Source organism: Ailuropoda melanoleuca, chromosome 1 (assembly GCF_002007445.2).
Source record: "Ailuropoda melanoleuca isolate Jingjing chromosome 1, ASM200744v2, whole genome shotgun sequence".
Lineage (NCBI taxonomy): Eukaryota > Metazoa > Chordata > Mammalia > Carnivora > Ursidae > Ailuropoda > Ailuropoda melanoleuca.
The window spans coordinates 179,927,528-180,071,706 of NC_048218.1; the positions used below are offsets into that span (position 1 = coordinate 179,927,528).

The 144,179-nt window shown below is 38.7% G+C and overlaps 1 protein-coding gene across 2 annotated transcripts; it reads left to right on the top strand.

The window, feature by feature from the left end:
* Positions 1 to 2,164: 2,164 nt before the first annotated feature.
* Positions 2,165 to 112,599, top strand: MET (MET proto-oncogene, receptor tyrosine kinase). Of its 2 annotated transcripts, XM_034670938.1 has the most exons (22): positions 2,165 to 2,770; positions 6,357 to 6,426; positions 31,652 to 32,868; positions 57,156 to 57,347; positions 68,648 to 68,782; positions 69,545 to 69,718; positions 74,340 to 74,500; positions 76,475 to 76,577; positions 76,688 to 76,824; positions 77,503 to 77,664; positions 78,460 to 78,559; positions 82,599 to 82,817; positions 88,721 to 88,867; positions 90,456 to 90,612; positions 90,803 to 90,943; positions 93,833 to 94,063; positions 96,427 to 96,507; positions 98,545 to 98,726; positions 101,309 to 101,418; positions 102,618 to 102,783; positions 110,144 to 110,280; positions 110,389 to 112,599. In XM_034670938.1, exons 2-22 carry the CDS (start codon positions 6,387 to 6,389, stop codon positions 110,597 to 110,599), a joined length of 4,203 nt encoding a protein of 1,400 aa, XP_034526829.1. In that variant the 5' UTR covers positions 2,165 to 2,770; positions 6,357 to 6,386; the 3' UTR covers positions 110,600 to 112,599. The 2 variants fall into 2 exon arrangements, with proteins under 2 accessions (XP_034526829.1, XP_002917462.1); XM_002917416.4 differs by lacking the exon at positions 6,357 to 6,426 and having other exon boundaries at positions 110,389 to 110,922.
* Positions 112,600 to 144,179: the final 31,580 nt, after the last annotated feature.

Genomic DNA, 144,179 nt, shown 5'->3' on the forward strand with positions numbered 1-144,179 from the left:
CTTTAGCTTAACTTCATTGCCAGAATGACATCACAGGGCCATGTTTGGCTGCAAAGGAGTCTGGGAAAGCAGTATTTCTCTTCTCTAGCCCCAAGAGTGGAGGCAGGCAGAGGAATATCTGGTTGACAACAGGTGCTGGCTTAGCCAGCCAACAGTGTTGGCCACAGGAGTTTGGTTTGGTTAGGAAAATACCAAAAGAACTTCATCATACAGTGTGTCACCCATGCCATGACCCAAGGAAAGTTAAACAGCAACAATTAAAGTTGGCCACAAAACCAAAACTAAACTGTAGAACTTCTATTGCCTTTTTAAAGTGTCTGCTTCTATCCATTTCCATATGTGAAATGTCTCACCCTTTCCCTGATCAAACCTATCTGGGTAGTATGTAAAAACTCATAATTTGATACTCACACATTCAGATACTTTTACATGCTATTCCTACTTATTTTTATAAAATGTTATCTCCTTACTCATAGTTAATAAGTCAAAATGACAATTTTTAATACAGTTTCAAAACTGGATTGAAATTTGTCAGAAACTAGGAAACTTCAGTGCTGAAAATACATAATACATTATTCGGATTTATAATCTGTTTTCCAGTTTGTACTGGCTCTTCTGGGTCTTTTTACTACTTTAATTGTAATTTTTTTTCTTTTATGTTTTTATCATGGCACACAAACTCAGAAAACCTGTTAAGGAAACTATATAATGCAATCTAAATATCCAGTTAACATATTGCTATGGAAACCAGGAAACAGAAACAGCACTCTAGTCATTCCTTTGGACAACATAGTTAACTGTGTGTGTGTGAGTGTGAGTATGTGTGTGAATTCATTATTCACCTTTAATTGGAAGTTGGTACTTAATCCCAAATCTATAACTGATCTGTCCATAAATAGGACCAGTGCTGTCCAACCTGTAAATCAGCATTTAATAACCATATAACCAATATGGTTAGATAAACAATAACCATAGTCATTGTTAAATTATGCCATGTGATATCAGGAAATCTTCAGTAGGGTTGTGCTGTTTATTTAGCCTTGCCAGGCTTCAGCCTCTTGGCCTGGTATGAAGAACACCTGACTGGGATTTGAGAGCTGGGTTCTAACCTCACCTCCTTTACCAACCAACTATGTGACCTTCTTAGGAACTCTTAGGGGCTCAGGTTCCTCATCTGCAAAATGGTGCAATGCAGAGCTCTAGTATTATGTAATAGGAAAGTTCCTTTTCCACAAAATTGGGGAATCATGAGATAATTACTTTTGAGGATTGAAATTGCTCTGTGTAGACTCTGAGAAAGTGCCTGGCACATAGTAAGCTTTCAGGACAAACACAACTATTCTTATTATACTTTTCTATTTTTCATTCTGCAGTAAATAATTCCTGAACCTGCACAGTAAATGTTTTGTCCCATGACTCAATAACAGATGCCATTGTCTGACAAGCCCTTATGCAAGTCAGAAATGAGAATGTTAAAACCTAACAGGCAATGCTGTTCCTTAGATTCTGTTACCTTTGAGGGTTTATTTTCTCTATAAGGTTAATGTCAATTTTGATAGTCAGACATGTGAAGTATAAAAAAGTTATCCTAACACAATCCTAATTCACCAGGCCACCACAACCCCACAACATTTTTTTTGTCATAGGATTTCAACATTCAAGAATTAAACTTTTGTTCTGTTTTGCTTGTTCATTGCTGTCTGCCTAGTTATTTAATCAGCCTGTTTCCTGCTATAAAAAAAAAAATGAAAAGCTGAAGTTTCCTCAGGGCTAAACTCCTGGGCTGTTCTTCCTTCCAGAAATCTGAGTTATTACAGTAGGGGATAATCGTTGCATAAAGAAATCATTGGGACAATTCTCCATCCATTCCTACCTCAGTCTCTGACAATGAATTCCTTGTCTCTGTGGTGTCCAACTCTCTCTACCCTGCTCGGTGCCAGGCGGCTAACGCAGCCGGGGGGAGAGACTGGCAACTGGGCGTCGCGTTTTTCCCGCCGGCAGCGCGCGGGGGTGCGTGCGCGGAGTGTGCGCGGAGTGTGCGCCCCTGGCGTTCTGCGAGCGTGCGTTCTGCGCGCCAGCTGACGCTCGCCGCGCGAGCACCAGGAGGGGGAGACTCGGAGTCGCTTCTCTCCTCTGTGCTAACTTCAAACTGCCCGGGCTGGGGGAGTTGAGAGCGCGCAGACAGGGCGAGAAAACTTCTTCTCCACCTAGAAAGTTTCACCTTGGCGGGGGCGGGGGAGGGGCGGGAGGAAACGCGACCCCCGCGGGGACTGGCGCGGCGCGCGGGCGGCAGGAAGGGCGGGGGCCGATTTCCCCCTCTGGGTGGTGCCAGTCCCCACCTCAGCGGTCCTAGGACCGGCGGACTAGGCGGCCGACCCCGCGCGAGACAGACGGGCACGTGCTGGGGCGGGCAGGAGAGCGAGCGCCTCGGTCAGGTCGCCCGGCCGTGCTTCCCGCCTGGACGCGCCCGGGGCGGCCACGGGCCGCGCGCGCCGATGCCCGGCTGAGTCACCCGCCGGGTAGCGCGCGGGTGAGAAGGGGCGGAGGGAGCGCGGCCGGCTGACGGACCGGGCACTCGGCTCGGCCCCGCCGCAGGTGACCCGGACGCTCTCGCCGCCCGGAGCGCCCCGAGCGCTTTGTGACCAGATGCGGAACCCAGCGGAGGGCGCGAGCCAGATGCGGGGCGACAGCTGACTTGAGGCGGGGAGGCGCGGAGCACGCGGGTGGTCTCTGCGCGATTGACTTCTCCGCGGTTCTCGGACACCGCAAGGTAAAGCTACAGCTCGCTTCAGACCCCGCACCCCACCCTTCGGCCCCAGCGTTCTGTTCTTTGTTCCCCTGGGAGACCTGAGAGCTGTTCCAAAGGGCATGACCAGGGAGGTGGGCGAGTTAGGGGCTTCAGAAACGGAAGGAATGTGGCGAGGGAGAGGTGCAAACTAGAGTGGGGCTTTTCGTTTTAGGGATTTGCTTCTGACGGCCACCTGTCTGACTCAGGAGAGAGGGTCGTTGGAGTGAGGGGTGATGTATGACTGTTATGGCCGGGCAAGTTTCAAGACTGTGATCTGACTCAGCCCTTAGAGAAGGTATTTGGTCACCCTGTCCCAGGGTGATGAGGCAGGCAAGATTCGAGCGGAGTGGGTTTCCTTGTTCCCAACCCTGCTTTATCTGTAATACGTGCGGGTCTTTCCAAGGGGCAGGTGTTTTTGTGAAGGTCTGAATTCTACGTTTCTGGCAAATACACAGGGCTTGTGATCCATCATTTTCAATCTTACCTTATCTCTTTGCTGGGGCTACTTGGAGGACATCTATCTTATTAGGTGAACTAGATTATAACCAGAGGTCGGGCAGTCTAGCTAGAACTGGTATAGACCCAATAATTTAAGTACCAGTGAAAGTATTTTCACCGACCATTGCCAATACAGGATTTACTCTAAAATATGGTTTCCCATTGCATACCGCTTATGTTTAAAAGAACCATTTACTAATTTGGCATTTGGAGAGATTTTCAGGGGCTCATGCATGAATAGTTGTCCAGTGTATTTTACCTTATCACAGTTTTATGTTCAGAGGAGCTCTGGGGCAGAATGAAATATTGTCAACTCTCTTAGGCAAAATAATCAGGATACTGTAATTGCCAAGTTAAGATGGTCAATGAATATGAGAGGGTTGTAAAAACTGACATTAGAGTGAATATAGACTATATGGACCCTCTCTTGAATTTTAAGAACACGGTTCACATTTTTGTAGAGTTGGGTGGAGGTTTTTTCTGTCGTTTTCATCAGCCAGACACATGGACATTGCCATGCAAATGGATCCAGAAAAACATAATTTTCTTTTATAGCTAAACTATTATAGCTGACTAATGCATTTTTTCTGCATGAAGATCTGAAAATGTTGTACATCATGTTTCTCTGTGCTACTGGGACATAAATTGTGTTTTTATGTAAACTGTTAAGTGGTGCTTAGATTATTTACATGTACATAGCTTTTCTTTCTATCTCTAAGCTTATTGGGCTTTGTTTTAACATGTAAACTTCCATAATAGAACAGAAGTGAGCTGCTTTGGTTCCAATCATACACTGCAAATCTGTGATGTATTCAATGTTCATTTTTTTTTTTAAAAAGATTTTATTTATTTATTCGATAGAGATAGAGACAGCCAGCGAGAGAGGGAACACAAGCAGGGGGAGTGGGAGAGGAAGAATCAGGCTCACAGCGGAGGAGCCTGATGTGGGGCCCGATCCCATAACGCTGGGATCACGCCCTGAGCCGAAGGCAGACGCTTAACCGCTGTGCCACCCAGGCGCCCCTCAATGTTCATTCTTTTTGAACTGCTGAATAATACCAGTAACACTTACATTACTCCTAAGAAATTTTTGTAGTACCAAAAATTTGTGTGAGTGCCTATAAAATATACTGGTGTTTTAGAAAATCTGTTCAGGTTTCAAACTTAACTGTGCATAAGCCTATAATTATTAACCTAAATATATTTTGATTTTAATGTGATGGACTTTATAGCATATAGAAGATGATCTGCTGGGTACTACGTTTTCAAAGATTGCTTTGTTCTTAATACATCACAGTAAAGGTTTACATTAGATGTAAACTCTATGCCTTCAGAATTAATGAGTGAGGTTTATCTGAATGATAAAGATATACAAGATTAACCACAGCAAGTCAATATGAAAGCTGATAATATTTTCATGACTTTTAAAGCTACAATAAAAGGAAAATGACACTTTTCTAAGTGGAAAAAATACACATTTTATAAATTCCTTAACACTGTACAAGCATATGTTCCACTATAATCCTGACATTTTTAAAATTTGTCTTAATGTGGGTTAGACTAAAAAATACATTTCAAAAGTCAATTTTCTTTGTTGTTGGTTAAAAAAATAATTCAAAATAACAATCTAACTTTCCTTTTACAAATCTATATAATAGCCGCAAATAAACTTTTTCTCAAATATGGTCACCTCAAAACAAAATGAATAACTCAAAAGGGTTATTCCTTTCAAGACACACAACTTTCTCTAGGTGACTGCCCCAGTGCCTATGGTGACACACCCATGTAAAGTACACGGCTCTGTACACATACACATTCACAGCACTTCCCATCTTTCTGCCCCTTCCTCCTCATCCCTTCCCCTTGGTTGGGTCAGAGTTGCTTTCAAACCCCCATTTTTAAACTCTAATTTCATGGTTTCTTCTTTGCTGTCATTAGGCTCACCAGAGCCAGCTATGCTTTCTTTTCCCCATCATCCCTAATATTTTCCTTGGGCTGCTATGCTTGTTAATGGGATACCAAATTTCCTAATTGTGCTGCCTTAAGGGAAGAAAATATGAAGAAACTCAAGTACCAGGAAATTAACCTCCTTTACCTCGCTGGTGTATGTTGAAACTGGTGTTTTTGACATAGAGCCCTCAGGGCAATTTTCTCACGGGCTTTGCTCAATGCAAAATAAATAGTAACCGCTTAGTAATGAATGATAAATATACTGACTAATGTCAATTTAGGATCACTTTGATTCCCTTTTCTTAACTGGCACTGAGTTGCTGCCATTCTCACATTTCCCTCACCAAAAATAGCTAAGAACTGTATGTTGAGCATCATATGTGTTTGGTACTAGAGAAATATTTTTAAGAAAGGGAGAAACGAAATCTCTGCCCTTGATGTTTACAGTCTAGATATTTAGATAAATAACACATATAAAATAGAACCAAAATCCATAATTTTTAAAAAGATTTTATTTATTAATTTGACAGAGAGAGAGAGCCAGCGAGAGAGGGAACACGGGCAGGGGGCGTGGGAGAGGAAGAAGCAGGCTGCCAGTGGAGGAGCCTGATGTGGGGCTCGATCCCAAGACTCTGGGATCACACCCTGAGCCGAAGACAGACACTTAATGACTGAGCCACCCAGGAGCCCCCAAAATCCATAATTATTAAGGGGATGTAACATGAAAATGACATTAGAAATCATCCCATTTAAATAATAGAAATTTTTTTAAAAATCTGAAGATTGGAACTTAAAGACCTCTTAAAATTTTCAAGGTGCTTCTGAGCATATCCTCTTTCTGATACTACAACCTTACAAAATAGACACAGCTGATACCAACATTGTAACCTTTCCTGCCTTTAGGTAAGGAAACTGTGTTTGAACCTAGCCTCCATGCTATCTCGACAGCACCTCTGCCCGGCCGTCAGTAAAGGTTAACTATTTGAAGCATTTTCTGCTGAAGCACAGTTTGGGATCCTTAGGTTAGTGATAATGATGAATGTTACATTTCTGGTCTCTAGAGTTTTTCTCACCTTCTGTTTCTCCAGTTCTCTTTTTTGTTCTTTCTCTTTTTTTGTAGTAAAGCATACCAGAAAAAGCCTTCATTCATATGTGTGAGGCATTCTGCTCCTGTTATCAGATTAAGAGCTGTGAGTAATTTTGTAATCTATCCTACTATCACAAAGCCCATTCTCAGATATCTCTTCAGCTGTGTTTAACAGTTTAGTATATTCCCCTTGGGATTTGTTTCAATAAAAACATCCAGTAAAATCTTACTACAGATCCTTTGCTTTTCAAGGGACAAAATGAAGAAAGTGTTTTTATAAGCTGTAAAATGTAATTGAGAGAAAAATCACATGTGTGGCATTTGTAGCAGGAGGTATGAGCTCAGTGGGGAAAAAAAAAACAGTTAACTGATTGTATATCCAGGTATACATTATTTCTTCTATGATTGTGTAAATTTGCACAAGTACATTTATGCAGGTTACACATGTTGTTTTTAATTTCTGTAAAAATTGTGTAGCTATAGAGTCCATAAAATTCATATTAAAAGCCTATGAGCCATATAGGGGCTCCTCGCAGGCTCTGTTGGTAGAGCATGAGACTTTTGATCTTGGGTTTGTAAGTTCCAGCCCTACGTTGGGTATAGAGACTACTTAAAAATAAATAAAATCTTAAAAAAAAAAAAGCCTAGGGGTCATATAAATTATATAATGATCCATAGAATTTGAAAATGTATTTCTCCTGGGGTGTCTGGTGGCTTAGTTGGCTAAGTGTCTGCTCAGGTCATGATCCTGAGTCCTGGAATGGAGCCCCATATCAGGCTTGCTGCTCAGTGGGGAGTCTGCTTCTCCCTTTGGCTCTGCTCCCCCCCCACAGCTTGTGCTCCCACTCTCTCTCTCTCCCACTCTCATAAAATGAATAAAGACCTTTTTTTTAAAAAAGAAAGAAAATGTATTTCTTCTAATACAACAAAGTATATTATGAATATGATCAGGGCAGTTATGAAATGTAGTCAGATAATCACAAGTCCTAGAGAGCCAGGTTCCTATACTCCTAAGAATGTGATTGAGGATTTAGTCTTTCAGGATAATTTATTGAGCACCTACCAGCCATAATTCTAGACTCTGGCAAAGCAGTAGAGAGTAAGACAGACTAAGATCTCTAAGATTATGATGCTCCATTCTATATTGAGGAAGGCAAACAATAAATAAAATACATAAATAAAAATGTGAGTGGTGATAAGAACTGCAAGGAAGCAAATTGAGGACTTTCAAGGATAAGAGAGGGTGGAGTAGTAATTGAAAAATTCAGTAATAGAGTCAGAGAAGGCTTCACTTTGAAGGTGGCCTTTGAACTAGAACCTGAAGGAAATAAGATAATGAGCTGTGTGGATACCTGGAGCAGGGCTTCTACTTTGCACTTCTCGGGAGTGCCATTCTCATTTTGTTGTCTCTGGAATTGTGCAGTGCACAGCCTGCACAGCCCTACTCGGAGCCTCTGATCTTATATGGAAGTACCTGAACAGTGCCTGCCATAGTTTATTGCAGTCTCAAAGGTGACAATGAAGGAGTGGCCCACATCCCTTGGTTTATGGTATATGGAAGAAGCAAAACCGTGGTATTTTCCTGTGTTCACATGGTGTCATGTCCGCATGCCATCCTTGATCAAGGTTATTGATCCATTCAGTTTTCCTTCTTCTTTTCTACCCTGGGAGCCCAGCTCAAAAGGGTTTGTTGAGAGTAATACCCGCAGCTTTTGTCTCCAGTCCCTTCCATAGTAAATATCTGGAGACAGCAAAGCAGACAGTTGCTATCTATGTATGGAGCCTGTGTTTGCTGTGCCCTTCTTTCTTTCTTCTCTCTCTCCTTTCTTTTCCCTTTCCAGTGTTAAACCACTGTGTTGGATTTTCTTCTGCACTTCTTCCTGCCCCTTTATGCTCTGCCTCGGTCCTATATCAAGATTTGCAAACAAAAAAAAGAAAGAAAGAAAGAAAGCCAGCCCGCCAGCCAGCCAGCCAGCCCAAGAAGGGGCACCTGGCTGGCTCAGTCAGCAGAACATGCGACTCAGTCTCAGGGTTGTGAGTTTGAGCCCTGCATGGACCATAGAGATTATTAAGAAAAAAAGAAAAAAAAAAAAAAGATTTGCAGCAGGTAACCTAAATGAATGAAACTAACCATTTCACTAGAGACCAACAGCCTGCTTAGAAAAAGCCCCACCTCGCCTGGGTAGCGCAGTCGTTAGGCGTCTGCCTTCGGCTCAGGGCGTGATCCCGGCATTATGGGATCGAGCCCCACATCAGGCTCCTCCGCTATGAGCCTGCTTCTTCCTCTCCCACTCCCCCTGCTTGTGTTCCCTATCTAGCTGGCTGTCTCTCTGTCAAATAAATAAATAAAAATCTTTAAAAGAAAAGAAAAGAAAAGAAAAAGCCCCACCTAACGGGAGGCAGCCAGCATCATCAGAGTTGCCATGAAGTCCAGTATGTGGCATGGGCCCCTGTGGTTGTGTCTTTCAAATTTTCAGGAGAAGCTAGAAGCCTCTCTGCTTTAAAATGTTGACTCAGCATCTTTAAAACAGTGTGCAGGATAGACAAAAAGTCTGTGTGCCAGATTTGGCTTCTGGTGGTCCTGTTGGCAATCCTTAGCCATGCCTATTCCTGCCTGTTGGTCCCCTGTGTCACCTTCAGGTGTTGTTAAATTCAGCAGCATGCATGGCCAAAGAGTCCCAGAGCCACTTCTGCCATGTGTTTTATCTTCTAGAGTTCTCAAATTTTTCCTCCCTCTAGAAAATTTGCTTAGCAATTAAAAAAAAAAAGATATTATATAATTCATCACCCATTAGCACATACTCGTTTTTCTAAACTTATCAACCAATGTACTTTCTATCAAGCTATGTATATTTGTGAACTAAAAGGTAATCTACTTTTTTCATTCTTAACGTGATGCAATCACTTTCTGAAACCTCAATTCATCATTAACTTTATGCATAGGTTTCATTTCCAAGTTCTCATTCAGGATAAACTCCCTCTTTGGAATACTGGTGCTTTTGGTTTGTTTTGCTTTGTTTTAGAACTGCCTGAACTTCACTAGTTGTTATTTCTCTACCATTGAAATTCAGAACGTGTACAGCATTGGTTTCAAGGGCCCTTTAGAAGCCATCAGATCAGTATGGCAATCTATTTTTCCAAAGGAATGAAAGCTCACAGGTTGTGCACTGACTTGTCTCTTTTAATGCTAAAAACTCAGTGAAATGCCCAGGCTAGTGGCCTTCCAGAAGGCCATTGTGTTAGAATGGAAGATTATGTACTGTATTTCTTCCTACTATTTTAAATGCAAATATAATAATATATCATGAAATAGTGCACATATTAATATCAGTGCCTTTTTCCTGTTTTGAAGTGATCCCATATTCCCTGATAGTTGGATCTAAAATCCCAGTCCAGTTTTGAAGTTGTATGTAAGAAAAAAGAATTGACTTGAAGGAACTGAAACGTACTGCAATTTTTCCATAAGACCATGGGATGTTTCTAATTTTTAATATTTCATTGAAAATTTTAAGAACATTCAAAGCTGGAGACCTTTGAAATACAGTTGACCCTTGAACAACACGGGGTCTAGGGGCACTGACCCACTGCACAGCCAAAAATCTGCATATAAATTTTGACTCCCCCAAAACTTAACTACTAGTAGTCTACTGTTGACTGGAAATCTTACCAGTAACAAACAGGCAGTTAACACATGTTATGTTACATGTATTATATACTGTTTTCTTTTTTTTTTTTTTAAGATTTATTTATTTATTTATTTGACAGAGATAGAGACAGCCAGCGAGAGAGGGAACACAAGCAGGGGGAGTGGGAGGGGAAGAAGCAGGCTCATAGCGGAGGAGCCTGATGTGGGGCTCGATCCCATAACGCCGGGATCACGCCCTGAGCCGAAAGCAGACGCTTAACCGCTGTGCCACCCAGGCGCCCCTATATACTGTTTTCTTACAGTAAAGTGAAAAAATGTTAAGAAAATCATAAGAAAGAGAAAACACATTTACAGTACTATACTGTATAAGTGGACCCATGCAGTTCCAACCATGTTGTTGAAGGGTCAGCTGTAATGTAGTCTTCACAAGGCAGAGAAAGAGAGAAGTGGGGTAAATTTATTTAACAAAAGGCAGGTTGTCTCCTTTGAAGTCTAATCATGTGAGAAAGGAAAATCCAGACAAGTTTTGGGTCCACAAGGCAATTCAAGCAATCTTTAAAAATAAGTTTTGGCTTTTCTTAAGACCAATGTGTGTTTAGACCAACATTTTAGCTCTTAAAATTTAAACCTAGGGGTCTTTTAAAGGAAATTTAATCCATGTGTTTTTGATTCACTAAATCCTAAATCATTACCCATAAACTGTATGTCTCTCTAAGCTCTTTGATGTCTAAGAAATCTTTGAAGCCATGTAAGGCCTTTTTGTTCCACAAGAATAGGAAGTTGGTTTTTGCTAAGGGTCAGTAAACAGCATCTTCAAAAATCTGAATTAGGTCTAAAATCTCACAACCATAACAGAATGAATATTTGAATGAGTGCTAATGCAGTTTTCTGATGCAATGTGAAAAATGTGAGTACTTTTAAAGACCCAGTAGTATTTAGTTGTAATCCTTACTAACTCCAAGGAAATTATTTTTGGAACCACTCCTTTTTCTATTGTAAAAAAAAGATACAGTCCAAATATTTATCATTTTTCCTAACACACAGTAGGTACTCAGTAAATGTTTTGTTGAATGTTAAATAAATGACTTTTTCTTCTGCCCAGAACCTTGCAGCTAATGTCAGTCTTTCTATTCAACAGCAGTATCCATCTGTCATGTCTCAGAATGAATCTATTCTGAGTCAGTGACCTGGTTCGACAAATTTTAAAAATAAGCCATCAAACTAAATATATGACATTTATTGAAATTCATTCTGTACCATGAAGCAACTGCCTTGCAAAGAGTGCTGAAAATAGGAAGGCATTTCTAGGCTAATTAGATTAAATATTCAGTTGTTACCATATGCTTTCTGAAAATTGATTTTTTTTTCCCCTCTTACTGTTCTTGCCATTTTTCCTCCCACCTTGACATGCTTACTGATTGAAAGCTATGCAGAAAAGGGCAGGTCGTTTGTATCCATAAGCAAGTTCAAGCAGGCTTAGAAAACGTAATGCTATAATCATAAGTTGCCAAAACGTAGGAGGGAAAAGAGGGATACTCAACAATAATGGGGGTGTTGGGTTTTGCTCCGGATTACATAGATGACACATCTTTGAACTCTATTGTGTGGAGAAAAACACCTTCTTACTGTAGTTAGACTTCCTGTTTATGAGTGTGTATTTTCTGGTGACTAGACTTCCCATATGGACTCAGCACAAATATGTAGCTTTAAGTCCCATTGAAATGCACATGATTAAAGTACTGATGGCTATAAGACAGCAACTCCTTCTCTCTAAAAGAAAGTAGTATTTAGAAGAAAGCATTGTAATGAAACATGGGCATTGAGATCTTTCTTGATACCATGTTGTGTATTTCTCACTGCTCCCCACATTTTGTCCTCAGAAAACCTTTCCTGATCAAAAGGTGTTGTTTCTATATGACATTAGGGTGATGGAATTTAGTGATTTCTTATATCTTGGTGGGGAGAAATAGGAAAATTGTGTTATTATGGTCTTTAAGTAGAGGTTCTTTTGGGTGAACCTGAAGGTCTACTGAATACGTATACCACCCTTAAACTTGTTTCGAAACTAAATTACGGATAGCACTGTATAAGGAGTAACTTATTTATATAGTTTTGACATGCTTAAGTTCTGTCTCAATGGTTGATCAAACCATCAGTAGTAATCATATATCAATATGTGCATATTCAAATTAAGATGATTTTTAAAGCTCTAATTAAAAGTTCTCATAATTTGATAAACAAGCAGCCAAATGCCCTTGTATTTGTACATTTGAAAAACTGTAGTTCAATTTAAGAAGGTTTTTGTGATAACTCTCGTGCCACAAATAGAGAAAACAGATAACGAAGGAGAAGAAGTTTCAATGGGGTGTTAGATCAATGAGGTTACAGGAGGGGAGAGGTGGATGGATATGCTGAGGGGTCATGGGCTTGGGTGCATTGCAAGTAGTGAAAAGTGTCTCAATTAGGAATCAGGCTGCTGCCTTCCAAATAGGAAAAAGCCTAGTCAAAACTGAGTGGGAAATCAAGGGACACTCACAGGAAAATGGTGGAGCATGTGATAGGTAAGCAAAGTCTGAACTTCCTCTTGTCACATGGTTTAATTCTGGGAGAAGCAAGGCTATCATCTGCCCAGTCCTAGTCAGGCCTCTTAGTCTATTCTACCCTCAGATACCAGTAAGAATAGCAGCATTATGTAGCAGGAAGCAGAAAGAACTTTTATTCTGAGTGTTCAAGGCATATTCTAAGCATTCTATTAGCTACTCGCAAACACTGCAAATGAAATTCTATATTCTTAGAGGAATTCATAGTATTAAAAGAAAAACCAAGAAAACCTACAAATTTTTAAAAAAGATTTTGAGAGAGAGAAACAGAGAGAGCACAAGCAGGGGGAGAGGCAGAGGGAGAGAGAGAAGCAGACACCCCACTGAGCTGGGAGCCCGACATGGAGCTCGATTTGGGGCTCAATCCTAGGACCTGGGGATAATGACCTGAGCCAAAGGCATGTGCTTAACCATCTGAGCCACCCAGGTGCCCCTACAAATTTTTTACACCATTTTCTTAACTAGAATTTTCTAGTACATCAGCTCATTATAATATATCAATTACTATTGGGATCAAAAGTTACAGCCTTTAAAACTATATCCATAACTATTCTCCATTGGAATACCATCTGCTGTGGATATATATTTCTTTCAGGTATATCTCGAGGCTATTTCTTTGGACTTTGATTATACAGAGTTCATGCTGGAGTATGTGTAGTAATTACATTTGTTCTAAACACAAATTCAGACAGTGGTCTAAAGTTGAGGAAAGCTTATATCAGACTCTGCCTTCACTTTCTGTCTTTTTACTCCTCTGAGAGTCTTAGATGGGCAGCTGTCACCTGACTGTGGCCTCACATTCAGGCAGAATCCCTTCAGCTCCTGCTACACTGTCCAAGGTTTACTTATGGTTTGACTACTGTCTAATTAAGATGAAGACAGCAAGCAAATAGAATCATTTAGGGCCTGCACAAACCTTTGGGCTTAAAATATTATTACCCTAGCTGGGTTTTTTTTATTAAGTATAAAATAGTACAATATATATTTTAAGTTCTGTTGAATTATATAAAGAAGCAGCCAAAGTAAAGTTTGTTGACAGAAAAAGTGTCTTCCTAACAGAAATGAATACACATTTTGGATTTTTCAGAAATTTACTTTCTGTCATGTCAAAATTAAGATGCTTCTATATTTTATTTCAGTTTTACTAATATATACTTGGATTGTTTATTGAAGTCTATACATCAGAATTCAATGATTTTAAACATACTTCTGCTCTTCAAAGAGCTTACAAAAAAAACTGTTCTTTAAATCACCAGAGGAGTGCAGATAAAACCCCAGACAGTTTCATTAACAGCAATGAAAGGTGACAGCCCTTGAGTCTATGTCATAAGTTGATTAATTACTTCCCAAATGTTATTAAAGATTCTGAATGAATAACTAGACTGGTATTTAGGATTAAGCCTCCCTCACAATTCCTAAGTGGGTTTTAATTTTCAGAGTTAGATGATCATTATATCTGATTCATTTCTTTAACATCTTCAGATTGTTGGTTTTATTGAAAAGAGAGCAAAGTAACTATTTAAGTATGTTTTTCTTTTTCCTGAAATTATTCCTTACAGATTTCAATAAAACTTGTTTTGTATAATCAAATGTTGGCATTGCCCTTTAATAAAGGCCCATAGATCTGATGAGTTATATAATCATACAAGGCACTCACTACCAAGGTCATGATTAAGGAACCATTTAATTCCCAAATCTACCTTGCTGACTGCTTAGACACTCCATTGGAATCAGCATTGTGTATTAGGATAAGTATCGCCTTAAGCAAACTTTTGTTTTGGTCATTTCCCATTTTCTTCATTCCCACAATGATTTCAAACTTTCACCATTTTCTTAAGCTCTTGAAATCTCTTTGGCTTCCTTTATTCTCCATGTAATATCTCCCTTTATAGTTTAGAGAATGAACAGAAGCCCAGATGGTTTCCATGCCGCCTGTTGTTACCTCCCTGCTTCTCTCAAATGATAAAATAGTCTCTTCAGCCTATGGTCTTGATTCCATTCTTCCCCGACATCTTGGAGCACCTTGCTCCATTTTTCCCTCCCTCCCAACCCCTCCTATCTTTTAAAATCCCCCCTTTTTTTCATTCAGTCCTTACCCAATACTGCTTCGAGCAAAAAAGCTCATATGCAGATATCCTTTTTTTTTTTTTTTTTTTTTTTTTTTTGGTGCAAAATGGTGGTTTATTAAAGCACAGGGACAGGACGCGTGGACAGAAAGTGCTGCCGCCTTATGCAGATATCCTGATAGGATTTTTACTCTACAATTACCTTAAGTATTCACTCCTGCTTCTGCCTTACCCTTTAAATAAATTTGGAATTCTTGAAAATAATTTCTTACTCATTGTCTCTACTCTCATTCATTCTTTAATTTATTCTGCTCACGCAGTCTGTTCCCAACTACCAAGAAGATGTCTTCACTCTGATAACCAGCACCCTCCTCATTGCCAAATCTGATGGACACTTTTGTTTTTATCACACTTGACCCCTCTGTGAGATTTGACACCATATATATTGCTCCTTTTTTTTTTTTGAAATTTCTAGCTTCTGAAATACCAGACTTTCCTTTTTACATTTAAAGTTTAGATTTAAACTTTACATCTAAAGTTTGAATTTCTTCTTTCTACATACTGAACACGCCCATAAGGTGATCTCACTTAACTCAATGACTTCAACTACACTGATGGGCCAGTGGTTCACAATTGCTGTGTCTAACTCCCTCTGCTCTAGCACACCATGCCCATGTTGTTAGCTGCCTTATGGACACTTCCACGTGAATGACCAACAGATACCTCAGAGTTATGAACTGAACTATTTTTTTTTTTTGCCCCAAAACCTTTCTCTGCCTATTTACCTTACCTTTGCTTATGATACCCAAGGTAGACATTTTTTAGATATCCCTGACTTCTTAGTCTTCCCTATGATCAAAATCCATATTGGATCATTGTCATATAAATTTTATCTCTTTAATATCTTTCTAATCTAGTCTTTTTTCCCTATCATATCCATACTGCCAGAGTCTTTGTTCAAGGTCATTCTTTATTAATTCATTTCATCATCCATTCTTCAACAAATCCTTGCCATGTGCTATGTAATGGTGCTATGCTAGGGGCTAAAAATGGATCTTTCAGTCTAGTGGGAGATACAGATAAGTAAATCACAGCACAACATAATAAAGTCTAACTAAAAAGAAGGCAGGTTTGATATGTGAGCATGTGGAACAGTTTCTAATACATTCCTAGAGGGTGAGAGATGTATCAAAGAAGGCTTCCTGAAAGAAGCGTCACCTATGGTAAGACTTGAGGACAGAGTAAGTTAACCAGGTGAAAGTGAGGACAAGAGTATTCTATAAAAAGGGACCCATGTGTGCTGAGACCCAGAGCAAGAGAGCACATGGCTTGCTTCACCAATTTGAAGAAAGGCAAGGTGGCTAGAGCCTAGATTCCTAGGGAGGCGATGGCAAAAGCCAAGGCTGGAGAGTTAGGCAGAGGCCAAATCGTGCATGGCTTCTAAGCTGTGCTAAGGAGTTCAGCTATTTTTAAAGAACAAAGTGACATAATCACATTGTCATTTTAGAAAGATATCTCTGGGGGCGCCTGGGTGGCTCAGTCGTTAAGCGTCTGCCTTTGGCTCAGGGCGTGATCCTGGTGTTCTGGGATCAAGCCCCACATCAGGCTCCTCCACTGGGAGCCTGCTTCTTTCTCTCCCAGTCACCGTGCTTGTGTTCCCTCTTTCTCTGGCTGTCTCTGTCAAATAAATAAATCTTAAAAAAGAAAAAAAAAAAGGAAGATATCTCTGGTACATTGGGGAATGGATGATCAGAAGCAAGAATGGAGTCGGAATACCAGGTGGGAAGCTGTCATCATAATCCAGGCAAGAAGTGACACTGCCCTCAACTATTAATGGCAGTGGGGATGGAAGCAGATGTAAACATATTTAAAACACCGGTAGGTGGGAGTCAAAAATGATGTCCTGGAAAAGTGAGAATGTTACGCATGGAGATAGGATATGCAGTGATAGAACAAGTTTTCATGGGAGTAAATGGAGGTGCCAGAAGGACATCTGACTGTTTATCTCATTTGCCTTCTTCTTCCCAGCTTTGGTGTGCCCCAGCACACAGGCCTCCTCTGCATTCTCCTTTTCTTGGTGGTCTCATCCAGTTTCATGGCTTTTCATACCATCAATATGCAGACAACTTCCCAGTTTAAATTTTTAGTGCAGACCTTTCTCCTTAAATCAAGGACTCAGATATCCAACTGCATACTCTAACATCTCCAATTGGATGCCTAAAAAGTATCTCAAACATGAACAGAACTGCATTCCCTGACGGTCACACATTCCTGTGAAACTTACTGTACCTACCAGCTTCTCCATGTCAGTAACTGGCAAAATCATTCTCCCTGTTACAAAAGCCAAAATATTTGGAGCATCCATGACTTCTTTTTTCTCACACACCTCATCTCCAAATCCTTTAGCAAATCCTCATAGCTCTGTCTCCAATATAACCAGAATTCAGCTACCTCTTATCACTCCATCCTCTCTAGCCCAAGCCACTACCATCACTCACCTGGACTACTGCAGCAGCCTCCTAACTGATCTCACTTCTCCATTTTTTTTTTTAAGATTTTATTTATTTATTTGACAGAGACAGAGATAGCTAGCGAGAGAGGGAACACAAGCAGGGGGAGTGGGAGAGGAAGAAGCAGGCTCACAGCGGAGGAGCCTGATGTGGGGCTCAATCCCATAACGCCAGGATCACGCCGTGAGCTGAAGGCAGACGCTTAACCGCTGTGCCACCCAGGCGCCCCTCACTTCTCCATTTTTACCCTATCCCATTCCCCTGCCACACCACCAGTCTTCTTCCACACACACAGTCAAGGTGAAGGTGATTCCATTCAAATATATTCACTCCCATGCTCAACGGCTGCAACGGCTCCTCATTTCACTCCAGTAAAACCGCAAGTCTCACAGAGACCTACAAGGCCCTATATGGTCTGATTCTTTGTCCTCTCTGATCTTGTCTCATCTCCTGGACCAGGGTCCAGGCTTATTGGCCCTTTGCTGTGCCTCAGACACACCAGGCATGCTTTCAGTTTGGTCTCTCTTGCCTCTGCAAGAAAAAAAATCTTTCACATCTCAGATGGCGAAGTCCTCTCCTCCTTCAACTCTTTCCTTAAAAGCCAGCTTCCTAATTTTTCAAAGCCACGGACCTCTCCCACCACCTTCCTTCTGTGTGCTCCTGATTCTCTAACCCTGCTTTCTCTCTCTCTCTCTCTCTCTCTCTTTTTTTTTTTTTTTGCCAGTAACACTCAACACTCATCAACACGTAACACACCACATGTATAATTTGTTGTCTGGATCTAACTGCTAGAAAGTAAGTTCCACAAGAGCAGGAGTGTTTGTTTTGTTTACTGATGTACACTCACTCCCAAACATCTCCCATATATTAAGTCCTCAATTAATAGTTGTCAGATTTAGTCTTAAATAGCTGTTGGACATACAAAACTGATGCTTGAGAGATGGATTTCTGGACTCTCTGGAAATTAAGAGATGAAGATACAGATCGGAGAGTCTTCACTCTTGTTAATCTTCATCTTCTATTGCCTGGACAGATGCTGTGACCTTCTGTCATGTCTTCTGGGCTCTAGCTTCTTTCCACTTCAGTCCATTCACCACATTGTCACCAGAATTGTCTAATTCATAGTTATTAGTACTATGCTCGTTTCCATCTCCTGCTTAAAACCTCCCAGTGACTCTTATGGATAAACTGCAGATAAACTATAGATCCCTCAACAGGATGTATGAGGCTTTCTATGATGTGGCCCCAGCCTAATCTTTCAGTTTCATCCATACCCAGCCCAACCCACACAGTCTCTATCCCTGTTACAGCTTCCTGAACAGCCTACACATTCTCTCTGAGGTGCCTAGATGTATGTCCTATCTGTCCCCCGCTTTTACTATGCCTAAGCAACTCCAACTTAACCTGTGAAACTGGGGTCAAGTAGTATCTCCATGCTAACATACTCCTTGGCCCTGCCTCTGTCTGCCACAATTAGCTGTTCCTCCTCCTATGTTCCTTCAGCAATGTACACCTGTCTTTATAGCACTTTACAGCACAGTGGGGCAGGAGGCTGGGACTGCCAGTCAGTAAGCAATACCGATATGGTTAAAAAGTTTTTGGTTTTTTTAATGCCTTGCCCTCTCTCTTCTCGTTCTGTTTCTCTCTCCTTCAAACATGCATACCCCCTGCATACACACACACACAACTGCCTTGGATTATTTTTCCTTGAATTGATGAGTTATATTAATGCAGTCCTGAGCACAGTTGTCTTTAAGTTGTTCTAACCTTTTGGTTTATTGATTTTTCAAGGATCCAAATTGTTTACTGAATTTTAGAAATTGGATTTTGTACTTATGTACTTATTTTTCTGTACTTTTCTATTTTTTTAAAAGATTTTATTGATTTATTTGAGAGAGAGAGCACAAGAGTGGGGAGGAGCAGAGAGAGAGGGAGAAGCGGGCTCCCCGCTGAGCGGATCCCAGGACCCTGAGATCATGACCTGAGCTGAAAGCAAACCCTTAACCAACTGAGCCACCCAGGCATCCCTGTACTGTTCTGTTTTTGTTTTTTTTTCATAAGGATAGCTTTTGCTTGGCATTCTCTATCCCTTTGAAAGTATTTTTTATAGAAAGTTTTGTTTGGTTATATTTTATTCTCTGGTTATATATTGATCTCAATATAGTGATATTTATATGCTTTTAGTTTTTCTCCCAATACTGTTAGAATTGCATTATGTTCACCCAAGGGATCCACATCTGTATAAAATATGACTAGGTTTGGCTAGTCCTTCCATTCACAGTATTTTTATGATTTCTAAAAGTTTTTTCTACTTTTCCTGAAAAAGAATATTTTACATACTGACAAAATTTACCTTGAGAAAGATTCCTAGTTCATTCCCCTGGCAGAGAATCTACTTGCTAACTCTGATTTCCAAGAGAGGTTCTCAGGTGTGAGCAAAATAAAACTGAGACCTACCCTAAGAACTAAGTGAAAATTGAGTTATAGGGTAACACCCACCTCACATGAATTTAACTCCTATTCGGGGGTTAGGGCCTGGCATTTAGCAACCTGTGCCTCTCTCCTTGTCTCTCTTTCCCTGGATAGAGAATTTTTACATGACAGCCACCAGGACATGAAAGGAGTCCACTCACCACCACCATTTCTCACGAGTATTTGATTTCTGCTTTACATAACACCAGAGAGATTGATCAGTTATATAGTCCCAATTCTGAGCACAACTCCTCCCATTTGGAATTTACCATGCCTTGTTCTGTGGACATTTTCAAACACTGAGGGAAGCAAGTGTCTGATTCATTAATGAGTAATGTACCAGCTTCCTCTCTAACTTGTCTCCCTTCAGTGCTTCACATTCTGACTGTTCAGTCAGGTTTATCATATTCCAACCCTGTGTTTGAATATGACTGGAAAAAGTTGCTAAGCTAACTTACGTACTTAGGAAGATGTTTCTCATACGTGATTTGTAGTTTCATGTTATTCACTGTTCCTGGATTAATTGAAGAAAACCTGGTAGCACTTCTGCACAATCTGGACTATAAAATTACACCTATCCATTAGGCCGAAAATTATTTTGAAGTACTTTTATAGGATTTCAAGCATCTTAGCACTTTCTTAACAGTGAAAGTTCAATGTTCACATATTCAAGGGCAATGAGACATTCTTGTCTGACCTACAACTTATTAAGGGACAAAAGCCTGTCCAATCATTCAGGACTCTGACAGTTCAATGTCTTTTCTCAACAGGACTTTTTACAATATGTACCATGTTAAAACAAATGTCCTTTATTCTTCTTTCCCAGAACTTGAATACTTTCAGAAGTTCTTAAAAGGACAAAGATGTTTACTAACAGATTATGAATGTATGAAGGATAATCCTGAGAATCTAATGAAATTCTACTCTTTTTATCTTTATTCTTACCAGATCAGAGTCAGACAGTGTTCTCAGTCATATGTTACAGCTAGAAAATGCACAGTTGGCTTTTTCAGATGCTACAATTTAATCATTTTCAACTTTTAAAATGTTTATAGAAAGAAGAAGGGATGCAATATTGGATAAGAATCTGAATAAAAGCACTATTAGGTCTCTTTCAAAGAAATAACATTTGTATAATAATCAAGCATCAGTGTTTAAAAGAGCCCCTAAAACACTAATTAATTATAACACACGAAAAGTATTCTTGCACCGTGTTTAGTTTAACTTTTCTCCTATAGCTGCCTTTATGCAAATTTTTATTAAGCTCATTTACTATAAATAAAGCATACAATCTATGGATACTTTTTGTTTCAGAAATTTCATGTTAGAGACAGGCTGCCATACACAGTATAACTTTTCTCTGCAAACACACAAATCTTTTCCTTGATTTTTAATTAAAAAAAAAAGAATTTTGTTCCCCTTTCACGTAGTTACACCTTCACATATTATTTAAAATCACCTGTTAGGAACACTTTACTCTGGTAATCACTTTGAAAACAACATGTTTTAGACACACAGCAACAGCACAACAAAAACAAAAATAATCATAATCAGTTTTGCAACATGCGTGTGCTACAAAAACCTTATAAATATTGTTCTACACCAATAGATAAATATGTTTGGCCAAAATTTTTTCAATCTGAGTTCTGTTAGTAAAAAGGGTAATTATTCCCTTATTTTTCTTCATTTGCTTGCAACTAGGATTGTCACATAAAATATATTCATGGGACATATTTATACTAAAAAATTAGTCGTTATTTATTCAAATTTAACTGGGAATCCTATATCTTTATTTGCTAAACTTAGTGGGGGTGTGGGTTTGCTCTTCTTTAAATTGCTTAAGTAATGGTTCTTTTTTTTTTTTTTTTTTTTTTTTTTTTTTTTTATTTTTTTTTTGGTTTTTTTTTTTTTTTTTTTTTTTTTTTTTTTGGTTCTTCCTTAGCATGGAAGGCCCTTACCCTGTCCTTTGCCTTGGAGGACAACTTAAGAAGGACTTCAGGAACTTAAGACAGGTTTAGAGGAAAACCACAAATGGCCAAAGGGAGGGAAAATAAGAAATAACAATATTTAAACTGAGAGGATTATGGTGATGAAACAGTCACCAAGTATTTGGAGTGGGCTCACCCAGCAAACTGTGCCAAGTTCCTCATTTTTGATGAAGGCATGCAAAAACTTGCTGAAACACAACTTAGGATAAGCATGGTAGCCACATTTATTGAATGTCAGTGTATGCTGCATGATTGAATTCCAGTGTCTCATGATTTATCCCTAACCCTCATGGCAGCCCACAAGACGTATACCTTTATCCCCATGTTTTAGAAAAAGAAACTGATCCGTTATGACACTTTAGTCATAAGATATGTAAATGGTTAACCCCAGATTCACATCACCCTCAAAGTCCATCTGATAACAAAGCTCCATACTCTCTCCACAACACCTCACCTCTTCTCAAGAAGGTTTTATGAGCTATTGGGAAGAATGTTATCAAGCAAACTTGTCTGTAAATATTAGGCAAAGGACTGACTCACAAGTATTTAGATCATTTAAATGTGGTCATATGAAAGAGCAGTTGGATGGCTGACAAATCCTCAAGATTTCTTCTGTCCTCCCAACTTTCTGTTAGAAATCATTGCCAAAGTAGGGACACCTGGGTGGCTCGGTTGGTTAAACATCCAACTCTTGATTTCAGCTCAGGTCATGATCTCGTGATTGTGGGATCTGCACTGGTCATGGAGCCTACTCGGGATTGTCTTTTTTCTTTTCCCTCTTACACTCCCCTGACCCTCTCCCTCTCTCCCTCTCCAAAAAAAAAAACAATAGAAAAGAAAATTAATCATTGTCAAAGTAGTATCTGGCTGCGTTAGATGGGATTTTTGACGTGGTATATTGTTTTATCTTTCTGAAGTCAGTTTAGACTTTTTAATGATCATTATACTACTAAATCTTTAGGCATAAGAATCAAATGTTCAGCAAAGCATGTTTTAAAATTTGCTTTCTCGACAGCCCAGTAGATCCATTCACTTTTCAATTTAGGTTACACACTTAGATTTTTAGCATTTATCTTGCTGTCTTCAAATCCACAGACTATATACTTTTTCGATAGTAGGAACTCTCATTATGTAGATAAGTGTGTGGTATGCAATGGACGCTCACAAATATTTGATTAAATATTGTGTGATATAGTATGATTCTTCATAAACAGTGAATGTTTATAAATACAGTATTGTAATTGTCATCTTCTTTCCTTAACTTCACTTTTCTGGGCCTACTTTTTAAGGTACAGAGGGCTAAGAATTTTCCTTAGGATTTCACTCTGGCAAGTCCTCCTAGAGATTTAACTATGATTGTTTTTTATGGCTGCAATTTCCTTAATACGGGGCCTCAGCCATTTTCCATCATCATAAATCCCTTTTATATACTTAAAAGCAGGATTGAAATTTTTTTCCACTTTTTATATCTTGCTTCTTCACTTAGATACATTATTTCTGTCTTGAGATTATGCTATGTAACTATTGTAAAAAAAAATTAAAATTATATGACAGGAAAAAATAAGTATACCACCTCAGAAATTTTAACTGATAGATGTATTTCCAAATGCAAAATGAGATATTTAAAGTAATTATTCAAGTAAATAAGGGAACTGTCGTTGTTCTTTGTTCTAATTACTTGAATATTTTACTTAAAATTGCTTTTATGCACTTGACTTTGTGTTTGAACTCACAGGTTTGTAGTATCTCAAAATGGACATTATTTGGTCAGGACTTTTTCAGGAGCAAGGAATAAAAGAATCACAATGAAACTGCTGATGAAAAAAAGAGAAAAGAAGGAGGAAAGATTTTACTGGCTCCTATTAGCTTAAGATATGGTGGGTAAAGATGTTCAAACAGTAACATGGAGAACCTGCCTTTCTCCATATCTGGGTTCCTCTGCCCTTGGGGTCAGTTTTGTGTTTCAGGCAGGCTTTCTCCACATAATGGCAAAGGTGGGCATCAGACACTCTAAATTAACATCATCTTTAGTACTTGTGATCTTTCAAAGAGAGAGGACCTTTCCCAGTATCTATGTTAAATCTCAAAAAGACTCCGATTCGTCTTTCTTTCGTCACGTGCTTCCCAACTAAGCTCTGCATCAAAAGAAAAGTTCATTGAAAGGCCAGCTTGGTTTGCAAGCTCACCTTGTGGTAAGGGAGGTAAGCCATGTGATGACAGCCCCATTAGAAAGGAGGGAGAGTTTTCAAAAGAGTTGCCAGTAGTAGAGACAGTGAGAGTTAAAGTAGTTAGGTAGGTTAAAACAAATGTTTACTAAAATATTACACCTTTTGAATAAAAATCATTTTTAGGAAATGCAAATAATTTAAAACAGTTCAAAGAAGCACGATACATTTTTTTAAAAAACAATAGAAATATACTCACAAGAACTATGTTGCACGTTCAGTACATTTTAGATAATATTTAATCTTTGAATCTCAGTTTCGTCATCTGAAAAGGAATAATGCTCACCTTATATGATAATTATGCGCATCAGAGGTAAGGATGTAACTGACAGTACCTTGTAAACTATGTAGTGCTATCTATGTAATTGTATTATGATTTCTAAGAAAATCAGTTCCTAAAGAAAGCAAAGTTACGCCTGTCAAAGTCTAGAAAGTGTCTCTTACAAATATATCCCGTTACACCTGTGGTGTTTTTTCCTGAGGAATCAGTGCTTGAATATAACACGCAAGTGCTTTGTGATAGGTTTTTATTGATGAGGAGAACAATAATGACAACAGTAGTGGTGATAGTCATAGGTGGCTACTCAATAAATTCTTAGGGAATTAAATGTATTTTGGGGGAATGAAAAACCCATGTAAGCTAGTTTAGTGAAAAAAACTAGAGGCAGATAGATGGCAGACAGAGTTTAGTAGCTGGTCTTAAGTTTCGGCTGAGCTGATCTTCCTAGCTAACAGAAAAATCCTCTTTAAAGGAAATACTCCTAAATACCAATAGTTTAATGGCCAAGGTGCCATTCAGATAATTACTCCCAGGAAATGTTTTGCCAGTGAGATTATCTTAACTATCAACTGAGAAGAAATAAAGAAATGTTTTATGGATGATTCAGTTTCACCTGCTATGTGTACAACATTTTAAGAGAATGAATTAGTCAATCTGTTTGAATCATCTTTACGTGTTCCTTTTAGTAAGGAGTACAAAGTTGGCTAAGTGGCCAGCACTATTTCAGAAAGAAAGAAAAAACAGAAACAGTAAAAAAATACATTCTATATTGAAAGCCTGATCCAGGCATATCACAGGAATAAATGTATCAAGACAAAAATATATGAAAAGTGAAAGTATTTCTGGAGTCACTACCAATATAAATATTAAAATTGCTCACACATCCCGATCTGGCAGATTATATAGATAGAAAGAAAAAGCAATATATGCCAACACAATAGCATTGAAGTAAAATGTGATTGTAGAAAAACAATCTCAGAGTTGAAAATTATTATAGTTAGAAAATAACTTTGGAGGTCATTAGTTCAGCCTAGAAATGTGTTTGTAAATATTTAATCATCATCCTTTTAAGGGAGAAAAAAAGTCCTGTTTTGTAATGTTTGCCAATTTCTGTGGTGTAAATACTCCAGCCATGGCCTATTTGAGGCTACCAACATAAGGTCACTGAACTCACGTTGGAAAGATGCACACAATAAGCCATCATGAGCCAGAGGGCTCCAGCACATGACTAGATCAACACTATCATTTACAAGTAAGAAAGCAGCTGAAGCCAAAGAAGTTGGGTGACTGGCTTTGGGTCATGCAACTTTTTGGCTGCACTGCCACAACTAAAACTCAGGTTCTCCCCCATGCTACACCTCAGGGTGTGAGTGCCTTATGAGGAAGGGATCATGATTAACTGATTCCTGCCTGACTCCCCTAGCCTGGTTAAGCTCCCCTTCAGAGACTCCCATAGACCTTTCCACACTGAATTTAAACTGTGGTCTATTTGTCTCTCTTCCCTACTAGTCTGAGATCTCACAGACAGTTGTAAAGCATTTTATTCATTTTTGTGTTATCAGCACCCTACACGCTATCTGGAACCTAGTAGATGCTGAAAAAGTATTTGAGTATATGAACAAACAATAATAATAGAGAACATTTATTGACCTACTACATGTCAAGCACTGCTCTTAGTGGTTTGCATGCCTTAACTCATTGAGCCATCAGAGTGTCACCATTCAGCAAGTGAGTTAGGTATTTTAGTCACTCCCATATCTCAGATGAGAAAATGGAGGCTCAGAGAAGTTATTTGCCCAAGGGGCACACAGAGAGCAAATGGATTTAAACCTTGCAGTCTGTCTTCAGAGCCTGTGCACTTGAACACTTAGCTGTCACTTATTTAACCAGCAGTGTCAAGGTTATACCGCTCAGCAACAAATACTTTCAAAAGGTTTCCCTCCATTCCTTAGGAAAGACAGATATTTCCTGGAGAAGATCTAGTCTGACCAACACACATCTTTGTTAATGGGGAAGAGACTTAGTTAATTGAAATGATCAAGGAAATGGGGTGTTTACATTTTCTCATTATCTGAGGATTAAACAGAAACCGGTATTTTAATTAAAAATCCTGTTGTTGACAATGGGCTCTAGTCCTATTTTTTTGCTTTTTAATTTAAGAAAAATTAACCTTTCTTTGATTTCTCAGTTTGAAAAGTGTCATCACTGTTTGCTGTCAAGAGAATGTGAAGAAGATGAGGGAGACTGGATTAACAAATTCCCGGGGAATTCTGCAATGTTTTTTCCTTAAACAGAAAAAATATCCTCTTTCCCTCCTGGTTTTCTTACGACTTGCCATTTCATCAAGTGTGATAACAAAAAAGCCCATTAGTATATTTGTACATCTTCTTGGATTCTTAATTAATTGAGAATTAGTACTGTGAGTGACTTATATACCAACTTTAAGATATGAATCTTATTTTTAAAACATAACAGTTCAGATTTTTAAAAAAAAAAGATAATTTTAAAGCCGCCTTCAAAAAACCTAAAAAAAAAAAAAAAGTCATTCACCCTCTACGTTGCATTAATGGATATCAGCTACGATACATATTGGTTATAATGCTTTTTTTTCTTTTGGCAGTAATGGTTCATTTATTTTCTTCCTTTATTACTTTTCCTAAAGAAAATACAGTGATAAATTATGTAGTAGGCTAATGTTCCAAATTTTAGAAGACATGCTAATATCATATTGAGAGGTTCATTTAATTTTTCCCCATAATATATTCTAGAAGTTTTAGATACATATATGCAGTTTGTTTGGAATTTGTTTTTGTCCTCTAATAGGACAGCTTGTTTTAAACCCTCCTTTGCTTCTATTCCTTGTCATTCCCCCCACCATGGCCAAAAATGTTCTTTTCTTTTTTTTTTTTAAGATTTTATTCATTTATTTGAGAGAGAGAGAGATGGAGAGACTGAGCATGATCAGGGTGAGAGGCAGTGGGAGAAGCAGGCTCTCCACCGAGCAGAGAGCCCAATGTGGGACTCCATCCCTGGACTCTGGGATCATGACCTGAGCTGAAGACAGACGCTTAACCGACTAAGCCACCCAGGCACCCACCAAAACTTTCTAGTACATTTCAAAACAATGAGAATTAGATACATAAATAGCAATTACAACACCCTGTATTTATATATGCATACACTATATAATAGTCAAAGCTTTCAAAGATGAGATCTCTTTTTGATACTTAAAACAAACCTATGAGGATATTAGACCCTAGGACTCAGAGGCAGATGAATTACCCAGAGTCAAAGAGCTGGAGAGGGAAAGGGCAAGAACCAGATCTCTGATTGTCTGACTTCTGCTCCAGTGTACTCTCCTCTTAGCTCAGGAAGCTGTTTCATTACTGATGAAGCATTTAAGAGCCTGGACAGATTCTTGTTAGTCAGACGTGGGATTGAATTCAGTTCTGTGTGACTCTTGGCAAGTTTGCTCCTCTAGAAGAGGAGAATAATAATACTTTCTACTTCAAAGGGTGTTCATAAAGAGTAAACCAGAGGGTTTAGCAGAATGCCTGGCACATACATAGTAAGCATTCAGTACATGTTACTGTTATTTTTATTATTATATGGCTTATACCTCTTCCAATTCTTCACCTTAATGATACACTTTGCTTTTCCCTCTGGTCCAATGAAAGCTCTTTCTATGTGAACAGAAAGTCACAACACATTGCGCTTTATCTTAAAGGAGTCCTCAGAACTATTAAGCAGTCCTTCTTTTCATTTCTTGCTGAGCTCTTTTTGCATGCCTTGTTGTAGCTATTCTAAACCTCTTTCTCTACTCTGAAGATCCTAGTGCCTCTTCTGTAACTACTACTTTCAGTGATGGTCACATACCCTAATTTATTTTTCTATTTTAAGATCGTATGCCCTGAAGTCCAGTATCTCTGTACTTCATCTGACTTATCCTACTGTCTCAGAAAGTGATCTTTCTTATGTTCTGGGCTCTTGGAAATGCCCCTTTTTACTCTTTTGGGATACTGCTCCAACAATATTTATCTCCCCCATTTGCTTTCCTTGGTTTCCCCACTTCTCTGGGCTCAACTACTTGCAATTCTTCTGACCATGCCATATGTTCTCTCCTGCTTCTGTATCTTTTTACAAACTGCTGTGCCTACTAGGAATTTCCCTTCATCATCATCCTCCTTCAAGACTCAGCTCTAGCATCATTTCCAATGTGGTTGACTGCCCTTTTTATGCATTCTCATAACTGTCTGTCAATCCTCCATCAAGTGACTCTGAGCTTCCTAGAGAAAGGCACCATACCTCTGTATTCCCAGAACCTACCACCATGCCTGGCCCTTAGTGGATACCCAATAAATGGTAGTGGGTGAAAGATCTACAAATAAGCACATATATTTCCTATAATTTAAGAATAAACTTTTGAGGGACACCAGGTGACACAGTTGGTTAAGCGTCTGCCTTCAGCTCAGGTCATGATCCCAGGATCCTGGGATCAAGTCCCACATTAGGCTCCTTGCTCAGCCTGCTTCTCCCTCTGCCTGCCACTCCCCTTGCTTACGCTCTCTCTCTCTGACAAATAAATGAATAAAATCTTTTTTAAAAAAAAGAATAAACTTTTGAAAAAAGAAAAAAGAGTAAACTCTTCTTGACCCTTTTGCTTGCCCTTCCTTTGACAAACATTCTACTTCCTACCACACATTCCCTTGCAATTTAGTATTTGATACAACTATTGAATCAACTGAGATTGCTCTCTTGAGAGTCAACAAAGAGCTTCCATGTGGCCCATGTCCTCCTTCTAAAGCCCCTCACCTGGCTTCTGTGACACAGTACAACATTGGCTGTCTTGGCACCTCACTGAATTTACCTCCTTTGATTCCTTCATTTGTTTCTCCAATGTGAGTAATCCCAAGATTTCCTTCATTCAACCTTTTTTCTTCCTTCACCTTGTCCCTCCATGAACTCACTCTTGATTTTAACCCTTATCTCTGTGTAGATAACATGCAAAGTTTATTCCTAATCCCACTAGAGTCCCAATTACTCTACCAAGACTGAGTTCTAAATTGTCATTCCTTCTATTACAGACATGGCACTCATACTTCCATTTGCTACTGCCTCACCCCAGACGAATATTGTCTCACCTAAGCCTGATCACACCACTTTCCTAGTAAGGGCACACTTCTCCTCAGAATCCTTCTTGTCATTTGCCTCTATTGCTTGGCACAAATGCTCTGTCTTCTTGGAATCCTTATTCCTCACTTATTCCAGGCACCTGCTTCCTGATGAACAATGTAAAGCGTACTAGTCATCCCTTAGTAGAACGTTTTCACTCATTTCCCAATAACACATGAAACTCAACATGTTTAAAACCAACTTATCATATTCATCAACCTTTAGCCTAACTTCCTCCTATTGACTACCCTAGTTTTGTTAATCGTTCCCTTTTCCGCAGATAACTGCTAGTCATCTTTGCCTTCTCTTTTGTTCTTCACCAATTTAGGTGTCAAATCTTACTTATTCAAGTATTCTCTCATTGATCCCTTCCTTTCTATTCTTGGGGACACCATCTTGGTTCTGGCCCTTATAGATAATAAGGTTATGGACTGTTCTTCCTGTTGCCAGGTTCTAAACCCTGCTGTCAGCCACCTTGTCTCCAGATCAGTCTTTCAAAAGTAAAACCTTGATTATATGATTTTCCAGCTCAAAATCCTTGACTTTTCTATTATTCCTTAAATAATATCTACAATTCCTATCAATTTGATAGAGTAAAATTATCTTTCATTTTGGAGTCAAAAAAGATTTGGTTGGGGCGCCTGGGTGGCTCAGTCGTTAAGCGTCTGCCTTCGGCCCAGGGCGTGATCCCAGAGTCTTGGGATCGAGTCCCACATCAGGCTCCTCTGCTGGGAGCCTGCTTCTTCCTCTCCCACTCCCCCTGCTTGTGTTCCCTCTCTTGCTGGCTGCCTCTCTCTCTATCAAATAAATAAATAAAATCTTTAAAAAAGATTTGGATTCAAGTTCTGGCTACTACACTTACCTTTTCTTTAACTTTGAACTTATTGCCTGATTTTTTTTCACTTATTTATTCAACATATATTAATTTAACACCTACTGTGTTCTAGGCTCTATATCAGATACTTGGGAAAGAGTGATGAGCCAAGCAGACATTGTCCTTCATTTCCTGGACCTCGCAACATAGTGGACTTGTCCCTATTTCCCATTATCATACTAATTCTAAGTACAAGTCATGTCTGCCTCTCTTGATGCTTTTAGGTCTTGGTTTATGCTACGTAGGGTATTATAGTGCTGTGTACTATAGTTATTTGCATATGTGTGTTGTCTCTCAACCACAGTATAGGTTCATTGAAAGTTAAGTACCACACCCCATTTCCATAGTGTAAGCATGAAGCTGTGCACATACTAGTTGTTAGTGAATTCTGCTGTGATTTTGTAGACCTAGGGTTAGTCTTTGGCATGGTTATAATGCCTAGCAAGTTTTTTAACTTTTGTCCTGTCATAATTATGCACTAAAAAAGGAGGGAAAAAAGTAATAGCTATTTAGTTTCTATTCCTTCCAGGTCCTCTTCTTTTTAACCTACCACCCTGCCTACAACTTTTATAAGTAGAACTAACAGTGTCTGTAACTCATATGCCTTAAGTTTTTCGAAACTGAAAAACAAATGCACTCATGATAACTAGTTAAAAATATTGTCCATGTGCATACAATGGAATGTCAAAATAATGTGTTTTTTTTTACTAAATAGCTTTTGACTTGGTAATGAACAATATGTTGTTTTTCCCTAAGAAATAATTCTAGGACTTTAGTCCTGAACATTATATTTTATATTATACATTTCAGCTTGTTGTTTTTATGTTTCCAGTGATCTTACATTAAGTTAAGCATTTGTCTATCCAAAACAATAGGTCAACTATAGCCAAATTATAACCATACCTTTCCTCTGCACACAAAATCCTATAAACAGCATGTGATCATATTGCTTCTAGAATTTATGATTGTTTTCTTCCAAAAGGAAGCTAAATTTAGCCTAGTAATTCTACATGCTCCCAAGGAAACAATGCCTGCTGTGATTTCTAGAATAAATGAATCTGAACCACAGTTCCTTTACTTGACTAACTAAGAAATTTTAAATATCAACCTAGTCATTACCACAGATATTAAACCACATTAAACAACAGCAAGGGGTTAAGAAAGAAATTTGCTGTTTCTGACTTCACTGCTAAATGAGTCTGACTTAGTTGCTGTATTGTCTTTAATATAGAACATTGTTTGCATCTCATAATGGTTCTCTAAAATTACTTGTTCATGGCTTGAGTTCTAAAATTAAAATTAAACTATGTGGAGTCATGTCCATCTGCACAATGCATCTTTATGTGAAATCAGCTAGCATTTTTTGTTTTCACTTGATGTAAAAATTCCAGTTAGGAAGATTTGTTTCCAATAGTTTAACTGGTATGGTTCTTTCAGTTTCTTCTTTGTTTCTAATGACAACTAAACTGCTCTCGCCTTGAACATGTTTTGGCAGATCAGCTTCTCACCATGAAGGCCTCTGCTGTGATTGCACCTGGCATCCTTGTACTTCTGTTTACCTTGGTGCACAAGAGCTATGGGGAGTGCAAAGAGGCACTAGTAAAGTCTGAGATGAATGTGAACATGAAGTATCAGCTTCCCAACTTCACTGCAGAAACACCCATCCAGAATGTTGTTTTACACAAGCATCATATTTACCTCGGTGCAGTTAACTATATTTACGTTTTAAATGACAAAGACCTTCAGAAAGTTGCTGAGTACAAGACTGGGCCTGTGCTGGAACACCCAGATTGTTTCCCATGTCAGGACTGCAGCCACAGAGCCAATTTATCAGGTGGCATTTGGGAAGATAACATCAACATGGCTCTAGTTATTGACACCTACTATGATGACCAACTCATTAGCTGTGGCAGTGTCCACAGAGGGACCTGCCAGCGACATGTCCTTCCACCCAGCAATACTGCTGATATACAGTCGGAAGTTCATTGCATGTACTCCCCACAGGCAGACGAAGAGCCCGGCCAGTGCCCTGACTGTGTGGTGAGTGCCCTGGGAACCAAAGTCCTGATATCTGAAAAGGATCGGTTCATCAACTTCTTCGTGGGTAACACCATAAATTCCTCGTACCATCCAGATCATTTATTGCATTCAATATCAGTGAGAAGGCTAAAGGAAACGCAAGATGGTTTCAAGTTTTTGACAGACCAATCTTATATTGACGTTCTACCTGAGTTCAGAGATTCCTACCCTATTAAATATGTCCACGCCTTTGAAAGCAATCATTTTATTTACTTTTTGACAGTCCAACGAGAAACTCTAGATGCTCAGACTTTTCACACAAGAATAATCAGGTTCTGTTCTGTAGACTCCGGATTGCATTCCTACATGGAAATGCCTCTGGAGTGTATTCTCACGGAAAAAAGAAGAAAGAGATCCACAAGGGAGGAAGTATTTAATATTCTCCAAGCTGCATATGTCAGTAAGCCTGGGGCCCACCTTGCTAAGCAAATAGGTGCCAACCTGAATGATGACATTCTCTACGGAGTGTTTGCACGAAGCAAGCCAGATTCTACTGAACCCATGAATCGTTCTGCCGTCTGTGCATTCCCTATCAAATATGTCAACGAATTCTTCAACAAGATCGTCAACAAAAACAATGTGAGATGTCTTCAACATTTTTATGGACCCAACCACGAACACTGCTTTAACAGGGTAAGTCACATTCATTTCCCACTTATAAATTATGAGGTGTAAGTCAGAATAAGTAGCAGTCCAGAAAAGAATATCAAGGCCTTTTTGGTGCTTGGTAAATGATCTTTATCCAAAATATTCGTACATTCTTTACAAGGAAATTTAGATATTGAATCTTCATTTAAATATAAAATTATAGCTTGAGGAAAAAGTTAATGTGGTTCTAAAAGAAAAAATATTTTACAGTTTGGGTTTACGTGTTCGTCAACACTTCAGATTATTAAACTTATTTCTCATATAAGCTTTAATAGTTCTGGTCAGATTTACACAAAGCTTAACACAACAGCAATTCCTGTAAAACACAATTATTGAGATCCCAGTGCAGTCTTTACAGCATTTAGAATGAGAAGTTCAAGTTAATTTGTGAGTTTTGAAAGCTTTTTCCTTATGAGGCCCCATTAACTCATTGATATACAAATGAATGGTTTATATTCCGAGCATTCTATAAAGGAAATTAAATTAAAACAAACCAAAAAAAAAAAAAAAACTCGTCTAAAATGTTTTTAAATGAGCTAATACACTTCTCTGAATAACTTAGAAAACTAGAGAGGAAATTTTCGTTCCCAAATCCTTCCTTTGGAACTTGCATGGACTTTCTACTTGAACAGACATGTGTCTACCACCTTCTAGTTGCATACTTTTTACCTGGTTGGTATTTGATATTTATAAATACAAATATTTTGATCAATACTTGTTTATACCTACATGAAATGGTATTTTCAGAGGAGATGTTAGGGACATTCTTTGTTGCTTTGATTTAGATGTAGTAAAAACTACCAGCTATACCCAGAGGATTTATCCTACTAGCCATCAGATCACTTGATGCTAGAGGAAGAACACCAAATCAGGAGTTCGTTGTGGCCTCGGGCTCACTTGGTTTGGACCCACATTCGAGCATGTGAATCTGGCTATACCTCCTAACATAACAACCACTAGTGATCAGAAATGGATGAACAAATAGTATAACTTTTCTAAAGACTTTGGAAATCCACATCTCGCTACATTAGCAGTTCTCAGTCTCGGTAATAAAGGCTGTGATTGTGAGCAGAAGGACATTAAACATATCCTTGATGAAAGAAAGTATATAATTTGCTGAAGGGTACCAAGGACATATGAATTCAGAAACATTTGATTCATTTTTGCTGAAATATGTGCAATACTTCCCCAAATAGAAACTCCAAATAGCATTTTTTAAAGATTTTATTTATTTATTTATTTGAGAGAGAGAGAGCTCATGTGAGCGGGGTGGGGGGGCAGAGGGGGAGAGAGAGAGAGAGAAAATCTCAAGCCGGTGCTCCTCTTGAGTGTGGAGCCAAACACGAGGCTTGGTCTCAGGACCCTGAGAGAATGACCTGAACTTAAATCAAGAGTCGGATGCTTAACCAACTAAGCCACCCAGGTGCCCCCTAAATAATTTTTTATAAAGCTAGAAAAATACTTCTGAGAAAGTGAACTCATGTTTTAGTGAACTAAAGACATATAACTTCTGTCCTTCCCTCTCCAAAGTCTAGGAATAAAAAATAATATACATGCATAAATCCCAACTAAGACTTATTTCTCCCTGCATTCATGTCCTATATTTTGTAAATTCTGTAAGAAGCAACAGGATTCCTCATGAGGCTGCCCCCTTTTCTTCACTAGAAAATACAAAAGAATGAAAGGAAACAAAAGGACTTTCAGAAACCTGGAATTAGGGGGGAAAATGTAATATTAATAGCATTCCAGAGAAAACACTTTTTTTTGTATCCAATAAATTGCATCAGAAACACGAGTTTAAAAAGATTCTATTAGGAGTTCTTCCAGGGCCTCTAAAGCACATGACTTTGCTATTTAAATCTTGTGCTGTTAAAAATTAAAAAGAGACTTTACCTTATGAGGGTATGTTGATATCCTATGTCTTTATTTTGCACATTTCAACCCTCTGCGTTGTACTTTTACAAGTACTTATCAATTCTAGAAGTTGTCAAAATACATTTGAACTTTTCTACCCCTTTCACTCTTTTAGTGTTCCAAGGGAAACAAAAAAGCAGGATTATCCAATGAAATTCAGGTCAGTTTTATCACCCAGGAAAAATGCCCAAAATGCACCAACTGCACCTGAAACCATTATCATTCCCATCACAAAAATTCCTGTGGAAAACAGGATTGAGCTTGCCAACATAGTCTTCTTACAAGGGAAGCCAACTTTTGCACTGGCCAAATTCCATAAAGACAAATACCTTCAAACCTCTTCTACTTATTTGCCTGTTTATCTTCTCTGGTTACTAAAGATCGAAATTCTTCTGAGAATGAGACTACCCACATTCTCAGTTTTCATTTCCAGTCCACAAAAAGATCTCGGATTGTTCCAATAATCAGCATACAATCATTTCCTAGCTTCATCTTGAAATGAAGGCACCGAGAGAGCCATTACTCACACAGAACAGAATGATTTACAAAATCAAACCTGTTTGGAAAGACTAAGCAATAAGACGACTCCATTTTGTCTTGGCAACTTTACTTGGCAAGATACCAGGTGACACTTTAAACAATTTCTTGGAACTGAGCTTTTGTTTTGGCATAAAGTTTGGTGAATAAACACATATATTGTAGTTTTGTTATTAACATCTCTAATCCATCAGATCTTTATGGAGGAACTATTGTGTGCTCTGTAGACAAGGAAAGCTGCAGCAGTTACTTTCTGCTGAGGCTTCTGCCTGGTCCTCAGTGTGTAGGCAAAGCCATGGCAGGAGTTTTCTGGCCCTGCCTGAGCTTCTGCTATGTTCACAGAGGGTTTCTGTCACAGGATCAGACAGAGAGAGCGCCAAGAAAAAGGGTCTTTCAAATTCTAAGGGTCAAGCCAGTGTATATAGGCCTGATTTGCTTATTTCAGATCACATATTTGGTAGCTTTTCCCACTCTCACATTTTATGAAACACATCTATGCAGACAATTCATATACAGCTTCTCATATTAATGATATCTCCAAAGCCCTCTTTTGGGTCATTTTATAGTTTCCAGAGCACATCATCTTCATATCTAAGTTATATGTGCTTCAGAACTCTTTGATTCTGCATCTGATGTTGTTTCTGGAAACTTTTCCTAAGCCACAGGTACCCATTCGTGTAATATTAGAGTTGATTGTATCACTTCAATAAAAATAAATTCTTGATCTTCACAGTATAACAATTTTCTATGTTGCTTTTGAAAGTGATTCTTAAGGGATATGTTTACAGTGATGTCTAACACTTAGAATTGTGAGATTACATACCCACAAATAATTACTAAATCTTTAGTCTAAAGTATCTTTACAACCTTTTTTTATTCATTCATCATTTGACCCCTGTAAACTTACTCAACTGGTATTTGATTGAAGTTGTGTTAATCTAATGCATATTCCCTAAACAGCACATTAGTATTCAAAATAAAATAGTTGAGAAACTATCCCATAATATGGAGACTTTGTAAATCCCCAAATATGGGAAGAAAAAAAATCTGTCACTTTCTCTTTGGGAATAAACAGTTTTAAAATTCAGTTTGTTTTAAGCACATTGATGGGACTCTCCAACAGTATCATACATATAAGGGATTTACTAACATAACAATTATTCTAGGAAAAAACTAGAATCAGTATACCTTCACCCAGTTTCCTACAAATGAGATCAATAGTGACTAAAAAAAAAATTTAATTCCCTAATCATAAAGGTCCTATTCCCTAAATTATATTTACTAAGAGAAGTGGATTAATACATTTTGGAAAGATTTTCAATCAGAGTTGAAATTTGGAAAAGGGTTCTTGAAATATCTCTCATCTAACCAGAAAATACAATTAATCACATTACACTTTTTCTTGCAATTCCAATTTCAAAATTTTGCTCTATATGTAAGCATTTGAAAGAATTAAAAAATAAATAAACTTGTAGTAAAGAATATTTTCACCAACATCTTAATGACCAATGATTGATCAGTTGAAGGGGAGAAACATGCAGTTTGGTGCCAGGTGCACCTAGATGCAAATTCCCACTTATTACATACCAGCTGTGTGACTTCTGCTGCATGACTTGACTCCTTAGAGCCTCGGTCTCCTCATTTGTAATACACAGAGAACAAAACCTACTTCATAGGGTTTTGTAAAACTTAGGGATATATATATATATATATATATAGTACCTAGCACAATAAGATGACCACAAATTTAGCTCTTTGGGAGACAGCATGGCCTAAAGGAACAAGACTGAAGTCGAAGAGACCTGGGTTCAGGTGTATACTCCACCATTTTATACCCGTCTGGTCACAAGAGCATTATTTAAACTCTCTGAATGCATTTTCCCTCCATGCAGGGCTATTGGGAGAACCAGTGCAATAATGTTTACAAAAGACCCTAATTTAGTCCTTGACACATAATAAACAGCAACTATTATTGTAAGGAATACTTATGTAAGGAAGGACAAATTTAAATTATTGAATTTTCTGAAAGGAGCACACTGTGGTTCTACTGCTCATGAAGGTCTTACTTTCACTTACCTTCCTCCCTCTTATGAGTGACCCACCTCCAGAGTACTTAATTTGGTAAATCCTTCTTAAAACTTAGTAGTTAAAAAAAGAGAGAGAGAGAGGTGGCAGGGGAGTGGTGGTGGTTTGGGCTGGAGAGGAAGATAATTGAAACAGAACTGTACCCTAGTCAAGCCAGAAGGTATAAGGTGTGCTCCTATCCCCAGCCTTCAATTCTGACTACCCATAGCACTGTTAAGATGTGCTTCTGTAACTTAAATTATACTGTGCATTCAAGAAATTGCAGATAATGCAGTTTTAGAAAAAGTCCACCTCACAGGTTGTTTGTATCAAGCTTCCTTGTTTTTAAATATCATTTATACTCAAATTCAAAGAGTAGCCAACCACTTCCCAAAATAAAGGAAACTTAAAGTAGTAATTTTCCATCTCCGTTTCAAGGAGTGCCAAAGTTAAAGGGTCACCACTCAGAGCCATCAGAGGAAGAGAGCAAAGTGATTAGAACAATTTTGAATGAAAACAAAATCAAAACAAGATGCAAACAAGGAATAATAGGAATAGGCAGAAAAATAAACATACAGTGATGTTTCTTTATTACTATTATAAAGATGATAGATGAGTAAAATTGGGTTACGTTTAAGTTGTAATGGAAGAAAATAATTGCAGCCTTCCATCAGGAAACCACAAGGACCATTATTGATCTGTCATCCTCAGGGCATGTCTCGTAATATTTAATAATATAAACAAAGATTTATAACTCTTTATAGGCCATATATCTGTAATCTCCCACACACCACACCATTTGAACAAGGAATGTGGAGTCAGTGTTACAAATAACATCCATGTAATTATACTGGTTTGGCATGTCTTATTTAAACAATCTAGCACTCTCAAGAGAGTATTTTTGTATTAGGGATGAAAAATGTGAAGTCAGACTTCAGCGTTTTTTTACTTCCTGTGCTCCGAAACAAGAGAATGTTATCCTATAGGAAAAATGTTATTGAGGATTCTTCTTTCTAAACACTAGATACCTTGGCCTTATGCCAAATGTAATAGCTTCCAAAGCAAAATCTTGCAAGAAAGAAAACCCTCGAGGTATAAGGATTCAATATACTTTTTTAAAAAATTTAAGTAGAAATTTGTTAATTTGACATTTGATTCCTCTTCTCCTGTAAACCCTTCTTTATTCTCACCCAGGCTCAGGGAGTCGCTGATCCCTAACTTACTTATTTGAATTACATGCTACCATCCCATGAAAAGTAGCATGCTGCATTATTTTATTAAAAAGAATTTAAAATTATTTTCTTTCCAGAATTTTGTAACACTCTCTGAGATCTCTGGGCGTACCCAGAGGGTATTGAAAATGTATAAGAGTGAGCCACTAATGTCTTCTATCTACTCTTTCTTTTCCTGCTGCTAACCTTTCTGTAAACCATTTGGTAGCTCCCCAGGAAAGAATAAAAAAGTAAAGGCATACATTTTTATAAGCTAACAGCAAAGAAACACAGTTAATGCTAAAACTGTCACCAAAAATACAGTTAGGCTTTACCTGTGGATTAATTGATTCATGGTGGATGAATGCATTTTAAATTATTTCTTCATTCTTCTTAATGTCTTTTGAAGCAGGTGGTATGGTCTGTATTTTTTTTTTAAGTAGTTGGTTTCTACATTGGAGATTCACTTGGTAAAATTAATGTAGCAAACAATAAGGAATTCATGCAAAAAAAATTTTAAGTTGGTTTTTGAAAAGCAGGTGTTAACGAACTTTGAAGACAGCTCTAATACATGATATTTTCATTGTCATACTACTACATGATTAGAAAGAAATGAAAGCACGTGCAATCCTGCGTTTTGTAAGACTATTAACCTCCTTGAGTAATAATGGATTTTTTTACTCAGAATAATACATCAAATTTTGGGTGTTACACCCTTACTTCAGATTTCTGTCTTATCAATGGTCATCCCACCCTGCATTCTTATCTCCTCTAATAAGAAAAAGGGGGATCTGTTAGAATTTGGATTGAATACCCACAAGGAATTTCTGCTGTTGCTTATTCATGGATTGGCACAGATACCGCACTCAGTGGGCACAGGGAGTCCAGAGTGACTCAGTGCCCAGATATGTGCTGTAAGTCACATCTCCAGCCGCCAAGGGAGGGCCGTAAAAGGGCTCATTTATCAGGGGAGTGAAACCAAGGGCTCAGCTACTCTTGAAGTTATTAAAACTCCCTTGGTGTTTTGTTGTTGTTGTTTGGTTTTTGTTTTGTTTTGTTTTTAATAATAGTGAATGTGGTAAATGATTGTAAGATCCTGGATACATTCCAGTCTGCTAATTATGTATTTTTTCTAACTAAAATATTCCAGGCTGGTTCATTTGCATACGAATTACTTGCTGAGTGGTGTTGACTTCCTATTTTAAAAGCCTTGGGGAAGAGTTTTACTGCACTTCACCCTAGAACTAGGCTAACTTAGAGCAGATGAAGTGTGTCTACCTTCTGTATTTCAAAAATATCCTCTAGTTGTTCAACAAGAGAACAGAAAAATGTCTTATAAATGCATGTTGCTATAAAATAAAGGCTATTTCCACCATTCCTGATGCTCACAAAAAGGGGAAATGCCTTATGAATAGTAACTATAAAACAAAAAATAAAAATTGCAAATTCAGACTGAAGTCTGACCTCAGTTGTCTTATTTGGGTAAATCACCAAAATGTTCATCAATCAGAGGACATTAAAACGGTAGGTGACATTTCAAATCATGCTCTAGGTAAAAGGGGTGAATTAAGGTCAGTTTTGATTTGTAAAGCACTCTTTTCTAAAGCTGATTTTATGAAAATTAAGTTTGCTGAGTTGTCATCTCAAAATATATGGATTATTCATGATTTGCTAGAATTTATATCCATGTACCAGAAAAGTGTAAATTTGTATGATATTAAATTTTCTAATGACATTTTAAATTTAAAATCTGATTAACACTTGGATCTAGCAGCCACTCTACTAACTCAACTATAGGTGAGGTGGTGCTCAGCAAATGGGACAAATGCAAAGATTAAATTGGTCTGTGAGCTGAGTGAATCAATAGTATTTAGTGCTAATGCACTAAGCAGATACAAGCACTAATGCAGTGGTAGTCAATAGCAAAAACGAATATCTCTAAAAGTTATCTTGACAATAAAATGTGCAATATTTTCCATTTATTTTAAGTTAATTACATTCCATGCTTGTTCTTTCATCTTATTAGTGTAAACCAAGTTCTGGAAGCCTAATGATTTTATTTAGTGCATAAAATGACCAAAAACTTGTGATCATTGTTTTCAGCAAAAGACAGAGGAAAAGATTTGTTCATACAACCAAGATTCAACAAGAAATTCAATAGATATGGAGTGCCTAACCTTTCAGGTATTACAGTGGTGAATGATATAGGCATGGTTCTTGTCTTTATGAAGCGAACACACTAGGGGAAGAGATGACAATAAAAACTCAGTCACACCGGTATATGCATCATGGTAGTTTATGAAATATAGTGTGAGGGAAAGGAACATCTGTGAATGCAAATTAGAAGGAATATGTTAATTTGATAGCATAGTCACAAAGGCCACTCTGAGGAGGTGACAGTTAACTTTTACATAAGGCTAAAATTTAACTTTTACATAAAGCCCAAAATTTTGGAAAAAAAAGCCCTATGTCCTTAGTACATGGCCAACTACATAGCCAGTATTTAATAAAGTAATAGTTATTACCTATTTAATAAACTTTAGGTCTTAACTACATGGTGCTGCATTTAGCCAGCTTTGTAAGTGATTCTGGACATGAATGCATATTATTTTTCACTTAGAAAAACATATCACAAGAGGTAGAACTATCCCGGAGATTTTAACTTTTTTAACAGTTTGTTTATTAAAGAGTTGTTTATATATTCAAACTTTGTCTTTTCTTTGATTTCTAAGTGAATTAAGTTACTTTTCACTAAGTAATTGTTAGTATGAGGAAGATAATGTGTAGATTTCTAGAAGCTAAGGGCATAATGTCGGTAGCACTTCCTGCCTCTCCTAGGCTATCACTTTAATCAGCTTTGAAATATTTTGATGTCTTGTATCTGTCCAAGTTGTTTCTTTCTTATCCCCCTCACGTTTCTTCTGTGGCCAGCGCTGGGGAACCTATGCATCAAAAGAACCTGCATTTCCTGGGGAGGGAAGGGATTGTCCTATTACCAGTAAGTCCTATGACAAAGTGAATCCTAATTCCAAGAACACACAAAATAAGCTCCTTGGAAACCCTCAAAATTATAAAAGTTGATGGAATTCAAGGGAATGTGATGCTGAGGTGGGCCCAAATCATGTTATCTTTCTGCATTTATATACCATCCTCTGCACAACTGTCTTCATTTTAGACTATTTCCTTCTCATGTGAATCATGTGGCCTAGAGGGCTAAGTGAGAGGCAAATGCTCCCGGGACTCACGAGGATGTCATGAGTGCCTGCTGAAGGAAGGTACAGGGGCATGCCCTCTAGTTAGTGCTGCCTTTATGTTGTTCTAATGCATCCTAGCTGCAGATATTTTGCCTTTCTCTTTTATTTTAATCATGTTCGTTTATATATACTTAATCATGCAAACATCTAAATAAGTTTAAGGTCTTAGAGGGCAGGCGGTTTGTCCTGCTTCTTTGTACCCAAGTGTATGCCTTGCAGACCACAGACTATAGTGTTGATATTATTTGACAAAAAAATGTTGTCTTCCAAAAGAAACCTATAAATTTACATAGTAAATAGAGACCATCTAAATTGCTGCAGTGTTTGGATAAAGGCCCTTGATAAAATCTACAAATATATTTTTATGACTGAGTTGTAAAGTCACTGTTTTTGCCATCCCCACAAACCATGAAGATTTGAAATGCAAGTCCGAAAAATACATGTGAGGAATTGAAAGAAATACCTTTTTCTTGCTCACTTTGTTCACTTTTGTTTGGTCAAAAAAGAAGTGGAGTCTACCATGGGAAAAGATGAGGGAATAGGAGGCATTTAATCCTCAAGGCTCGTTCCTATGCCTGCAAGTCAGGGAGGTCATTGGCTTGCCCCTTCCTGAAGGCTATAATTATAGCAAAGGACTATTTATTTTCCAGTAAAGTAACCAGAATCTTAAATGTAAGAGATTGTTTATAAGAGTACAGTGTGTGTCTGAGGTTGGGGGGGTGGGAAGGTTATACAAACCTTAGGAAAGATAATAGGGAGGTGAGATTATTTTTCTTCGCATATCCAAAATGAGAAGGTCCAAGACTGTGGAAATGTTCTGAAGTGCAGTAATAGAGGCAAATATGAGGTCAAATTAGGTGATCCTGGTACTTAAGGAACTGAATTAAAAGAATAAAGAAGAGGAATTTATAATAGAATGTATCTGATGATTCATTATAATATATCTGATAATTCATTAATATAAACTTATTTGTGGCTCCAACATCATGGTAAACAAGAACCAGTAAATGTATTAGTAAGAGTAATTGAGAAATATTTCTAATTTGAAAATACCAACTACGTTGGGTTTATCTAGAGCTGATATGGAAAAAAATGGGCAGTGTTCCTTACTCTCAACTAAACACTGATTTCTGAAGGGTCATAACAAAGGTACTGATTTCAAGTAGAACTGGGCAGACAAAACACAAGATGAGTTCTGTTACTGGCCCAATATCAAGAATAGTAGTTAGAAAAAAAAAAAAGAATAGTAGTCAGTATTTGCAAAATAATGAGTAATATGTAAACAGTAGTTTAACAATAATATTAACACTGTAAGGTCAGGTTTTTGACATGTACAAAGAAGACTAAAATAAGTGCCTGCTTGAAGATATATATATTATAGTAAATTGTGACGATAATTATGGTATATTCTATCTAGATACTTTTTTAGAATCAAATGCTAAGAAAACATAAGCACTGATTTCAGATTTTTAGGCAAACAATACTTTTTGTGATCCTGGGTATGTGGCATGGTGGCACTATTGAAAATTTGAAGTTCACCATTTGTGGCACAGTTACAGGTCACAGAAAAATAAACACCAGGACTTTGCCACACCTAATAAGAAAGCTCTTTCTTAAAAAAAATAAATCCATATTTTTCAGGATCCAGAGTAATCATGGTGTAAACTATATGATACTGAATATCTTATGACCCTCGTGATAACAATCCAATTGAATGCAGACGAACTCATAAAAAAAGAGGGATTATGAAATATTTGAAAAGTAAGCATCTAAGTTTTCATAAGTAAATATTAATTTAGTATTTGTATGAGCTTTAGATATTAAAACTTTTCCTACATTCTCTGGGCCCTTAGAACCAGCTGTTATAACTCCCACTGCTTTATTTAATATTCTGTATGCTGGGGATTCACAGACTGGCTAAGAAATAGTCAAATTTTCTACTTTCACTGTAAAAATATAATAAAATCTCTGTTCCAGTGAATGGCTGGACAATTATTTTAATAATGATATTATCATTGCTTCATTTTATCTTTCTTGCTACCAACAAGGCTTTTATTTTATACTCTGAACTCTGGCTAAATTACAAGTTAAACTGAACTATTGTTTGTTTAATGCTCTATTTCCTTCTAACCTTATTTTTGTCTATCAACCTCAGCCCAGTTCCCCAGTGGCTCAGGAAACCCTCAACTGGGATTAAGTAATAGTTTACACAACCTCTCTCATTCATTAACCCAAATTGACATTCTCATTCTGTGTACCAGCCTTATTGAAGACTTTTTAAGCACCTTCTCCAGCTGCTGATTTGGGTGCAACTAACAACACCTCTTTAATCAAGGAACTTAATATTTCCAAAGAATCTTTCAGCCTATTTCAGCCTTCTCCATTAGCACAATCTAATTCTGCTTGCTTCTTCTATTCCTTCTTCAGAATAAAACCTGGTCTCATTTATAGTAAATATGAAGCTTGAAAATCTTTACTTCTTCTCTCCTTCAGCAGATACACAAAGGAGAAACAGAAAATTATATGTTATCATTCCAGATAGATTTTCTTTTATTAGTATGTTGAAAATGATGCCAGTAAGATAAAAGTAGATCTCCCTGGCTCCATCCTCATCCCGAACCAATCTATTTGTCTCCAGACTGCTGCTGGAATAAGTAGTCTTTCTTGAAAGCAAACCCATTTATGTTATTGTGTCCCTTAAAATAATTTGAGTGCTCCCCAGTGGTTTCAGAGTAAAATCCACACTCTTTAGTATGTATTCAAGAAGTTTCCTACCTTGGCCTTGGCTATTTCCTGGTCTTCAAACCCACTAGTGTGCTGGCAAGTGTCTAATTTTTGGGGAAGGGGGGAGTAGAAGTCCCTGATCTGTAGTGCTTGCCAATTTCTGTGGTGTAAACACCCCCACCAAGCCAATTTCAAGCTATGGAGGTAGTCACTGGACAACAATTAGGAAGAAATAGTCACCATTGGCTCTGTCGGGTAGTACAAGATAACTCAAGCACACCAGTGTCACCCTACCCTCAGCATATCATTCTAAACTTCCTTTGCCAATTTCCTTTATGTAATACAGTGTATTCAGTCCTCAGACTTTTTTAACTGTAAGTTTGTCCCCCTTTACCAGTGTTTCCCTATTTCTGCTGCCCTCTCTACTGCCCACTCCCATCCCCCCACGGCCCCAACCCCTGGCAACCAGTTTTCTGCTGTCTATTTCTATGAGCACAACATTTTTTTTTTTTTTTTTTTTTTTTTTTTTAGATTCCACATAAAAGTCACAACATGCAGTATTTGTCTTTCTCTGTTTGGCTTATTTCACTTAACATAATGTCCTCCAGGTTCATCCATATTGTGGCAAATGACAGGACACCTTTTTTTTTTAAGTCTGAATGGACATATACACCTCATCTCCTTGATCCATTCATCTACTGATAGATAATTAGGTTGTTTCCATGTCTTGGCTATTGTGAATAGTGTTGCAATTGACATGGAAGTACAGAGATCTCTTAGAGATAATGGTTTGTTTCTCTTTTTTTCCGTTTGGATAAATACCCAGAAGTGGAATTGCTGGATCATATGGTAGTTCTATTTTTAATTTCTTGAGAAGCATTCATGCTGTATACTGGCTGTACTAGTTTACATTCCCACCAACACTGTAGAAGGATTCCCTTAACATCCTCACCAGCATTTGTTCTCTCTTGTCTTTTTAATAATAGCCATTCTGACAGGTGTGAAGTGAGATCTCATAGTGGTTTTGATTTGCAATTTCCTAATTAGTGTTGTTAAGCATCTTTTCATGTTCCTGGTGGCTGTTTGTATATTTTCTTTAGAAAAATATCTATTCAGTTTCTTTGCCCATTTTTTAATTTTTTTTCCTTTTTTTGCTACTACTGAGTTGCATGAGTTCCTTGTATATTTTGTATATTAAGTGCAATGTGAGTCAACCTGTGTATTTATCAGTTATGTGTCAACCTATCATTCTTTTAGTTCCCAGAATCCATCAGTATCTCTCACAACCCTGCCTTAACACGTTACTTAGTCTGCCTCAAATTCCCTTTAACGCTCATTTTGTCAGGTTAACACTTTCTCCCCATTGTTTACAATTCTACTCAGGTATTTCCTGCCCCAGAAAATTTTCTCTAGTTTCCCCCTAACCTTCCATTCTGGATAAGTAGCCTTTCCTCAGTACTCCAGTAGCAGCACCCTTTGCTTATTTCTACCATATCTCTTACCACAGTCTGTGGTATTATATTCATTGGTTTCCTCATTAGCCCCTTGAAGATATGGGCTGTGACTTTTCAATCTCCATATCCTTAGTACCTAACAAAATATCTTTAATAGAATATCTATTTATCAAATGGGCACGTAGTTATGACAAAGCCTCATATTTCAAATAATGTAATAAAATGCTGATTAGTAAAAATAATTTTTAGCTAAAGCAGTTTTTCATTCTCTCCCCCAAATCTCTAAAAACTAATTTATAGAATTGGAGAATTTCCAAAAGTTAAATTAGCATTGAAGAGAAATTCTGGGATGTTTCAGTCCCTTCCTTACACACACACACACACACACACACTCTCTCTCTCTCTCTCTCTCTCTCTCTCTCCATCATCCACCAGTTTGGTATGAAGATGGATCAAAAAACAAAGAAGGAGAAAAGTGAGAAGAGAAGAAAATATAAAGATTGGTAGGGTGAAGAGACAGGAATTCCAGAGCTTTGTATTTAATCCAATTTGGGAAAACATAATTAAAGCAATTAAAAGGAGAAAGGTAGAGTAACTTCTCTGCTCCTTAAGGCTTTCTTGACCCTTTCAACATAGCTTCCCCTTTGAGTGGGTAACACTGTCTGTATGAAGCACGTTAGGCAGCACCTTCTGGTGGACATTGCTCAAACAGTGGTACCAGTAGAGGCACCCTCCCAAGAAGTTTTCTTTTTGAATCCATGGATTTTTTCACTACGAACCACCAGTCTATGATTTCAAGTTGAAAATAATGAGTGGGTTACGGAAAAGAAGTCCAGAGTGGAGGTCTTTGTCAATACCACCCTTACAGTGCCACAGGATGAGACTCCCCAGTGGCATCACTTCATGGGTCCCAAATACATTCTTGGTACAAAGCATGAGCTTGGCCTTGATGTAGATGCAGTAAGATTAGAAGAAAGTTTGGTAAGGGGCTTGGGGACTTTGGTCACTGAGGAGGGTTGCCCACAGACTGAGGTTTCTGATACACAGTTCTGGTCAGGAACAAAGGAAGAAGATGAGTAAAACTGCACAATGGTAAGGAGGAAAGGAGGGACAAGAGGTGATGACAGTCATGGCAGGCTAGGATATAGTCATGGGTTTAAACAATATACTGGGGCCCAATTGAAGAACTCTGGTGTCATCTATCTTTCACCTCTCCTGGCTCTCCACGAAGACATTCATCAGCCTGGTTTCTATTGAGCGTGACACTGTTAGGCACATAAACAGACCATGGCTCTTATACTCTAAAGAAAGAACTGCTTCTGTTGTATTGCTTAGTGCTGGGTAAGTGGTGCTTTGTCTTTTGAGTAGCTCTGACAATTCAGTGAGTGAGTACATTAAAATTTGTTTTCTATTAACTAAACTGAAGAAAGCAGAAAAATTCTATACACTAAGCATTAAAATTTGCTTCACTTGGAGCAACTTTCTTTATGAATCACTCTGTCACTCCTGGCTCTGATTGAGGTGAGGTATGAAGCCTGCTAAAGCCAAACCACATGGACTTGGTCTGTTTCAGATCTGATTCACCTTAGGAAATGATGATGAAGAAGGAAACATTTTAACACTTAGAATTCCAGAACCCCTATCATTGTAGAGTTCTGAGTCTTTTGAATCCCAGAGATACCTCGAGAAGAAGATGGATATATTTTTATTTCATTTATATATAAATGCATTTGTACACATGTGTATATAAATCTGTACACACGCATACATAAAATACATCCTGCTCCAAGTATTTCTCTCTTCCCTCTTCATTAATCCATTTCTGTCAAGACCTGTGTCAACTTTGGCCTCTGCCATGAGCCTTCTTTAGCTGTTTAAGCCCACACTGATCTTTTTTCCTAATCTTGTAGCATTTACCACCTGTACCAATATTTTTGGAACGTATCTATCAATGATGTTCTTTGTACTTTGCATTGTTAGCTAGTTTGTGTGTCTGCCTCTGGCACTGGATTCATTTTATTTAAACCTCAAAACAATCTTATTAGATAGGTGTGCATTTTTCCATTTTACAAGTGAAAAAGTGAGGGTTGGAGATCTAAATATCCTCTCTAAGTTTGCACAGCTGTTAAGCGCAGGGGCACTCCAGAGCCCATGCTCTTCTCCTCTAGGCTGGGATGGTTACCTCTGGATGCAACTAGGAAGGTATTTGGGGAACCTTACACTAAAAAGTTACAGAAGTGCACTTGAACAAGGAGATTCTGGAATCAAAGGAATTAGATTATAGGAGGCCAAGTGCAAGATTTCCTTTAACTCAATAGAAACGTTTATAAGAATCGATAGGTGGATATAAACAATAAAAGAAAAGGAAAAGTCAAAGAGGCCTGAGACCAAAAGGGAGAGGGTGGTTATCGATGCCATACAGAAATAGGAAGCTAGAAGAGGGAATTAGTTTGGGAAGAAAAGTGATGAGTTTGATTGGCATCAATTGCACATTCAAACTTGGTCTAAAGGCAGTTGTAGAGACAGGGCTGGTCCTCAGAAGAGAGAATGCCACTGGGTGTATGAAGTTAGGTCATCCCCACGAGGCAGCATCCATCACCTCGTGAATCACTAGTGTGGAGCCAGCAGCTGGTTGGCCAGATGCCTGTTTGTATTATGTTCAGGGCCGTCTGAATTGACCGGGGCTAGAGATGATACCCTTTCTGCCTTCCTGGAGACAGATCAGCTCTTCTTTAACTGATCCCCAGCTTTGCTCCCCTGCTTGAGGTCTCTGATTATAAAGAACTCCGTGGCTATTGAAATTGTGAGGCAGGATTACTTCATCAAGGGGAACCGGTGGCACCAAAAGTATTGAGAAAGCATCTTTCTTTTAAACTGAAGCAGAGTTGTCTTTGTAGCACAAAACAACATAGTCACATTCTTAGCATTCGACCACACCAGCCTAACAGTCTGGCCTTGCATTAAGGAAGAAGGGCCTGCTCTGTCAGAGAGCTGACTCTTCTGCATTTTACAGAGAATCAGGCTTCAACATTGACATGTTAGACGTTTGAGTACAGACTGATAGGAGAAAAATATGTCTGAAAGAAACATAACCAGACACTGATGTTCAAAGCTCTGTGCCTCTGCCTGCAGTGAGTTCCACAGCACCTCTCTCCCAGTCTCACTAAATAAACAGAAGACAGCACATGAATGAAATTTAGGGGAGTAAGTTATGTGGAATTCCTGAAATTAAAGCAGCTGAGTTTTTAGCCAGCTATATAAAAAGTTCTAGGCAAAGAGGGACTATCTATTTTGAAATATGTATCCCCCAGAAAACCATTATGTGTCAATAGAATTTGTAGATAGGGCAATTATGAATAGAGTTTATATTAAAATGCTTCTGTTAATTTAGTCATGGGCAAGAAGGAAAAAGGGCTGGTATGAGTGAACTGGCAAAGATTTTACAAAATGGTACATTTTTAAAAATCTATCTGCAAGACTGATTTAAATTATCTATAGCTGAGCTAAATCTGTCCTATAGATCAATTAAAGGAATCACTATTTTAAATATATCACATCCTTAATTATACTGAATTAAATGTAATTGCATATTCACTGCATGCATCATAATGTTAATTAGGGAAAACAGTTTGAATCAAATACATTGAGGTATATAGCACTTCAGTTTTCTTTTTATAAAAAAAAGTATATGTCTGAGGTAAAAAAAATCTAGCAAGTACTCATGAAAAAGTAAAGACAGACTAAATTATTGTTTCAAGACTTACAAATTGTAGAGTAATTCCTATTATTTACCCCATGACAGTATATAAGCCCTTGAGTTAAGGAAGCAAGTTTGCAACAAGTTTTTAATAAAGCAGAGCAGGGTGTTTACCATTGGTTCTCAGAGTTGACTTCATATAATTACTATTATTACCATTTTTTTTTTTTTTGCGAGAGAGAGAGAGAGAACATGCAAGATGGGGGAGGATCAGAGGGAGAGAGAGAATCTTAAGCTGACTTTCCGCTGAGTGCAGAGCTGGAGGCAGTGCTTGATTGCACAACCCTGAGATCACGTCCTGCACGGAAATTGAGTCTGATGCTTAACCGATTGAGCACCCTGAGGCCACTACAGAATTGTTTTAGAAGAGGATAAATCTTGAACAATTACATGCTTTCCAGAACTTCTTAAAGGATGGGCATGTATATCGAAAATCTGTTAAGCTCTTTTGGAGTAGCCTAAGGTGTTGGGGGACAGTGACTGTTTACTCATGGCATCTTAAACATCCTGAGCATTCATTTGTTCCGGCAGTGGGCTGAAGGCAGTTTGGTAATTCCAAGCGCAGAGGAAGCATTGGAAAGCCACCCACAGACCCATCGCATGGTAGAGCTGAAAGAGAGCTTTGAGATCAATTCACTCAACCCCTTTCTTTACTGTCAAGCCTGGGGGGGAGGGTGAAGACCGTGGTGCTATGGAACCTAGGTTTAGTCCTTGCCCTGCTGTTGCTAGTCATGTGACCACACAGTGCCTCAGTTTCCTCCTAGCATTCTTATGAGGATTCAGTGAATTAATACTTGTAAAGTGCTTAGAACAGTGTCTGACAGATTGTAAACACTCTAGACAAATGTTTGTTATGTAAGTTTTACATAAGTTTATTATATAAGTTTTATTTTAAAAACTCAGACCCAAAGAGATCAAGCAATTTGCCTAAGGTCATGTGACTCATCAAATCCCAGTTGAGTAGAACCAGTCCTGTGCTGTAGTCATGCTCATTCTTTTCCACCATGTCCTTAGACCATCCCTGGAATGTGAGTTTATCTCAGAAATACCATAGGAGCCTATAAGTAAGGAGTGTAATACAGTATAAAGAACATAGAGTTTGAAATGAAGAACTAGGATTCAAGCTCTGATATTTACTGACAACTCTTTGAACTTTAGTTTCTTCATCTGTAGAAATATGATCATAACGAATCCAATTCACAGACTTATTTAGAGGATTGGATGGGATAATGTACTTGGAAAACCATAACCCACTATGCAGATGATATTTAACATTGTCACTATGAGCTCCTGTGAGCTGAGAAAGGCCATGAGAACATTTCAGACCCGCTTAGAATGTCAAGAAATTGGGGTGGGGAGAGTTCTTAACAGGTTCTTTCCACTTTTTCACTTCCCATTTGTTGACTGTTTTCTTTTAAAATTTATTTTTGTTGTAATATATTCATATGTACAAAAGAATCATGTACTCCGTGTGTATGTATGTGGTGTGTGCATGTGTGTGTGAGGAATAAAACAAATGCCGAATTCTCTACCATCAGCCTGAAAAAAGAATATTACCAAAGCCTTTAAGTCCCGTTATGTTTCACCTCAGTAATATCCCTCTCTCTCCCAGAAAAGTGGGTAAGCAATGATTGTGAATTGTTGATCTTTTCCTTGCCTTTAGTTGCACTGTACATGTGTATATGCCTGAACAATATATTGTATTGAGTGAATTTTTTTCTTATTTCTTTTTCCCTCCTGACTCAAATATCTCAAGCTATGTGGTATCTCCCTGTACACTTATACTATCTGCTTTATTCTTTGTCACTATCTCCCGTCCCCCAACCCAATAAAACATATTACTTCTGTCCTTCAACAGACCTTGTAAGGAGATACTTTAGAAAAGAGCCAGGCTTCAGGTTTACATGACCAAGGAGTGGATGTCACTGACTAGCAGGAGCTGGGACATCAACTGCCAAAGCAAATGAAAGAATCCAAGAATGGGAAGGGTCTCATGTCAGGATAGCCACTCTTAGATCCATTCGGTGTCCTAGATGGTCACTTGATCTTTTGTCTTAATAGAAAAAAGACTTAAAAACAAACTGAGGCAGATTTGGATGTCATAGTTAGGAGTTTGGACTTTTCCTACAGGCCTTTGGAAAGCAGCTAAAGGTTTCCAAGAAGGGAGTGACAGCTCATAACTGCTTCAAGGCAGATAAGATGGGAGACTGGAAGGCCAGTGAGGAAACACCTAGCCTGGGGCAGGGGTGCAGATGTGGCTGGAGGACTTTAACCAGGTTTCAGAGGGACTGAGCAACTAACTAGTTGGATGTGGGAAATGTTCAAGAGATGACTGGAATTTTAGAATTACCTGGATGGAAACGTGGTCATGTTCACAAACCAAAATAGGCAACAGAGAGGAAGATTTGAGAGCCAAGCTGATTAGAACAGCCCAGAACACTAGTGGTCATCTTCATGCTGTTGTCCAGAAAACAGTGATTAATTCCAGCTTTTCTCTCAGAAAAGGAATCAGGAGTGGGTGAGTCTACGTTTCCTACTTTGAAGAGTTGTAGGTTTTTTTACATGCTAATTGATAACTTTTGTTGACTGATTCCAACTCTCAGAGTTAGGATTTCCCTGACTTTCAGTTTCTCATACTTAAAATGAGGGGGTGGGGTAAGATGGTCCCTAAGGCCCCTTCCATTATTGTACTTGTCCAATTCTTGGAACTTTGCCCAGAATAGTAAACAGTAGCAGAAGAAATTCATGAGCTTGAAAATCAGAACCAAATTCTAATGATTGTTCCAGTTCTGATGCCAGTTCCAGCGTGAATCAGCCACTGTGGCTGCACCCTTTGCTGCTCTGAGTCTCTTTCTCCTGAAAACTGAAAGCCTTACAGGACTGTGAGCCTGCTTGCATGTGAAAATGCCCAACTCTGTGCCTGGTGCAGTATAGCTGCAGGTACCTCCCTTTGTTACCAAAAAGAGAGTGTTAGTCTGACTCCCCAGCTAGTGCTGGGGTGAAACCTTCTTTGCAGACCCTTCCTTGATGCCCCAAAGCAGGTATTTTACCAGAGAACTGCCTTCCACCAGCTATGCTCAGTTTTACCTCAAAGCACAAGCCCTCCTGGCTTTGAGGGAAGCATGAGTACAACGAGACCCCTGGCAGCAGGTCTGTAGTTGTTCTTCCTTCTGAACCCAACCCCACTCCAAATGCCGCACCCAAGGACTGTATGTAAAGTGGTGAGAAGCCACCCCATCTTCCCTGCACCAATGAGCAGCAAACACATTTGCTTATTATCTTTAAGGGACATAGTGAATCAGAATGAGATTTAGTCATATTTACACGTGCTTTACCTTTGCAATGCCAAGAACTTAAACCAAGGCTCCCTGATGATTAAAATTCCACTATTCAAGCTCAAAGACAACCTGGGGCTCTGTAAGCTAGTTCCTGCCACCCTGACCCCAATCACTGAGTTTATCAAGATTCTCAGCAGGAAAAGACAAGGAGTAGTCCCCTCTCCTGCAGTGAATCCTGGAATGGTACTTTCTCCTAGAAGCTATTCCCCCACCCTCTCCTCCAGATCTCAGCTATGGAGAAAATGAGAAAGAGTAAGTTTGGGATTCCTTGGCTTATAAAATTTGAATGTCAGTTGGACCTGACATGGCGTTTGTTTTTTAGCTCAAAATTGCACAATTTTTCAAGATCAAGGAGTTCTGTAGATCGTATTCCAGCATTGTGCAATGATTTTATATACTTCGGGATTTGTTTTGGGGAGAGGAAATACCTTGAGGAGGTACCATTTAGAGACCTTACCATTTCCTAAGGGAGAAGTCTAAAAATGTAAATATACATGAACATACATAAGTATTAATTGAGTCGGTACAGAGTTCTACATTTATGCCCTACACGAGAAGGCACATACTGGCTGCAGTTCAGGTTGTGTTACTTTCCCTCCAATTAAAAAAGATACAGTTCTTTCAGGTTTGCAGGCTCCATCTCACCTCCATTTTCCTGCTGGCCTGGTTTAGCAAAGCAGACAAGGAAGCAAGCTGGATAGGCAGATGGGCTTATCTCTGGGTACCTTGTAGATAGAGTAATTTTTAAGGAAGCTGTTATTAAATGCCTACTGTGTGCTAAGCACAATGCAGGGCAGGATGACAAAAGATGAATGAGACCATTTCTGACCTCTTGTTGATAGAAAGCTGCTTCTAATTTACAATCTATGACTACTCCACATGTGGCAAATTGTTTTTAATGTTCCAATAAACCCATCATATCTCTGCAAGGTCAAATTTGAGGCTTTAAGTTCCCAAGATGCCATCTAGACATAGGAAAAAAGTTTAAAAAAAGGGGGGGAGGGACAAAACAACCACAACGCTCACCCTGAAGAACAGTCACCTCTGAAATGGAACACTTGAGATGGTCTTTGGTTTAAAACTGGTCTTTGCTCCTTTAAGTAGCTTCCATGGTTGTGGCTATCTCTGCAAAATGGATGATTGATCACCAGTGGAAACTTAATTACCAATTAATCGGTTACTATTGAATTGCTGGTACGTTTCAGTTATCTGCTACTCCTCAGAGCAATCCATAGTACTTCAGTGAAGAAAAGCTTCTAATTAAATAGTGAAACAGCACTCATTAATATATCAAAATAAATGTCTAGAACCAGAACATTTCATTAATTGCAAGAGTCAGTAGGTTTAGCATCTCTGAGACTGTTTGTTAATTTATTGCCACTTACAATGAGGAAATATTATTGCTATATAAAACAGCATTGTAGATTATTTTTTTACCATAAAAGTCAATAGACGTAAGAACTCTGTATTCCATGTGACAGAATTTTGACATTAAGGAGTAAGGCTGTTTTACATAGAGATAACTAAGTTTATTTCACTTTGTTGTTCAACACTAAGTTAGTCTGAAATATACTCTGGAAGTTTTCGGATTATTATAAATATAATAGGATAATAATAGACAATTCCCAATCTTCAAATCATTTTCCTTAACTTGAAACTACATACAAAATATGTAAAAATATACTTTTTCTCTTTTTCTTCCAAGTCAGAAGACAGTTCTTTATTATATCCTCCTGCTTCCTGTTATCTCCCCCAAATTTACCAATTCCCAGATGTCTTATAAGTACAGTCAGGAGTCAAATACTCTATTTATTTCTTATAAACTCTTAACTACACCTATTCCTGGAAGAAAAAAAAATCTTTAGTAATATTAGTTTATATCTCCACACGCATCCCCCATCCACCCGTAATTGATTCACTTGCTTGTTCATTCACTCAATTAATATTTATTAAAGGTCTATGTGTGATATTTCAATAACTAACAATACAGTGGTAAACAAGTATGGTTTCTGATGGCAGAGACATCAATCATGTAATCCACAAGCAAATAGTAGTTGCAGCTATGAGTGCTATGACACATAGGAAAAATGTATTACAACAGTCAATAACAGAAGCATTTGACCTAGATATTAAGGTCAGAATAGGCCTCCTAAGGAAATGACGACATAGCACAATCTGAAGGAGGCAAAGCAGTCAATAGGTGAATGAAGGTGGAAGGATCACTTCAGGAACATGTGCAAAGGCCCTGTAATGGGAGGACACGTGGCATATTTGGAGAACCAAAAGAAGACCAGCTCCTGGAGCACAGAGTGCAAAGGAGATCACGATGAAGATGAATTTGGGAAGTTCAATAGGATCCAGATGATGCAGAGCTCACCAGGCCATGTTAAAAATGTTTATCTTTTATCCTGAGAGCAGTAGGGAGACATTAAGTGTTTTAAACAGAGTGACATGATGAGATTTGTGTTTTAGAAAAAAAAAAATCTGCACTATAGAGAACGGATGAGATCAGATATGGCAGGTCTAATTTGAAAGCCATTGTAGTAGTTCAGGAATGGGAAGGGGTGGTGTGGATGAGGGTCAAGGCGTGGAGATAGAGAAAACTGGATGGATCCAGGAGATATTTAGGAAGTGCAATTGATGACAATTGGTGATGGACTGTACATGGGGAGGAATCAGGGATAGCACCTAGATTTATGATTTGCGCATCTGGAGAAATGGTAAAGCCATTCACTGGGGTGTGTTGTATCATCAGCTTAGGCCTGGAGGAAGATTGTGTTTTCTACTTTGGTCATGTTGAACCTGAGGCCTTGGAGACATCTGAGTGTGTATTTCCCAGGCAATTTGATATATGCACAGTCAGCTCAGAGGAGAGGATAGGGTAGAGGTACAAATGTGTGTGTCAACTAAATAGTAATAGACATCACAGGAGAGACTGAGGTTGCCTAGGGAGAGTGTGAAGAGTGAAAAGAGGAGCAGACCTCGGATGGAGCCTTAAGAAACCCTGACACTGACAGCCAGGCACAGATGGTCCTGCACAAGGACTAAATGTTGCAATCTGAGAAGTAGAAGGAAAACTAGGACACTGAGGTGTCAAGGTGAAGGGAGGGATCCACAGTGCTTAATTGACATATATTACTGAACAATATTTTTAAAAATCAGAAGCTGAACCTAAAAGATAAATACCAGTTTGAGCGGTAATTGCCTTTTTTATAAGTCGGTAACTGTGGCATTTGGTGCACAGCTTTTACATTGTTTTGAGCCCTTCACCATAATGATGACAAATACTTCAGTGGTATTCTCTAGGTGCTGGGTTCTATGGTAAGAGATTTCTATAAATTAGCTCATTTAACCTTTACAACAGCTCTGCAAGGTAGGCACATTTCTATAATTCTCTCGATTTTACTTGTGACATGGATAACCTGAATTTCACAAACACATAGAGATTAAAGGGACTATGTAAGGTAAATAAACATGAGAGACCTAGGATCTGATGCAGGAACTTGAGTCTGGGGTCTGTGTTCTGCTATCTGAATTATCTGTCAGCTACCACCCCCTACCACCTCACTGCACACAAATGCACAAAGTCACACATTTTAAAATACGTAATGTATTATGTATGACTCTTACATTTATTATTATTCCAGTTGAAATACATCTTACTGGATTTGCCTGCCAGAAACGTTACCTTTATGCCCAGGGCTGAGACGTTTATAGTTTTGTTTTTCTTTTACAAGCACCACTGAGTTCCATTTTTATGTATGTACATATTCAACCATAGTGCAAACTGTGATAGTAAGGTTTAGCCCGGTTAACATCTATAGACACATGGCAGCACCTAGCAGTCCTAGAGCCACGCAGGTCACTAGAGTAATTTCTGCCTGTCTGGGGCTCTTTGTTTATTTGTATGCTTATCCTTGCCATTCTTCTTCAAGCTCTGAAAAGACACACTGTGAAGTTTTTTACCAGCTTGTTCGCATCTGGACTTGCATTAATTCTATGACCATATTTTATTCCAGACACTTTTGAGAAATTCATCAGGCTGTGAAGTGCGCAGTGACGAATATCGAACGGAGTTTACCACAGCTTTGCAGCGTGTTGACTTATTCATGGGCCAATTCAACCAAGTCCTCTTAACATCTATATCTACCTTCATTAAAGGAGACCTCACCATTGCTAATCTTGGGACGTCAGAGGGTCGTTTCATGCAGGTAAATGCTTTCTAAGCATTTCATAGCATTTCTGACTATGTCTGTTTTACCTGGTATGGTACAATTAGTTTGTTTTTGTTTTTACAGTAAAGTATTTGTAAATATTATAAGGTGAAAATCACAGTAAAAGCTAGAGACAGACTGAAAGCAAAACAATGAAGCCTGGTCCACTCTTTGTGAAGTGTATGGCCTATTTTTGTTAAGTTCTTGAAGCTTTCAGTTTAAATGTTGTTGCTTTAATTTTCTTGCCCAGAATGGTTTGGGATTTTGTTTGTTGTTGTTGTTGTTGTTGTTTTCCATTCATGATTTCTATCACATGATTGGAATAAAATGAAACAATTAAAGCACTTCCAGGCGATGTTTTCCTATTTCAAGGGAAGCTACGGATCAAAGGAGAGCTATTGTGTGAACCGTGTGTCTCCATGAGAAGAAACATTCACATCATTGAGAAATATTGGCAGGAGTTAGTAAAGGACGTTATCATCAAGATCCCATTGTAACTCCAGCTCTCCTGATTCTGCAAAGCGATGTGGTCAGACACAAAGAAGTTCAAATACTGGGGGGAAAGAATCCAGATTTTATTAAGAAAAGCTTTTAATGGATAGCAACATATTTCCATACAATAAAAATTCACATTTCAGACTAGCAGTTATCGTGTTCCCTTGATACAAGAATCAGCACTTTGCAGAAATTAAAGTGCTCTTGTGTTGAATCTCTTTGACTGCTTTAATAGTTATTGGGTAGTGCTTTCAACGTGAGTTCATCAGTAAGTTCTTGATTAATGCACAATGACCATGGCATCCATGGAAATGTTGACTTTCTACAAATACTAGAAATTTCTTCTAAAGAGAGAGATTCTTATTTCGTAATCGTCTAATCTAATTAACATCCTAGCCAGACAGTTACTTCTAGTAAACCAATTGAGGACAATAAAGTTTTCCTGTGACTTGCCCATCTGTACATCCTCTATCTGTATTCATAATTTATAAAATATATTTTTTAAAATTATCACTGTCTTTATAGTGTTTGGATATTGGTCATTGCCATGTTTTTTAAAATCATGTTTTTCTTGTACTAGTTGGACTTGGTGGGATTTTTTTCAAAGTCATAAAACATCTAAATAAAACCTTCCTAGCTCAAAACTAATCATACAGATCCTGTTATCTAAATGCTTCCACACTTGAGCCTTCCTCCCAGTGCTTCAAATTATTACACTTTCTCCCTACTCCTCTCTCTCTCCCAGGCCAGTGTTCTTATTTACCCACCTCAAACCATTTCGTTCTGTCTTAACTCCTTAAAATCTGAAAACTGGGTGCCCGGTCCCTTCCTACACACACGAGCACTCTAAAGTAATTGCAATATGGTCGTATCTATTATCCTTATAAAATATGTAGTGTTATTTTAAATGTGTTTTTAATTGACATTGATATTACTCTACAGAATTTCAAAAAATTTGAAGGACCATGAGATAATCTGGCATTGTTGAATTCTTAATGTGTTCACTATGTTGACTTTTTATCTTTACTTTTGCTTTCCTTTTTTCTAAATTGTTTATTACCTCATTCATCCAGTTTCATGTTAATAAGCTTCCTATAGTCACTTTAGGCCTTACATTCTTTTACATCAAAAGGTTCCTGGCCTATTTCCAGATTCTAAAGTTGTAATAAAATCCCATTTTTAGATAGATTGCTCTAATAACTTGAGTAAATTCTGCTGTGTGACAGACTCCACCACCTAAGTGATATGTCGTGCGTCAGTCTCATCGTAACAGAAATGCTGTGACAAATGTTTTATTCTTGTCTCCCAGCATTTTCATAAAAGAAGCTATATTATGCCCATTATCTGTGCATCCAAAACATTAAAGATGAAAATAACTAAGTAGATATTTTATGTGAAGTGCTGATAAACCACACGATTCTTAATTCATCAGATATATATTGGGAACTTACTAGCTTTGCTCTACTAGGCAAATAAGTATAGCAAAGGAAGCAGTGACACAGAACCTGCCTTTAAGAAATGAAAATTTTATTTTTTAAAAAAAGAATTTATTTATTTATTTGAGAGAGAGAGAGGGAGAGTGAGAGAGAGCACAGGCTGGGGGAGAGGAAGAGGGAGAGACAGAGGGGCAGACTGCCCTCCAAACAGGGAGCCTAATGTGGGATTCGACCCCAGGACCCTGGTGTCATGACCAAGCTGAAGGCAGACACTTAGCCCCTGAGCCACCCAGGAGCCCCTGGAATTTTAGTATGGGAGATAAAAACATGTACCTGATATCAAGACAGCAAAAGACAAAGACATACGGACAAAGGGCAATTGAGACCCACATAGGATCCATTTCTCTGACACTGGTCCAAGAGAATTCCATTCCCTTAAATTTTATGTAAATAAACCCAAGGCACTTGAAGGATCAAACAATCAACATCACTGAAATCCAGTTTGTTTACAGCAAATAATGTTGGGGGGAGGAGTCAGTCAGGCTTGCAGCAAGGACCTTCTAGCCTAAGCTAGCCAAGCAGTACTACCAAGTTCTATAAATGTTTTGACTGCTGTAAAGTGCTAAATCAGGCCTAAGTTCCTACAACTCATGTTTTAATAATACTGTGGAGATTCTGTTATAAAATAGAATGGACATAATTTTTTTCCAAAGACAGCTGCCATACATGAAAAGGAACAGAAAAATGATTTTTACTTACTTCCTACCCTGAAGCCTAAAGTCAAAGTTGCTTTGCAAATGTTTTCTCTCAAGAGTTTGCAGCTGTTTCTGCCTTTCCTATTGTGCTTATGTTCAGCTCTGGCTGGGAATACAAGCTTCAGCACCAGCTGTTGGGTGTAAAGTGAATCAGGTATTTCACAGTGGTTATTTGGTTAGAAAGAATTATATTGTTTAGCTAACAATATTATATGTAAGGCAGAGAAGACATGTTTAACATGTTTCTAACATTTAAACATGTGTAACTTATCTCATACAGGTGCAACTCCGTCTAAATATACTGATGTGTATGTGTATTAGAGTTTATCTGTAGCGCCAACTCAACATAGATACAGATTTCAAAACCAGTTTTTATTTGTGTGATTACCCTCTTGGGATGCTTTGAAGTAAAATAATATGATAAGTCCTATTCACCATAGTATAAGTAAACAGTGAGAACAGGGCTTCTTACAAATTTTAGAGGGGGAAGGGATGTTGAAATGAACAAGGCTCAGGAACATTAGTGCTGTGTGCAGGGCTACGTGGGAGAGGGAAGACGGTTACTCATGAAGATCACAGGACTAATCACAGGGATTGCCCACGTCTCCCCTTCTGAGCTCCTCGTCTAATCAACTTGCAAAAACAATGCTCGCTTAATATATATATATATATATTTTTTTTTTNTTTTTTTTTTTTTTTTTTACAGCTCTCGTATAAGGCCTTTAATCTCTAGATCCAAGGCATTGCTATTAAAATATTTGTGCATGACTGTCAGGCCAGGGAGAGTGAGTGTATCAGGCGCATTGGGGGAGGGGAGGCACTTTCAAGACTTGTTTCAAGTTCAGCTCCACAAACGCTCCTTGACAGCTACCTTGTCTGCATACAGTGGCCACTTCCTGGGCACTGTCACAGCTGTCATTTGGTTCTTTGGCATCATCCTTGCTCTTCTCCCACCCCCTTTCCCTCTTCCCAGTTCCTTGATGCTGTTACCACTCATCACCCCTGTTCTCTTGTGCCTCTTAACTGGACCAGTTGGATCATAAGCTAAAGTTAAGGACATAGGGATCACCTAAAAAGACATCCTTTGATTGTGATCTTTACTTATGACCATTACTTAAAGGAGTATGTTAGTAATCAGTGAACCTGAGGATAATTACTCGCTTCCAGTAAGAAGAATCAATTCATCTATTGACCTCCTGTCTTCAAATTCTTTCCGTTCCTGTGCCACCATCATGGTATGTCAGAGCTTTGTGTTGGAAGCCTGTGGCATACATCACTTTTGGGATTACTGCTATTTTAGAGAATGTAGACACAGATCATCAACTCGTCAATGCTATGAGCATCCAGCAGAGACCCAGGCAAATGAAGCTTGAACTTAAACATTTCTCTTTAGGGATTGCTAATTTACTGGTCTCCTTTATAAAATGCTCAGATAAAAATATCATCTTCCTTTTTTTTTTAATGTGTACATCATTGATTTAGTTATATCCCTAAAGTATGGTGGATTTGGTATATTCCTTTAGAAGAAATCTGAGGCACTTGGGTGGCTCAGTCAGCTAAGCATCGGAGTGTTGATTTGGGCTCAGGTCATGATCCCAGGGTCCTGTAATCAAGCTGCATGTTGGGTTCCTCACTCAACAGGGAGTCTGCTTGAGATTCTTTCCCTCTCCCTCTGCCCTTCCCCCTGCTCGTGCACATGGATGCATTCTCGCGCCCTCTCTCTCTCTCTAAAATAAATAAATCTTTTAAAAAATATTTTAAAAATAGAAGAAAATATATTCATGAATTCTGAGACTACTTTTGTTTGAAAAAGAAACCATTATAAATAATAATTTCAGAGCTCTGTCTATAACTAAAAATCAACCCCAGTGCGTGTATAGTTTCCTAAAATGAATTCATGCATGCTTTTGAAATACATAATTTTACACACTGTTATATGCATAGAAAATTAAAACATCATAAATATTTGAAACCATGGGAAAATGCTAAGCTTTTGTTTGTTTTGTTTTTTGGTAATAGGGTATAACTGGGATTTCTTGTTTGGGTGCTTTTTTGAAAGAGTAGAGAGACATTTTAAAACATGAAGTATATGTATCAGTAGGGTTTTTTTTTTAACTTTTATCACTTTTAAAATTCAAAAACAGATATACTCTGAGTATAAATTGGCAGATTCTATAATTATTGCATTTGGAGTATTGATCTGAAAGTATTGATTATTTAAATTTTTTTTTAATTTACTAGTTTATTTGGATTTTAGATGCTTGATTTTTTTTACAAAGGTCTCAATCTGGTTTTGACTCATTTCGACTCACAATCATTTCAAAAAGTTAAAACACACATGCATATCAGTACTGCAGCAATAAGGAAAATTGTTTTGCTTTTTGTGTAAACCTGGCCTTTGTAGTATCAGGTTGGTATAGAAGCACTCATGACCATTTACCAAAAAGAACAAAGAAAAGAATAGAACAAGGTTTCATTTAATTCAACTTTTGCCACCTGGTACCTTGTCTTACCACTTTTATTTCTTGAGCTGTCAGCACCAATCAGCAATTTCTATTTCTTCTCATGGTTGTTTTGTTGTTGTTGTTGTTGTTTTTTCCATTCCAGAAAACTAGATGTTTACCTTGATTGAGAGAAATAACTCCACTCTTCATATCTGATTTTTTTCTACAGAAACACCAATTTCTCTCACATACTGAGGAAGACAGTAAACCTAAAGCAGGTGTCAGAACCAGTTCAGACTACTATAAAAAATTCCCATAGACTAGGTGGCTTAAACAGCCAACATTTATTTTTCATAGTTCAGGAGGCTAGGAAGTTCAAGATCAAGATACCAACAGATCTGGTTTCTGGTGAGAACCTGATTCCTGGTTCACAGATGGCTGTTCTTGCTGTGTTCTCACATGGTAGGAAGAGGGAAAGAGAACTCTCTGGGGTCCCTTTTATAAGGGCACCAATTTCATTCATTAGGACTCTACCCTTATAACCTAATTGCCTCCCAAAGGCCCCGCCTCCTAAAACCATCACATTGGGGGTTAAGATTTCAACATATGAATTTTAGGTGGACACAAACATTGATTCTATTGCGGTAGGCAAGAAGCAAGAGGCATTAGAAGACATATCTTGAAAATGCAGATCAAACTCTTGCAGGTTATCTAAATATCTGAAGCATTTAAAAACCTTATCCCTTCATTAAGGCTTAAATGAGCTTCTTATTTCAGGCTATTCAAATATTTAGGCAATAGATATGGCTTTAGGTCTTACTATGTGCCCAACCCTGTATTGGGAACTATAGGGAAAGCAGACCCACTCCCAAGATCCATAAGGTCACATCTAGTTATAACCCCTTCTGTTTATTAATGGTGTCGTCTCCTTCTCTCACATTTCTTTTCTTTCAGTTCACATTATTTTCCTCATTGAGTTTCAAACTCCAGTAATCTGTATCATCTTTCATTATAAATTTCCTTAACAGAAATCCTCTGTTTTTCTTAATTTTTAAACTAGAAATCAGTCTAGATGATATCAAAGGTCCTACTCGATTGTATTTGCCTAGAAATAGAGCTGCATATGTTCTGTTCTTACAAAAGGAGAATTTATCTGATCTGCAATTTTAGTATATATGCTGCCAAAGACAGTAGGTTTCAAAAAAGCAGTAGGGCCCAGGGAGTCTACTCCCACTCTGACTGATTCTCCTAGTGAAAATCCACTTTTATTCCATCTTTTATCCCTTCCCCACCTCCAGGCTTTCTAGGACTTTGTTTTACAAAAGCCCAGTCTGACTATGAGGGCATATTCACAACACTGGTTGGGAGGCTAAGTAGGTGATACTCAGGTACTCAGTCTTGGGCAGAAGGAATGGATGACAGACTGTGAACCTCTAGAAGTAAGCTTGCCTTTTACTTAATTTAAGAAAATAATTGGCAAAGAAATACAAACGAAAATCACAATGAAGTACCTCTTCACCCACAGCGAGTTGGCTATAATCAAGAAAACAGAAAATAACAAATGTCAATGAAGTTGTGGAGAAATTAAAACCCTCACACATTGTTGGTGGGAATGTAGAATTATGCACACCTATGGAAAATGGTATGGCAGTACCTCAAAAGGTTAAATATAGAGTTACCATAAGATCCAACAATTCTACTCCTAGGTGTACACCCGAGAAATGAAAATATATATGTTCTCACAAAAAGTTGTATGTGAATGTTCATATAGCGGTATTCATAAAAGTCGAAATAACCCAAGTGTCCGTCAACTGATGAATGGATAAATAAAAGATGGTATGTCCATATAATGGAACATTATTCAGCAGTAAAAAGGAATGAAGTCCTGATATGTGTTCCAACATGATGAACCTTGAAAACGTTATGCTAAGTGAAAGAAGCCAGTCACAAAAGATTTCATTCATATAAAATGTCTGGAATAGGAAAATCCATAGAGAGGGAATGTAGATTAGTGGTTGCAAGGGACTGGAGGGCACGAGGAGATGAAGAACGTGGTGGCTAAAGGGCATTGAATTTCTGTTTGAGATAATGACAGTGTTCCAAAATGGTTGTGGTGATTGTTGCATAAACCTGTGACTACACCAAAAACCACTGAATTGTGCATTTCTAAAAAATGGAGAGTGGGGCACCTGGGTGGCTCAGCCAGTTAAGTGTCTGATCCTTGATTTTGGCTCTGGTCTTGGTCTCAGGGTCTTGAATTCGGGCCCCATGTTGGGCTCTATGCTGGGCATGGAGCTTACTTAAAAAAACAAACCAAAAAAAAAATGGAGAAAAAGCCACATACAAATATCTCATGTTTACCTGTATTCAAAATTCTTAAGGGAAATTAAATTTTAAAACAGTTTAATAAAAAATAAATCTTGGGAACGCCAGGGTGGCTCAGTTGGTTAAGCATCAGCCTTCAGCTCAAGTCACAATCCCAGGGTCCTGGGATCGAGTCCTGAGTCGGGCTCCTTGCTTGTGGGGAGCCTGCTTCTCCCTCTGACTGCTGCTCCCTCTGCTTGTGTACTCTCACTCTCCCTTGCTCTCTTTCTGGCAAATAAATAAATAAAATCTATAAAATAAATTAAAATTAAAAAAATAAATCTCTATGTGTGGAGTGAGGGAATCTGGCCTTTGAGTAACACAAATTAATTTGTTTAGGTTCATGGATTTTAGAACCTAGCCACGTAGGTTTTATTTTATTTGTACATGTATTTCTTCCTCGTGTCCTCCCCCAGATAATTGAGATCATAGCCACAACAATCAAGTACATGTGGATTCCTCCCTAACTCCCTCACACCCTAACATATTAGTCTTGTATTTTCAGGAGCATTAGAGAAAAGGGTTTTGTTTTTTGTTTTTTGCTTCTTGTTTTGAGACCTAAGCATTAAAGATTAGCTGTCAACACAGTCAAAGATAATTGTCAGTCTTCTGTTTCGTACTAATTATCCTAAGAATTAAATTTAAATGCTAGGTTCAGTCCTGTCCTTAGAAATATCTCCATGACAACCAAAAGGGGCTTCTAATTTCTTTAAAAACATTGCTACAGGGGTATTTTGAGGGTTAATGTGGTTACTCCATTGTTTGGAATTCTAGCAACAAGATAAAGTGAGGAATGAATGATAGAAAAGCATTCTTGGCATTTTATAGAAGTAGGTTTCCTTACTAGAAATGATCAGCACAAGGGTATTTGCGTCTGTGATAGGGCCTCTGTTTAAAACTCCAGGTATCTCACTTTTCCCTACAGCCTTCCTTTTTTCTCTGGTTCATCCCATTTTCTATTTGAAGCCATGCTCATCCTAGCTCATGATCAAAAGTAGACCTCACTGGCTCTACTAGTAAAATTTCCTCTGTGCCACCAAAAACTATTGAGATATGGAGTCTTTCTCCTTAGGCACACTTAACTTGTGCAGCCAAGATTACTGAAACAAGGAGTATTTGGCAAGGCAAATATATTGTGAAATTTGTTTTAATGCTTTGACTCACGAGTGGCTCTTGAGAGCTCAGAGTTGAATCTTTTTATTGGTATTTACTCTGGTGCTCCAAGAGTGTAGCAGTTCAGTGTTTAAGAAGAGGTCAAGCAAATCGGATTCTGGTGTTAGATAAAGCTCCTTGGAAACCTGACTCTTGTACTTTCTAGCTAAAATTCTCTGTTATATTTTCTTTATGGAAAATAATAGTACCTACCTTGTAGGATTATTGTGAGAACTAAACGAAAAAACATTTAAAGCTCTTAGCACAATGACTGGCTCAGTCACCATATATATGGTGCTCTCCAGACAAAAAGTCTGAACAAGGAATACATTTAAATCAATCTACCCAAGTTCCAGAGATGCAAAGAGCTTCTTTCTGAAGAGAGACAAAGGTTAATCCTTTCTGGGAAATGAACATTTGAATGGGCTTCAGATATTTGATAAAGTCAAAGATAATGACCTTGTAATTAGGAAGGGATTGCTTATTATAAATATGAGAAATGATATGAAAGAGAGCAAAAAGATAGGAGAAAAGGGGGTGCTAAGAGTTGATTGTTATGTAGCAGGTCTGAATAGAATGGAAGATACAAGAGAGAGGCAAAATGCAAATATTCATAGGAAGGTTCAGAGGGATGAATAATCTTCAGTGAAATGAAAAGCACAGAATGAGGCAGAGAACAGAGTGCAGTTATTAAGAGAGGCTGGGGTTTGATTTTGTTTTTGACTTGTGTGTGAGAGAAGGAGATTTTTTTTTCGCCTTTGTTGTTGGAGGTGATTGGCAACAGTCAGGGAAATATGAAAAAAAAATGAGGGTGGGTGGATAGGAAAAACAAGTGCTGAGCACCAGAAGTAAGTCAAAATTGAAAAATTGGATAGCTGAAATTTGGATAATTTGGGATAGAGGTGTTAGAAGTCTGATATCCTGATATGCTGCTGGTAACCTGCACCCAGAGGGGAGGTAGGACTGGTAATTGAACTTCTTTATACTCTGGCTACAAAAGTCACAGATAACTATTTGGCCCTACTTTTAGGCATAACAACAGTTTCCATCCTTTCTCATCCTGACCAAATGACCTTTGATCCATCATTTAACTTCTGTGCAAATATAGCCACCCTGCTTAATGGAGATGTTTTGAAAGTGCTGAGTGTTTGGTATAGAGCAAGTGTTAGAACAAAATGTCATGATGTTTAGCTTTTATGGATGTATGTGAGTTTGGTTAGTTTCTCTATCAACAACGCGCTGTCTGGGAGCAAATTAGATACTTGGGCATCTTCCCAAATTATTTCAAGCAACTTGACTCTTTGTGCTGAAGAAAAAATTTACAACTAGTTCCCCAAAATATTTATATGTTGTGTGTGAATTTGTTAGAGTACTAAGCATTTAATTATACCTGTAATTTTCATTCCCATTTTACAGATGAAAAAGCTGAGGCAGAGGGAACGGTTATTTAACTAATCATAATCTCACAGATCCCCATGTTTGTCCCATGGTTTCATACTCATGACAGAAACATAAAACGGTATTTGGGATGTTGGACAATTTCAGAAAGGCAGTTTCAAGCCCAGGGCTACATTCGGCCTCCTGCACCTCATATTGATACAAATCGATTGCCTATTTAAGAATAAAAGTCTTTGTGAGCACTCCTAAACTCTCCTAAAGTCTTAGTGTTCATCTCTGATAGTCATTCTGACTTTTTAAAAACTTTTTTAAAAAGATTTATTTATTTATTTATTTTGGTGGGGAGCAATGCAGAGGGAGAGGGAGAAGCAGGCTCCTCACTGAGCAGCGTTTGATCCCTGGACCCTGAGATCATGAACTGAGCCGAAGGCAGACGCTTAACCTACTGAGCCACCCAGGCACCCCAGTCATTCTGATTTTATCCCTGGACTTCATTAATACTGGGTTCTAGTAGTTAGAGAAGATGGAAATTATATAGCTGAGAAACATCCCAAATTAGAAATACCTTAAAGCAAGAATGACGCAAGTCATCAAACCTCATTTCCAAGGCATTGTTAAAACCATCAGACCTTATTATAAAACCAGGTCAAGAAGCAGAACTTTATAATCCAAGAAATAACATCTGATTGGACAATGGTTTATAAAAACAACAGCACATTATTTTAAAGTACCTGAAGGCTTATTTTGACCTCAGAAGATCTATAAATATGGCTTAAGAGTAGCAAAGCTGGAACTAGGTCCAGGTCCTCCAGACTCCCTGTCCACTGTCTGTTCCATTAGGTCAAGGAAAGCTGTCCAGTGGGGCAGGGATGGAGAATAAATTTAAAAAATAATTTGAAATCCTTGTAGTGTAAGTGAGGTCTTCAGTTCTGGGGAGAGTTTTGGCTCCTCCAGTTCCCAATACAACTGTGAGGACTTGTCTGAATGTGCTGGCTGATTGACTGAAAGATCTCCTTCCCTATACACCATTAAAAGATCATATGCAAAAGTCGGCCTTGGGGGTTCAGATGAACTGTCTTCAAGACAGGAGATTAGGAGATGTCGTATTGATTTAGAATGAGATAAACTACTGGGTCTTTAGTTCAAATACCCACAAGCTCTCCTAATCTGTTATTAGCATTATCATCCACATTTTTTCACTTGTATTTAAACTGACCTTGTTGGACTAAGGTCATTTGTGTTTTGTCTCTCAGGTTGTGGTTTCTCGATCAGGATCGTCAACCCCTCATGTGAATTTTCGCCTGGATTCCCACCCTGTGTCTCCAGAAGCAATTGTGGAGCACCCTTTAAACCAAAATGGCTACACACTGGTCGTCACTGGGAAGAAAGTAAGCCCTGTTCCCACAGGGAGGTTTTCCCTGAGTGGATATTTACAGTGTGTATCATATGGTCCTTTTTAACTTCTCTCTTGGTCTTGCATTCACCTCTCCTCTCCTAGATTATTTCTTGAGTATTCCAGAGATCTTCTGAAACTAAGTTAAATCTTTATTCAGGAAGATTGGACCAAAGGGAGGTCCTCTTCGTAATGTGTATTTCTCCTTTTGTCCTATATTTCTCAATGAGAAAAACAAACGCGCAGAATGAGAATTATGGTCCTAAGGGCAGAACTCTAATGCAGGCAGATAAGTCCTGAAATGTACATTGGAATCTGACACCAGCTGGTAATCCCTCTTCTCTGAGAGAAGGAGGTGCATCCTGATGCCAAATGATATGTAAACTTACTTAGAATTTCCCAGGGGTTCAAGTGTGTTTTCCAGCAGCTTAAATTTTACTCTCTTGTTATTTTAAAATCATCTCAGACAGAGCAAAATGTCCCTACTAAATAAAACCTCTAACATTGCATGACAGTCCTTGTGTTCCCTGGACAGTAATGGTAATGTTTATCACATATGCACTAACAATAGAAGAAAGGAAGGAATTTGGTTTTTTTGTTTAAATCACTTAGTCATTATTACATGATTTTCATACATAGGTGCTCTCTCTGGGTAGACTCTGTGCAATTTTATTTACATGTATCTTTGGTGTATTTAGTTATCATTGAACAAACAAAAAACCCCTCTGGAAGCTCTTTCCATCACTTTTCTTCACAGATCACCAAGATCCCACTGAATGGCTTAGGCTGTGAACATTTCCAGTCCTGCAGTCAGTGTCTCTCCGCCCCTCCCTTTGTGCAGTGTGGCTGGTGCCATGACAAATGTGTGCTATTGGAGGAATGCCCCACTGGAACATGGACTCAGGAGATCTGTCTGCCTACAATCTATGAGGTAGGAATCTGTCAGCTGTCACCTATGCTTTTGGTAAACATAAATCCCATTAATGAGAACATTCTAAATTCAACTTATTCTTTTAGCTGTGAGACATCAGCCAAAGCACCATCCTCTCCACGGTTTTCCTTCCGGGTGGCATTTGGGCACATCACCCTGAGCCCTGTACCTGAACTACTTGCCTCACACTCACTAAGTAGTTCTCTCCTTGAGCAAGTTGCTCTCCCTTAGTGCTTTGTGAATAAAAGAGTGGTGGCTAGTGAGCAACATTGCTCCCCATTTCCTCACCCTGGGACCTTTTCCCTCCTGACCCATCTGACTCAGTGATTCCTCACCACCTACTTAATCTACCGGGTGCCCAGACATGAGCCTCCACCACACACAGAGATCTTAAGCATAACCCAGAATCTTAAACTGAACCATGCGAGCTAGGGATGCCAGCTGTGCTGGGGCCGTAAGTACAGAAGATTTCTTCCTGTCTGATGTATAGGTGATGACTTTGTCTCATCACACATAAGACTAGAGGTTACTTCCCAGGCCAGTGTGGGAGGCAAGTGGACAGTGAACAGCCATGGGTAGCTATGTGCCTTCTTTCAGAGTTCCTGGAAGAACAGTACAGGTACAACTGATGACTCATACTAACATCTATACTCTGTGAGCCATTTCATTCTTTAATTCAGTCCAAAAATATTTATTGACTGCATACCATATAGCAGCGCTCTTCTAGACACTAAGGAAATGTGGTCTGAACAAAAGAAAAGTGCCTCCTCCTATTGCAGAACTTAGCTTCTGGCAGTGAGCTCAGTCATGGCATTGTAGCCATGCTCTCCAGCTCTCTGCTGCCTTATTTGTTTAAGCAGATATTTGGTACTATGAAAATCTCCATGGCAATTTTTTTTTAAATGTCTCCATCCAAATACATTTTTGCTTGAAAATAATTCCCTGGTGAGGACCCAGTATGTATTTTCCCTGCTCACATATAGAACAGTTGGACTTTAGTAAATGATTCTTGTGAAAGACTCAAGTTAAAGGTCTCGGTCGCCTGGATCAAGCCCAAGTAAACAAAGTGTGCAAGTCAGAACAAGAACCGCCCCCCAAGCGCATGGCTGTTTTCATTTAGTTACGGTTTGGGGCAAGATTTGTGCAGGGTGACTGGGTTTTAAACCAAATCATTTTCTGTTAGGTGAAACATAGTTATTAAGACTTAGCTTGATCGGCCAGGGAATAAACTAGAAGATAGTAAGAAAACAAACCTAGATCTGTACTGTGGTATTATGCACCCTTTCTGTGGTTTAGTATATTTTTAAAACCACGTGCAATTTTATACTTTTTTAAACACACAGCCTTGGCAATTTGAGACACTAGAAATCTGAACTCAGAAATTCTATGAAAGAGATATGGGGAGAGTATATGGGGGGGTGCATACATGCAATTGAATCACAACAATTTCATTTCAAAAATAGCCAAACTGGTGTTTTAAATATAGAACAGGTTGAGAGCCTGTGCAAATGGAACATTTAATTTGACCAAAGTACAAATTACTCATGAAAGCCATATTAAAATGGGTTTTTTTTAAACAACTAAATATTTTAGGATTTTCTGGAACCAGAGAATCTCTCACAGTGTTTAAATCTCCCTCTACTCTCACCTTTCCTAACTCAAACTTTCTGTAGTTGCTGATTTTAAGAGGTTGCATTGCATTGTCCACGAGTCAGTGAGGCTTTGGCTGTACAGTTAGGAGGAAAGTAGTGCAGCTGAGTCCATAAATCCCTTTTGGTTCATAGTTGTTAGGAAGATTTCATGCTGCACTAGACCGTGACATTTAGCATTCTTACTGCAAAAAATAAGACAGATTATTCATCTATTTCTTATCTGTCTTAAACACTATAGGCACAAAACCCAACTAGTGTATAGTTTCACTTTCCAGTAAATGTGAGTTAACCTGCTTTTCAAGGTACATGATGTTCAGTGACTGAAATTCTTTGCAATTCCACATAAGAGAGATTTCAGGATTGCAAGCCCATTATTTTGTTTCAAACATGTTATCTGATCTCATACTTAAAGAAGAATGAGAAATGCTTCAGAAAAGGAAGAGCACTTTACAATGCGTTCTGAATTTATTAAGATAAAATTGTCATATCTTGTGGGATTGAATTCAGTCCCAGTGAGACAATAAAATGGTTTATTAATTGATTGGAAGACTCAGATAAGAAGCAACAGTGATATCTTATGGGGCGGGGGTGGAGGGGGGTGTCATTCAGGCTACCACCAATATATTTATGACTTTTTAACTACTGAAGAGGCAAATTCTAATTTTCCAGGGGGGTTTTATTGTTGTTTTAGCGTTCTCATGTATTATCTTGGTGGGTTTTGAAAATGTGATCGTTTAAATCATTTTCACCTATGAAAGGGTGTTAGCTGCTTTGGTGGCTGTTTCTGCCCTGTCCAGACAGGTGGGAGACCTAGCCTCTGTGGCTTTATGCCGGACAGTCATTTCCTTCCCACAGAGTTTCCCTGCCCTTCAGGATAACTCACAGTTTGCCAGCTCATTGTTGGTTCTATCCGAGGGTGTGTTGTCCAAAACCACTTCCTTCCTTTTCCCCTGGAAGAGTGAACATTACCCCATAAGCTAAGGGGGAAATGTTCTGATGCCCTGCTCTAATATCTCAGCCCAGGGAGGAAAGCTAAGTTGAGCTGAACTTTTGAGTCCTGACCAATTGACTAGCAAAGGTTTTATCATCTCCATTTCTGTTGTCAGCACACCAACTGAACAACTCTCAGTGTCTTTTCTCAAATCATCACCCAATCCATTTGCCTTATGTAGAAAGTGATGATGTATATAGAGTGACAGACTTCAATTTTTACATAGAAAGGGGGAATCTAAGAGGCAGGCTCGGGCCAATATCAGCCTTAGGCAGCTGTTTTCTGTGAGGGAACCTCCTCCTGGGAAAGGCAGCTGTGTGGCTGCCTCAGGCTGAAAAGAGTCCGGGAGGGTTAGATGCCTTGCCCTCTCCTACTGGATTTCTAACATAATAGTGAACAGGTATTTTTTTCTCGAGCAGTTCTTATTTGCCTAGACGTGGACAAGGTAAGTTTTCACGGACAGCACAAGTGTGTAATGGATTTTATGGATAAAATAGCTATCGTAAAAGCATTAAGCTAAGACTAAAGGGATTTGGTAGCAAGGGTAAGTTAAGACTTTGGTTTGCGATTGTTTACTAGGGATGAATGGGAATATTTGCAAATTTGAATTTTGCTGAAAGCCCTTCTAAATTGTAAAAGAAACACTTTTAGACTTTTACTAACTGGCCTTTAGCAAACACCTTTACTGGTTTTCGAGTTGCCTGTATGGTGGCATTATATTTTCCCACCATTGTACTTTACAGCACAATTTACAATATGTCCCCCCCCAAAAGAGCATTTCCTTTCTCAATTGTGACAAAGCTGCCGGGGAGAAGCTTATTTTTAACTTGGAAATTTGTTTTGTTTTAATAGTTTTAGCCTAAGAACAGTTGTCTTATAGACTTCATAAGCACCTACTGCTATCTTATGTCACAGTTACCAAAAATATATTAATGAACTCAAATTTTACTTTCGACACACCAAAAGTAAGCCTGCAATAGAAAAATGAACCTATTTAACATTGAACATGAGGGGAGAAAAAAATCAGCTCTAGAAATGAGATGTAAAATAATGCCAAGAGAGATAATTAAAAACATTGCTACAATACAGATCACATTTGGGGCTCTCTCTAGTTTTCTTAATATCTTTTTCTAATAGAAATAATATATTGTATGTATTTATTTAAAATTACATCATTTTTTAAAAGCTGAGTGTGTCAGCTAACCAGCTGGTATATATCAAATGGTGACCATATTTAAAGAAAAAAAGAAACATTCCAAATCAGTAATAAATATGAATTAATAAGTATAAGGAAATTGATTCGTCTATTCATTTGTTAGTGGTTGGCACATAGTAGATGATTTATAATGAATGGTGAATGGTGAGTATATATTGAATACCACCTATGTGTTTGGTATTATGATAGCTGCTGAATGCAACTGAGAAAACACTGGATACCAAGAGGTATTTTCACTGTGTGACTTTCTTTTTTTCTCTAGGTGGGGAATACCATAGCACAAGACTATAGCAAACACCCAGCTCATGCACAGAGCAAGACACATATTGGTGCTTGACTTCTAGGGCGCATGAAAGATTTTTGATCAGAGTTTGATCTGGAGGGCCCATGAAAGAGTTACAATGAGAGTTAGAAGAATGTGAAACTCTGGGCCCAAACTGTCTACTCCACCCTGGAAGATTACCAGATGAATTCACTTCAGAGTGGCCCAGAAAAGGCCCTTCATTTCCATCCAGGCTGACTCTGCTCTCTGTCCCATCTCTGGATCTCCCCAAAACAACTTATCAGCACATCTTAGATAGTTTTAATATTTGTTCCAGCTTCTGTGAAATTTGTGACCCTTTTTCCTGCAGTGAAAATTCCATTTTTTAAGACAGTGGCAAAATAGAAAAATTTCAGACTGAGGATACATATTTTGTTTGTTTTGCACACAAACAAAAAATAATGTTTGAGTTTTTTTTTAAGTTTTGGTTGTCCTTGTAGGTTTCCCCAACTAGTGCACCCTTGGAAGGAGGGACAATGCTGACCGTATGTGGCTGGGACTTTGGATTCAGGAGGAATAATAAATTTGATTTAAAGAAAACCAAAGTTCTCCTTGGAAATGACAGCTGCACCTTGACCTTAAGTGAGAGCACAACAAATATGTAAGGATCTTAGAATGCTTTTCTGGGGTGTGGTTGGAAAACAGGTTGTGTTTTAGAATGAATGCTTGTAAAGACTGTCCCAAAAGTCCATGTCTTGAATTAGAAAGGATCTTGGCCTTCTAATATCCCTTGTGGAACTCTTTTGTTTTTAATCCTATTTACTTACCAGGATTAAAAAAAAGAGAGAGAGATGGGGCGCCTGGGTGGCACAGCGGTTAAGCGTCTGCCTTCGGCTCAGGGCGTGATCCCGGCGTTATGAGATCAAGCCCCACATCAGGCTCCTCCGCTATGAGCCTGCTTCTTCCTCTCCCACTCCCCCTGCTTGTGTTCCCTCTCTTGCTAGCTGTCTCTATCTCTGTCAAATAAATAAGTAAAATCTTTTTAAAAATAAATAAATAAAAAATTTAAAAAAGAGAGAGAACGGTAATATTACCTAGGTAAAAAAAAAAGAGAAGAATCCAGCATCTGGGAATTTTTCAACCATTTTTGTTACATTTCTTCAGAAATTGTTTGGGTAGATTTCAAAGAACAGCACTGGTTGGTGTTGCTCCATCTTTAAAGTCTTCAAATATAGAGTCTCCAGTGGCTTTTTCTATAAAAATCAGTGAACAACTCAATAAAGACCGTCTCATTTAAATTCACTTTCTAAACCTCAGAAACATAGTAAAGCAGCTCAGTCACATTTTTGAGACTTGTTTCTTTCTTTTTTATTTTTTTTGATGCACTTAAATTTATATTCAGCTGAAATTTATTGGTATTGTAATGTAAGGAGTATATCTCATTTAGCCATTCATCCCAGGATACCATACCGATTTTACAAAAGTGATGTCTGAAGTTCAGAAAAGCGGAGTGTAGGGTCGCCTGGGTGACTCAAGTCAGTTGAGCATCTGCCTTCGGCTCAGGTCATGATCCCAGAGTCCTGGAATCGAGTCCCACATCGCACTCCTTGCTCTGCCTGCCACTCCCCCTGCTTGTGCTCTCTAGCTCTGACAAATAAATAAATCTTTAAAAAGAGAAAAAAAGATGGAGTATAGTTTAGCAGAGGCAATCCAAAGAGTGAGAGCTTAACAGGCCCTCAGACTCAACTCTCCTGATCCAAGATGTGTGCTTGTTCCTCCATTTTGTCCATTCACCTTCTGTCAAATGTAAATCCCATAATGAACGGAGTATCCAGAAATTTTTAGTTATCGTGTAGTAATAACAACCAAACATTTCCAGTTGTATGGTTGAGCCTCTTCTATCAAGTGGTTATTTTATACCTTGTAGAATTCTTTCCAGGATCAGAGAGGTCTAAATGTACTCATTTACTGAGACCAAAACATCAATTCATGTACTTGTTTAGGCTAATGGGAAAACAAATTCTTTCTAGAAATCTCCCTTGTAAGTTCTTATTTGTTGCTTTATATATGAGAGCCTGTAAAAGCAAAACATACTTCATTCTCTTCTTTTAAAAGTTGCTTAACAAAACAAATCATATTTATACTTTTTCAGTACTGTAAGCTTATCAATTTAAAAATAATTCTATGGAAAGCCTGTTACCATTTCACTATTTTTAAGGTAATTTAAATAAACATGTGACCCATGTAACCACAGAAATGTACCTGTTGACATACTTTAATGAAGAGATTTGGTTTATTTATAATTAGCCCACTGTTTCATATGGTGTTGAAATATTACTTTATCTTAAGTATGCCAAACATTATGCCTACAATTTTAGAGGATTAGACTTAGATTGTTATGAATTTTTCAATTGGTGAGGTCTGTATTGATTAACAGTTCCTGTGTTGTCTGTGTGAAGTGTAATAATACAGAAATGGAAATATATGATTTTTAGCTCTCATGCTTACCACAAAACTGCTTGCTATTCAGACTAGCCAGCTCACAATTTACAGTTAATATTCCTTCCCGTAAAACAGCCAAACCAGAAGAAGCCTTTGGATTTACAACATATTAAACTTTGGGGTTTTTTTTCAGGCTGAAATGCACAGTTGGTCCTGCAGTGAATGAGCATTTCAATATATCCATAATTATTGCAAATGGTCGAGGGACAGCACAATATAGTGCATTTTCCTATGTGGTAAGTCTACGCACTACTGTTCTCAAGAACTAGGATATTTGTTATTTCATCTCTTTAGTTATAAAATTAACAAGTTATTTTGTTTTGTTTTGTTTTTATTTCCTATTCAGGATCCTATAATAACAAGTATTTCTCCAAGTTATGGTCCTAAGACTGGCGGCACCTTGCTTACTTTAACTGGAAAGTACCTAAACAGTGGGAATTCTAGACACATTTCAATTGGTGGAAAAACATGTACTTTAAAAAGGTGTTGTAAATTTATTTTTTGTTGCATCAGTCAAGTAGAATTAGTATCTATAACAAATCAAGAAAAGTTTTTTTGTTTGTTTTTTTTTTTGCGGAAGAAAATCAAGATGTATATTATTTACTCCCCTACTGATAAAACTTCCTCCTTCCCATTCCCTTTTACTGATTTTTCTCCCCTTCCCTTATGTTTATTAATTCCACTTTTTAAGTTTCATCTTCCCATCTACCTTCTCTAGTATTACATCTTAGTATCCTGGCTATGCTGTGAGCTGTGAGATTCTGGTAACTGACAGTAAATTAAACATTTCCAACAAGATTTACAATTAGGCTAAATCACTTTGGGGACGTGAGAAACATGGGGGAGATTGGGTCTAGAGGGAAGTTATGTTTCTGATTCTTTGAGGTCAAAGAGCTCAGTTTAATGAAGTACCAAAAAGATACTTTAAAAATTGCTTAAAATCCCAAATGTTTTGAAGTCATAGATGCCTTGTCTACAACAAGGCTAAGTTTGGGATCCTGTCAAATGTAAATAGGCTACATTAGAAAGAGCCTTTTTTCGAGACACATCTGGAGATTCTCACTTAGGAGCCATTGAGTGATATACTTTTGATTTATGCATATAATTCTAAAATATGTGTATCTCATAGCTAAGGTCAATTTTCTTAATTTTTTTGTTCAGTGTGTCAGATAGTATTCTCGAATGTTATACCCCAGCTCAAACCACTCCAACTGAGTTCCCTATTAAATTGAAAATTGACTTAGCCAACCGAGAGATGAACAGCTTCAGTTACCAGGAAGACCCCATTGTCTATGCAATTCATCCAACCAAATCTTTTATTAGGTAAGTAAAAGCTTCTGATGGGTATAAGAAAATAATGAACATAAGAATGATTTGTCTGTCAAATAGTCAAGAGGAATTGCAGTTTTATCTCTGGCTTTGATGCTGTTGCATTTCTTTTAAAGGCCGCCTTTCTAATTCAGGAGTGAAAACTACATTCAGGTTCTGAGTACAATTTGACTTTATCATTGCTAGGTTCATGCCAAGAAACATTTTATCCGACTCTATTACATTTTAAACAGATTTCAGTTTAATGTGGTACCATAGCATTTATTCACTTACATTATGTGCATGTCAAGTCTGTACTAACTTTAGTGCCCAAAAGTGGAATTTCTTTTTTTTCCTCCATTCTTCAGTGTATTTTTGCTCTGCTGCTTTAGACACAGCTTTTCCCTATACCAGACTCCCTTTGAATCAGTATTTCCTTGGGCCAAGTTCAGTCTGCATTGTTTCCATTAATTCTGTCTAACAAGAGTTAAGTTCATTTTACTTTGATTTGTTTTTAAAAGAGAAAAAAAATTTCTTTTGCATAGTTTGTGAGTAAAAAGAAAAATACATTTCTTCAACTTATAAAATAGGCATTTTAAAACATATTTTCAAGTTCAATAAGTTGTTTCCAAAGAAGAGTTACCACCGAACTTCCATTTGACTTTGGCTTTGACTATAAGTTGCAGTTACTACATGTGATGTAGCAACTCTTAACTTTAGTAAGAGATGTAGTAACTTTAACTCTTTCTTAAAATACTCGGTAGAGAAAGAACCTCTCAATATTGCTATTTTTCTATTTTATTTTGCCAGTGGTGGGAGCACAATAACAGCTGTTGGAAAAAACCTGCATTCAGTTAGTGTCCTGAGGATGGTAATAAATGTACCTGAAGCAAGAAGGAACTTTACAGTGGTAAGTCCTTTGAGAGATGGTTGTACTTAAAACTTTGCACCTCTGCCTTTACCACTGGCTTTCGGGGTACATAGTACATTTGGGTTTTGCTTTTAATTTTGCTAGTTACCTTCCTTGCAGCACAGATCAAATAGTATATTTTATACAACAACTAAAATTATCTTGCCTCAGGCTCACATAAAATGCACACACACACACGCAAAATGCTAGAGACAATGACGATTTCCAACTTGAGGCAGTATTTTTAAAGCTAGTTGGTACAGATAGAAACTACATCATTCCCTTTCTTAGTTCAGGATGCTATAACAAAAATACCATAGACTGGGTGACTTAAACAACAAACATTTATTTCTCGCAGTTCTGAAGGCTGGGAAGTGTAAGATCAAGGTGCCAGTAGATCCAGGTGTCTGGGGAGGGTACTGTTTCTGATTTGCAGAAGACCACCTTCTCATTGTATCCTCACATGGCAGAAGGAGAAAGAGGAAGCAAGCTCTTTTGTGTCTCTTCTTATTTTTTTGTTAAAGATTTATTTTTATTTATTTATTTGAGAGAGAGAGAGAAGAGCACCTGTGCATGAGCAGGGGGAGGGGGAGATAGGAGGGGCAGAGGAAGAGGGCAATCCCTACTGAGTGGGGAGCCCAACACAGGCTTGATCCCAGGACCCTGAGATCATGACCTGAGCCAAAGTCAGATGATTAACGGACTGAGCCACCCAGGCCCCTTAAATCTCTTCTTATAAGGGCACTAACTCCTTATAAGAACTCCGCTCTCATAACCTAATTACCTTCCCAAGGCCCCATCTCCAAATACCATCAGGATGAGGATTAGGGTTACAACATGTGATTTGGGGAGGGGCACAAACATTCAGTCCATAGAATTCCTCTGTCCCTTTTTTTAATGCACCAAAGAACAATGCCCTTTTGCTCTAATCTTGCAGCAGCATCCTTGTCGTTCTACGTGGCAGGCACACATATGTTCTTACATCCCGGCATAAGAACGGTGTTGTTACTGTTCTACTTGTCCCTTTGTTAGCATATTATCAAGTAATGAGAAAGCGCATTAGAAGACTGATGTCCTAGAGTGTATGTTGTTTGGTATTTCTCCACCTTCCCTTCTTTTGTTTGCAAAGCCAATCAAAATTAAATGAATGCCTCCTTAAAAGTGATTGACCTATTCTGTAGTCTAACAATTTATATAGCTCACATTGAAATGGTAGTTTTAGTTTAGGCTTTAGGAAGCTTGGAGTTATTTACAAGGATTTCATATTTTTGTTGATGTTTTTCTCTAATGTAAAATACCATAATCTAGTTGGACTTGTGCACTCAACTAAAAATCAACGTTCTAAGTGCCCCCTCTCAAGCAGTGTCTTGATTGGGCAGGTGATAGATTGAATTACAGCACTTTCTTTTAGATTCTCCATCCAATATTTCTTGAAGACTAAGGCCACAGTGTTCTTTAATTACAAAAACCAATTTGGGGCTAAAAATGTCAAGCCAAATCACCAAACAATAAGGTCATCTCCAATGAGATTTTTCTTGACCTTCTCAATCAGCCACATTGCATCACCTCTGAAGAGTATTATTAGATTTTTATTATATTCCTGAGAGATTGTACTCTAGGGAGTCACCGTATGAAGTAGAGAGCTTTAAAACCAATCCCCACACATGGCCACAAATAAAGTTAGAATACCACTGCTATTAATTTAAAGAGCATCACTTCTCCACAGCCAAACAGAACAATTTTTCATTAACCAAATAAGAATACCCTTCTTGGTGTTGGCATGTGACTCTTTAGAAATCTGAGAAATTATTAGTTTATCTAATTCATGCTGAGCCTAGGTTATTAAAGTAATAGCTAAATTTCCTTCTCCCTCACCAGCATTATGATGACATGTAGACGCCTTTTGGCTTTATTCATTCATTTGTAATCAAACATTTATTTAAAAACCTCCTAGATTTGAGACATAAGAGTTCCATAACCCAAGGAAGATTCAAACAATGATAGAAGATAAAAATCTTATCTCTGTATATCTGGAAATGTAAACTTCTCTTGTTTTAGCCACAAGCATATTATCACAATAAAAGTGTGCATTAGAATTGGGCAAGAATGAAGAATTCCATTTGACTGTTGTTTGTGAGAACTACCTCATAAAGAAATGTGTGTTCCTTCCACGTTCCTTGGTGCTTATAGAATTTGAAGCTGACCATGATGAATTGAACCCATTTATTTTTAACAAATAAAAACGCTTGGCCAGGTCTGATTTAGATATACCGATCCAGCCACAGTAACTTTTAAGTCCAACAAACTCTACGATTTTTTAAAACAAAAATACTAAAAAAAAATAAAATAAAATAAAAACACACCATCTTAACTAAATTAATATTAATTAATACACATTATGGCCCAGAAGCCAGCAGTTTTCAAATTTCTTATTGTTAATAGAGAATCATTGTACTGGCAGTAAAACTGTTCGTTTCCATTTTTCAAGATGATAATAAATAGCTTTTGGCATTATAATATGAATTTGATTTAAAAACTAATATTTTGTTTCTATTATACCTGTGAATTTTTTTTATCTGCTTACAACACGCATTTTAAAATGTAGGATAATTTTTTAAAATTATTTTTAGAAGAAAATATCAAATACCCAATTTTGTTTGTGCTTTTTACGTATATCCTGAGTCCTTTTTCTATTGTGGGCATAAGTAATTGTTTTATCTCCAACTCTACTTGTCAAAGAAAAGGAAATCTAAGGATGTTGTTGCTTGTTTGTCTTTTCCTTGGGGGGAAAAATGCAACCATTTAACCTCAAATGTGCCACTTTGTGTTGCTGGTTTAGTCTAAGCACAATCAAGAGGAAACCACATTTTCCAAACTTCCATAAATCAGAATTCCAAAGGGGAAGATTTGAAATGAGAGATAAAAGTGCATGAAATAATAATAGCAGAGCCTTTGTAAAATAGCATAAGAGAAGATCTACCTACAAAGAATATAGAGTGAGCAAGAAGCCATACAGCATGGGAGTTAAGGCCGTGAATTTAAGCCAATGGCCTAGGATTTATGTTCCCTACTCTGCCATTCGGAGTTGTGTGACCTGGTCTAATGACATTAGCTCAAGAAGTTTAGTTTCTTCGTCTGTAAAATGTGGGTAATCATAGCACTTATCTCTTAGGAATGTTGTGAGGATGAAATGAGACCAGCCTATAAACTATTTTGCACAGAACCTGGCACATAGAAATTGATAGCTTGAGGGGCGCCTGGGTGGCACAGCAGTTAAGCGTCTGCCTTCGGCTCAGGGCGTGATCCCGGCGTTATGGGATCAAGCCCCACATCAGGCTCCTCCGCTATGAGCCTGCTTTTTCCTCTCCCACTCCACCTGCCTGTGTTCCCTCTCTCACTGGCTGTCTCTATCTCTGTCAAATAAATAAATAAAATCTTAAAAAAAAAAAAAAAAAGAAATTGATAGCTTGAAACACACTAATACAATGACCTAACTACGTAGCTAATTATAATGTCATCAGTATGGCAAAGCACTTACCATGTAGTATCACACATTGTGAATAACATTTTAATCTTAATTCTTAATTGGGGACACTGAGTGTCCTCCTAAGGGCTTTGCTCAGATTCTCACAACTTATTTTAAAGGTATGATGTGAATCAAGGCCTTCTAACCACACAAAGTCCAGTTCTCACTCTGCCATTGGTGTTTCATAAACAAAGAAGCAGTCCTTCCAGGTGACTGTCCTGTCATCTTAAGGAAAATAAAAGTGATGGAGGGAGAGCCAGCTTCAATTAGATCAGTATAGCTTATTCCAGGCCAGTGGAGCTCTGTGTTCCTTTAAAGATTGTGTTGTTTGGATGATTTTGCATCTATCATGTTACCAGAAATGTGTTCTTCAACATTAGGGAAGTAAATGCATAATTTTTTTCAAAAATTATATATTTTTAATTGATTATCTAGAACAGTGAAATGTGGAAGTTGCTATTGATGTTGTCAAGCTCTATTCTGTGTACAGTGGATAATTGTGTCTTATTATAGGCATGTCGACATCGCTCTAATTCAGAGATAATCTGCTGTACAACTCCTTCACTGCAACAGCTGAATCTGCAACTCCCTCTGAAAACCAAAGCCTTTTTCATGTTAGATGGGATCCATTCCAAATACTTTGATCTCATTTATGTACATAATCCTGTGTTTAAGCCTTTTGAAAAGCCAGTGATGATCTCAATAGGCAATGAAAATGTACTGGAAATTAAGGTAAGAAATGCTTAAAAATGCTCTCTTAAATCATCAACTTGAACTTAATTGACTTCCTAGCTGTATGAATAGAATTGTTGTACTGGGTCATTATCTTATACTACATCAGCACATATCTAAGCTCTGAAAAACAAATCTTTTTGGCATAAGACTAAAAGTTAAGTATAATCATGGACTGCTTTTTAATGAAGCATTTAAAAAGTCTTTCTTATGTGTGTGTTAAAAAGTAGCAAATGTGGGACACAATCTATTAAATAGGCTGCCTGTAATGCATTATCCTGCTGCTCTTACACATTTCCCTGGACACCTAAATGTACTCATTATAAGATAAAAGGTAAGAACCATGAAAGTAAATGCATCAGTTGTAGTTCTGTACTTCCCTGTAATACTTGGAATTTTGTATCTGGGCATGGTCATCTCTAAGCCGATTTCTAAATAGAGCTGAATTTCCTCTACTGTAGGAACGTATTAGCCTCTAAATGTAATTTAATTGGAGAATAACAAATTATCTTTTCTAACCCAGCCTGTTGCAAACAAAAAACAGTAAAACGCAGAGAGGTTAAGTGTTTTGACAAGTGATGGAACGGTGACAAAACAATGACTAGAGTACAGCTCTCTTATGTCACTTCAGTCATCTTTATTTCAAGTGGTAATAAAACAGCAAAATGATCAAGACTTTATTGGTAACCGCAGTCACTAGAAACAACAAAATACTTACCCTTCACCATGTTGTTTTGGACATTGAGAATTTTTCCCCTGAAAGATAACCTGGATGCAGACATGAACAAATAAAAAGTAATAGGATAGTCCTTATTTAGATATAAGTTCCTGTAGATCATTTCCATCCAAGTAATAATACATTTCTACTGAAGTTTTTCTGCTTTTTCAACAAGATTTTATCTACAGCCAAATTCATGCACACGTTCATACTCATATAGTTTACTAACCTCGAATTGTGTTTTGTACAATAATTAAGCAAGCCCAGCATGAAATTAAATGGAAGCCTGCTTCAGTGAACAGCATGTTTACCACAGCAAAGTTCTTTCATCTGCTTCTTTAATTAGTTTTAGAAAAGGAGAAGGAGCTTTTATCACTTCTTTTTTTTTTCAATAAAACTAATCTAGTGTGACCTTTTGCTTTCAACAATTACTGTGTTTGCCATTTGAAAGATTCCATTTGGTTTTTCTTGATGAAAACAAAGGTTTATTTGCAAATATTTTTACACCCAGATAAACTCTATTTTTCTGTTCCTCTATCTCTGGTGGAAGGATTAGAAATAAATGGTTCTTTATCTGCCCTTCCAAGCACAGTCGTATATGGAAGAGAAAACTTCTTTTTCTGTAAATTAAATACTCATTGTTCAATGTCCTACAAAATTGTCGGACCTAGGAAAACATGATTTGACATCATCCTCAGCCTTTCAGTGCTGTTCCCAACATGGCCCAAGGGGTCTCTGGAAATAGACACAAAACACTTTCTTTTTTTCTCTACATACAAAATAACTCTTTTCTCTAACAAGTTTATAACATCTGTCATGTCACAAAGTGGCGGTTTGGGGACAAAAGGGAAGATTGAGAGGGATTATTTTGGTATCATCATTCAATCTTCGCCCATAGTCCATTTTCTTTATATATAAGAGAAAATCTAAGGTATAAGAAAAGATTGTGTGACAGCTGTTTAACCCTTTGTCAGTTTCTAACATTGATTACATTAAAACCTCTGCCTCTTGGGACAGAAACAAAGGAAAGCAAAGCATGAGAAAAGAAAAGAAAGAAAAGGCCTCTTCTACACATACAATGGACTGTTTTTATCAAAAGAAAGGATGCCATTTTATTTCATGTTGTGCTTGTCCAATTACCGTTCAAAACATGAGTGTGAAGTAGGTTCGTATTCCCTCAGTGAAAGCTATGGAGAGAATTATGTGTTTAGAGAGAGTTGCTCCTTATTGCCAGGAAGAGTTCATGGTCCTCAAGCAGCCATGTGTACAGGAATTCCCTGGCTCAAAAGAGATTGTGATAGTCTCCAGCCCTAGATGCGGGAATTGCCTCAGTCAGCAGTACACCATGACCAAGCGGGTCAGCCAAGTTTGGATCAATAGAATGTAAGAGAGACCAAGGATCAGTCATTCCTCAGAATGAACCAGAAATCCCATCGATGTGGGAGATAGTTTATGGCCAATGTTTCAAGTTAGCCAGGACCAGTTGTGGACAGTGGTCATCAAAAGTAGACATCTCCTTTGGAGTACAGACCAGGACACCATGTTTATGTCAACAGCAGCTCACATTTTTGTGGAAGATTAGTTAACATAGTACTTTTTTTTTTTAAGATTTTATTTATTTATTTGACAGAGAGAGACAGCCAGCAAGAGAGGGAACACAGGCAGGGGAGTTGGAGAGGAAGAAGCAGGCTCCCAGCGGAGGAGCCTGATGTGGGGCTTGATCCCAGAACTCCGGGATCACGCCCCGAGCCGAAGGCAGACACTCAATGACTGAGCCACCCAGGCGCCCCTAACATAGTACTTTGATATATAATATTTCATCTCAGTCTCATATGGACCCGTGCAATTTAGAGGTCCAGTAATGATTATCCCCGCTTAACAAATAAGTAAACATAGGTTTAGAAAGCTTGGGCTACCTAGAGAGCAAACAGCAGAACTAGGACTCACACTCAAGTCTCTTGATTCCATTTCATCTTTACAGTAGATTACAATGCTTTTCATATCAACTTTCATTTAATGTATACCAAAATACTTTTCATAATAGAGATACTTTTCTATCATATGGTATATAGATATCTTTACAATTCTTTAGGTGAGATAGCTCTAAACAATTATTTAAACAGAATTGATTATTAGATATTTGTAAAGAAACCCTATCTTTTCCCTAATTGCCTTATTATGTGACATTTTGTGCATGAGCGTATTTTATGGAAAGTAGAGAGTACAGTATGTAATGCTGGAACAAAGACTGCCTGACACTGACCTGGGGGTTTATGTTATTTTGGAGCATATTGATGTATATGGTCATGGAGATGCTTCAGAAGTCCAATCTGGAGAAGTCAGCTAAACCAGAAAAGGGGGGCAGGAAGATCAGCAATTTCACAGTGCCCCAACTAGCCAATGAAGAAACCATTTTAATTTTAGTTCATGCAGCTTTTCCCAAATGACCAGGAAATTTCTGCAAAGGCCTATTAACATCCTGTGGAACTCAGTTTTGAAGGTTTCTGTGAAGGTTCTTTTGCCTAGTCTCTAAACTGAGGGTCTCCTATCCTCTGGAAGAAGTATAAATCTCTCCCTCCTGACCCTGTCACCACCAACTCGCTGACTCTCTGCTTGCCAACCTCCCTAGACTGTTGCTCCCTGGGTCCTCTCCCAACCTGCACCTCACTGCTCTAGTTGGCTTTCCCAGACTCAATCTTGCGGCCACCTGGATATATGAAATCTTGTAAGATCCCTCCTGCTATAATGCTATTTTTCAAATTCTACCTCCTGCCTCCATCCACTATGTTCTGTAACCAGCTCAGACATGGGTGCCCAGGCCTGAATCCTAGCTAGAAACACTGTGTCACACCTGGCCAGAGTTGGAGATGAAAGGAATAAGGGACATCCTAACATAACACTTAGGAGTAATTAGTTTTCACTTTAGAAATATACTTATTTTAACATTACGGTGAAAAGAAAAGCCTCTTGTTCATCTTTATATTCTCAGTAACTAGAATAGAGTCTAACACACAGTGGATGATAAGTAGATTTTGTATCAAATGGAATTTTATTTGCTTCAAGACGTAGTCCCTTTTTGAACCTTAGTTCTCAATGTGTAAAGCTGGAATGACAGTAACACCTACCTCAGGGGAGCTGTCTTTACAAGATAAAATGAAATAATTATAATTCTAAATTGCTCTATGTGTGTAGGGGATTAAAGACCAGAAAGTTTTTTCTGTGCTGCTTTATTTAAAAGAGTATATTACCATTTTAATGACTGAAGAACTGAGCCAATTTGTATGTTCTTCTATTTACTAATAAATATTAAATAATAAAAAGTAAATGAAAAAAGTTCTAAACATAAGCATTTTTCCCCCACAACTCCATAAAGATATGTTTATTTTAAATGACAAGAAGTACCCTATGTCTATTTTTATTTTTTTCTGACTCGGGTCCCTCTGCACATAGTAGTGGACAGCCAGTATCCCTTTTGGAACATCCTGGATGGTAGACTTTTAAAACAATTACACGTACAAAGCTGATAGTAATTACTTGTACGTCACAATTTATTGTGTGTTCTCAGCTAGGCACAATGAAAAGGGGTTCAAGTTTAGCTGAGTGGTCTGTTTTTGTTTTAGAGAAGCCTTTATGCAACATCCAAGGAGACCTGTGCCTAAAAGAAGGAGTATTGGAAGTGCAAATGCAGTATGTTCATCCCCTCCCCCAGCCTTCGTTATCATCTAAGCAAGCAAGACACATTATAGTCATTCCCTCATAAATCAAGCCCTTCAGCTCTTTAATCTCTTTTCTTTGTCATTCCCTGAATTCCCTCCAATATGTGAGTGAGTGCCTTACCCCTCCCCAGACCTAACCAACAAGTTGTCATGTGAAGCCCCAAAGTGACCCGTTAGATTTATGTGCTTTTATGTTGAATTGCCCTGTGTGGCTGACCTGGTTCAGTGGCATACACATAACTGCCTCTAGAAATACCTAGGAAATAGAAGGATAAGGTTTGTCTCTTTCTATTTTTTCTTAGACTCCAGATTCATGTTAGAAAGAAGTATTTTCTTCTAACTTCTCCCAGAATGATTTCTGACCTACCAATCTTTTGAAATCCATGTAAGACACTGTATATAAAAGTAGTTTGCCAAGTACTTAAAGATCACATAAAACAAGTAGCAGTACTATAGTTCTTACTCGCTGCTCTTTGTCCATAAAAAAAAGAGTAATATGTTTTGATATATCCTCCATTTAACTCTTAATAAATAACTGTACTCATTAAGTCTTGATGTAAGAAGTTGTGCCTACATTTTCACTTCTTTCCCAAGGCTAATTACTGGTTTCTTCAACAAAATGTTGATATTTCTTAAATTCCTAATAGTTACTTCAGTTAACTAAATATGTCAAGTTGCATAATTTTTTTAAAATCCTCATGTAACTAAGTGTTCAAAATAATGTAATCATGCTTTCAAATCATAATGACTGTCATACAGCATCTCACAGGAATTTCTGTAAAAATGAATTTATTTATGTGTAGGATTCAGCTGTGCAGGAAGGATGAAAAGAAACCGCCCAACTCAAACGCAAAAGGAATATATTAACATAGATCAATTAGTTCAGAATCTCTGGAGATGGGACCCAGGCATCAGTATTTTGTAAAGCTCTCAATGTGATTCTGAAAGTAAAGACAAGGTTCAGTGTCACTGCATGAGGCAGTGTTAGTGCAACAACTGAATCTCTAAGTTATTTCCTTTTTGCCAACCATTGATACCCCCTAAAGACATTAATAAGGTGATTATGGGTAAGAGGTCATTGGATGAAAGGGTGTGGAACAAAAATCTCTCCTTTGCTCTAAATCCAATTTGATAGAAAAGATATAAGGGCGCCTGGCTGGTTTAGTCTGTAGAGCACGCAACTCTTGATCTCGGGATTGTAAATTTGAGCCCCACATTGGGTGTAGAGATTACTTATGAATAAAATCTTAAAAAAAATTATAAAAATCTATATGCTGTGAATCCTAATTAGTGCCCCAAAATGGTCATGCTCTCTTGCAACTATCCAAATTCCCACAAAAGTGAGTATCTTAAAATCATCTGCCTTGGCAAACAACATGGCCTATGTTTGCAGTGTATTTATGTTCTGTCACAATTGTTAGCATTCCTGCAAAACTGTGAAGTGCTAACAACCTCTTTTTTTCTTTCAGGGAAATGATATTGACCCTGAAGCAGTTAAAGGTGAAGTGTTAAAAGTTGGAAATAAGAGCTGTGAGACTATATACTCAGATTCTGAAGCCGTTTTATGCAAGGTCCCCAATGACCTGCTGAAATTGAACAACGAGCTAAATATAGAGGTGGGATTCCTGCATTTCTCTCATGATGTAAATAAAGATGCCAGTGTAATTATGTCACTTGCAGGCTTAAAATAAATCATTAAAGCTCATTTGTGTGTTGGCTTTGGCTCATCAGCTCAGCCTCGATTCTTCGTTGTTATTTTAGAATTACTGAGTTTTTGTTGCACTGTCTCCTTCCCAAGCTTCAGAGGGTGGATCTCAAAAGTCCTCCTAGCCACACTCCCTCTCCATCATGCCCCACTTTTGCCAAAATTTACTGTAACTCTCAGGAGGGATAAGGGCACATCCCAGAGCGCCCCTCCCCCCACCTCTTAGCACCGGGAGGTCAGAGCCAACATACTGCTGCTTTCCACAGTGACCTCAAATGCATGGACAAAGTAAAATAGGAATTAAACTATTGTATAATAACTTCTTTCATGTTGCACCATACAACTCACACACTTAAAGTGTACAATTCAGTGGTTTTGGGTGTATTACCTTATTAATTTTTTAAATTGTGGCAAAATACATGTATCATAAAATTTGACATTTTAACTATTTTTCAGTGTACAATTCAGTGGCATTAATTACATTCACAATATTGTGCAACCATCACCACTACTTCCAAAACTTTTTCATCACCCCAAACAGAAACCCTAGAACCATTAAGCCATACTGTCATATTCCCTCCTCTTCCCCAGCCCCAGGTAACCTCTAATCTATGTTCTATCTTTATGAATTTGCCTATTCTAAATATTTCATATAAATGGAATCATACAATATTTGTCCATGTGTGTCTGGCTTATTTTACTTAACATGTTTTCACGTTCATATGTGTTCTAGTATGTGTCAGGACTTCATTATTTTTAAGGCTGAGTAGTATTCCATCATATAGATATACCACATTTTGTTTATTGACGAATAAGTGAATTTTAAAGGTTCCTGAAGTCTTCTAAAAAGTTACAAAATGGAGGGGGGGAGAGTTATGAAATGGGAAAGTACAAAAATATTATAAAATTTAAGGCTGAATCATGCTATCAGAGTTTGAATTCAAAAGGACCATAAATCCTAAAAATCATACCATGTTAAAGCCAAGAGGATCCTCAAAGATTTCTTCTATATCTCAAAAGTGAAATAAAAATATTTTGCAACTTTATTATTCCACGTGATTATTTACCTCTTATGGGAAGTCTTCTCTGCCCTCTACCCAACCCTTCAAGCTAGAGTGACTATCTCATTATTTGTTTCTTACTGATTATTCACACTTCTAAGGTATATTTCATATTGTGATATCACTTATTTATGTGTTTTTCTGTTTTAGTTCTTCAAGATCAAAAACTGGTTTTTATTTATCTTTTTATCCCTAATACCTAGTTACAAGTACAATAGCTAATTATCGTATAAGTACTTTAGGCATCAGTAAACCCTAATTATTTGAACACTGAAACAGAATTGAGGAATACCTTATTGCTCTGAAGGCAGTAATATCACTTCTAGAACATTAATAACCAGCTGATACTTTGGGTCCAAGGAGAGTGATTCAACCTGTGTAGTATATTTTGTATTTATCATGGCTAAATTCTGACTTTTCTGTATTTGTCATTTTTAGTGGAAGCAAGCAGTTTCTTCAACCGTCCTTGGAAAAGTAATTGTTCAACCAGATCAGAACTTCACAGGATTGATTGTTGGTGTTATCTCAATATCATTAATACTCTTATTATTACTCGGGCTTTTCCTGTGGCTGAAAAGGAGAAAGCAAATTAAAGGTGCATTTTTTTGTTGTTGTTACTATTTGCTTTAAGAAGATACCTGAAGTATACAGTCATTACAGTTTAAAATTGCCATCGATTCATGTGTGTTGTCTTATATGCAATCCACAAACCCATGAGTTCAAGGTCTACTGGGACCCATGATAGCCAAGTCTTTAACAAGCTCTTTCTCTCTCTCTGTTTTAAGATCTGGGCAGTGAATTAGTTCGCTATGATGCAAGAGTACACACTCCTCATTTGGATAGGCTTGTAAGTGCCCGAAGTGTAAGCCCAACTACAGAAATGGTTTCAAATGAATCTGTAGACTACCGAGCTACTTTTCCAGAAGGTATATTTCAGTTTATCATTCTAAGAAATACCTATACATACACCTCGGTGGGTTGTGGCTTTGTTGTTTATTTTTGGTTTTGCCTATATATATTTATAAAAATAAAAAAGAAGTATTTACGTCTTCTTTGACCGAAGAAGTATTTAATTTGACACAGAATTATATGGTTCTTATTTTTAAATGGACTCATTTACATATTACGTTAGCCCTTTAGAGTCTTTAAGTTTTTTTCTTACAAAAATGTTAATTTTAAAATCCTTTGAGCAAAGGTAAGGTCTTTATCATCTGAGTTCAATGCTAAGAAATTGTGAAGCTCTCTTTAACAACCCAGGAAGAATGAAGATACAAAACTTATATTTGTTTAAAAATAAATGGGCACTGATACATTTTTTTTACCTGTTAATCCTCAAACATTTAAATTATACCTTTAGTATCCCTTTAAAGGATTCTCAGTGAGCTGTTAGTACACAGCCTTTCTACCCGCCAACATTCCAGGACTTGAATATATTCTGCGTCTTATCCAATAAAAACCTTCCATTATGCCATTTAAAAAGGAGTGGTTAGCACCATCTGCTTTGCAAAACACTAGGCCTAATAATGGTCAGGTTAACCAGAGAATTTCACATTGTTTTATTTAAAATCTCCTGGTAAAAGCAAAATGTCCGTATTGTATCTGCTTCATTATCTTTAGAAGTTCCAGGACGTGAGTCAAGTACAAGCACTTCCCTGGTTGAATATTTACCACTGGACAAATAAAATGAGTCACAGATGGTTGAGGATACTGGAAAACTAGAAATTGCTCATCAAAACAAGTACAAGAGCAATAAGGCACTTAATATTTTAACTTTTCAACCCTCACTGCCTCTTATTTTTTGAAGCTTATGTTTGTTCTATAGAGATACATGTAAATATTGTCTTTGCCCACATGACTCCGTTTGCCTTTGAAAATCCATGCCCTTAACAACATGAACAAATCAAACCCAGTTTATCGCTTTGAAATTTACATCTATTAGTATTTTATATTCACACTTAATAGCTCTAATCTGAGATCATTATAATTCACAAGTAATTTTTTTAAGCTAATTTAATCCTTCAGCCTTGTTACTGAACAAACCTCTTTCATCATCGTTAAGAAGCTTGAGTTTTATTGTCTTTCCTACATTGAACCTGAACCTTCAAGACATAGAAAAGTAAAATAGACAAAAGAAGGTCATCCAGAGAGGAGAATGAGGGAACACACAGCGAGCATCTAACGAAGAGGCAGCTTCTCAGCTTTCCTCTCTATGTCTGGTGGAGACAGCCTCCAGATCAGTCTCATGCAGACCCAGAATTCTCTGTGGCGTTACAACAGAATCTCACATCAGTGGTTTAAATTAGAGTTTGCATGTGTTTGAACTTAACCTAAGGGCCAGTAGAATTTCTATGCCAGAGGACTTTTTTCCTCTATCTCACCAAGGATTTCCTTCAGTCTCCACACCCTGAGAATTTAGAACTCTGATCTCCACGGGCAAAGGTTTGGAAAGTGAAGGTGAAGGAACTGAGCTCAGAGAGGCTTATTTGCATTTCTTTCCCTTGGGGACATTCTGAAGACCCTGACTCTGGGATTAAAGGAAGCAGGCACCCAGCTGGGCTTCGTTCTTCCCGTGCCCATCCAACATTTCAGGTACTCACCTGAGGTTCTACACCCTTCCTTTAAGGATGTCTCTGTCTTATTTCCAGCTAGTTACTGTAACTATAAGTGGCCCCCAAAGCTTTTGTGGAACCAATGTTGAGATTTACTGCGTTAGCCAAATTGATATTAACCAAACTGTCCACTATGGAAAATACTAAAAATGCTTAAACAGGGTTAGGAATAGTCAAAGTACCATCAAATTTCTTTGTATGCCCCTCTCTCAAGTTCTGATTTTCCTGGTCATTTGCAAACAAGCTGTATTAGTGCCAACGGGGACCTTCCCAAACCCTCTCACCTCTCCCCATGTTATATACTAATATATTTCAACACCCTGCCTAGTTATCTTCATATCAGTTGCAGATATGATCCCCTCTCCTTGACATGTCTGGATTCCCAGTGGAAAGAGCAAAGGAACTGGTGGCTTCTCTGCCCTGTTTCTCACTAAGAAATTTATCTTCAGCTCCACAATTTCTTATGAAAAAGCATCACCTTGCAGTAGAGAACCTTGCATGAGGCTCTTATAGAGCGTGGGTGGTAAAGATCAACTTAGAAGGAATGCTGATCCCTTTCCAAGTGCCCTCAACTAAGCAGTGGGGATGGCACACTAACCCAATTCTAGCCTTCTCTGAACAGTGATCCCATTATTATCTGCCATCATTATCACACAGGAGAGAATTTACTACTAATGTGAAAAACCTTCAATTCTGAAAATTTAACCATTATATATTTCTAATTTCACTATGCTATACTTTTCCTTGGCCAGGAATCTGTATAGATGTTGAGCAATACTAATTAATTCCATTAATAAACACTAGTCTCTCAAAAGCAAACTACTTTTGCTGCTTCCCAATCTTAAGAATATAGTATATTAAAAAAATAAACCTCAAGCATGGCTTTTTGCTATATTCGAAAAGAGAAATGTCTAAGGAAAGAGAGTAAACAAGTTTTCAAAGTTAGTGCTTAGTTTATTTTAAAGAAAATTTATAAACATTTTGTTCCAACTCTTGTATATGTAAGGCAGTATCTTTTCCCGAATTATTAATTTTATTAAATCAATTCCTTTGTAAAGACTCTTTCTAGCTTCATTCAACAACAAAACTACCATTTCTTAAATTATAAAATCCAGACTTCATTATTAATTTAATTTTTTGCCCTGTTGTGGTCTCCCCTAAGTGAAGTTTCGCTTTGTTTTCTAATAATTTTGCTTTATCTTGCAGACCAGTTTCCTAACTCATCTCAGAATGGATCATGCAGACAAGTTCAGTATCCTCTGACAGACCTGTCCCCCATGCTTACCAGTGGGGACTCTGATATATCCAGTCCATTATTGCAAAATACTGTCCACATTGACCTCAGTGCTCTAAATCCAGAGCTGGTCCAGGCAGTCCAGCACGTAGTGATTGGGCCGAGTAGCCTAATTGTGCATTTCAATGAAGTCATAGGAAGAGGTAAGTATTCCCACTCGGCTTTTTGTTAAATACAATTTTCCAGTAAGCATTTTATCTTCTGCTTTTGCAGATTAGGAGCTTAGACAATGGTGAAAGCAACTGACAGAGCAGTGATAACAAGTGCACTTGATTTCTGTTCTGCAGAAATAGGGCCCTACAAATCATATCCATGGGGATTTGCCCCCTGTGCAGGGAGGCAATTTGATAATCTCCTAAACACATGAAAAATAAATCACATTCTTTATCTTTTTCTTAATGGCAACTATAGTTTCTTGGAAGGTGCAGTTTACTTCTTTATGAAAATCATTAAGTTCCAATATTTTTACTCATGTCTACCTCTAGTCTTTCTTTACCCTGAAAATAGCGACTAACTCTATGAAGTCCTGGTTTATAGCAGTTTGTACACTGCTGGACAGCATCAAAAGATGGAATTTATAGCATTCCCCTGATCTGAAGCAACATATATCATCTCTACAATGCACTCCAATTTCTTTATACAAAGAGGATGGATATTTGTAATAAGCCAGCCAGAACAGCAATAACAGCTTGCATACACAGTGTTTGAGGAAATATTTAGCAGGAAAAGAAAGCAACCAGAAGCCAGGAAATGAACTGCGCTCTTCTCTTTTTTTCTAAAAAGCTTTTGCCGTTGATACTGAATGGCCTCTGATCCCTTTTATTCTATATGTGCTGCAAAAGGTAGCAGGCATCTGCCAGCATGATGCAGAGAAGCTGATGGGACAATTTCCCTTGTATGAACACAAGGCTTTCCCATTTTCCTGTGATAACATCCACACATTCTTCTATAGCAGATTCCAGATTTTAATCCTTAGCATGTCCCCCTTCCTGGATAGTAGCTACACTATTAACAAACCTGTTTTACATCAGAATAATTTATAGTTCTAGTGCTAGCCTATAAATCCCAGAAATTGCACCAGTTTTAGAATTTGTGGCCTCACCAATTATGTTCTAATTCTATACATTGTAAAATTAGAATTTTTAATTTTCATCAGGAAAGGTGCTAAAATGGCAGTTACTTCTCTTAGGAAGTAGTAGCCATTAATGATTCTTTAAATATTAAGTATTATTTATTTATATGTTTTTCCCAGTAGAAAATGAGCCCTCAAGAGCATAGGTTTTATTTTATTCATCTTTACATTACAAAAGGGTAAGCTGATGCCTGACACTCACATATTAGGAACTCAGGGAATCTTGGCTGGATGGATGAATTAATTAAAGAGTGACTTACACAGCTATCAGACATTTGGCACCTCTGGGGAAAATTACTGCCACTGGATGAAAGGCTACCATTGGAAAGTGATGTGGCTAAAGCCAGAGAGAACGAGATGAAATGACTCAGAGTGAATTTGCTTCATTTGGACGGTTGGCTTTCAGTTTCTGCCAACCTGGATTACGCATTAACCGGTGACTAATGGGGGAAATCCTTATTCTATAATGCTAATCTTATTCCTAATGGTAGCATTTTTATTTCAGTTTAGTTTACTGGAATATAGGGAGAGTCTTTTATTACATTTCTTCATGTAATAAAACTTTATTTTCACATTTAAAAGACTATCTGATCCTTAAAAATAATAAATTTCTTTTTTTAAAGACTTATTTATTAAGGGGCGCCTGGGTGGCTCAGTCGTTAAGCGTCTGCCTTCGGCTCAGGGCATGATCCCGGCGTTCTGGGATCGAGCCCCACATCAGGCTCTTCCGCTGGGAAGAGTTTCTTCCTCTCCCACTCCCCCTGCCTGTGTTCCCTCTCTCGCTGGCTGTCTCTCTCTCTGTGTCAAATAAATAAATAAAATCTTTAAAAAAAGAAAAAGACTTATTTATTTAATTAAGAGAAAGATCATCTGAGTGCGCACAGTGGGGAGGCGCAGAGGGAGAGAGAGAACCTTAAGCAAATTCTGCGGTCAGCACAGAGCCCAGTGCAGGGCTCAGTCTCATGACCCTGAGATTACGACCTGAGCTGAAACCAAGAGTCGGATGCTTAACCAACTGAGCCACCCAGGCTCCCCAAAAATAATAAATTTATTTTATGAGGCAGTTGTTACTCCCGTGTTCTGTGTCCACTGTGGTTGAATATTTGGCTGTATTAGCCTTCAATAACAGTTACATCACCTAAATTTTCTTACCATGTATTAAATAATCATATTGCTTATATCTTAGGGTGAAATACCTTACATCTACATATTCTACAAACACACACACAGTGGTACTACTAATTAAAAGTATAAGAAACAATGCATTTTTTTGCCATGTGGGAAAAAGAAGGAAATAAAGATCATGAAGGGCCCTGCAAGTGCTCTTGCCTAATTAAAAGTAATGTAACACTAACCAAATTCCCTTTCATGTAGGACATTTTGGGTGCGTATACCATGGGACTTTGCTGGACAATGATGACAAGAAAATTCACTGTGCTGTGAAATCTTTGAATCGTAAGTGATATTTTATTTAACAGTGGAGTACACTTTCATGGTTTACTAACTAATAAATAGTTCACTTATACTTTCCCTTGTGGAATAATCAGCTACTACTGGAATTAGGGATCTAACCCTGAAAATTTGCTTTGTCTAAATTCTTACTGTATTATTCCCTCAGAAATGATTTCTCAGACCCCTCATAAATAAGAGTTTGAAGAAATGATGCTCTTGGATGAACTGAGTGTCATTTAACTGTGTTTGGTTTATAATATTTGTTTTGCAAGTAACATTTATGGAAACTATTGGAAGCATGTTGGCACATACAGTAGTAATGACTCATTTTACCCAAAGGAATTACTATAATTATTTTTTTCCACAACTTTCATTAAAAAGACTTAAAAATGAAATAAGACAAATAGAAAAATATGCTGGCAGAAACTGGAAAATTTTAAGTGTGGCAATATCTATCTCATTGATCTGCATTTTGGGGGGGTATAAGGTAGTCTATGTAAATTAACATCCTAAACAAGTGATACTTACCCCCTTTTAATGCTAGAATTTTTTTTTATTTTAGATGTTATTGGGAAAATCTTTGTTAAATGGAAAGTATACTCTGTTTAAGAAACAGGGAATGCTTCCAGATACTAAGATTATTGATGACGTGAAGCCATAATTAAGGCATAGATCTTGCACAACCCAGTGTGCGCCTCAGACTAGAGTTTTCCTGGCTCTGCCTTTGCTGACAGGTCTCGCATGTCGAGCCAGTGTGCTTGCCTTTTCTACCCATATTGCTACATTTCTGCTTAGAATTTGCAGTAGCCTGAAAAGTATTAACCAACTATATTACAAATTTATATCAGAATTAATAAACTGTTAATGCACAAGTGAAAGGTTTTCTTCCAAGATATGTTATTGCCAGAAGTATTTCAACCTTTTTTATGTAAGTACCCATGCTGAGCAGTGTTCTATATGGTTGATTTTGTTGGAAGTCTGACCACAATGTAATTAAAGGGACAGTTTGTTTGAAACCTAACTACAAACTGTAAAGAATTAAGAATGATTGTCAGTAAATCTGCCTCACAAGATGGCACTACTGCTCATTGTACTCAAAGCAATCCTAACAGTGAGAAATCTTTGTCCCTGGTATGCGTTAATCTCTGTTCCATCCACATAATCTCTGTTCCATCTACATGAGGACTTCCAGGTCTCAGAATGCATTGAGTCGTAAAAAAATAAAATAAAACATATCATCACTGACACTGGTACTAGTCAGATTAATAAATTAAAGGTCATTCACCTTTAATCAACACTGACTAGTGTCAGACCCTCAGGAGTTCTATCTGGACATGATTAGAAACTGTTATACGAGAATAGTCTACTTAGATACCATATGACAACAGTTGGTCCTCAAACCCTTCTATTCCAGAAATCAGAAAACTATGGCCCAATGACCTGTTTCATAGGTAATTGTCTGTGGCTGCTTTTGCACTCATTGGCAGGATTGAGCATTTGCAACCGAGGCCATATGGCCCACAAAGCCAAAAAATATTTACTATCCAGCCCTTTATAGAAGTTTGCCAACCCCTGCCCTAGACAGTCACTACAGAAATGGATTGGCCTGCTTCCCTCTCCTTTTTCTGTTTTAGACAAACTAACTGCTAGAATTTGGAGATGACTTGAAAGCACATTACAGGGTGACATCATTTACTCAAATGTATTATAAAAAACCACTCTGAGAATGGGGTGTCAGGACAAGATTCAGCCGTGTGGTTTTACATTCCATAACTCTCCCTATCTGAACTTGACAAAGTATTTATTGAAGTCCAACAGTCATTAGCTATAATTATTAAGGAGAGGGGAAAAAAAACAGAATGAAGTCTTTTTTTTTTATTCCGAGCTCCGTGGAAGTCTTTAATCCTGACAGATAATAAGGTATAGATAAATAAACAAACAAATGAAATAGACAAAAAGAGATGGGGAAGGGAGGATCCATTGGATTTTGATCTTAAAAGATTATAATGAAGTTAATGTCTCCACTGCTGGATTTCTCAGGAATCACTGACATAGGAGAAGTTTCCCAGTTTCTGACTGAGGGAATCATCATGAAAGATTTTAGTCATCCAAATGTTCTCTCACTCTTGGGAATCTGCCTTCGAAGTGAGGGGTCTCCGCTGGTAGTCCTACCATACATGAAACATGGAGATCTTCGAAATTTCATTAGGAATGAGACTCATGTAAGTATATTACCAAGCTTACTCACTGGTAAACTAGCTGTCAGCCAGCCAGTCTTCCAAAATGTTCCTGTTTTGAACCTTTTTTAAAAGCAATTATTTAAAGAAGCACCTGTAAAATGTTTGCACCATTCAGATATATAGAGCCTGATTCCATTCACTTGCATCTCAAGATCTCCTATCCTGCTGGAAAGATAGTGGTACCCAGAAGGGTTTCCTGGGGCAGTGATTCTTACCCATCCTGCAAGCTGCCTTGATCTACCTTCCCTCTGATAGGTATATTTAATCATCTTTGAGTGCCTACCATGTGCCGGAAACAGCAAAGCGCAGAGGCAGAATGAGCTTCAGCCCACATGGAGTTTTACCTCTGGAAGGCAAAACGTTGAAGAATTAATTACAAATGAGTCCCTTAGTATTCTTCAAACTTACCACCTACTCTCCTAACTCAGGACCTGTGCATTTGCTATTCCATCTGCCTTTCCCCAACATAGCCACATATGTCAATACTCATCAGCTTCAGCTTTTTGCCCTAATGTTTCTTAAATTCCTCAAATGAGTAAAATCATATGGTATTTATCTTTCTCTAACTTATTTCACTTAGTATAATATACTCTAGCTCTATCCATGTAATGCAAATGGCAAGATTTCATTCTTTTAGATGGCTGAGTAATATTCCATTGTATATATATATATACCACTTCTTTATCCATTCACCAGTAGGTGGATGTTTGGCTCTCTCCATGATTTGGCTATTGTTGATAGTGCTGCTATAAACATTGGGGTGCATGTGCCCCTTCAAATCAGTATTTTTGTATCTTTTGGATAAATACCTAGTATTGCAATTGCTTGGTCATAGGGTAGTTCTATTTTTAACTTTTTGAGGGATCTCTATACTGTTTTTCAGAATGGCTGCAGCAGTTTGCATTCCCCCCAACAGTGTAAGAGGTTCCCCTTTCTCCGCATCCTCACCAACATCTGTTGTTTCCAGTATTATTAATTTTAGCTGTTCCAACAGGTGTGAGGTGGGATCTCAGTGTAGTTTTGATTTGTGTTTCCCTGATGATGAGTGATGTTGAGCAGAGCATATTCTCATATGTCTGTTAGCCATTTGTATGTCTTCTCTGGAAAAAAATGTCTATTCATGGCTTCTGCCCATTTCTTAACTGGATTAGTTATTTTTGGGATGTTGAGTTTGGTAAGTTCTTTATAGATTTTGGATACTAGCCCTTTATCCTATATGTCATTTGCAAATACCTTCTCCCATTCCGTTGGTTGCCTTTTAGTTTTGTTGATTGTTTCCTTTGCTGTGCAGAAGCTTTTTATCTTGATGAAGTCCCAGTAGTTCATTTTTGCTTTTGTTTCCCTTGCCTCCAGAGACTTATCAGTAAGAAGCTGCTCCAGCCAAAGTCAAAGAGGTTGCTGCCTATGTTCTCATCTAGGATTTTGATGGTTTCCTGTCTCGTATTTAGGCCTTTCATCCATTTTGAATTTATTTTCATGTATGCTATAAGAAAGTGGTCCAGTTTCATTCTTCTGCACGTAGCTGTCCAGTTTTCCCAGCACCATTTGTTGGAGACTGTCTTTTTTCCATTGGGTATTCTTTCCTGCTTCATCAGAGATTGGTTGACCGTATAGCTGTGGGTCCGTTTCTGAGTTTTCTATTCTGTCCCATTGACCCATGTGTCTGTTTTTGCGCCAGTACCATACTGTCTTGATGACTACAGCTTTGAAATGTAGTTTGAAGTCCAGAATCATGATGCCTTCTGCTTTGCTTTGCTTTTTCAAAATTGCTTTGGCTATTTGGGGTCTTTTGTGGTTCCATACAAATTTTAGGTTAACCATGTATTTCTAATGCTCTGACTTCTGGTTCCTTGCTGACCTTGGAGGGACTGCCCTTCCCAGAACTAGCAAAGTCCCAGAGATAGTAAACAACTTAACCTCGTTCTTTCACAAGCAAACCAACCAATTCAGAGCCTGTACCCCAATCACCTCCTTTAAAGAATTCTCACACTCTGAGACACTATCCACCTGCTGTAATCACTTCAGGGCCAGGTACCAGACAACTGCAGATAGTCCCTACACCCCAGAACCTCCTGAAATTATTCGAACTAGCCAATCCTACATCTGCTTACCCTGCCTCAGAAACCACAAAACAAGCTCTTGCCTATGTTTTCCCCTTGCTCCCTCTCCCTCCTAGACCAACCCTGGTGCTTCCCTGTGTGGCCTTGCCTGGCATGGCATGCCCCCTCCCCTTGGGAATTGTGAGTAACTATCTATTTTTCAATGGCAGTGGTCTTCCATCTGTTGGCCCCACCATACTAGAATAATTTTAAAACACTTACATTTCCCCATCTGGAAAATGGAATCCACCCTACAGAAGTGTATGAGGATTAGCCAAAATTCACGAAAGCATCCAGCCTGGTGCTTTGCAAATAATAAATACCTAATAAATGATTGCTGTCATCAACAAGGCACAAGTTACTGTTTGAAGCAAGATAATTCTTATAAACATTTCAGAATTCTGAGATCATAGCTAGATCGTTAGATGCTTAGCTTAATGCACTTTCAATTCTCTTTGATTGCAGAACCCAACTGTAAAAGATCTTATTGGCTTTGGTCTTCAAGTAGCCAAAGGCATGAAATATCTTGCAAGCAAAAAGTTTGTCCACAGAGACTTGGCTGCAAGAAACTGTATGTAAGTATAAGAATCTCTGTGCCCACAGTCCAAATTAAGTGACAAAGAGGAATCTGTTTCTCACTGTTGAAGACTAGTGAGGATGTTTTCTCTTCTTATGCAAAAGTCCTTTATTTCTATTATGGTTTTAAATCGATATGTAAGCCCTGGGGAGGTAGGCGGGACTTTCAGGCTTTATCAAATGGAGAGTTTTAAAGAAATTCTCCAGAGGGGGTCTTAAACAGCTGTTGTGTGCTTTTGCTTTTCTTTTCCCTTCCCACCAGTAGCCCCCAATATTGTGGTTTCACACTGCATTAGTGTTTGGGAGGGAGAATTTGATCTTCAACCTTTTACAGTGAAAAGGAGAGGGCTGGTAACACAAATACCAACATATTGCAACTTCCTAAGACTGGATTTGAAGTCAGCCTGCAGAAAGCCCTACCAAAAATGGTATTTGGGAATGAATATACAAAGAGCTTTATTTGTGTCTGGCTGCCTGGGCTGTATAATTCAACAGTCAACAGTTTGTAATGGATTCAGTGCTTTCCTCACATAACACTGATTCATGACTTATGGTATGTGTGAATGAGAGAGCTGTGCTATTAATTTCCTACCTTGGTTTTGGTCAATGTAACAACATAAAAGCCAGCTTAAACAAAGGATACTTAGCCTCAGATAGCGGAAATTGATTTTTGTTGAGCCTTGCTGTTTTTGTTAGAGGCTTTACTGTGCATCCTATTTCTCTGTTACCTCAGTGGTGGGGAAAATGAGTTTTATGTAATAACCTATCCCATTTGAGAAAGAAAAGGTAGAATAACAGTCCTCTGTCATATCTCCCTGCTAAAGCTGAGTATTACTAGTAAAATAACAAGTGGAGACGCGGCGATTGCTTGGGGTAGTCAGTTGGCATACTTGACTTAGCAACAAAGGAAAGCTGGGAGGGGAACCAACCTTATCACCATTAAAGCAAAAGGGATTTTCTTATGCCACATCATTCATTGATCTCTTTCCTTGGCCTGTTGAATCTATAATATATGTCGAGCATTTTTATTCAAGAATTCCATTGTAATTTAGTGTTAGTCAGTAGAGGCCAGATGAAACCCACTCTGTGGAAGTTATGGATTTCAAATATGAAGTCCTTGTTCTGAGCTACAGATATTCAACATCACTGTAAAGTACTCTGTCTCAGCCACCAGTAATAATTTTTGTCCTTTCCATAGGCTGGATGAAAAATTCACTGTCAAGGTTGCTGATTTTGGTCTTGCCAGAGACATGTATGATAAAGAATACTATAGTGTACACAACAAAACAGGTGCCAAGCTGCCCGTGAAGTGGATGGCTTTAGAAAGTCTGCAAACTCAGAAGTTTACCACCAAGTCAGATGTGGTAATGTACTGATCATCCCTGACCTTCTCCTCCTCTACTTTCATACCCAACATTCTTAGTAGTTTTATGGCTATTTAATTTTTTCAAAAAAGGAAACCTTCAACACCAATAAGTTCAGTTTCTTTATAAGTATAAATGACCTTGATTGTCTAACCCATAGCTTGTTTTCATAAATTCATTCGTTTATCAAAAACATTTGTCTAGCAGGGCACCATGCTAGGTCCTTAGGAAGCCCCAGGCTGAGCCAGGCCTGAACTCTGTCCTTCAGCAACTTTGGCTCAGCAGAAAAGGGACATCTATCAATAATGGTCACACAAAGCAGACTGGAATTAGTCCAGCCACTCATGGCTCAAAGGCAGCTGAATTCTACCTTGAGAAATCTGAAAGCTGTACCTGAGACAAGCCTAGGAGTGAGGGCATTATCCCTGCACCCCAGCTAGAAACGTGTCCTTCTCGGTGCCTGGCTGGCTCAGTTGGTAGAGCATATGACTCTTAATCTCAGGGTTGGGTGGTGAGTTCAAGCCTCATGTTGGGCATGAAGCCTGCTTTAAAAAAAAAAAAAAATCTAGAAATGTGCCCTTCTTGGGGCATCTGGGTAGTTCAGTCATTAAGCGTCTGCCTTCGGTTCAGGGCGTGATCCCGGCATTCTGGGATCAAGCCCCGCATCAGGCTTCTCCGCTGGGAGCCTGCTTCTTCCTCTCCCACTCCCTCTGCTTGCGTTCTCTCTCTTACTGGCTGTCTCTCTCTGTCAAATAAATAAGTAAAACCTTAAAAGAAAAGAAAAGAAAAGAAGAGAAAAGGAAAGAAAGAAAGAAAGAAAGAAAGAAAGAAAGAAAGAAAGAAAGAAAGGTGCCCTTCTTTATCTACAAAGGTCATCCTCTCACAGAACAAGCTTCAAAAAGGTGTGCACTGAGTCCTGAGGGTGGGAGAGACCCTCACCTGGGCAGCCAGATTCCTCACTTCCCTTCTACCTGGTGGAGGAGGTGGTGCTTGGTATAGGCCTTAAAGGAGGATAGAGTGGGCAGTGAAATGAATACCAGTCCAGGTGAGGCAAAGGGGCAGGAACGTATGCATCTTTAAAGTTCTAAGGAAACAGTAAGCAGTGGGTGATTTGGCAAAAATAGAAGGCACAGAGGGAAGTTCTGAGGGTAAACTGGGAAAACCATATTCATACTAGATCATAGAGGTTCTTGGAAAGCAAACTAGGGAGTCTGGAATTCCTTCTCTGGCCATGTGGAAACATTAAAATGTAATCAGATAACACTACAGTCTTTCTTTATTCTGTAAGGTGCTCTGAGAGGAGTAGATGCAGGAAGGTGAACTTTGAGGTAGAACTTGAAATAATACAGAAACTGTAAAAGAGATGGAAGGAAAGGCATCTCAGAGGTAATAACAATATTTAACAAGAAATTGATAAAAGTCAAAGATGAGCAAAGTTATATGCTAGTGTAATAACACATATGTGAAGCAAAGGAGTAAAAGTTGTTTGAGAGGAGAAATACCAGTTGAGGCTTGAACATACTGAGTTTGACTTGGGAGTAAGACATCCAGGCAGAAAGGCCCATCAGGCATTTGAAAATGTGGATCTGCCGCTTGTACAACCTCATTAGTTATCTTATTCAACTCGGGCTGCCATAAGAAAATACCACAGACTGGGTGGCTTAAACAATAAACATTTATTTCTCACAGTTCTAGAGGCTGGAAGTGTGAGATCAGGGTGCTGTATGGTCGGGTTCTGATGAGAGCTCTCTTTCTGGCTTGCACCGTGTCCTCATGCAGGAGAAAGAGCAAGAGTAAGCTCCCGGGTGTCCCTCTCATGAGGGCAACAATGCCATCAGGACGGCTCCACCTTCGTCTAAGTTAATTACGTCCCAGAGGTCCCACCTCCTAATACCATCACACTGGGAATTAGAATTTCAACATATGAATGGGGATAGAGGGTCCACAGTTCAGTCTATAGCAGAGGTCAAGACTCTAAAAAGTAGACTTTTTAGAGTCCAAAAACAATTACTCAGGAGAGCCTACACATAGGAAATGAGGGAGAAAAGCAGAGAGGTAGGAGACCTACTAGAAGAGGCTGTCATGAGAGCCAGAGGAAGAAAAAGTTTCAGGAAGAAATGGGGTATGGTCATCAGGGTCCACTGCTACACAGCATACAAAAACAGTGTTGAAAGCTGAGTGATTTGAATGATTTGGAGGTCTAGAGTGGGCTGAGGAGCCTGGGTGTTGAATGAGTGAGAGAGTACTCACTCTATTTGCACATGGTAAGTACAGAGGACTGTGATGTGTAGAGGTAGAGAAACATGAATTTTCAGTCCTTGAAAATAACAACTGAAAAGGGAAAAAAATGTAAACTGGCGATATCAGCAAACAAGGTAGACAATAATATTAATGGAGGGCATAGACTTCAAAAGAGAAAGGGTTGGCAGCTATTCAGAGATGACAGGGGACAGAGACCTGAGTGTGGCATTGGGAAGCGAGAAGTCCTCTACCCTCCTTCCTCCCTGTGAGTCAGCAGGTTTCAAAGACACTGTGGTCTTCTAGTGAAAGCAGAGTTTCAGTTCCTGAGGAAGTGTGGGAGACATTAAAGACGAGGTTGAGAGTTTGTTTTTAATAAATGTGTTACAGAACATGGTGGAGGGATGGGACTTTGGGGTGAATAAGATTAATAAGAGGATGTAATAGTACATGCTAGAGCATAATGCCTGGGATTTTGATCCTGAAAGAAATGAAAGAAATGAGTGCTATAAATGTAGGCTGGGAACATGTTAGTGATGGTGGCAGGTGAAGGCATAAGGTAGGGAGAATTAACCTGTCCTCAAAGAGCATATATTCCATCCAGACTGTTAGTCTGCCATTAAGAACCAGACCAACTCTTACAACTCAATAAGACAAAGTAACTCAATTTTTTTAAATAGACAAAAGATGTGAATAGACCTTTTACCAAAGAGATGTATGAATAGCTAGCAATAAGCGCATGGGAACATATGTCCACACAAAGACTTGTACAGAAATGTTCACAGTAGTATTATTCATAATAGGAAAAAAACCAGGAGCAATCCTAATGTCCATCAACTGGTGAATGGATAAGCAAAACATTTCCATACAATGGAATAATAGCATTCAGCACTATAAAGGAACTGCTTGCTAATGCCTGCTGCAACATGGATAAACCTCAAAAATATTAGGTCCAGCAGAAGAAGACAGACTCAAAAGATTGTATATTGAATGATTCAATTTATATGAAATTTCTAGAAAGAGGCAAAGCTAGAGACACAAAATGTAGATCAGTGGTTGCCTGTGACTGAGGGCAGAAGCATAGATTGACTACAGAGAGGCATGGGGAAATTTCTGGGGTGTTGGAAGTGATCTGAAAACTGAATTGTGAAGGGCGCCTGGGTGGCTCAGTCGTTAAGCGTCTGCCTTCAGCTCAGGTCATGATCCCAGCATTCTGGGATCAAGCCCAGCATCTGGCTCCCTGCTAAGCGGGAAGCCTGCTTCTCCCTCTCCCACTCCCCCTGCTTGTGTTCCCTCTCTCGCTGCCTTTCTCTCTGTCAAATAAATAAATAATCTTAAAAAAATAAATAAAAATAAAAAAAACTGAATTGTGGGGCTGCTTTGGTGGCTCTGTCAGTTAAGCAGCCAACTCTTGATTTCCACTCAGGTCATGATCTCAGGGTCATGAGATCCAGCCCCACCTCCTCCGGCTCCATGCTCAGCGGGGAGCCTGTTTGAGGTTCTCTCCCTCTCCCTCTGCCCCTCCCCCTGCTTGTGTGGTCTCTCTCGCTCTCTCAAATAAATAAACAAACCTTTTTTAAAAAGTGAATTGTGACTATCGCTGCACAAATACACGAAATATCACTGACTCACACTAAAAAATGTCGAGTTTTATGACACATAAATTATCTCAGCAAAGCTTTTAAAACAAAACAAAGAAAAGAACCTGATGAATCTTGAATGTTCAAGGCAAGAGTTGGGATTCTGAGCTTTTCGACAACCCCACACACACATTACTACCTACACACATGTACACATGGCACGGAAGCCCGCACTTCTCAGACAGCAACTGTCACTCAGATACTTGACTAGAAATTTACGTAGGCTTCTGTAGATACGAAGTGCTGTGTCCCTCTCCCTCTCGTTGAAAGATACTGTGTTGTACTACATAAAGGGTGAACGTGCTCAAATCTGGCTGTCTCCATTCCTTGCTCACCTTAGCTGTGTCCCTTTCTATCGCTTTTTATGGCTTTTAATGGCCTTTCCTGTCTAATAACTGCTTTGATCTTCACTTTTGATAAAGTTAGGCAGAGATTCTTCAGATGAGCTCACTGCTGGTGCTCAGATATTCAGAAGAGCTGGGCCATGCACACAGAGCTCTCCTGTCTAGGAACTAAAACTGACTTCTTTCCATCATTCCTAATGCGCAGGCATTGTGAACCTACCTCTCCCTCTCTTTCTCCCTCCCCTTCTTGCTTTCTCTTTCTCTCTCTCTCCCCTTCTCTTGCCTTCCTCCTCCGTTCCTCTTTTCCTCTTTCTCCTCCTCTTCCTTTTTTCTCTCCCTCCCGCTCACTACCCTCACCCCCAGCCGCTCTCTTCTAGGTTGGCTTCATTCTCCTCCTTCACTGCCCCTCTCCCCACTATCTTCTCAGTCCTAAGCTGTTCCAGGGAATTTGGAATGTAGGCAGTACTGTGCTTTTCCTAGAAGCTGCGTCCCTCTCACCACTTCTGTCCCCTAAGTCCTCCAACCCTCCTCTGATTCCTAGTCATTGCCCAAGTCCTATAATTCCTCAGAAATTTACCCAACTCTGACCCCATTTTTGTGAATTTGCCTCTAGACCAACCTATAGCCTAGGCTTGGGTTAGGAGACCTAATCACAGACAAGTAATCAGCCTCTCAAAACGTTGGTTTCCTCATCCTTAAAGCATCTACAAAACCAATTACATTACAGGGTTGTTATAAGGATTAAATGAAATAATCTTTTTTTAAAGGACATGACGGCCGTTCCTGGCTTATTGTATGATATATGCTCTTTCCCACCACCCTAATTTGGGAGTTCAGTCTCATTGGGCTCCGTGTTGCCCAGATGCAGTAGCACCTCTCACCTACTCCTGTTCAGAAACCACCCCCAGCTGGTCTCCGTATGCGAATCCGCTTCTCCTATTTGTCTAAAGCATAGCGTTTACAGGTGCATCCCCTGGAGTTCAACTGCGTGTCTCATCCATTTCAGCTTAACCCACTTTCAACTGTCACAAACCCCCACAGCATGGTGTCATTTCAACCTTATCTATCCCTTGTCCCCCCACCCCCCATCTGCTCCACACGTCAAGCAGAGTGACCTATTGTTCTTATACAGTTCAAAAAAACACACAAGTACTCTCACTGCTGGGCCCATTCCCTCCATCCAGAACACTCTTCCTGCCCTCACATTCTGTGTACCTGGAAAAAAAATGCTCCCCGTTCTTCAAAATCTGCTTTACTGTCGCTTTCTTCCTGAAGCCTTTCTCAGGACCCCACTATTATCTCTTCGACTTTTCACAGCATTTGTACCTCTTTTCTATTACTGCTCTATATTATTTATTCTGTCTTACTGTTCTGTGTGACAGTGGGTTGTGTAATCCTCTTAATCCTGTTAAATCAACCTTAGGCCCATCTAGTAACTTGGACAGTCACCTACTTGTGCACCAAGTGTCGGTAGATAACTTGTTAAATTGATTTAAACTTTAATGCAAATTCTGGAACTTAAAGGTTAACATAATGAGGTTGTCTATGAGTTGTGACTCATAAGATACTCAGTCTTTGGAAACTTCAATTTTGAGAAGCTGCAGGGCACAGCAAAGTTATCCAGCTCCCACCTGGGAAAGAGTGTTTTCTCTATTTAGATCAAGGCAGTCAGTGGCCTTAAAGGGTTCCTGTGCTTGGGCAAAGGGAAAGTGCCATTAATGGAGATTTATCTTAGCAACTGTAGTATCTGCCTAGTTTCTTTTGGGCTGTAGCAGTGTTCAGTTGGACATGCTTTATTTTCCTGGCTGAATGCTGCAAGCTGCACCTGCTTCTCAATGTTCTATTTTCCTGCTCTGCCTGTATGGTCTGTGTTCTGCTTTCCCTCCAAACATCCTTTATTTTCAGGGCCTCATTTCAACCCCCATGTGCTTCTTAGTCTGTGAGTGGCTAGATGCGTTGCTAAGGAAAAGCTGATTTCCAGGGTCTTTGGCCAGCGGTGACCCGCACACGCCGAATTACTCTCTTTGTGTCATCTCACCTTGGCACACATCCAGGGGAAGATAATATGTATGACCTAGTGTATTCCGAGTAGCTTTAAATCAAGAAATTGTATATTTAGTGTAGTTTAGTAGACTAAGAAAGACCCAAGAGTCAAGAACTCTTAAATGTTTATACCCCTGTGAATTCAGATTTGGAGGAATTTCTAGCAGGTCACTTAACCTCTCTGTATCCCTACAATATTCCTACAAAGTACTGATACAGCTGTTTTATATCAATCTTGTACTTCAGCATTTTTAAATTACATTTATTTTATTGAAATTAGTTTTCAATAGAGAACCTTCTTGCCTAGCAGTTTTATCACTTCTGATTTTTAATATGGATTTCTACTTACACGGACTTAGAGTTTGCCTTTTAACATTAACAGTTAGACGTGGTTACGTTTCTTTTTTGTTTCTTTGTTTTTTTTGTTTATGGTTACATTTCTTAAAGAGTATTTACATTCATTCGGAAATCCAACGAATTTAAATCTTGGAAAGTTTCCTTTATCTTCTTTTATGAATAACAAAAAATAGTGGTGAAACTATTGGAAAAGAGAAGGATAGAAAATATGTTAATATTTTAACCCTATAAGAACCTGGAAATCGTACTGTAGTAACTGTAGATGAAATCATAATCATCATGTGGACTTCAGATATTCTTTTTAAAAACTTTACATTTATTTATAATCTAAAATTTATCCAATTCTGGTATAATCATAAAATGTATAGGGGTCTGGGTGGCTCAGTCGTTAAGTGTCTGCCTTTGGCTCAGGGCATGATCCTGGAGTCCTGGGATCAAGCCCTGCATCGGGCTCCTCCTCTGGGAGCCTGCTTCTTCCTCTCCCACTCCCCCTGCTTGTGTTCCCTCTGTCGCTGCCTGTCTCTCTCTCTCTCTCTGTCAAATAAATAAACAAAATCTTAAAAAAAAAAAACCCATAAAATGTATAGCTTACTAATTGCCTTTAAGGAAATTTTTGCCCCAACAAGCAATAGTATTGAATATGCTAAGCCAAGTTTAGTTATCAAGACCTACTGATCACCTTTCATATTCATATGGTCACAGTCCTCACCTGGATTCTCCCTTCCATTGTTTGACTAGTGGTCCTTTGGCGTGCTCCTCTGGGAACTGATGACAAGAGGAGCACCACCTTATCCTGACGTCAACACCTTTGATATAACAGTTTACTTGTTGCAAGGCAGAAGGCTCCTACAACCCGAATACTGCCCAGATCCCTTGTAAGTAGAAATTTCAACAGAATCTTCTGTCATTCCTGTATTCTTTACTTTTACTGAAATGCTTGCCTTCACGATGTCTTTCATGGCATTTCTTCCTTTTTGAAATAGATATGAAGTGATGCTCAAATGCTGGCACCCTAAAGCTGAACTGCGGCCATCTTTTTCTGAACTGGTCTCCAGGATATCAGCAATATTCTCTACTTTCATTGGAGAGCACTATGTCCATGTGAACGCTACTTATGTGAATGTCAAATGTGTGGCTCCATACCCTTCTCTATTGTCATCACAAGATAACATTGATGGCGAGGGGGACACATGACGGATGGATACCTCACCAGCCCCCTTCTGAGAAACATCACAGAACTTTCCAAACAATAGTCTACACTTGTTCAATTTTTTTTTCACTGCCTGGCCATTGAAAGGGCACCAGATATTTTTTGCTTTTGTCAAGATTGCACTATTATAGGACTTTATATTGCTATTTAAAATGAGTGGATTCTAAGGAATTTCTCAGCTGACAGAGCATCAGAGCCAGAAGCTTTGTCCCATAGGCCAGTGACCAACAGCCACCCCACAGCTGTGATGACGCTCCTGTGCCTTCAGCCCAAAACCTGGATTCTAGGTTGAAATGTTTAAAAATCAGGATCCTACAGGATTTCATATGAGGAACAGAGGCAATGAATTATGAGGGCTTCTTGATCACAGAAAATTCAGAAGAAATCTTAAAGTCCAGGACAGATGTGGCTCCAGTACCAAGCCACTCATTTAGAATGAAAGTGTTTCAAAAAACTTTCATGTGTTGTATGGTCACTAACATTTTTTATTACTGATGTTGTCATTTGCCCATTAGGCAAACATTCCCTTTTAAATTTTTGTATCACATTCCTTTTAATGGAAAAATATCCATAGACAATGCAGTGAACATTTCAAAATGGCAGGACATGAAATGTGCTTATAAATTAATAGGGAATTTACATATTGTACATAGATGACATTAAGAAGGTTCTCATAAAATAGCTTAGTCACAATGAAATATTTAGTTGTCATTTAGAAATCAACTGAGAATTATACTGTTCTAATGATTGTGGACATTTAGACAGTTTGTCTGTATTTTTTTTTTATGACGACTCTGAAAATACAACAAGTGATTTGTGGTAAGTGTTTTTTAAAGGTAACTCAGCATGTTGTTAAAGCAGAATACATCTGACTAAAAGGTTCATTGGTTCCTATCATGGCTCATGTAGAGCAAAGAAAGGATCGATGGACTGGAAATATTAGCCTCATTCTCAGGTGGCAGCTTCCCACCCCACAAACAATTGGAGGTAATAAAACTTTCTGGGAGTCCAGTTTGTCATTTGGACATGCTTTGTGTGAAGCAAAACATATTTTAAGGGGAAATAAAAGCAATTGAGAGTTCTGGCCATTTCACCTGGATGAACAGCTCTTCTGGGCAGGATTTTATAATGTTTGTTCCGTGGGATTTTGTGCTTACTACTGTATAGTGCATGTGGCACAGGATACTCTGTTTTTGTCAATGTACACATTTAAAGTATTATATTTTTATAAAAATGTTTATTTTTAATGATATAAGAAAACTTTTGTTAGGCCACAAAAATACTGCACTGTGAACATTTCAGAAAAGGTATGTCAGACTTGGATTAGTAAAAGCATAGTTCTCAATGGCTGTAAATAGTGATAAGGAAATGTACTGATTGCCAGTACACCCCACCCTCATTACATCACCAGGACTTGAAGCCAAGGGTTAACACAGCAAGCTCTAAAGAGGGTGTGTTACACGGAAGCCCAATAGTAGAGCTGGGCTGATGTTGCAAGAGAGTGATAACAACCTAAACTCTTTGACAGTGGTGGAATTTACCAGAAGACACAAGGAAATGTACGGTAGAGATATATTCCAGTTTAAATACTGTGTCAGAAGAGTAAAGAGTGATGCTAATGCACAAATATTGCAAATGGTGGGTAACAAAAAAAAAAAAAAAATCTTCAGAAACAAATGTCTCTACTACTATCCAGAGGATGAATACATACATTGAGAGCAGAAAGAGCATGTGGAAACAGCCCATCAACAAGACTACACACCTGTATATATGCTTGAGAAAGCTGCGATGTGAAAATCATGTTTGCTGTTTATAAACATGTTCTTAGGTTAATGTGTCTGGGCAGATTGTGAGAATAATTGGTTCTTCTAAGAGTTAGATACTTGTCGTTGCTTATGCCTGCAGTTGAGCAGAATGGTACTTTGTATGTTAATAGTTGTTGTTTTGATAAATCATACCATTAAAATAATGTATCATCTTGTTACTGAGAGTTGGTTATTGTTAGTCATGCTTGATTACCTATTCCATTTACATAATGACAGAGGAAGTCTAAGATTGATTTCATCTGGCTACATCAAGATCATCCATATATGAGAACCTGGGTTGATTCCTGGGCAGCGTAAAGGAATTTGCATCCTTGAATCTCAGGTAGTCTCTCTTTCTAAGAGTGGTTTGCCCCAAGTTGCCAAATTACCAACATTTCTCTATCTTTCAACTGCTAGAGCACCTGTCTCCTCCTTTAGCATGATGCTCTTCTCCAACAAGGTGCAGCCTTGGACCAGAAGCCATGACAATAAAGCTGAAAACCCATAGTTGGCAGAGAGATATCTAGTTGGGTGTTGGAAGAGAGAGGCCTTCTTACCCCCTTAAAACTACTCTTTCTATCTACAAAGTTTCCCACCATTCAGGAGCCCCCAGCTGCTAGAGAACATAACTTCAGGTTATCTCCACAAATATTCTTGGAATGGTAAGGGAATTCGGAGGTGATTTTTCAGTCATCTAAAAATCATGTGGCACTTTGAAGCAATCTGATTTCAAAAAAGACCCAAAATTAAATTGGTGCCTGCAAAATACAGTGGGGGCTGATCCTTTATGAGAGAGAATTCATTTCTTGTACACAGCCAAACTCCCTCCCAGCCAAGAAATGCACCTCTATAAGAAATTCAGTCAGACTCCATTCCCTGAAGGGCAAGAACCTGTCATCTTTATATTCCTAGTATCTGGCACTTAGTAGATTCTGAAATAATTGCTGAACTGAAACCAAATTTTCCTATCCTTAATCACCTTAAACCACCACAGATGCAGTTCTTACCTATGCAGCTTGCATGATATTTAGTGAACAATGACATGGGGACGGGAGGACCTTTGTCAGGAGAGAGGGATAAAAGGATATTCCATTACAAAATTTTGCTTGATGCTCTGAATTTTTATTTAAGTAAGCTCCATGCCCAGTGGGGAGCCTAACACAGGGCTTGAATTCACAACCCCGAGATCAAGACCTGAGCTGAAATCAAGAGTCGGACACCCAACTGACTGAGCCACCCTGATGCTCTGAATTTTTAATTACATGATTTTTCACTTCACAGTGTAGGCATCGATTATATTTTTGCCCTTTCTGACCCACACAGCATCCTTAAAGAAATAGGGGAAGGAATATACAACCTAGAAAAGCACATCGAATGTTTGCAGACATCTTACATTAACCTACCCAATTTGATTCAAGAAACAAGTTAGCATTATATAAAAGAAACTGATCATATTTCATTTAATTCAACTAATATTTATTGAGCAGCTACAAATGTCAAGCACATATACTAGGTAATGGTGATTTAAGAATACAGTCCCTCCCACCCCAAGGAATTTAATGGAAGAGACAAACAAAATGACACAATTAATGCCTATTTTAACTATGCATTTCTTAGATCTGTAAACTGTCTTGAAGAGGCATCACAGTTTATGAGTGGAAGTTTGTATCTTTGGACCTCCTTCACCCATTTTTCCCAATCCTGTCTCCCACCTCTGGCTACCATGAATCTGTTCTCCAAATCTATGAGCTTGATTTTTTTGTTCTTTTGTTTTTGTGACTTTTTTTATTTTTAGAGATGCCACATACAAGCGAGATCATATGGTATTTGTCCTCTATCTGACTTACTTCACTTAGTATAATACCCTCAAGGTCCATCCATGTTGTGGCAAATGGCAAGATTTGCTTTATTGTGGCTGAATAATAGTCCATTGTATCTATACCACATTTTCTTATCCATTCATCCATCAGTGGGCACTTAGGTGGTTTCCATAGCTTGGCTTTTGTGTGTAATACTACAATGAACATGCATATATCTTTTTTGAGTACTGGGGTTTTTTTCCCCTTTCCCCTTTCCCTTTTTCCCTTCCCTTTCCTTTCACCCAGAAGTGAAGTTACTGAGTCAAATGGTAGTTCTATTTTCAATTTTTTTTAAGAACTTCCATACTGTTTTCCAATTTACATTCCCACCAGCAATGCAAAAGGGTTCCCTTTTCTCTATATCCTTATCAACATTTGTTATTTTTTGTCTTTTTGATAATAGCTCTTCTAACGTGTAAGGTGATATCTCATTATGGTTTTGATTTGTGTCTCCCTGATTATTAGTGATGTTGAGCATCTTATCATGTGTCTTGTTGGCCATCTATGTATCTTTGGAAAAATGTCTATTCAGATCCCCTGCCCATTTTTTAATCTTTTTTTTCTCTTGAATGGTTGAATTCATTATATATTTTGCATATTAACCCCTTATCAGATACATGATTTGCAAATATTTTCTCCCTTTCCATAGCTTGCCTTTTTGTTTTGTTGGTGGCTTCCTTTGCTGTGAAGAAGCTATTTATTTATTTATTCTCTCATGTATTTATTTGCTTATTTTTGAAAGAGAGAAAGAGAGAGTGTGTGTGTGTGTGTGTGTGTGTGTGGGTGTGTGTACGCACGCAAGCTGGGGAGGGGTGGAGAAAGAGAGAGAGAGTCCCAAGCAGGCTCCATGCTCAGCACAGAGCCCAACAGAGGGCTCAATCTCAAGACCCTGAGATCATGACCTGAGCCGAAATCAAGAACCAGATGTTCAACTAACTAAGCCACCCAGGCACCGCTGTGCAGAAGCTTTTTAGTTTGAGGTAAGCCCACTTATTTATTTTTGCTTTTGTTGCCATTGCTTTTGGCATCAGACTCAAAAAATCATTGCCAAGACCTGTATCAAAGAGTTTATTGGCTACGTTTTCTTTTAGGAGTTTTATGGCTTCAGATCTTATGTTCAATTCCTTAATTCATTTTGAGTTAGTTTTTGTGTATGGTGTAAGATGGTATTCAGTTTCCTTTTCTTACATGTGGCTATTCAGTTTTCTCAACACCATTTATTGAAAAAATTGTCCTTTCCCTATTGCATATCCTTGGCTTCTATGTTGTAAATTAATTGACCATATATGCATGGGTTTATTTCTGAGCCCTCTATTCTGTTCCATTGATTGGTGTGTCTGTTTTTATCCAATACTATACTGTTTTCATTCCTATAGCTTTGTAATACAGTATGAAATCACAGTTCAAACGTTCCAAAGTGAAGCCTCCTAGGCAAATAAATCAAACTCTGACCCACCTTGGGCAAAATACTGAACCTCTCTCAAATAGGCTAATCCTACTTACTTCACAAAGTTGTTTGAAGACTAAAACAATAGTATGGAAAGGTACCTTATACACCATAGTTGCTCATTAATTGTGATATTATTATTATCTTCAATCTTGGACAATAAGAGCCCATGTAAACGTAACCTGTGTTTGACTGAATAGGGAAATTAAGCCTGAAGGGGGACCTTATGTATGTTTAAATCCAAATCCTCTCCCCATCCACCTCATACCTGCTTTATACAGTAGATACAGAGCTGTGATTTCACCTTATCCCTGAGTGTTTATGTGGCAGTGTTGTGGGGGTGTGGGGGCGGGTGATGAGAAGGGTGACAAGACAGTGACAAAATGGCAGCACCTTTCCTCTTAGTGCCGGACACCTGAAAAATACCTCCACCCCTTCTTCTTTCCTTAAACTCCCTACTATTTCTTTATTCACCTCTCTAATGATTAATTTCCTTTTCTCTTGTTTAATCTTTGAACCTCGAACATAAAACAGACATGCGAAAAAAAAAAAAAACCAATGTGTCTAAATTACAGGAAAGTTTCACAAAGGCACAATGACAGGAGTCACAATTCTCAGTATTCATGTCTAGAGATTATTACTGTTCTTTGTTTTGCTCGAATGGATGGTTAATGATTATTCAGATTCAGGAAAAGTAGGCTAAGTACAGTATTGTTTTAGTTATATGATGTGTGTTTGGAAGATAAGGAATACTTCATTAATATTGTAATCCATCTGGATGAGTAGACATACATAGGGAACTACACAATTTAGACAATTTCAGGAGATAGGTACACAGACATTATGCCCCAAAGTAAGAAATGCTGATTGCTTTTAATTCCATAAAATGTTTTTCCTTTTCATACTTGACATTTTTCTTCAAGACTATCTCAATTCCCTATCTATCAAAAATTGGAAATAATTTCAGTCATAAACTAGTGAAATATTTCAGTTGGTGAATTGAAGGTAATAAAACAGAGGCTTGCCCAAACTGTCCTTTGTTGTAAATTACACCAGAGGTCTAGATTACGTCAGCCTAAGGTATTGATCACAATGCTGAGAGGTTTATAACTACTATTGACTTACCATGTGACCCAGAAGAAGAAATCTAGGAAAATTGCAAAAGCATATCTATGGTAATGAAAAGCCCATCATTAATAGAACTTACTATCCTGTCAGGTGACTAGTACTCTCTTGGCTTTAAGGCAAATATTTAACAAATGCTGGAAATAGTAGGATTTTGCCTTCCTTTTTCCATTGTGTGCTTCTGAGCTATTCTGATAAATGTGTTTCCCTTCTTACCAATAAAAGTATAGATTTTTTTTAAAAAACTGATATGAATTAGTTAATCTCATATAAAATCAGCATCCAAACATTCAAATGGCTCCTTTTTTTTTTTTTTTTAACTGAAGACGTAATTCTGCTTATAGACTAATTTAAAATAGGGCTCACATCCTATTCTCCTGAGCAGTAAAACCCTACCTGGTTAAGCATTCTGAAAACTGGTTAGTGTTAAAGAAGCAATTCTGACATGGGACTGGACATATTTAGGGTGCATAAACAGAATGTTAATTTAAGTAAATTAGCTCTAATTGAACATTATTTTGAAGCTCTGGATCCAGACTACAATGATAATTAATTTTTATCCTTTTCTTGAAAAGAAGCCCTTTGTCTTTATGCATTCACTTTTTCACTGTCACATGCGTACATTCTTTTCACCACATGAGCTCCAGGCTGGCAAAAACATCCACTAATCCTTGGACCTCTGGGTTGGAACGACAAAAATGCATAAAATCTTACCAGGCCAAAAGAGATCAACTTTAAAAATCTTTGGCATCCAAACATGTCAGAACAGTTTTTCACTGACTCCCCAAGCCATTTGTGTTCCCCATTATGGTCCATGGGACCTGTAATATCAGTTCCTACTTTTACTGGGCAGCCTGGAATTTTTAAGAACCATATTTCATTTACCTTTCGTGGTTGTTTATAATTTTCACAGTTGTCTTATGAGTTTTCTTTCCGTCTCTAATTCTAAAAGTATTGGAAGTGGTAATGGACAGACTGCTCTCTGCCAGCTGAAGCCGTCACTGATGTTTGCCCCTATGTCCTGGGTGACATCTGTTCTTTCCATTATAGCCAAGCTAGGCCTTTCCTTCTGTAGAACTGTACTAAACAACTACCATCTCTATCAGGGGCACAGTTCTTGTAAACAGAAATGCTAAAATCAGAGCCTTTGTGAAATCCTGCCACACACATCTGAAGTCAGTCACATGATCTTCAGACATTATTTCAGAAGTCCCAATAAAGAAAAATTACAGAGAAACCCAAACATGCTATCAGGATACTTTTGCAAGCTGTTTCTAATTTTTTGTTGGACTAAGAGAATTAAACAGAGGGAATTTAAATTATCTTCGGTGGTAGCCGAAGGGTCTGTGAAAACACGTGGGTAAAGCAAGAAGTCACTATCATAGAGATACTAAAAAAACATTTCATAAAGAAAATATCCAGTGTTAAAGCTACACAGATATTTTTTCTGAAAATGAGCTTAATTGATAAAAATAATAATGCTGATAATAATGATCTCATCCCAGCACGCAAGAATTAATGGCTGTCTGGCGGCTAATGGGCTCAGGTAATGCTCTCAGGAATTGGTCTTGCTTAATGAAATGCTGTTTGTTTAGTAAACGAATGCTTAAAATGACAGAAGTAAAAAATCAGGGCTGCCACCATCAAGCCTGGTTGATTCACAGAAGAAAAAAAAAAAAAAAAGCTTAACACAAAAATGTGCCATGTGCTGCTCTTACTTTTTTATTCATTTGCGATTCAGAAAAAAAATACACATTCTTTATCATTTTTTCTTTTATATATCCAACTCCCACTTTTACTCTGGGGATATGTTGACTTATGGATTGTTTTATTGACAGAGAATTAACCTGTAAATGAAAATGTAACCCCTCTACTGCAGGCATATCAAATTTAAAATTACGATTGCTTTGAATCATTTTCTTTTAAATACTGTGATGTGAAGAAGTGGATCCTCCACGCGGGCCCTAGATTACTGTCTCCAAATTACACTTGGCTTAGAAAGTCAACACAAAACATCGTATTCCAACATCATCCTAACAACTGACCTCCTGATTCTGCCTCTATATTGACTCTTCCTTTTAATCCCAAGCCAGCTGCCAAAATTATATAATATATCTGATACATCGTTTTTCAGCTTGAAAACCTGTCCCCATTCCTAGATGGTCCCTGCATCAATCCTTTATGTTGTTATGTCTTGTTTTATTTTTAGCATATATCCTCATGGAAAAAAATTTTAGACAAAAAGGTATAAAGTGGACAGGAAATACCCTCTGACCACTCTTTCACACCCTCCATCCTCGCTTCCTAAAGATAAACAATGTTAACACTTTCTTGTATATTCTTCCAGAAATGTCCACCTTGCTTCACTTCTAAACTAAGCCAGACACTTTCAGGACATCTTTCAAAAGCCTCCATTTTATTGATCAAAGGGTCATTCATCATCATCTCCTGATCAAGAGATTATCTCTCTACCTTTGCGATTTTGAACTTCCACCAAAAATAGCCCCCTTTTGATAAAAAAGCGGTATTAAACAGGGCTAAACCAAGCCATTTGGACCACCGCCTACACCCAAGCTGACTTATACTATGGTGTCCCTCCAAACTGATATTCTTTAAATATTTTCTCAACTCTTACTTAAATAAAAGATTGAAATTATGTTCTTTTCATACAAAAATTAAAGGAACAGATTTGTTTATTTCCATGTAACAACGCAGAATCGATATACTAAAAAAAAAAAATCAGCAAAATATTATACTTTTCTAAAATTCTAGTTCTCTTTTGCAATGTTCCAGCCAAACCAACTTGGAAATTATAAAGGGTTTTAAACTTAAGTAATAAAAATAAATCACCCATTCCTGATATGCAGCATTCTGTGAGGGATTATTTTCAGAATTTCAGCTGACGGACAACTTTTAACTGACTGGAACTGTATTTAACGTGCAGCAAACATACACCACAGAGATGGGTTGTTTACTGTAGCAAGTTATTTTGTTTCACTCCAACTGTCCTTTTGGCAAGAGCACACCCAACCTAATTTTGTCCGTTACATAAGGAGCCACATGTGGAAACCTGAATCAACTGACATTGTATTACTGAGTTAATCCGGCCGTAATTCAGTACCTAGTGACCTGGCGGGCCCATCTCATACTCTCACACCACTTATGAGCAGCGTGATTTTGGACAAGTTGCTCGACCTTTCTAAGCCTCAGTCTCCACATCGAGAACACGGAAATGAGAGTGGTGACTTCCTCATAACATTGCATGAGGATTGAATGAAACAATGTATGCATAGCTCTCAGTAAGTGGCAGTAATTATTTCTGGAGAGCTTGGCTTTATTATTATTATTATTATTATTATTATTACTATTATCATCATTATCATCACTATTATCATCATCACCCATCAACATCATCATCATTTATAACCTGCCTTACTCCACAGGAAGATTCAATGTGGAAGACTCTAGAATAAAGTTACCCCCAAACAGGTCCAAAGTTTGGCATAATCCAGAAATATATGAAATTAAAAGCCATGAAAACAGATGCTAGTTTTCTTCATCCTTTTTAGTAGGACCAGCCTGAGTGTTAGGAACAATGGGGCCCTAGTGCAGTCTGACTTTACTGCTGGTGTGACACTCAGTGTCACTTACTCTTTTTAAGTTGTACTGTTCTTCCCTGTGAAGTATGATGATAATTATACTCACAGAGCTAGCTGTAAATATCAAATAATATAGTAAGGTCTTATACAAGTAGAGGTATTATTATGGCTCTTCGATTCATCAAAATATGTTTTTTTAATTTCAAAAAATCTCCTTAGAATTCATCTGATGTATAAAATTTCCTCTAACCAACCCCGGTCTTCCTCCGCTGTGGCAGAATTGCTGGAGCTGTTTGCAGAGACCCGTACTTAGAATCAGTGGGCTCAAGCCTGGCAAAGGCCATGAATCTGGCCCTGGGTGTCAGCACGGGGGTTCTGGGTGCTCATTGCTAGCTGACCCTTAAACAACTCCACGTCCTCTTTGGAGTTCAAAGTTTGGGGGTGAAATCACTGCCCCTTCTCAAAGATAAACAAAAATGCAGATCTGAAGTGGTGTCCTGAGCTAACATGAAACAAGTTGAGTTTGAATCTCATCAGGGCAGTGTTTTTCCAACATAATAAATTGCTCTTTGTTTAAATCAGAAACTGAATTCATTTTATTTTCCAAAATCGGCCCTGCCAGGTTTCCTTGATTTAATTGTATCTTTTTCGTCTGCTGACAATGGAAAGCAGAAGAAAATAGTCTTGCTAAGGAAATGAAATATTACCAAGAAAAACAGGCATTCTCACACTGTATGAGGGGGGCTTATTTTTTTTTTTACATTCAATTTTTTTATAAGAAAAAAGGTCTCTATCCTTTGAAACAACAGCATTATTGCAGTTACTGTTAGGTCATATCTACATGGCCCAAAAGAAAATGTTGGAAAGAAAATTAACTAGTTCAGAAGGGTATGGACAACATTATTTTTAAAAGGAAATGGTTTTCATACATAGAAAGAATAACAAATGAGAGCAAAGAAAAGTGAGAGTTGGAATAATTATTTAAATAATTCAAATAAAAATGTATGATTAAAGCATCTGTGGAGTTCAGCTAAAATCCGTTAGAGGGAACACAAATTAACCAAATCATTACCGTAATTCTTCAATTTACTTAGCAGCCCTTGTTTTAATAGCAGAGAAAAACTCAGTCCTGACTGACTGGTAAGGCGGTCACGTAATGAAAGAATATGGGCTTGAAGCAAGAAAGGGCCAGGTTCCCATCCCAGCTCTGCCACTGGGAAAATTTTGGATTTTCCACCATTTGCCAGGGGAAAATTTTGGATTTTCATTTATTCAATTTTAAAATATTTGCCAGGGGAAAATTTTGGATTTTCATTTATTCAATTTTAAAATATTTTTGAGAGCCTTTGACATGATAAGCACTGTTCTAAGGAAGGAAAACACAGCAGGGAATATAACAGACAAGACTGTTACCACCATGGGGCATTTATTCCAAAGCAGGGAAAAAGAAAAGGAAAGAAAAGAAAAAAAAAAAAGAAAAGAAGAAAAAGAAAGAAAGAAAGAGAGAGAAAAAGGGAGGAAGGAAGGAAGAAAGAAGGGAAGAGAGAAAGGGAGAGAAGGAGGGAGGGAGGAAGAGAGGGAGGGAGGAAGGGAAAAAAGATAGATGGATAATGGATGGGTGTATAGATAGATACACAAACATTATTTTCAAATTGTTTTAAATGCTGTGAAAGGAATAAATAAGATAAAAGGTAAGGATTACAATGACTATTTGGCATTGGGTGATCAGGAAAGGCCTCTCTAAGAGAGCAAAATGTGGGCTGAGACTGGAAGATGAGAAGGAGCCAGCAGTGTGAAGGGCTGGTGCAGAGCCCTGGAGGCAGGGAGAACACCAAGTGCAAAGGCTGTTTCTGGAGGCAGGAAGGGGCCTGTTAAAGGCCCAGGAAACAGACCCACATGGTAGTAATCTGTTGAGCTGGGTGAAGAGTGGTACAAGGCAAAGTTGAAAATGTAAGCAACAATGAGTTAGATTTCTATTCTAACAGCAGTGGAAAGCTACTGAAGGGTGTTAAACAGAGTTTTTTATTTTTATTTTTTTTTTAAAGATCTTATTTATGTATTTGAGAGAGAGAGAGAGAGAGAGACAGTGAGAGAGAGCATGAGCAGCAGGGAGAAAGAGAAGCAGGCTTCCTGCTGAGCAGGAAGCCAAACGTGGGGCTCAATCCCAGGACCCTGGGATCATGACCTGAGCTGAAGGCAGACACTTAACCAATTGAGCCATCCAGGTGCCCCTAAACAGGGTTTCTTAAAAATCAGTCTAGCTGCTGAGTGAAAATAGATTATAGCAAAGCAAGAGAAATAAGGCGACTGTTCAATAACATTAGGATGGAGGCAGTCAAGGTAGAGATAAGTGAACAGACTTGAAATGCATTTTGAAGACAAAATGAATGAAACATGCTGATGAACTGTATGTGGATTTGGAGGGAGGGGATCAAAGGCAACTCTTAGACTCTTAGATTTTTGACTTGTGCAAATAGATGGATGGTGTCACAACCTATTGTGAGAAAGCTGAGAAAGTCACAGGTCAGATCAAGAGTTCTACTTTAGACATTTCCACTTAAGATGCCCCCTAGACAAGGAACTGGAAATGCCATTTGAATATGTAAATCTGAGGCTTGGAGGAACCAAACCATCAATATTTGGTTGTATAAAGCCATGGAACCAGAGAGATCATCTAGGGAAAGAAGCTAGAAAGGACAAGGTTCAAATCACAGGGCACTACATGCTTAAGAAGTCAGGGAGGTAAGATCAAGAAGAAGTTACTTAATTCATCATAAAATGTAAACTTATATGGAAAAATTAAATTATATAAGCTTTGCTACTAGCTGGTTAAATCTACTTAACAATTGTTGATTTCTTCCATTTTTTTTCTAACCCTCTTCGTGCTCACCCACTCCCACCATCCAAATATAGTCCACCTCTGGTTCTAAAAAGAAGTGAGCCACTGTGTACCCAAAGGAATTAAAACCTAACACTTCTTTTACCTCAATTTATCCAAGTCCCAACTGATGTAAGAAGCAGGCAAAGACCACACACTGAGCGGTCATTGTGCATCACACACAGTAATCCCAATGACAAGTCTCCTCTACCCTTTTGAAGAATTCTTTGTCATTCTAATTGTTCTAAAGTTTATAATACTAGATCGACACAAATTATATACACACTTGTCGTCTTTCATTTTAAACTGGAAAAACGTGCATCCTGTGTTTGCCTGCTCACTTTGGACACCTTAACTCCTGCTTTTACTAAGATGATAAGCTTATATGATCGTTATTATGCTTCAAGCAAGTTTCTGAAAACAAAAAAAAAAGTAATCATCCACAGTTAATCTAGAGTGTGTGTATCAGGACTGGGCTCAGAAAACCCCCAAACAACTGTGGCTTAAAAGAGAAGAGAGTTTCCTTCTTTTACGCAAAACAAGTTGGAAAACAGGCAGTTGGGGCTGGTGTGGAGGCTACGAGCAGAGAAGATTCCTCAAGCAGACACCCCCCTAAGCACGGAGCCCCACATGGGGTTCAATCCCAGGACCCTGAGATCATGACCTGAGCTGAAATCAAGAGTTGGATGCTTAACTGAGTGAGCCACCCTGGCACCCAAGAACCTTCTTTTTTTAATGATTAATCAAAAAAATATTAGCTGTCTCTGACAGAGCTACCCATCCTGGGTCCCTTGATCAAGTTTTATCCTATCTAATTTCAGTAAAGTCAACATGTATGGATCGAAATTATTTGATGAGGTACTTGGTTAGTCAGTGTAGGTAATACAGAGATTTACAAATCTTTTCATGATTTACACGTGTATTAGAAAAGAAAAATAAGGACAAAAATCCTAACTGTGGTAGGTTATTGTAATAAACATTAAAATTAAGCAACTTGGAAATTCAGCATATAAAGAGTTTCATTATGCTAGAAGAGGGCTGAAGAAGGTTTTGTGAAAGAAGAAGCACATGAGCTGGGCCCAGATGGAGAGACAGGAAGAGAAGACTTCCCTGGACAGAGTCAGGTCAGCAAGGAAGTCAGGGGAGTGCAAGAATGGTAAAGGAATAAGAGACGTTAATTTGAATATAAGAATGCTTGGGGGAAGAAACAGTTATGTGTCTACTGCTGATGAGCCTGGGTGAATAATCAGCTGCAAGTCTACCTTGCCTACAACGTAATACCTTTCTTATTCTCTTATGACCATGGTTAGTAGGTTCAGAAATTCAAGAATAGTTTTGGGTGATGGAAGGATATAATCAGGATAAAAGAGAATGAGTTCTTTGTCCTTTTTGGCTTCTAGTCCCTCAGCGTGGGTCATGCGAGCCCATCCAGAACCCTCCATGCCCCTGGATACAGTGCCGTGTGGAAGCCACGCTAGGTTGCTACCTCTCTTGTAGAAACATAGCATGCAGTCAGGCACATAGCACTGGAAAAAATGGTGTGGATGAAGAATTGCTTGGCACTCCCCGAGCTAAGGAGCCAACGTGCTCCAGGAGCGTGGAGGACTCAAATCACAAAAGGCCTTGAAGGTGCTAGGAAATGGGGAATGACAACAGGCTTTCAAAACAGAGGGGCAACAAAACCAGAACGATTATTTGGAGTAATGACTCCAACAGCATTGATTGGAAGAAGAAATATTTTTAAAGCCCAGTTAGGAGACTATTTCGATTTAGTCTAGTTGACGAAAACAGAAACTACAGCTGTGCTGAAAGAGAGGGGTAAGAGGTCAGGATCCTGTGATCACATTGCACTGTTCCTTTATGATTGTGTTTGATGGCACAATTGTTTACAACCCTCCGCTTTCTTCTCTGCCTTATCATTAGTGTTACTTTAGAATAATGAAGCCTGTTCTATCCATTAACTCCGCTAACATTTGATCTCCCCATGGATTGAGGTTAAAAATTAATTACTCTTCCAACATATTGATTACATGACTATAAATATAAAAACAGAACTACAGAGCAACTACAGGGACCTTTGTTTAAATAGCATGTTTGCTCTTTTTAAAGGAGGGAATTAATGTTGAAGGACATTGGACCTGGAGGAACATACCAGAAAAGCAACCCTAGAGTGCCATCTAGTGTCGACAACATTTTTAAATGCAGCATACCCAAGAAAGGTCGGCTTTTAGATATCCCGTGATTTCCTCCTGTTGAAAACTAGTCAACATCTGACTAGTTAGAACCAAACTCTCAAATTGCTTTCACTGCTTGCTGTTCGGATAGAGATCTGAGTTTTAAACAAAATATTCGTTTTGAAGCTGCAACATGAGGAAGGCTTCAGTTCAACTTCTAGGTAGTGATGAGTTAATAGAATAATCGGAGAGCATTGTTTTCAGCTTTCCATCATCCCTGATACAGCTCCCTCTTTTTAACGTTCTAGGAAAAGGTTGGCCCTGAGGTAGAGCTAGCTTTTAATTCTTTTCGTCTCTTTAACTGGGTAGTCTCAGACTATGTCACCTAATGAAAAGTGAGCTCATAATATTTCATGAACTAAAGGATAGATAGTATGCAAGAGGTTAGGAGCTGGTGTTAAAATCTCTTGCCGTGGAAATTCATTGTTACTGGGGTGGCTCATATATCAGAGCACTGCCTTCTGCAGACATTAAAATTCACTTTGTTTCATGTCCCTAATACTGCCCAGCCCTTGGGAAGCACGAATCTGACATTATATTAGGCAATTCACGCTGACCTAGTAACTCAAAGCAATCATCACTGGTAACTTAAAGTGACTACACTCCAAAAGAAATAGAGCCTAAGGTCACAGTTGTAAATCTTGCCACAGGAAGGCCAAAGATTATAATCTTTATGCCAAGTGCTACAGATTCCTTTCTGCTGAGCAGAGTCACATTTCAAAGACTTTACTAATCTGAAACCTATAAGCGGTTGTGACAATAGCAGATATGGCTTAAATGACATCAAACGCACATTTTAAAGAAAACCGGTAAATCAGTGGGGAAAAAACAATTACATTTATTTTATCTGAGGTTCAGATTTTATAGGTCCAGCTTCACACTCTAGTGAAATCCAAGTAAGATCATTTTTATGAATTAAAAGGCTAACATTATTCAATTGTGGTTAATTGAGGAGATATATGATCCTCTATCAGGGAATGTTTGTATAACTTGTAAGCTGATTCCTTGTTTGCTACGATTGTGTTGTAAACAGGGTACCACTAGTTCAGTTGAAGTTCTGTGCTATTGAGACCAAGGTCAGAGGTTTGATGACTAAACAGGACAAGCAGCTTCACCATTGGGTGCCTCGAGACATCTTATCAATAAGTTTCCTCAAAATCAATGGTCTTTGGGAGAGTGAATGTAAAAATCGTCCACTGCTTAAGAAAAACACTTTTAAAAATCTGTTCCTATGAGACTTTTTATTGGATAAGCAATGTATGCTTCCTCGGGGCCAATCAAGGTCAGGATGTAACTTTGTAAAAGCTCACATTCTTGCAGACGCTAACAATCCCTTCCAGTCCTAACCTGTTCCAGTAGATTCTCTCACCCTCATATTTTCATGCCTCTCATACTCATAGAAAGATATACATTTACATAGATTTTAGGATTTTTAAATAAAGATAGGATCATGCTATGAACATAATCTGAGATGGGATTTCCCTTCTTTCTTTCTTTCTTTCTTTCTTTCTTTCTTTCTTTCTTTCTTTCTTTCTTTTTTTTTTTAAGATTTTGTTTATTTAACAGAGAGAGCACAAGCAGGGGGAGCTGCAGAGGGAAAGGGAGAAGCAGGCTGCCCACTGAGCAGGAAGCCCAATGCGGGGCTCGATCCCAGGACCTGAGTTAAGCATCTGCTTAACTGACAGAGCCATCCAGGTGCCTCTGAAATGGGATTTATTTTCACTTTAGTAGTATGTCACAGGTAGTCCTCCGGCTTGTAACTCAGTCTTTTTCATTGCCTAATATTCTGTAAAATGGGAGTTTAAAATTTCATTTAATCATTCCCCTCTTCATGGGCAGTAAGGTTGTTTTCAAGCTTTTTTGGTGTTTGTTTCATTTCACATTACAAACAATGTTGCCAAAAATATAAATATTATCTAACATACCAGCCTTTTATTCTATGATACAGTCCTAAAAAGACAGAAAAGGTAATAAGTAATAGATGCAGCCTCTAATTTCAGGTTAAGTATCTGAAGTTGAAAGATTTCTCCTTAGATACATAATAAGTCCAAGCCTGTGTCATAACAAAAAGGCATGGCCGCATCTGCTCCAGGCCTGAAATTTCAGAGGAAAAAAAATGAAAATGAAAAAGAGCAACTTTTCATGTTGCTCCTGTGATCTGTAGCACACCCTCTGCGACAGCTACATTCTGTGGGATTTCATAAGACGGAGCAATGTTAAGCTCTTATCTGTGCTCTGCTATCCAGGTATGAGTTAAGTAAGACATCCTTGGCCTCAGATGTTCTTTAAAAGAGCATTTCAAAAGAAAGTTATTTCAATTTGCTTTTCTAAGAGTGGGTCTAACTTAATGATAGGAGGACCACTAGAGTCAGAGCCAGAAGACTGGGTCCGAAGCCTGGCTCAGTCACTATTTAATAGCCATCATTTATTGAGAACTTACCATGTGCCAAATATTATTTGCTTACATGGATTAACACATATGATTCTCACAATCACCTGATGAGGCACATGTTCTTATTCCCCATTTATAAATGAGGAAATGGCACAGAGCCTTACGGAACTTGCCCAAGTTTACAGAGCTAATAAAGAGCTGGACCAGGAATCAAACATAAGCAGGGTTCCTCCAAGAACCTTTTAACCAATGTTCCATAAGTAGGTAACCTTGAGCCCTTACCTTCCTAAGACTCAGATAACTTATCTCAAATGTGAGGGTAATAAACCTGTTCTACCTCTTTCCACAGGTCATCCTGGAGGAGTGAGATCATTATATATAGAAGTCTCAGTAAGTGATAAATCATTACAGTGTTCAGAGTTTTTTTCCTGGTTCTCAGAAATGAGCAAGAGGAATTCTAGGTAAAATTCTAAAGTAGATGTCCCTTTTTAGCAGAAAGGTTTACACTTGGGCAGATCACCTGGCACTGACCTTGCACCATCGCTGTGCCTTGAAGCTAGGTGTGATGTCCTTTTGATAGAAACTGTAAGCGTAGCATGCAGAATGCAAAGTAGGCCCAACACTGGCTTCAGCCCTTACCAACCCTACAATGTATTCTCTTATCCGTCAACTTTCCCAGCTGTAAAACCTATTCCCTGTTTCACAGGTGATCTAAGTAACATACCGAACGTGTTTTGTTAACGACCAAACAGTAAGCTGGTGTTCATATTCCTGCCATGTCAGAGAACAGCAACAGACAACTTAGCCCAGAGAAGGGGAAGGAAAGGAATGCCTCTGGCAGGGAGACAGCCCCAGTCAACTCTGTGCCTCCAAAACTCTGGACAGCCCTACTTTGGTGACCATGGAATCTGTCTTTGTTTGTTTTTCAGCCACAGTTGGCAGGGGGTGTTTCTTTGCCTTGAGTTCCTGTCACCCACAGGGAAATCACCTATTCATTATTCCTTTTTTTCAAGTACCAATGTATTTGTTGAGTGTCTACCATGTACCTAGCATTGTGCTCATCATGGTAAACACTGGGGACACAAGGGTAATCAAAAGCAAGTCCCTGCCTTATGGAACTAGCATTCTAGAGGGAGACATAAACAAAAAGATAAATAAACAAAAAAATTAAACCAAATGATCATAACACGGGTTAAGTGCCAGAAGAAAATCAACAGTGATAGTGAGACGATGGAGTAGGAGGGATCCACTTTGGTTGGGGTAGCAGTAAAGGTGCTGAAGATGGAGATGGACAGACAGATGTAAAGTCTCTCTTAAAGACAGAACCAACATAGCTCGATGGACCTGATGTGAGGGATAAGCAGAGAGAAGTAGAAGATGACTACTCAGGTTCTGCAGCAGAGAACTGACTGGACCACTTGCTTATTCATAGGTGGGAAATTGGAAGAGGGGTTGTGGAAGTCAAGAGGACCATTTGGGATATGTTGATTTTTAAATGCCTATAAGCCATTTAAATGTCAAGGTGGAAGTATGAACCCAGAGCACAAAGGAAAGTTCTTGAAGAGAAAAACTGGGATATCATGAGCTTACAGACAGCACTTAAAATAATAGGAATCCATATTAAACAGCTCAATGTTACCTTTCCCTTGGTTTTTGACACTTTAATTAATAACAGAAGTCTGAAAAACTTTCAAGAAGGGATTTTTAAAATCCCTGTTAGTGAAATTTCAAGGACACTCTAAGCCTCAGGAAAAATATTTCTGGCCGGAAATGGAGAGGGAACTCTTAGGTTCTAAAAGGTCACGTTAATGGGGTAATCTGCTATTCCGGGGGGATATGGAGCAATGGAACAAGATAACACTTGCACCAAGATGGACCTGTATTGAATTCCAGCTCTGTTATGTGCCTTTAGGGAAATCTCTTATCCTTTCATCTTTTATTTAACTATCTAAACAATGAAAATTAAAATACCTACCTTATGGAGTTGTTGCTAGAATTATAAATAATATATGCAGAAGTGCATGCAAAGGATAGTGCTCAGTAAATATTAGCAACATTACATTTCTTTTCTTCCTTGTACCATAGAATGTCTTGAAAGACACAACCTCTGTGTCCACACTTCCTTTTCTCAATTCACTCCAATCAAGTTTCTTGTCTGTCTGCTCCACTGGATCGGCTTTGATCAAAGTCACCAGTGGTGTTAAATCTGTCCTCAGTTTGTATCACATCTCCACAGCATTTGATCCAGGCGATCACTCCTCTCTCAGTGGTTAGCTTTCTTCTCATGGCTTCAACACCATACCATCCTGGTTTTCTGCCTATGCTACAGAAAACTCCTTCTCAGTCTCCTTTGTTGGATTCTTTTTTCCAGATCAAACTCAATTATCTCAGGTTCAGTCCTGGAGCCCCATTTCTTTTGTGGCCTCACTCCTTCCAAAGTAATATCCATCCTGTGGTTTTAATACATCTATAGACTCCCAAATTTACATCTTCCCCTGAATTCCAAATTCATATATGCAGCTACTTACTTGACATTCTCATGTGATAAGCATCTCAAGTTTAACAGGTAAAAAATAGAACTCTTGACCTCTCCTGCTCAAGTCCTCCACCATCTTAGTAAAAGACCCTCATCATCATCATCATCCACCCAGCGGTACTCTGCCAAAATCACCCTTCAGCACATGCTATTAACTCCATTTCCAAACTATATCCACAATCTGATTTGTCTGTGCTGCCAAACCCCAAGACCAGGCCACCATTATTTCTTATCTGGACTACTACTCAAATGGCCTCCAAGATTCCATAAAAGTCCATTCTTCCATAGCAGCCAGGATGAATTTTAGAAATATCAATCAAGCCATGTCACTTTCACATCTAAAATCTTTCAATAGCTTCTCATTGCACTTAGAACAAAGTCCAAGCTGCGTACCAGGGCTCATTAAGGTTTACTTGATGGAACCTCAGCTTCTTCTCCAACCCATCTCATTCTACTCACCCCCTTTTGCACACTACCCACTGCCTTGCCAGCCTTCCTTCTTTCCTGTACGCATGCCTCCCCTTCAGAGTCCTGCTCTAGCTGTATCCTCTGCCTGGAACTCTCTGCCTCAGATCTTTTCTTGGCTGACCCCTTATCACTCTCAGCAAGGCCTTCCCTACTCACCTAGTCGAAAACAGCACTCACCCCCTCAGTCATGCTCACCACATAACCCCACTTTCTTTTCTTTTTATTATTTACAAATATTTCAAGTTATTTTGTTCATCTGTGTGTTTACTTGTGTATTATCTGTCTCCCCTTCATTTGATGATAAGCTCTAGGAAAGCAAGGATTGACCTTTCCTATTCATCCGGTATCCTTAGCACCTAGATAGAGCCAAACACACAATAGACACCCAAACAGTACTGTTATTGCACTGCCTACGTACAGAACTGAGACTCAGGGACTATGGAATTCCATCATCCTCTACTTGGTTCGACTTTTGTTACTTGGCCAGTTCCTTCTGCCTTATCTAAATGCCTGTTCTTCTCATTATCTGCTTCCACCCGCATTTTACATGTCAGCGTTTCCCAAGGCTCAAGTAGTTATTAAATTCTCTCTTTTAAACATCTCCTATTTCCACCTTGTCTTCTCCTCCCCATGTGGACTGCCTTACCTCAGGTTTTGATCATTTTTACCTTAATGCTAAACAGTCTCCTAACCATTCTACTTCCCTCCAATGTCAGCACTCTTAAAAAAAAAGATCCATTTCTCCTAATACACAGATTTCAGTTGGAAGCCTTCAGAGTTTCTGCCTTTTCTGCAGACTAAGTAAGGTGGGGAAAGGTCCCCTGTGACTGGGCCCCTCCCTGCCTTTTGTGCGCAACACAGTTCACAGCTTCCCCAGATGCCCCAGGCAGTCCAAAATGACTTTTAAATGTTTTCCAACTTTCACTTCTTTGCTGTGGTGTAGACTGTTCCTTTTGCTACAGATGCCTTTCTATCAGCCCCACCCTCCCATCTGCGTGTTGGACTCATACTCTTCCTTCAATGCCCAACTCAAGGACCTCCTCTTCTGCAAGATCCTCTCCAATCTCTCAAATCCGTGTTGGTTGTTTTTTTGCTGTGCTGCCTCTTTAACAAATACATACTTTTGTTACTTTATTTTGCAAGCTATGTGGCAACTATGTATTAGCTTGATACATATTGTCAACTCCTCAAAGACAGGAACTGTGTTTTAGCTTTGCATCTCTAGCACTCTGCCTGGGATGTAACTAAATGTCACTAATAAACATTTGTTGATAAAGAAAAATAAAGAAGTTAAAAACAATGCATTCAGCCACTCAATAAATGTGCATTATAAACACTAAGTCGTGTTTCCAAATCATTATTTTGAAAGTACCAGTGAATGAGTTTGTATACTATTATTCTTCAGTATTTACCAGAAAGGAGTGATGGAAGAATAAAAATAATATAGTTAACCAGTGAACAAGGGGGGTGGTTAGGGGCACCAACCCCTGCACAGTCAAAAATCCATGTATAAGTTGACTCCCTACAAACTTTACTGATAGTGGGGCACCTGGGTAGCTCAGTTGGTGAGTGTCTGACTCTTGATCTCGGCTCAAGTCCTGATCCCAGGGTTGTGAGTTCAAGCCGTGTGTTGGGCTCCACACGGGGTGCTTGGTTTCTTTTAAAAAATGAAAACGAAACAAAAAACCAACTTACTAATAGTCTACTGTTGACCAAAAGCCTTACATAACAGTCAAGCCACATATTATTTCATATGTTATATGTATTATGTACTGTAGTCTTACAATAAAGTAAGCTAAAGAAATGTTATTAAGAAAATCATAGGAGGAGAAAATATGTTTACAGTATTGTAGTACAAAAAAATCCATGTATAAGTGGACCCACATAGTTCAAACCTATATTGTTCCAGGGTCAACTGTATTCCGAAACCCTGCTTAATAATGTAGGTCCAAGCTCAGAAACTAGAAATCACAGTTTTAAGAACTGTTTGTCACCATGGTGCCTCTCCCCTCCATTTGTCCCTTTGAAAATGGATAGTTAACAAAGTATTTGTCATGCATTTTATAATTGCTTTGATTAAGAAAAAAATAGCCAGCAGTCTGCTTATTATGAGAGCTCTAGGCTATTCTGGAATTCCTCAACCAAATGCACAAATCAGTTCTTTTAATAGTCCTTGGAAATACAGAGCCACCAAGCAGATGCCAAAAGAAAGGGAGAAGCTTAATGTTCTTTTGGTGGGGCCTGAAAATTCTATGAACACGAACAACGGCTCTAACTGTTGCACTGCCGTCAGCGTGAACAGTTAAAGTGCACTGTAAACACAAGCCCTTTTTTTTTGTTGTTTAGTTTTTATCCCCTAAAAATGTCTGAAAGACTAAAATAGGAGGTTCATCTAAACTGTATTATAAGGTCTCTGTTGTTCAAAAGAAAACAAAATCTTCCTCTTCGCTTAAGCCCTATCCCAAATTAGCGTATTATCTTTATAAAATCCCTGTTCAAAAGCACCCAGGAAGGTTTCTCCCACGAAAAAATTAATTCTCATGACTGTTGGTTTGTCAGATTTTCAAAGAGAGACCAGCTCCCCCGAGAGGTCAGGAGGATAAGAAACAGGAAGTTTTGATAGAAAAGGAAGCCTGAAAAGAGAAGGACAGAAGTAGAGGCAAAATTCAGGCTGCTTTTGACTAACGGGGGCCCTGACTTTTGCATAATTATGTAGTGGTTAAAGCTTGCACAGATTGGAACCAGAGCAAGGGCTTCCTAAGAGAAGCTGGTAAGAGTTAGGATGAGGCCTCAAGACTCCCTGGGGCTCAGTCCCCACAGAAAAGTAGTCTTTGTTGGTGCTTATCTTGCAGTGATGAAGTGAGAACTCCTGAGTTAATGAGTTACAAAAGCAACAAAGATTAAAAGCACTCTACGGAAGCTCCTAGCTGGGCATTGGCTTCAGTTCCAGTGCCTTTAGTGAGATGAGACCACCCTGCATTTGCATTTTTAATGAAAGTGTGAGAAAAATCTGAGAAAACTCAGAACTCCTAAAATGTCAGAATTAGGGGGGAAACCCACAGTAAGGAAATGCTTTGCCAGTCGAAATGTAAGAAACAACATGAAACACAGTTTTTTAACTGCACCAGAGTGGAATAGACGCCATATCCAACTCCAGACTCCAGTAAGAACAGCACGAAATCAGTGGGAAATGCTACAAGATCAGAATGGTAGGTCAGAATGGGCCATGAGGACCCCTCATCCCTGAACTAGAAACAAGTGGCAATGTCAGAGGCAAGGAATGGAAAGATTGAAGGTTGACCAGCAAGACGTTGTTACATTAAATAAATTCTCTTTGCCAGATACAGAATAGTTTCTAATATTATTATTAAGAGTAACTACTTACTAAAACTTTTATTTATAAAGACACACTGAAGATTTAAAAAAGCTATGACTAGCTGCCTGGAAAAAAAAAACACTCTTTAATAGTAAATTAATAGTAACAATACTTATTACATGGGGTGCCTGGGTGGGTCCGTTGGTTAAGCATCATCTGCCTTCCGCTCAGGTCATGATCCCAGGGTCCTGAGATCGAGCCCCACAGAGCTCCCTGCTGAGTGGGGACTCTGCTTCTCCCTCTCCCTCTGACTGCTACTCCCCTTGCTTGTGCTCCCTTTCTATCTCTGTCAAATAAATAAATAAAATCCTTAAAAAAAAACTTATTACATCAGCATCCCTCAGGATTTACCTCTTTTTAATTAATTTCTTTATTTGAGAAAGAGAGCAGAGGGGAGGGGGAGAAGGAGAGGGAGAGAGAAACTCAAGCCATCTCCGTGCTGAGCATGGAGCTTGACAGGGGACTCCATCCCATGACCCTGAGATCAGACCTGAGGCAAGAGGCCAAAGCCAAGAGTCAGATGCTTAACCAGCTGCGCCACGCAGGCACCCCAGTGTTTACTTTTTTAGGGCTGCCATAAAGTACCACAAACTGGTGGCTTATAACAACAGAAATTAATTTTCCTACAGTCTGCAATCAAGGTGTCACCAGTGATATGTCCAAAGACTAAGCAGAATCCTTTCTTGCCTCTTCCTAGCTTCCAGCGATGGCCATCGATACCCGGTGGTCCTTTGTTTCCAGCTGCTGCCAGCATCTCTGCTTCTGTCATTCGTGGTGCTCTCCCTGTGTGTCTCTTCACATAACGTTTTCCTCTTCTTATAAGGACTCCATTCATAATGCATTAGGACCCACCTAAAGACCCCATCTTAACTTAACATCTACAGAGAACTTATTTCCAAATAAAGCCGCTGGGGGTTAGGACTTCCACACATCTTTTTGAGGGACACAGTGCAACTGACAACACCCAGAATCCTTTTCTTGATCCAGCCTCCAATGGTAATCTAAAATAGGCCAACCCCTAACTTAAAATTGCCCCAAGCTCTAAAATAATTTTGTCCCAAACCATGCCACTTTCAAAGGCAAGCTGACATCTGTCTTTTACCATAACTAATATCTACTTGGTAATCTTATGGCATTAATCTTATGGAATCCATTTCTAAAGTACCCTTACCTTTGATTTCCACATCATGTAATTCTTTTGTTCTATCTGTGTCCTGTTCTTGTATGTCTGCTTTGACTGTGAGCTCCCAGAAGGCAATGACTGATCAAGGCTTCCTTCCCTTTTTCCTGTTAAGCTCTTTAGAGGAGTTCCTACAGCAGAATTTTTTGGACTCCTAAAGATATCATTCTTTCATATATAAGCAGCCTGGCAGGATTGACAGAGTCAGGGTGATTTCACATGCAGCCACACGTTGTATTTGGAACCCTTTTCTACCTTCTAACTCAGACTTTGACCTAAATGGCTTGAGCGGAAGACTCTTTACCTCTTTATGAGGAATTTTATTTCCAGTGTCCCATTGCCCTTCCTTTAATCTGGCTTTCCTAAACCCATTATCCTAGGAGTACATCAAACAGTTCTCTGTATGACTAAATACCCAATATGGCCGTGAACCAAATCATTTTCCATTGACACTCCTGGGACCCAGACAAATGAAGAGATATAGTTGAAAATCTATTAAAGTGAGTATTTCCCTCATCATCATCATTATCATATCATAATCATCCCTGTCATCATTAACATTTGTTAGGTGCTTGACAGCTATTTTTCTCCTTAAAAGCCCCAGAAAGTAGGTACTTTATTAGCCTAATTTAGCTGATACATACTGAAAACTGAGGTAAAGGACATTAAGTGACTCGCTCAAGGTCACGCAGCTATGAAGTAGTAGAGCACAGGATTCCATGGCGTCGGAGGAAGCTTTATCTGCTCGGGGACACAGCACTCCGGGAGCCTGTTACCTAACTTCACATACTGAGCTGGTAGCTGAGGGCCCATGTTGTGAAGAAAAGTACTATGTATAGGAAGAACAGACCAGTAGTGTGGTATTGGCCACACATTCTAGAGTAGTTGAGAACCTCCTACTTGAGCAGAGAAACTGTGCTGAGGCAGAAGTAAGTGGGGAGAGGAAGAAAAATGAGTGGCCACAAATGGCACTCTAGAACTTCTCCTCCTCCGAACAACTCCAGGGCGCTCTTCGCCTAATTAGATGAGCTTTATCTTCTTTGTTCTAATTTTACTTTATGTCTAAGAAATAATTTAGATACTTAATTATACCAAAAATGTCATGAGTGAACCAACACATAATACTTAGGAGAAAGGTGGAGAAAGAGTGGAATTAGAAATACTAGGGTTGGGGCACCTGGGTGGCACAGCGGTTAAGCGTCTGCCTTCGGCTCAGGGCGTGATCCCAGCGTTACGGGATCGAGCCCCACATCAGGCTCCTCCGCTATGAGCCTGCTTCTTCCTCTCCCACTCCCCCTGCTTGTGTTCCCTCTCTCGCTGGCTGTCTCTATCTCTGTCAGATAAATAAATAAATAAAATCTTTAAAAAAAAAAAAAAAAGAAATACTAGGGTTAAAATAATAGGAATATTAGTGCTACAGGAAAACCGAAAGGAGAAGAGAGGAAAGGAACGCTTTTCCTCTCTTCTCTCTTCAGGAAGCGAACAAGGGCATGGAGAGACCAAAGATGCTCAGAAACCAAACAGTCTGTCTTTCCTTCTTTCTTCCTTCTTTCTCCACAGCATTTATTTATACAATGAATTCAAAGTATCATAAGATGGAAGACCTCTTGAGACTCGTCCTGCCCAGAGCAGTCTTGACACAATCTTTGCAGCTAAAAAGTCTGACCTTGGCTCTTCAAACCAGAATCTGTTTTTTGGTGAATTTTCCCCCCAATGTCGTATTATGTATATATGTTTGTCTAACGAAGCTATCTGAATTGTTTAAGTGGACGGTGATCGACACCATGCTAAACATAGAAGGATGAATGTAGAAGGTGTTCAGGGGGTCACTGTTTGGCAGGAGCCGTTTTGGGTGAGTGAAATCTTTTAGTCAGTGCTCCTCAGGTCATGCCAAGAAGCATTGTGCCCCTCTGCCTCCTTTCCAGCCCCTGGTTTCATTTGTTCCTTGACTTCAGGAAAAGTCAGTTAAACTCATAGTATGTTTGACTTGAAAGAAGTGGGTGTACTGACCGTGATGACAGCAGTGTTTCTAAATTGTCATGTTACATATTCTAAACTTGCAGAGAAGAAAATAGTATATATTAATCATGGCTGGTATATGCTGAGTCCTTACTAAGTGCCAGGTCTGTTCCAAGCCTGTCATTATCTCAGGTCATCCTCTCAAGAACCTTGTGAAGTAGAAATTGTCAGGTTTAACATAGGAAGTTGCTGATAACTGACTGTTTATAGCCTATAAAAATGACAGTTTTATATTTTAGCCAACTCTAATTATCCCATTTTACAGGTGAATAAACTGAGGCTCCCTGAGATTAAGGAACTTGCCCCAAATAAGTAATGGAGCCAAATATCTGAATCCAGGCAGTATGAGTATTTTACCAGAGCCAAGAGTCTGCAAAGCTGTTTGAAGGACACAGAACACTTTAGGACAGGTACATACAGATTTTTACACAGAAAGTCTCTGAAAAGCTTTTGTTCTTTATCAAGGACAGATTCCCTTCTTGAATTAGTAATGCTTTTCCTTTTGATGTCAAATGCTTAATAGAAAGCAAAAAATTTCAAAGGAAACATTACTGTAAAAAAAATTGTCCATTTTTCCCCTCAAAGGTCCTACTTTCCCAGTAATAAACCATTAATCACCTTTCTGGACTTTATCATAGCGATTCTGAGAATCACCATGGGACTCTGCCACCCTGGAAATGATTCCTGCAGTTAGCCTCTGCAGTTTGTTGGGTGGTTCAATTTGTAGGAGGACAGGGATTAAGTATATCAAAATTTACTTGTTCCAAGGTGAGATCTTATGACAGAAAAAGAACACTGGACAAAAAATTGAGGACATCTGAATAAAATATAGACTTTACTTAATAATAATAATAAATCAGTATTGGTTTCTCACTTGTCACACATATAGCATAATCATGTAAGATGTTAATAATATGGGGAAACTTGGTATGGGGTATGTGGGAACTCTCTGTATTATCTTGGTAATTTTTCTGTAAATCTAAAGCTATTCTAAAATTAAAAGTTTATTCTTCAAAAAACAATCTGCCTAAACATCTCCCCTGCTGATTTGGCCTGGCCATTATATCACTCAGAATCTTTTTGAAATATTAATTGAAATATTAGTATATGCTGGGGAAAGTAACACATTAGCATAGTTTCATTTTATATATTATTTCCCTAATCTGGTTACCCCACAGTGAGCCCAATTTGCAGTTCGCAGACTCCTCCTCAGAAGGCCCTCAGTGACGGTAAGTGTATCCCTAATTCATATGCTTCTGTTTCACACCCCTTGGGGTCAGTAGCAATGCACAGGCAGATAAATGAAGGCACATGGCAATTGTACTGGAACACTAGTTATGGGGTGTGTAAAAAATATAATTTAAATTTCAAAGTAATATACACTCTGTTCTGCATGAAAGTTTGAGAAGCATTGACATGTGCAGAACAAATATTGCCTATAGATTGATATATACTACAAACTTAAGTTTATCTGTTCTTTATATCTGTTTTTCAAGGGTGTGTAGATGCTGCTGTGATTAATAAACACATTTATGTGGATGGGAAAAGGATGGAGGAGACATCCTATCTCTGCAAAGTCTCTCCCTCAGCACCTTGCCTCAGCTCTCCTGCTTCTGACCTCTAGCTTCTCTCCCAAATGAGTTCGCTTCTATCCAAGTGTGACTTAGCACCCTTCACCTGCTGACTTCTGCTACCCCAGCGTCCGCCCCAGGGTCTGCACCTGATGGCAGTTAGCAACTTCAGTGGTATTTGTCCACTCACAACGCATCCCAGCCCAGCTCTGCTCTCAGAATGCTTCTGTTTCAAGTTTTTGTTGCTCTTGTTAATTTTTCTCCCCAGAATCTAAAAATCTGAACAAGCACTTGATTTTCCCAAGCTTAATGTGGATTTGTTTTGAAAACTTGTCCAGGATTTTTTTTTTTTAAGATTTTATTTATTTGAGATAGAGAAAGAGAGAGAGGGAGCACATGTGCATGAGCTGGTGAAGGACAGAGGAAGAGGGAGAAGCAGACTCCCCACTGAGCAGGAAACCAGACTCTGGGCTTGATCCCAGGACCCCTGGATCATGCATGATCTGAGCCCAAGACAGACACTTAATCAACTGAGCCACCCAGCACCCTTTCCAGGATTTTTAGACTTCTTCCTCTCATCTAACCTCAGATTTTCAGAACATACATATACCCTATTATGACTACTTTTCTCTCTCTTTTTTTTTTAAGATTTTATTTATTTATTCGACAGAGAGAGAGACAGCCAGCGAGAGAGGGAACACAAGCAGGGGGAGTGGGGGAAGAAGAAGCAGGCTCATAGCGGAGGAGCCTGATGTGGGGCTCGATCCCATAACGCCGGGATCATGCCCTGAGCTGAAGGCAGATGCTTAATCGCTGTGCCACCCAGGCGCCCCTGCTTTTCTCTCTTTTAACATGTCTGTCTGATTTGAAAGAATGAAGTAGGAAGGACAAAACTAACATTTCACAGAAAAGGAAGGATGGATGGCCCATAAATTTATGAAGATATGCTCATCATTATTAGTAACTAGGGAAATGCAAATCAAGCAATGAGATACCATTTTACACCTACCACTGGCAAAAAAAAAAAAATTCAACTATATCAAATGTTGACAAGAATGTGGAATGGGGGGGTGGCACCTGGGTGGCTCAGTGGGTTCAGCATCTGCCTTCCGCTCGGGTCATGATCCCAGGGTCCTGGGATCAAGCCTCCCTCTGCCTGCTGCTCCCCCTGCTTGTGCTTTCCCTCTCTCTCCATCAAATGGATAAATAAAATCTTAAAAAAAAAAAAAGACTGGAATGGGGAACCATGGGAATTCACGAACACTCCCACTAGAGTATCAATTTGTACAATCACTTTGCATTGTTTGTTGGCAACCTCTAGTAAGGTTCAGGATGTGCATGCCCTGTGACCAAAGAATTCTATCCTCAGATATAAGAATACTCCCAGCAGTATTATTAATAATAGCAAAAAAAAAAAAAACTGGAAGCACTACAAATGTCTATCAATGATAGAATGACTAAATGAATGGTAGTCCATTCACACAATGAAATGTTATTCAAAAAAAAAATGAAGGGGGTGGGGAGATGAACTACATCTACACACAATTTTAGTTTTGGGTAAATCTAAGGAAAGAACTAAGTACCCGAAGAATATATAACAGTATGAGGTTACACTTATTCAAAGTTCAAAAACAGGAAAACCATATTAGGTAAATACATATATCTTCATATATCCATATATATGTGAGAAAATATAAAAAACAAAACAGCAATTAACACAAAGTTCAGGATTGTAATTGCCTAGGGTAAGAGTGCAGGGGGTACACAGTGGGCTTCAATGTACTGGTAAAATATTGTATCTTTAGCTGGATGGAGGGTACATGAACGCTTATTATTCTTCAAACTGTAAAAATGTTGTGTACATCTATCGCAAGTTGAGATCCCTGGGAAGCAGCCTCTGAGATGGAGATCATCATGCAAGAGGTCTCTCTGGGAACGTTCTTAGGATCAACACACTTAGCGAAGGGAACTGAAGAAAGCAGGACTGGACTGGGGAGACGTTATCAGCAATACGGGTCTCCATGAAGGGCACAACCAACATACAGAGTTTGCAGCCGGGATGACCCTTCTGAGTTGTCCTGATTTGGTGATGGGGGCTGGTCTTCATATACCCACACCCATCAGCCATTGGATATGAGCCGCCCTTGGGAAAAGGTCTGGACCTTGAGCACAGCACCTCTGTTCAGTCAGGGGCTCACAGCAGAGGGTTTCTTGCTGGCCAAGCTCCCAGCAGCTGGGTCTAAGTCCTTCATTCATGAAAGGCGTCAGGTGGCACATCCCAGTGTTCACAGCTTTGTTTTATGTGTGGTGTTTTTCACCAAAAAAAAAAAAATTGTTTAAGAGGAAAGAAAGTAAGGCAGGGAGGACAAGATGCACAAGGAAATTGTTTAGGAGTGGTACAGACTCTCAGACAAGACGGGACAAAGTCAGGAACTGAAAGCAATGAGGTAGGATGAGGGATAAACTAAGCTGAGAGTTAGAGTGTCTATCCGTGGAGTTGCGCACAGGTTTTCCGCTGGTCGAGGCGAAACCAGTGAATCAGAGGTGATTTGGTACTATAACCCAGACTATTATGATTAACGGATGGAGAAGAGTCAGCTTCATGGGGCAAGGGAGTGTGACAACTCACAGGAAGTTCATGTTGCATATTGAGCCCTGCTTTGTCCCCACCTGACTACGAGGGACAGATGTGGATAAGGACTTTTATTATTATTTTTTTTAGAGTTATTTATTTGAGGGGGGAGGGGCAGCAGGAGAGGGAGAGAAAAAGATGGAAAAAAGTCGACTCCCCGCTGAGCACTGAGCCTGATGTGGGCCTCAATCTCACAACCCCAGGATCATGACCTGAGCCGAAATCAAGAGTCGTTTGCTTAACCTACTGAGCCACCCAGGGGCCCTGAGAACTTTTATTCGGAGTCTGGGAAATCTCTGTTCCTTTGACTATACAATGGATGGGGGGGTCCACTAGGGCGCTGCAAGATATCTCAATAATTCTAGTCTTAGAATATATTTAAATGACAATATGAGGTCACTTTGTCTTCTCTCCTGCTGCTAACCATCTCAGCATAATAAATGCCACTGTTTATTAGTTATTTACTATAAATCAGGCATTGGTTTACATGTTTTTCATGTATTATCTCATTGATTCTTCGCAACAGCTAAATGATAGGTACTATAATTATTTCCATTTTATTGATAAGAAAACCGAGGCACAGGTGAGTTAAATCACTCATTCAACATGTCAAAGCTAGGAAGCGATAGGATGAACATTGAATTTAAGCAGCTTGGCTCCAGAAACCATCTTCTGAACACTCAACCTCCTCCCAGGTATGGGAAAGGGTCAGTCTCAGCGGTGACAGGAGCTCTGTGTACCGCACAGCTCCCTGGGCAGGGACGCAGCTTGACAAATGGTCTGAGTGCCGAGATGCAGACACGGCGTGCAGGCATGGAGCGCTGCTTGGCAGGGGGATGGCGGCGGGGTGACAGCAGAGCTCTGAGCACCCAGCTTTACCCTGGTTCTTGCTGTGACTTCACCGCAGCCGGCAGGAGCTCCCCCCCTGTGCCCCCAAGACTGTTCCATATCACAGCTGCTCCCCCTGAACACAAAATTGAGTAATAGTTAAGATCGTAACCTGAAGTTCTTTTTTTTTTTTTTAAAGATTTTATTTATTTATTTGACAGAGATAGAGACAGCCAGCGAGAGAGGGAACACAAGCAGGGGGAGTGGGAGAGGAAGAAGCAGGCTCCCAGCAGAGGAGCCTGATGTGGGGCTCGATCCCGCAACGCCAGGATCACGCCCTGAGCCGAAGGCAGATGCTTAACCGCTGTGCCACCCAGGTGCCCCCGTAACCTGAAGTTCTTATCTGCAGATGGATTTTGAGAGAATAAGGTGAGTGGTATCACTAGCCAAGAAAGGATGTGAAAAATGTCTCAGTTCTTGGAGAAGTGGAAAAGCTAAGTGAAAAAGAAAGGAACTACATGTTTTCTGAACATTTCAGAAAACGTCAATACTGGCACGGGAACTTTTAGGACTGTCCCCACAGCAGAGGGTTTAAGAGCCTGCCTCTGGAGGCCGACTCCATCTGAACACCCAGGGCCCCTGAACAAGATGGTGAAATTCGCTGCACCGGAGGCCCGGAGGAGATGGCACTCACCTCATGGCCCTGCCGTGGAACGCGTATAGAGTTAACATGTGTCCAGTGTTTAGAACCAGGCCTGACCCAAGTTGTTCTCAGTACCTATGTGCTATTATTATCTCTTCCTGGGTAGTAGGACATTGTTTGCCCTGACAATTCGATTCCGGCCTTTCTTTTTTCCTCCAGGAAATCAGGGTGTGGTTCTGGGATCAAAACCATTCAGAGTAACAAAGTAATTTAGCTATTCTGTCTGGAAGGAAGGCATGTATTCCAAGTTCATAGGTAGGCTAGTTCTAATACCTGGAAACACATCAAAGTTTATGATTTAAAAAACAGAAGACACCATCACACTCTCTGGCTCTCTGGTTCCTCATATGTAAAGTGTGGTGGTGGTTGTGGGTTCAGTGGGGGGCCTCTAAATCAGCTTGGTGCCGCAGGACCCCAGCCCCCCACTTCAACCAGACTGGCTCCAATTGCATCTGCTTTCGGCATTTTTCTAAGTGTAAGAACAGAACACCTGTAGGCGGAGACAGAGCCGAATACAAGCCCTTGACTAAAAATGTAATCAAGTTCTTCCTGGAGTAAGAGTCTCAAAGCTCCTCTTTTTATAATTAAGGGCATAGCCATTAAAATATTATACCCTGTCTTTAATTCATGACAGATCCAAATGAGCACAATCTGGGAAGCAGCAGGGAGGGGAATGAACAAATTGAGTTAATTCCTGTGCTGAATATGAATAGGGTGCCACAGAAAGGGCGATGCTTTGCAAATCTAAGACAGAAAATATTTTTATCCTTTAATATTTAAACAGCTCTGTCTCTAAGAAACCCTTTTCTGATGGCAGATGTGTGTTGGGCAGGCCCACCAGGGTGGACTTATTCATTCGACACAGGAGGCACAGCACTTAGGGCCCATGATGCTTTTAGGGCCCCACGGAAA

What these genes read in the sequence shown, in the direction of transcription:
- MET (XM_034670938.1), top strand. Translation starts at nt 6,387, where the DNA reads ATGTGTGAGGCATTCTGCTCCTGTTATCAGATTAAGAGCT. An exon ending in AAGGAGAAAGCAAATTAAAG is followed by an intron (nt 90,613 to 90,802) that starts GTGCATTTTTTT and finishes CTCTGTTTTAAG; the next exon opens with ATCTGGGCAGTGAATTAGTT. An exon ending in CAATGAAGTCATAGGAAGAG is followed by an intron (nt 94,064 to 96,426) that starts GTAAGTATTCCC and finishes CCTTTCATGTAG; the next exon opens with GACATTTTGGGTGCGTATAC.